This window comes from Ruditapes philippinarum, unplaced genomic scaffold (assembly GCF_026571515.1).
Source record: "Ruditapes philippinarum isolate M1 unplaced genomic scaffold, ASM2657151v2 ctg713_1_1_1_1, whole genome shotgun sequence".
In the NCBI taxonomy this organism is placed as follows: Eukaryota; Metazoa; Mollusca; class Bivalvia; order Venerida; family Veneridae; genus Ruditapes; species Ruditapes philippinarum.
Window position 1 is genome coordinate 821,211 of NW_026864226.1, and position 144,179 is coordinate 965,389.

The 144,179-nt window shown below is 31.1% G+C and overlaps 5 protein-coding genes, 2 long non-coding RNA genes and 1 other non-coding gene across 12 annotated transcripts in view; 3 read left to right on the plus strand and 5 right to left on the minus strand.

Moving 5' to 3' along the window:
* The first annotated feature begins 10,210 nt into the window (after positions 1 to 10,210).
* On the plus strand, positions 10,211 to 90,424 carry LOC132724887 (acetylcholinesterase-like). Of its 5 annotated transcripts, none has more exons than XM_060709869.1 (6): positions 10,211 to 10,359; positions 52,728 to 52,837; positions 67,911 to 68,001; positions 70,652 to 72,224; positions 75,383 to 75,576; positions 78,214 to 81,270. In XM_060709869.1, exons 4-6 carry the CDS (start codon positions 70,690 to 70,692, stop codon positions 78,354 to 78,356), a joined length of 1,872 nt encoding a protein of 623 aa, XP_060565852.1. In that variant the 5' UTR covers positions 10,211 to 10,359; positions 52,728 to 52,837; positions 67,911 to 68,001; positions 70,652 to 70,689; the 3' UTR covers positions 78,357 to 81,270. The 5 variants fall into 5 exon arrangements, with proteins under 5 accessions (XP_060565852.1, XP_060565853.1, XP_060565855.1 ...); XM_060709870.1 differs by having other exon boundaries at positions 10,246 to 10,355; XM_060709872.1 differs by lacking the exons at positions 10,211 to 10,359; positions 78,214 to 81,270 and adding an exon at positions 86,326 to 90,424 and having other exon boundaries at positions 52,417 to 52,837.
* Positions 89,261 to 91,607, minus strand: LOC132724889 (uncharacterized). The gene is made up of 2 exons (XR_009624974.1): positions 91,059 to 91,607; positions 89,261 to 91,007 (listed from the first exon to the last, which is right to left on the minus strand). It is a non-coding gene; the product is annotated as an uncharacterized LOC132724889 (long non-coding RNA).
* A 1,806-nt stretch (positions 91,608 to 93,413) lies between these two features.
* Positions 93,414 to 96,839, minus strand: LOC132724900 (histone-lysine N-methyltransferase, H3 lysine-79 specific-like). Its single transcript, XM_060709886.1, has 3 exons — positions 96,781 to 96,839; positions 95,802 to 95,955; positions 93,414 to 94,702 (listed from the first exon to the last, which is right to left on the minus strand). Exons 1-3 carry the CDS (start codon positions 96,820 to 96,822, stop codon positions 93,486 to 93,488), a joined length of 1,413 nt encoding a protein of 470 aa, XP_060565869.1. The 5' UTR covers positions 96,823 to 96,839; the 3' UTR covers positions 93,414 to 93,485.
* Positions 96,840 to 101,759: 4,920 nt separating this feature from the next.
* Positions 101,760 to 105,052, plus strand: LOC132724890 (uncharacterized). The gene is made up of 3 exons (XR_009624975.1): positions 101,760 to 103,100; positions 103,521 to 103,718; positions 104,238 to 105,052. It is a non-coding gene; the product is annotated as an uncharacterized LOC132724890 (long non-coding RNA).
* Positions 105,053 to 107,978: 2,926 nt separating this feature from the next.
* LOC132724891 (interleukin-1 receptor-associated kinase 4-like) lies at positions 107,979 to 121,160 on the minus strand. The gene is made up of 6 exons (XM_060709873.1): positions 120,827 to 121,160; positions 119,164 to 119,276; positions 117,998 to 118,215; positions 116,410 to 116,590; positions 115,075 to 115,076; positions 107,979 to 109,670 (listed from the first exon to the last, which is right to left on the minus strand). Exons 1-6 carry the CDS (start codon positions 121,074 to 121,076, stop codon positions 108,533 to 108,535), a joined length of 1,902 nt encoding a protein of 633 aa, XP_060565856.1. The 5' UTR covers positions 121,077 to 121,160; the 3' UTR covers positions 107,979 to 108,532.
* Positions 121,161 to 121,378: 218 nt separating this feature from the next.
* Trnal-cag (transfer RNA leucine (anticodon CAG)) lies at positions 121,379 to 121,462 on the plus strand. Its single transcript has one exon. It is a non-coding gene; the product is annotated as a tRNA-Leu (tRNA).
* Positions 121,463 to 130,478: 9,016 nt separating this feature from the next.
* Positions 130,479 to 133,907, minus strand: LOC132724901 (uncharacterized). Its single transcript, XM_060709887.1, has 2 exons — positions 133,429 to 133,907; positions 130,479 to 131,288 (listed from the first exon to the last, which is right to left on the minus strand). The coding sequence occupies exons 1-2, from the start codon at positions 133,715 to 133,717 to the stop codon at positions 130,837 to 130,839; spliced, it is 741 nt and encodes a 246-aa protein (XP_060565870.1). The 5' UTR covers positions 133,718 to 133,907; the 3' UTR covers positions 130,479 to 130,836.
* Positions 133,908 to 143,502: 9,595 nt separating this feature from the next.
* The window catches only part of LOC132724904 (uncharacterized), a 1,629-nt gene continuing 952 nt past the window's right edge, over positions 143,503 to 144,179 (minus strand). Inside the window, exon 2 of the mRNA XM_060709891.1 lies at positions 143,503 to 144,179. This exon is cut by the window's right edge and continues 298 nt beyond it. Coding sequence (XP_060565874.1) covers positions 143,861 to 144,179 — 319 coding nt within the window. The 3' untranslated portion in view covers positions 143,503 to 143,860.

The following is a 144,179-nucleotide window of genomic DNA, read 5'->3' on the forward strand; positions in this document are numbered from 1 at the left end:
TGAATATTGGTAATTAAACCATTTGTTGCTACTGAAAACATATATGGTTTGCGTTCTGTAAAGGTCGCAACGCGTTGTTGACATTTAAGCTTAAGGTAATCGGAACTAAATGATATAATAAAGACATTACTTAAGTGAATTCTAGGAGATACATTTACGGCAAATCTATGGCGCTTATGTGGGTGGTTTTAAAAGGGTAGGTTATTCTTATGTATCGTAAATCACTAGAGTACACCATTTTACTTGCTTTCAGAATGTGCGTTTTTTTTTTTCTTGTTTTTTTCGTGCTTCAGAATCCTTGACTTTCACATTTTATTTTTTTTGGGTTAGGGTTAATACATGGTAACTTTAAACCAACATATTAAACTATAAAGATATTTGAGAATGTTTATAAAAGTTAATAGATAACAAAAACTGAAATGGAAATAATGATTTATTGCTCAATGAAATCTTATCTACCATAGTTGAAAGCTATAACATATTAGTGCATATTATGGTAGTATTATAAAATATGTTAAACGCGTAATGATTTCATTGTGAATCTATTTTGTTGAACGACCTCCTCTATTATACCAAGTATGTGCAAATATTATATTTTCGTCGCCTTTAATTGCGTAATGCATCTTATTAATAAGTTAACCGTACAATTATTAAGCAAAACACTTAATGTACTGCTATTAATATGACGAGAATAAATCTAACCGTGGGATAATTTTAAATTTTGGTTGATCAATATGACACTGCAAATATTTTTGTTTTGTTTAAATTCTACATAACATTATAAACTAACCAGCAAAGGTCTCCTAAATTTTGTCAAGCTTATTATTCCAGTAGTAGGAATAGATAAAAATGGAAACCTTAGGGAACTTCTAACACGGCAAAATCTAAAATAACGTAGGCTCGGCTGCAAGAAGGTCTGGATTCAATAAATATCGCCTTTCAAATATTTAATTGAGCCCATTCCTTAATTATAGCCGTTAATGCAAGCCCCTTGGCGCCGACTAAAGCAGATGAATTTTACCCTATAAATTAGTTAATCGCATATAACATTCATTTAACCTTAAATAACTCAAACCAGGTTCAACATTAATGTGTTTAATGATCGATTATTATTTCTTTGATCAATGAAAGTTGTTTGGATTTTTTTAACTAAAAATATCTGATAATTAAACATTAACGCCCAATTACGAAAATCACACGACTGTTGTACAATGTATATATATATAATATTCAAGGTAAAAATATTTGTTGATATAATTTGATGAAATGCAATGTTCATAAAGATTTTAATATACATATACCAGGGATTTCATAAAATTGATATAGGGTTTATCATGCATTGTACATAGAAGTATTTTTACTTTAAGGAAATGTTTTAGATATGAAATAACAGATATCTGTCAATCAGTACAGCTGGAATGTCACAATATGAACTTTACAATATCAGCGCGTTTTGAAACCAAATTTTATTTTTGAAAAGTATTTTAATAAATTACACAACTTAAATTCCAATAACATTATTTTATTTTAATAAAATGATTGACTTGAGCTCAATATTCGCTTTCCTTGGTATAAATCATAAAGAACATAACTGCATAAGAAGTTGTTGAATAGTAGAATAAACTATTTGCATCGGCAATATTGCATGACTTTATTCCATCGTTCAATATTTTTTGTATAATTTACAATAAGTTCGATTTAGGATTTAGAGTATTTTCTCTTTCTATGTCAAGTTACCATCCCAGTCACGAACTGTATCAGTGGAACTTTTTCCTTCTTATTATCATCTTATAATCATCTGTTTTCGTGGCATTAATTGTATTGTTATCTAAGAATTTTCATCTCTATTCCCCCACTTATCGGCTCCGTATTAGCATCTTTAAATCAATAATCATGACAGTATAATTTGAACGTTAGAAACAATAGTATGGCAACCAAACTTGTAGTTTTAATTCATTTTAACTTGCAACAATTTTACACGTTGCACATTTGCATTTACAAATTTAGCTCAAATTTAGTGTATTGTTTTTTTAAAAAAAGCAGAGACCGAATCAAGATGTTTGTATTCACTCGTATTAAGCATTTGGGAAGAAATTGGAACATTTACAAAAGACCTTATTGGTTTATGTCTAAACCAGCTGGAACCAAAGAAACGATAGAAACCACTTTTTTCACCACTATTGAGTTAGTCAACCAATATTATAGGAACGATTTACAAAAAAACTAGACCAAACAGGATAACAATAATTTGATCTTTATGAAAGTAATTACACCATTTACTTTAATATATTGATTAATTTGAATACTACAGCCAAAAGTATTCAAAATATATATTTTGTTAAAAAAATAACGCTTTTAAAAACGTGATTCTGATTGCCTACACTAACAGTTACTGTATTACGTTGACTTTTTACCAGATCATTTAATTAAAGAAATACATAATATATTCTATAACTATAACCCAAAAGTGTTATTCCATCATATATTGAAGCAAATTCTCAGAGAATCTGCATGAAATAAAAACAACTTATTCGTGTGTAAATAGTTCAATTTATTTTATAATCACATTCTGTGCCGTTTAGTAAATAACAGATAATTATAAAACCAATTTGTTTTACGCTAGACACTTACACGTTTTTCTTTACATTGGCAAGAACAAATTTCTAAAAAGCAATTACGTCTTGCCGAGACAGTTGAAATTCACAAGCAATATTATAATGAAATTTTTACGCAGTTAAAATGCTTTAAAATTGTTGTTTGTTTCATGGTAAAATTTGACTTCAAGCATGTTATAATTCACTGTTCTGAATGGCAAAGTGTGTTTAATCGCTTTAATTTTGTAGGTTAAAGATCATGTAATACAATTTTTTCATGGTTATATTACATAAATATGATGCTCAAATTAAGATTTGTCAATATTATAAGTTCCAACAAGCATTTAGATATTACCCAATTTAACATTTCATGTAAATAAAGGGAGGTAATTAGAAATTTATTTTCTATAAATTCTCAGTCAAATTTTCCAATAAGAAATGAATGCATGTAATTTATTGATGAAATATGATGTGCACAAATATTTGCAGTACAAATTTTACATATTCTTCGATGTTTGAAAATTGTTTTATTTGCATATCTATATACATATATAATTTTTTGGAAGTGGAAAAAATCGACGAAAAATCTCGGCGGGACGCTCTAGGATGGCCCGACTTGAGTGTACGGTCGCCCATATGGGCTTTCCGGCGGCGACCTGAAATAAACGCATTAAAAAAAAGTATACACAAAGTAACAATATCAATCACAAAACATACAGGATCTTTAAATGCTAAAGATGGCTTAATCATTCAGGTAACTAGATATTTACTAATTATCATTACGTTCCGTCAAAGTGGTGTCTCCCATCCGCAACTCTGCAATCCTGTCCATACATCCAAATGAATAACAATCAATAAAAAATGTACTCATTCAACATTTAAGAGTTTACCACAATGTTTCGCGATCATTTTTTATCATGTATAATCATGGTTATTTATGTATACTTTTATATTGTATATCTAATTATCATTAGATATATAAGAAATAACAGAAAACGGGAAAGGCATTATAGCATGTTTCTATGAGTACGAAGGTCTACAAGGGCGAGGGACATCCAATCGGCACTGGACAATATTAAGCCATTTAAGATTACATGGCGGTAGACAAATCCAATTATATCGTTCATCATACACATTTGTTTTAGGTGATTGGATATTAAGCATCTCTATCATGAATTGCGCTTATAAATTGAATACCTATGCATGACTCGCCAAACAATTGTGTTTTACACGTTTACATTCAATTTCATAATGCTTTTATTTCGATATTGTATCAAATCTGTAATAATCAAATGAATAATGTGAAGTAGCATAATTATTTGTCAGCCATTATTTCATCATAAAACACACGATTTTCATATAACTCAGACACACTGGAGTCATTAACAAAATTTAATAATAGTAACTTTTTATTACGCATTCTTAGAAGTTCTAATATGTGAGTTGGTAGATTATTTCAATAACATAATTCAGAACAGTAGACCATTATCTTTTAATTTTATAAAATTACATACGGTAATCGTTGTTGCCCTGGCAATATATTACTTTTTTGAAAGTTAAGTTATTTTTTTCAATATGGAACATAGATTTTGTACAATATGGTGAAGAGGAGCGTGTTGATGTCATATTTGACGTGCATGTCTTTTAAATATCTGGAAAAAGTAATGAACGCTGAAAAGTTCAATTGTTCATTGATATTTATATACTAACATGCGTGAGCACATAGAAAAAATATAATGTCGAGATAAATCACAAGGGGAGGTTGAAACTATTCAAGGATAAACCTTAAGCCGTGAAAGTTTGATTTTGTTATATCTCTAAAGATCTATAGGTAAGAAATCTTTAAACACAAACATAAAATCTAACTCTCTAATTCTGTAACGCATAAACACTTTAATCTAACAATCTTCAGATATAAAGTTCATGAATTGTAAACAACACATTATCGTTTGTGTTAAAATGGCAATTAATCTAACGAAATCTACACAAATCGTGCTATTTTACATCAAACATTGTCAAATCACAAGTCACTAATTGGGCGTTATTTCCCCTAATTGTATATTGAAACTTTATCATCAAGATTTCTTTTCATTAAAAAGGAAAAATGTTCATGGATCAAAGAACTCTTAATCAATTATAAAACACATTTGGTATTGAAATATATATAAGTAATTTTAGGAGGTGAAATACAATGAAATTAGATGAGATTGGTTTTCAGATATACCGGATAATTCAAGTGTCCTCTAAAGTAACCTTAGTCATGCATAACGAAGCGTTAACTTACCCTTTCGAAATTATAATCTACTTATTTCGCCCATTGTAGTGTCGTAAAGGACTCATGCATTTTTCATTTTCTAACCGTACACCACTTTTCATGGAATGACAATAACGTACAATACCCTCCCCCCATAATCAAAACTGCACACACAGCTATTATGTTTAAATGCAACATTCTGCTAAAACCGGTGCTAGGCGGAGCGTGAACGGTAATTACTATTACCACGTCATGAACAGGCAACTTTTCAATATTTTCATTTTATGCCGTATTTTGGCGATGGGTGGAACGTATTTAATTGTCATTCAACATGATTAATCTTTCACAATGCTGAATGATCATGAAACACTTAATCGTGCGATTGATTGAACTCATTTTTTGCTCCTATATATTAATTCTTGGTGGTTTCTTCATGAGAGATATTTTATTTTTGAATTACCCATTTTTTATCAATACATAAAAGGCTTCTTTGTTTGTTTCATTAAGCCATCTCTAATTACTCATTTAATTTTAAATGATTTTATATTTTTGGCAGTGTAAACAAGGCTCAGTCTATCTTCGGTATATAATATTCGCATTGTGTTTTCCTGTCCATCGCTCTCAGGTAAACTTTCATTTAGAGATTGTTTGGTGTCATAAATGTATCGCTGTATAAGCAGAAATCTATGTTCTTAATACGACATTGTTGAAATTTTCATTTAAAAGGATGAAAGAGACGTATGCATATAAACATTCTTTGGCACTGTTATATTTTATTAAACACTATTTTCACATTATTCCCACGATACGATTACCATTTTTTATCATATTTATGTCTATATTTCAAGTGTTCTGCTTTATAATTCCATTGTAAACTTATATTGATAAGATGTTTTGTGCAATTAAAGGCGACGAGAATATAATATTTGCACAAAGTTTATATAATTGGAAGGGCCGTTAAACAGAATGTATTGACAATGAAATGATAATGTGCTATACATCTTTTATTATACCAACAAAATGTGCACATTCATCTCGTTTCTGTTTATAGCAATAAAATAGTGTTTTAACGAGCAATAAAATATTCGATATTCTACATTTTTTGTGTTTACTTTATAGTTTCAAAGCAATATTTGATTACGCAACACTATCGTCTAACTGTAATAATTTGTCAAAGGACAAATGATAAGATTAAAAACAAAGAGGAAGATGGATTCTGTTACCTAATATACGACAACTACAAAAGTTATAAATAGGCACACTTATCTTTATCTTCTATAATAATGAAATCGCTTATTTATATTTGCCATAGCTTTTGGTTTTTCAATTTTCTGCAGTGGCATGTATAACAAAAAATCTAAACAACGGAATTTAGGTATGTCGTGGAGCGACGTCCGAAATCGCGCTACTATAAGTTTGCAGCGTCATTCCTTCGTAATCAAACCGTATCAACAAATGGTCAGAATTTACATTTCCTTAGATTGTTCTTCTGTACTGGTCTGTCCAATATATTTTATTTCTGCCCAATAATTGATTTGTGCCTGCTTCGGTAAAACTGTATCGTTAATCTTTCTGTAAGGTATCTACATGAATTAAACATTGACAAAGAAAACTGCATGCACAACAGCTTACAATCAGTTCACAAATCCATATATTTTATACATGAATATGTTCTCACAACTGGAGAAACGTACGCAAGATAAGAAGTACAATACCATCCATGAACAGGTTCAATCAAACCAAGTCTGCAACATTTAATATAGTCGATTTGAGCGTTCTTTAGGTTCTGTTTTTCTGTATTTGATTTTTATAAAGACCTGCATAATGTATATATCATTATTATATTATTAGTTTGTAGCATAGTAATTCACAAAAGTCATGTTTGAATAGTGTTTGTGCTCTTCTTGTCTTTCTTGTCCCTTTGGCTTCATTAATTCCACTAGTTTCTTTTATTTTGGTGATTGTTTATAGCTGAACCTGCGGCAAGAATGTTTCCTATATCATATTCTCATGTACAGCTCATAAGTATCCTGTAAGAAACCTACATATTTGGAGTAGTTCCTTATGTTTACATTGCTCTTCACGGAAACTCATCATTTTCAAAATGTAAAACAATCTTCAACATTGATATGACGATCGAATTATTTTACTTGCACTCTAACAAGGTTCATACTGGCGACATCCTACAATGTTGTACGTTCAATATACTTTATTAATCATAATGTAAATAATGATGAATTTCACAGGTTTATTTAATTTGATATACAATTCCCAGACATTTGATGTATACATAAATCATTTTCAAAATATTATCAATAACTTCAATTGTTTTAAGTACTCAGAGCATTCGTACAATGGTTTGTATTTTGTACTCGTCAACGATGCGTTAACGTGTGTATGTTATTCGTGTTTATATAGAACATGCAATCTGTTTTATTTGTAAAGAAATCTCAGTGCTCAATTAATACGAAGTGTTTTATAAACAGAGACCTTGATTTATTAAATCAACGTAATTTTGTACATTTATACAGAAAGAGGTTTTTGTCTTCTTTTTTTTCTAAAAGATATTGTATTTTTAGCTCGACTTTTCTATGAAAAGGGGAGCTATCCTACTCGCCCCGGCGTCGGCGTCGGCGTCGGCGTCGGCGTTGGCGTCACACCTTGGTTAAGTTTTTCGTACCACCCCACTTTATTTCAGAAGTATTACAAGTATGGCTTTGAAACTTACCATACTTGTTCACCATCATAACCTCCATCTACAGACAAGAGTACATAACTCTGTCAAGGTTTTTGACAGAATTATGGCCCTTTTTTGACTTAGAAAGTGTATTGAGCTTGGTTAAGTTTTTTGTACCACCTCACTTTATTTCAAAACCATTGGAGGTATTGCTTTGAAACTGACCATACTTGTTTACCATCACGACCTTCATCAACAGACAAGAGGACATAACTCTGTCAAGGTTTTTTGACAGAATTATGCCCCTTTTTGACTTAGAAAATACATTGAATATGGGTAAAATCCACTTATTGCCTTAACCCTTTGAGATATTGCTTTGAAACTTTTAATGCTATTTCACATCATTACCCCATCTGTACGCAAGAGAAGGTAACTCTGTCAAGGATTTGTTTTAAAAATTAAGGCCTTTTATCGACTTAGAATCTTGGTTAAGTTTTTAGTACCAGTCCACTTTTTGACTGAACTGTTTGAGATATTAATTTGAAAGTTGGAATACTTGTTTACAATCATGATTCCCAAACATGTCCAGGAGAAGGTAATTCTGTCAAAGATTTTATTTGAATTATGGCCCTTAACTGTCAATGTTTTGTATTATAGGCAAGCACTAAAAAACTTAAAAAAATCTAAAAAAATTCATTCCTATCCACTTGTTCACTTTACCATAAATTATGTCATATAAACATTGCTGTAATATTCAAGGGTATCAAACAACTAGTTCACTTTAAAAATACAGAGATTCTTGTATTGCCTTTTACTGCAAAAACTTTTTTTATTGGCAAGCAATAAAAAAGTCGAGCGCGCTGTCTTACGGACAGCTCTTGTTCATTTGTGTTGTTCATGCCTTATTTCAGAATTATTTTAAGCAGTTTGTTTTATTTCTACGAAAGACGGGTAGTGACATTTCAACTTCTTGAATTATCGGGTTCATCTTCACGAATTCACAATTTCAATTTCATGAATTCACGATTTCAACTTCGTAAAGATGAAATCTGGACTTTGTGAACTTTCAAGTTGAAATCGTAAATTTATAAAAATGAAATGTCCCCATCGGTCTTTCGTATATTTCCCTATATCTTATCTATATATTTCTTTAGCATTGTAAAATGTTTACAATAAAAGGTAGACAGGTAAATGATAATGGATGGTGAAGTCATAAAACTAAATGAGGTGAAATAAAATTAACAATAAAACTTTAACCATTTTTATTTACATCAACACTAATATAATGGGCACAAACACTTAATATTTTATATATTGCACGGATACGGTTTCATCAAGTCGTTAAATGTTTGTTTCTTTACTTGCAAGGTTTATTTTCAATTTGCTTAGGTATTTCAGTTATGTCGAAAACAAATAAATGAAGAAAATAAATATTCATCAAATTACAGAAAGGTATTTTCAAAAGTCAAAGATGAAAAATAATGAGCTTATATTAAATGTGTTTCATGATTGAAGCATTATTTTACCCCAAGCAGCAAAATATTTAGTTCCTTTCATTTGGTATTTGAACCAAAAAAATGAATCCAATTTTCATATAAGTAAAAAATACAAGATTTTAAAAGCTATTCTTTAGTTAGGTAACTGACGACTGGATCAACTCAGATTCCCGTACCTGCATTAACATGAATATTTTAGCATATAAAGCGTCTATGTGATTTTGTTGTGTAATTTTTTGTTCGAGCTTTGAAGATCGTTTAGCATTTTAGTTCCTTCTTTTTTCTAGTTTATTGGTTCAATTATTCCTACTTGAGTACTGTATTGAATATTACTTTAATTTGTCTGTGATACCAGTACATCATATCTTCTTATCCCCTTTCAAAATTTCATTTTATTTGGTTTCGCCTATATTTTTCTTGATAACTAGTATACGCCTCTTTTTGTGTCACATTGAAGGTTCCATGACCAACGATGTACGAACACATTTGCGGATGTTTCTTAATTGAAAAGTTCTCCATGTTCATGTTTAAATGTGCAGTTATGTTTTTGCCGTAGTTGGAGGGGGAGCGGAGGCGGGGACGGGGGAGGGGGCTGGACTATAGCTTGCTCTAAACATCTTTATAAATGAATATGTTTGATCAAACTGAGTTTGCAACATTTGTTTTTCGTTCTTCTTTATTTGTTTTATACTTTGGGCATGTAAAACATATAATTAAAATAAAGTTTATTCAATAAATAGCACTGAAAATAAACTTACATACTTTGAGTACTCATTAGATAATTTCTACTATGAATGTATGAATGATTTTTTACACTGTTTATGTTTCATGTTTACATAACATTTACTTGTATATACTTTTGGTTGTTGTAGGTACGCCTATATTGAAATAAATAATGAGATTAAAAAAAACATCTACGCATTTTTCAACTTCAACCTAGAAATTAAAGCAAGAACAGTCTTTTTATATCATAGAACGGTGTTTTTTTTATATCATACTAAAGTGTATACTTTGTGACGCAAACTCCGGTTGTCTACGATCAATATTTACCAGCGACATTAAAAAAAGCCAAGATTGACGGATTTGAAATAATTGAATTAAAAAATAGAGTTATATATAACTTAAGAATGTGTATAATCATTCACCGCAAACATCCTGCTTTATACAGTATAGGGTATATAGTCAATAGTTTTCGGTTAATCTACCATCAAGTTATACATATTACATCAAGACAACCCATTATCATCATTGTATGTATACACAATGTAAAGGGTGTCGCGACAATTTATGATGTGTTCAAAAAAAGAGGATATTTAATTAAAATACATACATAGGTAAGTAAGTTATTTTAATTTATATTAATATATGTACAAAGTTAAATATATATCTAAATTTGAAATATATGCTTATTTATAAAATTTATTCAAAAAACGTTTTTGTCAAAGTTTAGGGTGTTATATTCATCAATTAGTGTCAATCTAACCTAAAAGAATGTCACATGAACATATCAAAGTGATTCAAATACAATTTGTGTACAGATGAAAAAATAGCATAACAATTGTTATATAGCAAATGCATCAATTATTCGTAAACATTTCAATTTTTATTAAGTAATTCAATTCAATTCAATTAAAGGGGTTTAATAGAAACCTTGAAACACACAATAACTTATAATGGTAAAATATGAACCGCTAATGAAGATATGATAAGAGTTTCTATTCATACTTAAAATTTTCGATAAATTTGGAATGATAATCAAACTCTTTAAACATGTTTTACTTTTTTTTCCTTTTTTATTAAAAAGATGGATTAAAGTAGTATATTGTTACGATAGCGAAGCTTTGTTTATTTAGAATAAAACTGAACAAAAATTGTATCTATTATACAAATACTTGAAAGAAAGTCAAATAAATTAAATCATTTATACTGAGAGAGAATTAAATTCAAATATAGATAGAGAAATTTACAAATACATGCCGAAATATGGACATAATATATCACAATTTGTTTTAATCGTAGCTTTTCTGACATCGTTAAATTGCATCAAAAATAGTTCAGTGTTTTTTTTATCAAACAATATGTTAGAAATAGGTCATACAAATATACAAATGACACAAACTGCACTGTAAGATCAAATAATTGCTTAAATTTGAAAGCATATTCTGTGTAGCATGTTAACTCGTATAAAATATGTTTAAAATGGAAGAACATAATTATATGTTTAGATATAACAATTGACATTTTACATAAAATATAAATGTTAGGCGCAAAGCAAGATAAATATCATTATAAATAGTTCTAAATAAGATTTTAATGTCATGATTGGCTGGTTTAATATTTAACCTCTGCATTGAAGTTATATACAGGAAATGTTTATCATTTACTCATAATGACTCTGTATTTAATATTTTGAAATTTGACAAAAGGAGATGACTTTTAGGTCCTTTAGGCCGGGTTGTAAATGCATTGTACTCTTAATGTATATATATCATATCACTGATTTTACACGTCACTGTAATAAATAAAGCTTATCATTAAAATGATAGAATGTCTGACTTTTCGATGTATATTATCTAAGTGTATACAAAATTTATATAAGATTTTGAACCATCTTTTTACAGAACAATATCACTCCTTTCCATTCAAGCATATTTTATCACCCTGGTTTTATAGTATTAATAAGCCCAATTGGAAAATCTGTGTTAATAAACATTGTAAATAACGCCGAATCAGTGTCGCCCAACGCTGTGACATCAAAGACTGTTTCACTTAAATATACATTTCTTATTAAACTGGGTGAAATAAACTTGCATTTTATGGTTATATGTACACTTAAAATAATTGGAAAGTATGCTCTCTATTTCAATAAATGTGTCATACTGTAAGGTTTGTTTTTATTTAATTAGCTTTACACATTTTCAGTATATTGATGATTATCTAATATATATCATTGAGCTATATTTTAAGTATAGTATATTATATGTTTTTTGTGTGTGTCTAATGGTATTTCAAAATGTTATATTTTAAATGTGTGTGTTTTCATTTTTCATTTTAAGAATATGCTATTTTTACATATATTTTTGTGTACGCTATCAACACTTGGAAACAGTTGACATATTATTAAAAGCATCCTTTTTACATATACGATATCACGTTTTGAAAAAAAAAGATAACTGGACTTTTGGTTTTAGAAATAGTTTAATGATTTCTTCACAAATACAAATAGCTCAATATGAAGCCAGTGTTAACGCAAACACGTTTCTCTATTTGTTCGGTCAATTCCTTCAGCAATTATAATACCAGTTGTAGAGTAAAAGGGGCACTTGCACATTTACAATGTCGCTATTGAACATATTATCTCAAACCGAGTCTTCGATTATATTAGTTAAGGTTGTTTTAATTCTCCAGAGCTATATTCCAGTTTCAGGACTAACTATCAAATAAGTCAAGCATGTCTAATGGTAATGTGCACGTTTTAAATTTGTTTTGACTTACAGATACCACGGGTGTCACCTTTGTAACACGTTATCATTTAAAATAGTGTTAAGTCGATGTATTTCTACAGATTAAATGCTTTTCATCTGAATTAATAAAACATGATCGTTGTTTGATATAAATTTAATTAAAACTTCTTTTTAATGTAACATTAGACCTACAACAACGAAATGGCTTGGTTAACGAAGTATGATATTTTTTTTTTAAAGTGTAAAAAATAACTATAAAATGAATCAAATGTCGACAGACGCAGCGTATGAAGCCAAATAGGTTGCTTTTATACATTAAGTTATATTATTTGTAATCGTAATAAATGTATGCGTGTGTGTCCATTGCAGAAATTGACAGAAATATGTTAACGGACAAGTGTAGTGTGTAAATATAAACACTTTTATATCATAACAAGGGTATTGAAATGAATTCCGTCTTAAAACATTAAGATTACAAATGTCTTTCTTTTTTATTTGTATGCTTGTTTGGAGAGCTTTCTCTTGAAAATGTGTCAGAGTTAAATTGTATACATACATGCACAGTGTGTTAACTGGAGTGCTGGACTATTAGTTGGTACCATATTAGTTAAATGCACTCCAGTTACCGCGCTGTCTGTCGGGGATGACGATAGAACATGCTCGTTGATTGGCAATATTTTTTCTGGGAGTGGGTCATATTTTTACGACAGGGAACATGTTATATTTCACTTATGATAAAAAAACATAAAGAACATTATATAAAACAGGTAGCCTCATGACTCGCTGCTCTTTCTATTACATGTACAATAACAATAATGCAATTATGTACAATAACAATAATGCAATTATGGATTTTCCTTTTTTTTCCTTCTCTTTTTTAATCTAGAATTATCGGATGACAAAGAAAATACTACACTTTTTTTAGCTTCTATCGGTATACAAATGTACTAAATTGAATGGAAACATGTAGCGTCTCAGTAAAAAAATTTATTGCGATATTTATTTTCGAATAAAAGTTAATATTTCGATAAGCAAATTATATGACATTTTTTTAATGTAATTATAGTATTAAGTTCATTTCGTACAAATATACAAATAATAAAGGGGGAAAATACATAGCCCTACCTCACACCTTACACTTGTTTAAACTTTATTTCATGGTTCATTGAATTGGAAAACATTAAACAAATCTTTCAATTGAGTTTTGATAAAACTATTTACACCCACAAAGTAATTATTTTCATTTGAAAAGGCACGAAAAGATGACCCTACTAACACTTGAGATGAAACACGTATCACCTGTACCCGACCTTACAAATTGTATCAATAGTTTCAAATGATTAACTAAAACACATAATATACCTTACAGGCCAAGCACGTCCGTTTCGCTTTCAAACTGTTCTTTATAAAACTATACTAAACAGTACATTTCCGATATTTATACAAATTACTTATGTACATTTTTTTTTATAAATATTGTTTGGGTGTTATTGTATTTAGTTACTTGATAAGATGATACCATTGACCCTGAACCTGCGGTATTTGTGTAATGAACTTGCCCTGTTATTAATTTGGAACAGTCCATTCAAAGTTTAAGGGAGATCAGTGTCAAAATACAAAATGTAGAGTTATCAACAATATAACCTGGTCAGACTTCACGCATGCGCAGACAGGCCTGTCTAGATACTGCTGCAAAAGTCTGACAACTTTCGGTTCTATCAGGGTATGTCAAAAAACATAAATCTCAAATTCAGTCGTATATTATTTCTTCAAAGGAGACGTGCGTTATTGTAAGAAATGTATGACCTATGGTCAAAAAAGTGAATTTTGCTACTATTGGCTATCATTTTGTTCTTTATTTATGGATTTGATTCATACTTGGATATAGAGGATATTCAAGTTTTTTCTATAAATACATGATTTATTTTCATCGAGTGGTATGAAAATAAATATTTCATGAGTGGCGGTAGCCACGAGTGAAATATGGTAATTTTCAGGCCACAAGATGAAAATAAATCATGTATTTATAGAAAAAACTTGAATTTTCTGTTTATTATGTACATTTTTCTCTTTTTTGCGATAAAATTTGAAAAACTTTCCCTTAAATTTTGTGTACTGGTAGAATTTAAAAGAAAGTAGTCCGGCAAGACACCAGTGAAAATACGGAAAATATGTTTCACTGCAGTGAAAAATGAATTTTTACAGTGAAAATACGGAAAATGAAAATACGCATTTTATTTCATCAATATTTCTCAATATTTCATTTATAAGTATATAATAAAAAGGAATATTAGTTACCAAACTGACATGTCAAAACTCAATATATCTATTTATGATATTCAAAGATCATATTGTCCTATCAAATAACATTTCTTCCATACTCTTGTTTCCCTTACAAATGTAACACTACTATTTAAAAAAAAACTGAAGAATAAAGTACACTTAATTGAATTTGTAATTGGTGAAATGAAAACCGAATGAAATGTAGGTTTTTATCTCTTTGGAGTAGATTTTTGAAAGGCAGAAGAAATTTTCCATTTTCTTAAAGGCACATAACGCCTAGAATTTTTTTTATTTTCTTAAAGCTTCTTATTTTTACTGTTCTACTACAGTCTCCGAAATGTTATCATTGGTCATTTAGCTTGACCACGCTTTGATTACTTTCTCTCCATTTTGCCATAAGTAAAGTTTGCAAGTCATTATGTTACTGTGTATATATTTTACCACTTTCATGACAAGGTATATGAATTTTGTAATAAACAGAAAATCATTTTGTTCTCATTTTAGATTTAATTTCATCTTGTTGTATGGAAATTATTATAATTTCATATCACTCGATGAAAATAAATCCCGTATTCATAAAGGACTGTTTTTAAGAGAGAAAAAATTATGATAAGATATTAATAACGAACGAAAGACCTTTTATAAAAGTTAATATTATAAGTCTGAGAAAACTCAAAATTTCACTTGTGATATATTATAAGAGCCCTTTCAAGTATACAATAAAGTTGAACTTGTCTCATGTATAAAACTGATAAATATTGGCAGCATTTACCGACATTTACAATGGACATGTTAATATATAAAGCAAATAAACATACATGCAAATATGACTTTGAAACACCCCCTTGGTAATAATGTAGTAGCACTCATTAATGCCTAGAACGAGTAGATGATTAACGAGGTATTCTTGTAAAAACTTTGTTAATTGCCGGAGATCTATGTTTGACCCTAGAGATAAAGTTCAAGATTTCTATTACAATAACTGTTGTACATGTAGCACGGTGGGCCATTAAAGCTTTACAGAGAACGATGTTAGAACTCAAACATTAGATACAAAGATTACAGATTGTATATGAATAACAGATATTACACATGATGCAAAATGGAGATCTCTCGTCAAGTACGATTCAATGAGATTACTCTGATATTTTCCGTTTGAAGTGTATCTTTTTATCGTAATGATATAGAAAACAATAAAAGAAATGAAGCGGTGGTACATTGCTACATTCGTTGATTTAATTAATTAATATTAAAGAAAAAAAAAAAGAAAAAACGTGAATCATTCGAAAGCAGTGAAACTTGTCTTTTAAATATACATTATATATTTATTTTATCTTTTGTTTGCAAACTCATACACGAAAACGTTTATACCAAATGGACGAAAAAAACTAACAACACCTGTTGTATTCAATCACAAGTTACTTTAGAGAATATGTTTTTAACGTACCCTGATCTTTTTCAAGAGTGCTTACAATCTGTTAAAACAATTAACATTTCATGATATATGATCTTAGTTTCGACTTTGAATGATAGAATATACAGATTATAGGTAAATCGTTGTTCAAGTGCAAACTAGTAAGTATCAATAATTTAATTTTTGTTCAAAATTAGAAAATTGCCTTCCATAAATACTTTAAAAAACTTTGATTAAAATGGACTTTAGTTATGTGAGGAAAAAAGGTCAATAATTGATATATTATAAATTGTTCAATTAATTAGTTCTTAGTTTATAGGCCCATAATGCCTCAGAAAGCTTTTATATTTATTTCTAAAAATATCTTATTTTCGTTTTCCGATATATTTTCCAAAATGTTACACATTGGCCAATTATTGAACCGTTGTTTTTTTGCTTTTGTTGCTTTTTGCCAGTTAGTACAGATATAATGATTTAGTATCTTAAAGGGAAGTTAAAAAAAGTATCTTGTTTACTTTTTGCTACTTTATTGACAAATTAATTCACATTCAGCGCTACTTTTTTCGGGTCATAAGCATGCAACACCGTAACTTAAAGGTTATGAAATTAATGTTTGTTCTTTCTTCTGAATGAATTTGTTTCGTTTCTGAGGCATAATGTCCCTTTTAACGGCATTTTATTTCAGTCAAACATATACGCATATGTTAAGTCTTAACATAGGTTGAAAAAGAAACTGAGTGCATAATGTCGAAATGATTTACTTTTAATATCAATATATTAATGTATGTATGAAACAAACAATTCCATTACAGCAGCGCGTTTTCTTCCGAGAACAAAAGTATACAGTATAAATGTAGTTCATGACTGCTGTTATCATCTAATAAAGTTTGTTGCTGATGTTGTTACTACTCTTTTATTATTACACACCCCTAACAAAATAAAGATCGGAATAAAGACTTATTTGGGTACATTATCATGTCCTGTACACGTTTGTGTTTATTAATTTACTTGATCTTACGTTTATCACGGAATGTACATGTCGACCTATTAATACCACCAATTTTTAATCAAGTTATAACAATACAGATATTTGAATTAATTAGTTTATAAAATACAGATAAGTATCATTTGCCTTAACGTGGAATATATTAATAGAATATTTTTAAATTGCATTTGTATGATAGTAGTAATAAATACATGCTAATGAAATATACATACATGTGTACATTTATCTATCTTATTTATCATTGCCTGGGAGCTGCAGGGTCTATCTTGTATATGGTACAATATTCAATAGTATTACTTTGTATATACAAGTATGTGCAGGCTAATAAATGACGAATTACATCTACTTACACTCTGACAGACTAAATTTTGAAGTGAATTTAACTATGTGAAGTAAACATCGGATACATTGGTTCTAACAAATTTAAAATGAACGGCAATACAATGCATTGCATGTCTTAGCATCACAATGGTAAGAAATTATCTGTATCATTTTACTAAGAATAATGCCATTCGTATAAAAAAGGATAGAAAATCGGACAAACGTGGTCCAAATGAGAAATGTTCTGAGTATGAAACGACTAGCCTGCAAATGTTTGTTGTTTAATGCATGCACGAGTCTATACTATTTTACCAAGAAATTACATCGTTACTTTTATATGTTACTTTTCGAGTCAAAATAGAAAAAAAATCTTTTAATTTTTGGAAGCTAAAATTCAATTTACAACGACATGGACGAAATGAATATTTCAGATCAAGCTAAAATATTGTGATTTTTCTCTCGTCCTGCTTTTATGTTGTTATACTTGTTTGTTGTTGTCTTTTCCTCATATTTTGATTTTCTTTTATATATTTTTTTGCCTCTTTCTTATCTTAAAATTAATTAATTTACCTGATTATGGTTATAATAGCGTAAACGCCCGTTTTCTTTAATATTTAATTGGTAACTTATTCAATGTATGTCATTCATTCTAGCATCACTTCAAAATATTTTTTTTACCTAATAAAATAATTATCAAACATTTGTTGGCTTGAAATTTAAAATGAAAGCACAATTTGTTGTCTGAATGTTTCGCCTAGCATTTGCCTACCATTTATCCCTCCACCGTTCAATTTCTATGACCTAGTCAGGCGCACAATTTTGTTTCATCAGCAAGTTTTCTATTTATTTTGCCTCCTTTAGTGCCTTTATTATCATTGATTAGTTGTAAAAATTAAACCAGAAACGGGCCAATTATCTTCATTAATGATATCTAATAGCAGTGAGAAGCAGCTTGTTTTTCATAAATTCATCTCTTTTATAAACTGTCTATCTCCGAAATCGGGCATTGATTCATTTGGAAGTACAACACCATTTTACTTGAAGAGCAAACGTGTCTGTGTATAAAAAGAAAGAAAACAAAGTGTGAGAAAAAAATATTTTTGAAGATGTTTGAAGTAGGATATTTGAGGATGTTTGCAGTAAGGTAGTAAGTGCAACACTTATAATTTAAATATATGTTATTTTCTTGATGCTTGTTATATAAATAAGTATAATTCTATGTACTTATTTTGATATCATACTAATTTTGGTATCGAAATTATTTTGATATCATACATATTTCCATATTGTATTTTTCCATATCGTACTGATTTCCGAATCGTAATTAATGCCATATCGTACTGATTTCCAAGTCGTAATTAATATCATATCGTATTTGTTTCCAAATCGTTCTTATTTGTATGCCATACATATTTCCATATCGTACTTATTTTCATATCGTTCTTATTTCCAAATCATACATACTTCCATGTCGTACTTACTTTTTATCGTATTTTTACATCGTACTTATTTACACAAAACATTAGTACTTCGTTTATGTGCTTAATATCACGAAATCATAAAAAATTAACGTGTTGTTTCATCATTTGTTTGCATTGTTTATTCGTCTTTTATCTTATTTCTGCTTTGTTGATTTGATTCGTAATCAAACAAACTACACGTACTATGTCAAATGTTACATCTGATACTACTTCAGTCTTAATCTTGTATTGTTTAGGAAAATAACAAAATACTTGTATCGTTAAATAGTTGTAAAAACATATAAACATATTTAATATATCAAAAAGTGGTATTTCTTAATTTATAACACATCAGACAACTTCTTGTGAGTTATAGAAATGATAACGGTTCAAATGCACATTGATACATATATTAATCATATCTTTATACATAATAATCATTGAAACTTGAGACAGAAATGATAACTGTTTATAATTAAATGAACGTTTACTTTCTCAATTATATGTAAAGAATGTAACATTGAACATTAATTTTATCAAATAATCCTATCACAATTTTAATTGTATGTTAAATAAGTAGTCTGTAAACACAATATTCATTGAAATATTTGGTTTCATGATAACATTTTCAAATCTATAGAAATTTGAAAATCCCACATGCAAAACGTGTTGCTTAATATAAAATCAACATGTACCTCAACTATTTAATGAATTTAGAAAAGCATATAAATCATACACAAACAAGAAATATAATAGGATTGTAAATGTAGGTGTATTAATTAAATCTAAAATGTAAAACTGTCCTTTATACCGTTAGAATATGATACCAATGACATTATGAAACATCTATGAATAGATATATTATAATTATATACCAAACCGGTTTCAAAAGTTTTTATTCACATTATAAAATTTATATCTGTATTGAATAATACTGTAATTTAAGGTTACGTGCTCAGACATTTTTAAAGTCGAATTTAGAGATTTAATTCAACATCTTTGACATTTCCGTGATAAATTATAAACTGAAATTAAACACTCAGTTCAAAATGACATGTTACTTTGATAATGAGGACAATTTCTTTCTATAAGGATATGTTAATGAAAATTATTTTTGGAATTTGAAGCTGCAGTAAATATCACAAGTACTTCAGTTCTTCAAAGATATAGAGACTTTTATAAAGGTTATTTAATAAAGGAACAACAAATGGTTATGGTAGAAACCTGGTCATACATATATATATATTATGTATCTTATCTTATATATAAATACCATTGAAAGGGAATCATAAATTTGGTAAAGATCAGTGTAAGCAATAACATTGAAAATGAAAAAAAGATCACATTTGATTATAAAAGAATATTAGTTAAAAACGAAAACAAAGCAATTGTTTATGCTTAGTTTATATGAATTATAAACACCTGGGAAAAAGTGATCCCTGGGAAGCACTAAAAACAGCAAAATTGCATGAAAATTGCAGACTCTGTTTGATTGAGTCTGTACGTAAGGGATAATGAAAAAAGTGCAACATCCTTCAAGCCCCCTAGCATTGGCCTGAGCGGTACTCAATTCTCGACACTTAATAGTGCTGGACTCAATGATCCCGAAGGACCAAAAATATGTAACAACATAAAAACGGATTCTGTCTTACAATGAAATACATCCTCTTTGATAAGCACAGAAAGGTCATTATTTAAAAGATCAAAGTAATCTTGATGACTCATAATTGTGCGTAGATTTATTTCTTTGTGCTTTCATATACAATAATAGATGTTTCTGTTACACAAATTGTCTGTAAAAAATCACAAAACATCATTCTACCAGGTAGATAAAGTCACTGAAGAGGAACTTCAATTAGTGCCCGGTAATCATACAAGCAGACAAAGTATATGGTCAATGACCAACTAATATGTCATTCGTTATAATGAAAATCCCGTGTTATAGCACAATACGCAAGTCTGTGTTAGCAAATTGTTAGTATACTTTTACCAGGTAACAAGCAATATTAAATCGTAAACACATATAAAAGTTATTGAAGTTATTTTCAAAGTTATGGTTATTCTTAAGATTTTGTAAGCCATATATTTATTTCAAGTGTATTTTAATTGACATTGTATACGCTGTTCAAAGCGGTACACATTTTGTATTTGGGGGTATTTTACATGTTATTGTTTTCTACATTTGATGTATAACTACAAACAAATGATTATGTACACATTCTAAGACTTCACGTTTCCTTCTTCATTTACATTAAAACAAAAAGGTTTCATCTGATTTGAGAGGAATTAGAAAAACCAATAATAACAAAGGCTCAAACTGTATCCAAAACCAGAAAACCTAGGTTAGGAAACGATTCTGAATACATCATTACGTTGCAGTATTTATTGCTAAAACCCAATATATTTTATTTCACGTCTTAGTTAGCAATTGCCTGTTTGTTTGTCTCCTTTTTCGTGCGCAAATTTACATTGATTAGTTGTACAAAATGAAACTTGCAATGAGCCAATTATCTCTATTGATGACATATACTATCAATTAAACCAATATTTCTAGATGCCTTGTTTTCGCTCGACTCTATCCTGAAGAATACGCTATTGTAAGGAACATGCAAGCTGTTTGTAAATGTTTATTGATAGCAAATTTATTGGGTTTTATAAAAAGTGAAAGAAACTTGCCTCTTTAAATGAGAATAAACAGGAATTAAAAAGAATTAATTCCGACGATAAACGGAATGTTCCACTTCTGATTGTTTTATTAAATCCAACTTTAAAATTCAGAAAGAAACATAATTTTCTCAAATACTGAGGTGGCCGTGACCTCTCGGATTCCTTGGTTTTAATAAACGAAAATTTTAATTCAACATGTTACACGAATTTTGTATATTTATACAGCTCTACAACTGTTTCCATACATTTTGAAAAAGTGCGACTTTTTGAATGTTATTATTTAAACAAAGAACGGATTTAAAGATGTTTCATTTTGAAAACCATTTTTCTTTAATTTCTCTTAATGTAGAAATCGTGTAAGTTCAATACTTTCTTCTATCCTAAAAGCCCATGTTTATTATAAACGTCAAATGTAACCATATCAGTATCAAATCCTTCATTTTGAATATGCGAAATATAACGACAATTCTATTACTTGGTGAAATCAATATTGATGTTGAATAAATGAATGTTTGTAATGAACTTTCGAATTTAGAGTGAAAAAAAAATTGAAGAAATATCCAACATAATCAATTGAATACTTACATACATAATTTGATTTCATCTAATATACTGAAAACCAACATTGCAATAATAATTAAACCTTGTTAATTGACTTTGGAAATGGGAGCTGCTTTCTACACGAATGTTTTAAATTTTTTGCTTGGTATTTTTTTTTATATTTTGAATCATAATTTGAACCAAACGTTCTGATATAGCTTATAATTTTAAAGCTATGTTCTCATGAAATGAATACTCAAGATGTAACATTTTAAAAACTTATGTCAAGATGTGCAATGTTTGCTTTAAGCCTATTTTTCTAGCACGGATAACTGTCTGCACGTGCTTAAAGGAAACAGATACATAACAGTCTTAACATTCGTGTTACTGCTTTATTTTAGACAAATTGACATCCATTTCTTTACTAGGCCCTGTATAATGTATTGCAACGAGGTAAAACCGGGCTAAGACAACAGCGCGTGACTCTGTTAACACATGGTTTTGGTCCCGTTATGGGCAAAAGAGGGGAAATTAGCCGAGTTTATGCTATAACATAAGTAAATCATGCCCAGTAAGACGAGATATATAATATATGTAAATGCAGCTAAACATATCATACAGCATTATTCGGTAATGATCAAATTCTAATTATTATTAAAGAATAAAGCAAAAAAGTGATAAAAACGATGTTTTCTGTTATTGATATGTTATGTTGTGCAGGTTGTTGTGATGGGTTTTCATGAAATACTCGATGACTAAGGAAATATCCGGGGTTATTTCGAACAAATCTCGTTCACGTTGATTTGTATCTTTACGTTATATATAGTCTAAACACTCATCTTGTTTGAAACATAAAAAACATAGGTGTGTGTTATTTTTAGAAACTTACCTATATATTTCAAGCAAAGTTGTATGACGTGTGTTATTATATGTTTATAGGTGGGGGAGTAGCTAATGTAATCAAAATGTATACAAAAAAGTGATTTAAAGTTAGCGTATGTGGTATATTTGAGAGATGTATTTATGTATGTTGATAAATGTATACACATTTTATTGATGTTCTGAACAACCAAACTTAAATGGGGTTATTTTGAGAGTTTAAACTGGCAAAATGCGTTCTTCAAGATAAATCCCGAATCCAAACCAAGTGATATGACGTGCTTGCAAAAAATATTATATCTTGTTGCAGCAGGGCGATATTACAGCATTGTACTTGTTAAAATAGTTTTTTTTTTTTGCATTTTCGTCTATATCTACATGAATGTTCTCAATTCTTTATCTAGATATCAAGAAAGTAGCCAAAGAAGATTAATACACTGTGTGTTACAAAACTTTATCTTGAAGTGCGAATTGCTGTGTTAATCAATACTTTTTATATCATGCTAAATTTAATTGTAAATCATGATATAAAAGCACATCCCATACGAAAAGTTGATATAATTTTGTATGCAAGTCATAATGTCACTGTGTATACATTTCACCACTTTCAAAACAAGGTATATAGTAAAAGGTAGAAAATGTATATAAGAAACAGATTTTTTTTCTATAAATACGGGATTTGATTGCATTTCGTGTTATAAAAATACCATATTTTCATACCACTCGATGAAAATAAATCCCGTATCTACAGAAATAAAACTTTAACTTTCTGTTTATTTATATACTGGATATTCTGGATAGATCGGTGTAATATAAACAAAAATCTATAACGCTTATATACTACGAACGAACAACTCTTTTATAATAGTCATAATTACAAGTCTGAGAAAATGCAAATTGTATCTCTCATGTGATACTTCTATGACCACTTACAAGTATACAATAATGTTGAACTTGTCACATGGTTTTTCTGACATCTACCGTGGGCATGTTAATATATATAAAACAAATAAACATACATGCCAATATGACTGTGTAACACCCCTTGGTAATAATGTAGCTTCATTCATTAATGCCTAGAAAGAGCAGATGATTAACGAGGTATTCTTGTAAAAACTTTGTTAATTGCCGGAGATCTATGTTTGACCCTGGAGATAAAGTTCAAGATTTCTATTACAATAATTGTTGTACATGTAGCATTGTGGGTCATTAAAGCTTACAGAGAACGATGTTAGAGTACAAAGATAACTGATTGTATTATGAATAACAGGTATTGCACATGATGCAAAATTGAGTTTTCTTGTTAAATACGATTCCATGAGATAATTCTATGATATTATCCGTTTAAAATATATCTTTTTATCCTAATGATATAGAAAACAATATAATAAAGGAAACGATAATGATTTGCTACATTCGTTGATCTAATTAATATTCAAGAAAAATAAGAAAATGAAAATCCTTAGAAAGCAGAATTTTTTATTTAGATATACATGTATATTTATTTTATTTTTTTTTGCAAACTCATACACGAATATGTTTATACCCAATGGATGAAAAATAACTGACAGAACCTGTTGTATTAAATCACACATTACTTTAGAGAATATGTTTTTAACGTACCGTGACCCCTTTCAAAAGTGCTTACAATCTGTTAAAACAATTAAGATAACATTTTTTGATATCTGATCTTAATTTCGAATATAAATGATATGAATAAATCGATATTAGGCTGCAAACTAATAAGTATCACTGAATAATTTTTCAAATTTATTTCAAAATTTGAAAATTTCATTCCATAAGTACTTTTAAGAACTTTGATTAAGATGGACTTGTATTATTTCTTATTAGTTATATCCATTTGAGAAAAATATCAATAATTTATATATATAATAAATTGTTTAAATGTTTCGTTCTCAGTTTATAGGCCCATAACGCCTAGAAAGCTTTTACATTTATATATCTCATTTTTGTTTTTTTTTTCTCTTATAATTTCCAAAATGTTACACATTGGCCAATTATTGAACCGTCGAAATACCACATTGTTTACATTTTGCTACTTTAATGACAAATAAATTCACATTCATAATGTCTGAATGATTTACTTTTGATATCAATATATTCATGTAGGAATGAAACATACCATTCCAATAGAGCAACGCGTTATCTTGCAAGAACAAAACTATAAAGTAATTCTTGACAGATGTTATTGTCTAATGAAGTTTGTTGTTGATGTTATTATAGCTTATTCATTATTTAAAATCGCAATAATGATTCGAATAAAGACTATTTTGGGGACTTTCATCATGTCATGTCCTGTTTGTATTTATAAGTTTGCTTGATCTATCATGCATTTAATCTTTACTATCTGAGAGGTCACCGTGATACATGTCGACCTATTAAGGCCACCATTATTAATTAAGTCATAACAATACAGATATTTGAATTAATAAGTATATAAACTAGAGATAAGAATCATTTGCCTTAAAGTGGAATATTTAAGTAGAATTGTATTAAATTGCTATAATATGGCAGGAGTAATAAATACATGCTAATGAAATATACACATTTGATCTATCTTATTTATCATTGACTGAGAGCTGCAGGGTTTATCTTGTATATGGTACAATATTCAATAGTATTACTGTGTATATACAAGTACGTACAGGTTAATAAATGACGAACTACATCTAGTTACACTCTGACAGACTAAATTTTGAAGTAAAGTTAACTATGTGAAGTAAACATCGGATACGTTGGTTCTAACAAGTTTGAAATGAACAGCAATACAATGCATTGCATGTCTTAGCATCACAATGGTAAGAAATTATCTGTATCACTTTGCTAAGAATAATGTCATTCGTATAAAAAAGGATAGAAAAGCGGACAAACCTTGTCCAAATGAGAAATGTTCTGAGTATGAAACGACTAGCCTGCAAAGGTTTGTTGTTTAATGCATGCTGAAGTCTTTACCAAGAAATTACATCGTTACTTTTATATGTTACTTTTCGAGTCAAAATAGAAAAAAATCTTTTAATTTTTGGAAGCTAAAATTCAATTTACAACGACATGGACGAAATGAATATTTCAGATCAAGCTAAAATATTGTGATTTTTCTCTCGTCCTGCTTTTATGTCCTTATACCTGTTTGTTGTTGTTTTTTCCTCATATTTTGTGTTTCTTATATATATTTTTCTGCCTCTTTCTTATCTTAAAATTAATGAATTTACCTGATTATGGTTATAATAGCGTAAACGCCCGTTTTTTAGTATTTAACTGGTAACTTATTCAATGTATGTCATTCATTCTAGCATAACTTTAATATACCTTTTCTTATCTTATAAAATAATTATCAAACATTTCTTCTCTTGATCGTACGCTTGTAATTTTAAATAAAAGCACAATTCTTTGTCTGAATGTTTCCCCACACTGTATCGCCTAGCTATTGTCTACCATTTATCCCTCCGCCGTTCAAGTTTTATGACCCAGTCAGGCGCACAATTTTGTTTCATCAGCAAGTTTTCTATTTATTTTGCCTCCTTTAGTGCCTTTATTATCATTGATTACTTGTAAAAATTTAACCAGAAACGGGCCAATTATCTTCATTAATGATATCTTACAGCATTTAGAGCCTGTTTGCTGTTCATAAATTCATCTCTTTTATAAACTTTCTATCTCCGATATCGGGCATTGATTCATTTGGAAGTACAACACCATTTAACTTGAAGAGCAAACGTGTCTATGTATAAAAAGAAATAAAACGAAGTGTGAGAACAAAAAAATTGAAAATGTTTGAAGTAGGATGTACGCGGATGTTTGCAGTAAGGTAGTAAGTGCAACACTTTTGATACAAATGTAAGTTATTTGTTGATGCTTGTAATATAAATAAGTATAATTTTTACGTGTGCTCTTTTGTTTAAGATTATCTGTAGCTATTCTATATCGTATTTATCACTTATTTTGATATCATACTGATTTTGATATCATACTTATTTCTATATTGTGTTTGTTCCATATCGTGCTTATTTATAAATCATAATTATTTCCATATCGTATTGTTTTCCAAATCGTAATTATTTCAATATCGTTTTGATTTCCAATCGTAATTATTTCCAAATCATACTTTTTTCATATCTTCCTTATTTCCTTATCGTATTTTCATACCGTCCTTATTTCCTTATCGTATTTCTATATCATCCTTATTTCCTAATTTTTAAATCGTACTTATTTAGAGGAAACATCAGTACTTGGTTTAATTTCACAAACTCTAAATAAATCCTTTCTTAATTTTTGTATCGTTTATTCGTTTTTTGTCTTATTTCTGCTTAACAATGCTGAATTGATTCCAAAGTTAAGATAATATTACGTCAAATGAAAAAAAGCGAAAGTATAACGTAATCCTTTGCCTTCCACTTTCTCAATGGTACTGTAGTAAAGTTAATTCTGATTTTACTTCTTATATTGTATAGGAAAAAAACAAAATACTTGTATTGTTAAACGGTTGTCAAACCGTATAAACAAATAGTCGTATTTGATTTATTGTGATCGATAAATAACACATTTAACAACTTTTTGTGAGTTATAGAAATGATAACGGTTCAAATGTACATTGATATATTATTAGTTATATATTGATTACAATCTTTGGATTTAAACATAATAATCATTGAAACTTATACAGAAATATTAAAATTTTAAATGAACACTTGCTTAATTATTTGTAAAGTATATATCATTGAAAATTGATTTTATCAAACAATCCTATCACAAATTTAATTGAATGGTTAATAGGTAGTCTGTTAACACAATATTCATTGAAATATTTGGTATCTTAATAAGATTTTTAAATCTATAGAAATTTGAAAATCCCAAATGCAAAAAGTATTGCTTAATATGAAATCTACATGCACGTTAACTATTTAATGAATTTAGAAAAGCATATAAATCATACACAAACAAGAAATATAATAGGATTGTAAATGTAGGTGTATTAATTAAATATAAAATGTAAAACTGTCATTTATACCGTTAGAATATGATACCAATGACATTGTAAAACATCTATGAATAGAGATATATTATAATTATATACCAAAACGCTTTCAGGACTGTTAAAGGTATATCTGTATTGAATAATACTGTAATTTAAGGTTACGTGCTCAGACATTTTTATAGTCGATTTCAGAGATTTAATTTAACATCTTTGACATTTCCGTGATAAATTATAAACTGAAATTAAACACTCAGTTCATGATAGCATATTGTGTTGCTAATGCGGACAATATTAGGATATGGTAATGAAATTTAATCTCGGAGTAAAATGGCGCAGTAATTATCACAATTACTTTAGTTCTTTAGAGTTATAGAGACTTTTAAAAGGTTATTTGATAAAAGGAAAACATATCTTTATATATCAATATCATTTGATAGTTTATACCATTGAAAAGGTATCATAAACTTGGTGAAGATAAGTGTAGGCAATGGAAATTAAAAATTAAGAAAATTTAATAAAAAGAATAGTAAAAACGAAAACAAAAGCAATTGTTTACACTCAACTTAGTTTATATGAATTATAAATATCTGGAATAAAACTATCCCTTGGAAGCACTCAAACAACAAAAATACATGAAAATTGCAGACTCGGTATGATTAAGTCTGTACATGAGGGATAATGAAAAGGTGTAACATCACTCACGGCCGCTAGCACCGTCTTGAGCGGTACTCAATTCTCAACACTTAATAGTGCTGCACTCAATGATCCAGAAGGACCAGATAAATATAATAACATAAAGACTGACTCTGTCTTACAAGGAAATGTATCTTCTTTGATAAGCACAGAAAGGTTATTATTTTAAAGATCAAAGTAAACTTGATGACTGACCATTGCGTTGATTTGTTTCTTTACGCTTTCATATAGTACAATAAATAGATGTTTCTGTTACACAAATTGTCTGAGAAACATCACAAAACATCATTACACCAGGTAGATAAAGTCACTGAAGAAGAACTTCAATAACTGCCCAGTAATCATAAAAACAGACAACGTCTATGGTTATTGACCAGCTTATATGTCATTCGTTATAATGAAAATCCCGTGGTGTAGCATTATACGGAAGTCTGTCTTAGCAATAGTGTTAATATAATTTAAAGGGAGACACAGGCAAAATTTTCATTTCTTAGTTTGGAATTTTTCATTCATTATTTTGAAAATGTCCATAAAATGAATACACTAGACTGTCAAAGGAACAAAACTTTTCGCATATAAAGACTTGACCCGCGTGTGTCAGATTAGAGCACTAAGATTTCACAATAGTTATCACAATTAAATCTGGAAACGTTAAAGAACATGTAAAATGAATGACTTAGACAAGTTTTCATCATACAATATTCGCAATATCTGTAATTGTAACTTCCAGGGTTTGTTCAAGTCACATGACTTGTTTTAAAACTATTCAGTGATTCTCGGCGTCTAAATTTAATTTAATATATAATTAGATATATTGACGCTTCAAACCAAAAATATATAGCATTTATACCAAAATTTATGCTTGGACTTTAAAAATGTCATTTTAACGTGTTTTGAGTACATATGATCATTTTAATATTTTTGTCCGAGTATCCTTTTAACCATGCAACAAACTATTTTTGACTGTAAACGCTGATTAAAGTTAGTAAAAAAGTTATCAAAGTTATAGTTTTACGGCAGTAATTTGAAAGATATGTGTTTTATTTCGGATGCTGGTCTTTCTGAATTCTAGACAATGTATACGCTATTCAAAGCAGTGCAAATTTTGTGTAGGTGTATTTAAAATGTTATTGTATTCTACATTTGATGTATAATTACATTGTGTCTACTGTGTCCACATTCTAAGACTCTACGTTTCCATCTTCATTTACATTTAAGCAGTTAGGTTTTATCTGGTTTAATGGAATACCAATAATAACAAAGATCCTAACTGTATCCAAAACCAGTAAAACTAGGTTAGAAAACGATTCTAAATACATCATTATGTTGCAGTATTTATTGCTAAAACCCAATATGTTTTATTTCACGTTTTGTCTTAGTTAGCAATTGCCTGTTTGTTTGTTCTCCTTTTTCGTGTGCAAATTTACATTGATTAGTTGTACAAAATGAAACTTGCAATGAGCCAATTATCTCTATTGAGGGCATATACAAGCAATTAAACTAATATTTCTAGGTGTTTTTTTCTCTCTCTTCTCTATCCTGAAGAATATGCTATTGGAAAGAACATGCAAACCGTTTGTAAATATTTATTGATAGCAAATTTATTGGGTTTTATAAAACGTGAAAGAAACTTGTCTCTTTAGATGACAATAGGCAAGAATTAAAAACAATTAATTCCAACAATAAACGGAATGTTCTACTTCTGATTAAATCCAACTTTAGGATTCAGGAAAAAACATAATTTTCTCAAATGCTGAGGTGACCACTATGTTCCCGTGGTTTTCATTAAGGAAAGTGTAAAATTTGTATGTTTATACATCTCTAAAACTTTAGTTTGGTTTTCACTAAAACTCGAGATTTAGTGTTGATATAATTAAAGTGCATCAAAAATGATAACTGACAGTTTAAACGGATTTATAGATGTTTCGTTTTTAAAATAGTATTACATTTTTATTTAATCTCATTTAATGTAGAAATCGTGTAAATTCACTGTTTTCTTCTTTCCTTAAAGCGCATTTCTGTTGTAAACATATCAGAATCAAATCTTTCATTTTAAAAATGCGAAATATAATAATATTTTTGTTATTTTATGAAATATATTGATGTTGAATAAGTGAATTTCAAACACATAGATATTTTGAATTTTACTACACTACACTTTGTTAAATTATTTTCGTAGTTGTAATAAAAATTGAACGGCAATATTGATGATTTATTAAACAAAAAATATATAATTGTTAAGTGAAATTCTATTTATGCTAGGCAAATTTTAACGAAATCTGTACGGTAAGGCTCAGAGTACAACATATTTAAACGTAGGTTTATTCAGCAAAAGGCAAATTAAAACTCATTTCTAATTAACACCAAAGTAACAAGTGTGATAAAAAGATTTTTGTTGTCTACATTGACAGTAACACTGTGCAGGTTGCCTTGATGGGTTTTCTTTAAATACTCAATGACTAAGGAAAGATCCGAGGTTATTTCGAACAAATCTCGTTCACGTTGATTGGTATCTTTACGTTATATATAGTCTAAACAATCATCTTGTTTGAAACATAAAAAACATAGGTTTGTGCTATTTTTAGAAACTTACCTATATATTTCAAGCAAAGTTGTATGACGTGTGTTATTATATGTTTATAGGTGGGGGAGTAGCTAATGTAATCAAAATGTATACAAAAAGTGATTTAAAGATAACATTTGTGGTATACTTGAGAGATGTATTTGGTATGTCAAAAATAGAAATAAATAAATGAAATAGATTAGAAAACATTTATCTCAAATTCAGTCGTATAATCTTTCTTCGAAGGTAGCGTTCGTTATTGTATGAAGGTATGTACTAAAGGTTTTGCCACAATTTGCTAAAAATTTGCCCATTATTTATGAATGTGATTTATACTTGGACAAAAATACACTCGTAACAAACTAACATGTGTAGTAATTCAAATATGACCTTGACCTATACATTAACTTGAATGATCATATTGTCACATCAGATAAATTTTCCTTTATAATGATACATACTCATGTTACCCTTACAAATGAAACACTACTATTTCATATAAATTAACTGAATAATTTAATACACTTAATGAATTCTTAAGTGGTGAAATAAAGCCAAATGAAATTTGATTCTTCATATCTTTTAATAAGGCTTTTGAAAAGCCAAAGAAACTTTCCATTTTCTTGAAGGCACATAAAGCCCACTAAAATGTGTTTTTAAAACTTTTAAAGCTTTTTATTCTACCTGTTCTACTTAAGTCTCCGAAATGTTTATCATTGGTCATAAAGCTTGACCAAGCTTTGATTATTTTTCTCTTATTTTTGCCATAAGTAAAATTGGTGTAATTTTGTCAATGTGTTTTTACATTTTACTAAATTTATGAACAATTATTTTACATTCAGCGCTATTGAGTTGGAGAGCATCTGACATACATTTAAAACCTACATTATCAAAATATCAATATATTCTTGATAGGTGCTGTCTGTATTTTCATTGGTTGTAAAAAAAGAGAAAGGGTATAATTATTTTAATAAACAAAAATTTCAAAGTATTTTCTATAAATACGAGATTTAATTTCATGTCATGGAAATAAAAAAGCTATGAAAATAAGTATATTTTCATATCACTCTATGTAGATTTATGCCGTATCAACAAAACAAACTTGGATATTCTCTATATATTAATCATTTAAAATGACACATGAGAAAAACAACATAGTTATGTGTATGTTATATGAACCTTTTAGAAAATCTAAAATTATCATCCGGTATCCGCAATAAAATATTTTTAATGAGTGAAAAAAGAATCACCTTTTCCACACAAAAAAGTAAAAAATATCCAATATTGTTTCTTTGTAACTGACTCGGTTTTGGAAATATATATATGATAGTTAATAAATAAAAATTGAAATATTGATGATAATATTACTAACTGATAATACTAGCAACAGAAGTAAAAAATCTTAACGGAAATATTCTTTTTTCAATCTGAACAAAAATATTCATAATTATTGGGATTATGTTTCAAAATATGTACTTAATGAATAGCCAACAGTGCAGACCATGATCAGACGACACGCACGGATGCGCCGGCTGATATTGGTCTGCACTGGTCGCAAGCTGTATAATGTATATTTGCCGATAGCAGTCTACGGATTCAAGACTAGTATGTTATAATTCTGAATAGGGCAATGTAAAGAAAATACAATGTATGCTGCTTAAATTAACTACGAACCTTTTATAATAATATTACAAATCTGAGGAAAGCGCAAAATGTTTCTAACATGTGATATATTCTATGACTACTTACAAGTATACAATTATGTCAAACGTGTCACGTGTATGCAATTGAAAAATCCTGTCTTCAAGACTGTCAGCATTTACCTTTAACTTTCCGCTGACATCTACCGTGGACATGTTAATATACATATATACAAAACAAATAAACATACATGCCAATATGACTGTGTAACACCTCCTTGGTAATAATGTAGCAGCACTCATTAATGCCGAGAATGAGAAGATGATTAACGAGGTATTCTTGTAAAAACTTTGTTAATTGCCGGAGATCCATGTTTGACCTTAGATACAAAGTTCAACATTTCTATTACAATAACTGTTGTACATGTAGAAAGGTGGGTCATTAAAGCTTTACAGAGAACGATGTTAGAACTCAAAAATTAGATACAAAGGTAACTTATCATATATGAATAACAGATATCGCACATGATGCAAAATGGAGTTTTCTTGTCAAGTACGATTCCATGAGATTATTCTTTGATATTATCCTTTCGAACTATATCTTTTTATCGTAATGATATAGAAAACAATAAAGAAAGGAAACATTACTACATTCGTTGATTTAATTGATTCAAGATCAATAAAAGAACGTGAATCATTCGAAAGCAGTGAAAATTTGCTTTTAAATACACATATAGTTTTTTTTTGTTTCGGAACTCATTCACGAATATGTTTATACCCAGTGGACGAAAAAAACCTGACAGAACCTGTTGTATTCAATCACACATTACTTTAGAGATTATGTTTTTAACGTACCGTGATCCTTTTCAAAAGTGCTTACAATCTGTTAAAACAATTAACATAACATTTTTGGATATCTGATCTTAATTTCGAATATAAATGATATGAATAAATCGATATTAGGCTGCAAACTAATAAGTATCACTGAATAATTTTTCAAATTTATTTCAAAATTTGAAAATTTTATTCCATAAGTACTTTTAAGAACTATGATTAAGATGGACTTGTATTATTTCTTATAAGTTATATCCATTTGAGGAAAAAGTCAATAATTTATATATATAATAAATTGTTTAATTGTTTCGTTCTCAGTTTATAGGCCCATAACGCCTAGAGAGCTTTTACATTTATATATCTCAGTTTTGTTTTATCTGTTACAATTTCTAAAATGTTACACATTGGCCAATTATTGAACCGTCAAAATACCACCTTGTTTACATTTTGCTACTTTAATGACAAATAAATTCACATTCATAATGTCTGAATGATTTACTTTTGATATCAATATATTTATGTAGGTATGAACCATACCATTCCAATACAGCAACGCGTTATCTTGCAAGAACAAAACTATACAGTAATTCTTGACAGATGTTATTGTCTAATAAAGTTTGTTGTTGATGTAATTATTGCTTATTCATTATTTAAAATCGCTTACACAATAATGATTCGAATAAAGACTAATTTGGGTACTTTCATCATGTCATGTTCTGTTTGTGTTTATAAGTTTGCTTGATCTATCATGCATTTAATCTTTACTATCTGAGAGATCACCATGATACAAGTCGACCAATTAATGCCAACATTATTAATTAAGTCATAACAATTCAGATATTTGAATTAATAAGTATATAAACTAGAGATAAGAATCATTTGCCTTAAAGAGGAATATTTAAGTAGAATTGTATTAAATTGCTATAATATGGTAGTAGTAACAAATACATGCTAATGAAATATACATATATTTATCTATCTTATCATTGACTGAGAGCTGCAGGGTCTATTTTGTATATGGTACAATATTCAATAGTATTACTTTGTATATACAAGTATGTACAGGTTAATAAATGACGAATTACATCTAGTTACACTTTGACAGACTAAATTTTGAAGTGAATTTAAACATCGGATACGTTGGCTCTAACAAATTTGATATGAACGGCAATACAATGTATTGCATATCTAAGCATCACAATTGTAAGAAATTATCTGTATCACTTTGCTAAGAATAATGTCATTCGTATAAAAAAGGATAGAAAAGCGGACAAACGTTGTCCAAATGAGAAATGTTCTGAGTTTGAAACGACTAGCCTGCAAAGGTTTGTTGTTTAATGCATGCACGAGTCTTTACTTTTTTACCAAGAAATTACATCGTTACTTTTATATGTTACTTTTCGAGTCAAAATAGAAAAAAAATCTTTTAATTTTTGGAAGCTAAAATTCAATTTACAACGACATGGACGAAATGAATATTTCAGATCAAGCTAAAATATTGTGATTTTTCTCTCGTCCTGCTTTTATGTTGTTATATTTGTTTGTTGTTGTTTTTTCCTCATATTTTGTTTTTCTTTTATATAATTTTTTTGCCTCTTTCTTATCTTAAAATTAATTAATTTACCTGATTATGGTTATAATAGCATAAACGCCCGTTTTCTTTAATATTTAACTGGTAACTTATTCAATGTATGTCATTCATTCTAGCATAACTTTAATATACCTTTTCTTATCTAATAAAATAATTATCAAACATTTCTTCTCTTGATCGTACGCTTGTAATTTTAAATGAAAGCACAATTCTTTGTCTGAATGTTTCCCCACACTGTATCGCCTAGCTATTGTCTACCATTTATCCCTCCGCCGTTCAAGTTTTATGACCCAGTCAGGCGCACAATTTTGTTTCATCAGCAAGTTTTCTATTTATTTTGCCTCCTTTAGTGCCTTTATTATCATTGATTACTTGTAAAAATTTAACCAGAAACGGGCCAATTATCTTCATTAATGATATCTTACAGCATTTAGAGCCTGTTTGCTGTTCATAAATTCATCTCTTTTATAAACTTTCTATCTCCGATATCGGGCATTGATTCATTTGGAAGTACAACACCATTTAACTTGAAGAGCAAACGTGTCTATGTATCAAAAGAAATAAAACGAAGTGTGAGAACAAAAAAATTGAAAATGTTTGAAGTAGGATGTACGCGGATGTTTGCAGTAAGGTAGTAAGTGCAACACTTATGATACAAATAAATGTTATTTTCTTGATGCTTGTAATATAAATAAGTATAATTTTTACGTATGCTCTTTTGTTTATGATTATCTGTAGCTACTCTATATCGTACTTATCACTTATTTTGATATCATACTGATTTTGATATCATACTTATTTCTATATTGTGTTTGTTCCATATCGTGCTTATTTACAAATCATAATTATTTCCATATCGCATTGTTTTCCAAATCGTAATTATTTCCATATCGTATTGATTTCCAAATCGTAATTATTTCCAAATCATACTTATTTTCATATCGCCCTTATTTCCTTATCGTATTTTCATACTGTCCTAATTTCCTTATCGTATTTCTATATCATCCTTATTTCCTAATTTTTATATCGTACTTATTTAGAGGAAACATCAGTACTTGGTTTATGTGCTTAATTTCACGAACTCTAAATAAATCCTTTCTTCATTATTGTATCGTTTATTCGTCTTTTGTCTTATTTCTGCTTGATTTGATGCCAAAGTAAATATCACATCAAATGAAAAAAGCGAAAGTTTAACGTAACCATTTGCCTTCCTCTTTCTAAATGGTATTGTAGTAAGGTTAATTCTGATTTTACTTTTTATATTGTATAGGAAAATAACAAAATGCTTGTATTGTTAAACGGTTGTCAAAACATATCAACATATTTAATATAACAAATAGTGGTATTTCTTGTGAGTTATAGAAATGATAACGGTTCAAATGCACGTTGATACATATATTAATCATATCTTTATACATAATAATCATTGAAACTTGAGACAGAAATTAAACGGTTTAAATGAACGCTTACTTGCTCAATTATATGTAAAGAATATAACATTGAAAAATAATTTTATCAAACAATTCTATCGCAAGTTTAATGGAGTCTGTAAACACAATATTCATTGAAATATTTGGTATCTTAATAAGATTGTCAAATCTATAGAAATTTAAAAGTCCCACATGCAAAAATATTGCTTAATATAAAATCTACATGCACGTCAACTATTTAATGAATTTAGAAAAGCATATAAATCATACGCAAACAAGAAATATAATAGGATTGTAAATGTAGGTGTATTAATTAAATATAAAATGTAAAACTGTCATTTATACCGTTAGAATATGATACCAATGACATTATAAAACATCTATGAATAGAGATATATTATAATTACATACCAAACCGCTTTCAAAAGTTCTTATTCGCATGTAAAAGGTACAGCTGTATTGAATAATACTGTAATTTAAGGTTACGTGCTCAGACATTTTTATAGTCGATTTTAGAGATTTAATTCAAAACCTTTGACATTTACGTGATAAATTATAAACTGAAATTAAACACTCAGTTCATGATGACATCTTGTGTTGATAATGCGGATAATTTTTTCTATAAGGATATGTTAATGAAAATTATTTTCGGAATTTAAAGCTGCAGTAAATATCAAAATTACCTTAGTTCTTTAGAGTTATAGAGACTTTTAAAAGGTAATTTAATAAAGAGAAACATTGCTATGGTAGAAACCAAGTCATAGCTTTTTATATGAATATCATTTTTATAGTTCATACCACCGAAAAGGAATCTTGAACTTGGTGAAGATTAGTGTTAGCAATAAAAGTTAAAAATCAGAAAAGATAAAATAGAAAAATAGTAATGAAGTCACTCGGTTTGATTGAGTCTGAACATGAGGGATAATGAAAAGATTTCAACATCCCTCACGCCTTCCAAGCACCGCCTTTAGCGGATCTCAATTCTCAACACTTAATAGTGCTGCACTCAATGATCCAGAAGGACCAGATAAATATAATAACATAAAGACTGACTCTGTCTTACAAGGAAATGTTTCTTCTTTGATAAGCACTGAAAGGTTATTTTTTAAAAGATATTGATGACTGATCATTGCGTAGATTTGTTTCTTTACGCTTCTATATACAATAAATAGATGTTTCTGTTACACAAATTTTCTGTTAAACATCACAAAACATATTTTACCAGGTAGATAAAGTAACTAATTAGTGCCCAGTGATCATAAAACCATCTGAAGTCTATGGTCAATGATCAGCTAATATGTTATAAGTTATAACGTAAACCCATGGTTAAGCACAATACGCATGTCTGTCTTAGCAAATTGTTAATATACTTTAACAATTGTAAAAAACTATATTAAACTGTAAACACATATTAAAGTTAGGGAAATAGTTATCAAAGTTATAGTTTAAGGAAATACTTTGAAGATAAATGTTTTAGTTTGAATGTTGAACTTTCAGTGTATTTTTTAATACCAGACAATGTATACGCTATTCAAAGCAGTACACATTTTTGATTGGAGTTATTTTACATGTTATTGTACGCTACAGTTGATGTATAGTTACATTGTGTCTATTGTGTCCACATTCTAAGACTCCACGTTTCCATCTTCATTTACATTTAAACAAATGGGGTATCATCTGATTTGATTTAAGAGAATACCAATAATAACAAAAATTCTAACTGTATCCAAAACCAGGAAAACTAGGTTAGAAAACGATTCTAAATACATCATTATGTTGTAGTATTTATTGCTAAAAACCCAATATGTTTTATTTCACGCACATGTCTGTTTGTTTTTCTCCCTTTTCGTGTGCAAATTTACATTGATTAGTTGTACAAAATGAAACTTGCAATGAGCCAATTATCTCTATTGAGGGCATATACTACTAGCAATTTAACCAATATTTGTAGATGATCTTTTGTCTCTCTTCTCTATCCTGAAGAATATGCTATTGTAAGGAACATGCAAGCTGTTTGTAAACGTTTGTTGATAGCAAATTTATTGGGTTTAATGAAAAGTGAAAGAAACTTGTCTCTTTTGGCGGTGAATAGACCAGGAACTAAAAACAATTTATTCCGACGATAAATTAAATATTCTACTTCTGAACGTTTTTTTTATTCAATCAAATTTCAGAATTAAAAAAAACAACAACAAAAAAACAAAAACAAAAAAACGAAAGATAATTTTCTCAAATACTTAGGTGACCTTTACCTCTCTGTTTCCTTGAATTTAATAAGCGAAAATGTAAATACAAAATGTTGCACGCATGTTTTTTGTTATATTTATACATCTCTAAAACTCTTCATACATTTTCCAAAAGTACGACTTTTTAAATATAGTTAATTAAACAAAGAACTTTGTTCTTTCGGCTCAAAATTTTGTTTTTGATATAATTAAATTGATCCTAAAATGATACCTGATAATATAAGGCGAATGAAATGATGTTTTCAAAGTAACGTGCTTCTTTAATTTCACTTAATGTACAAATCGTGTAAATTCACTACTTTCTTCCATCTTAAAAGAGCATTTCTATTATTAACGTCAAATGTTATCATTTCAGAATCCAATCCTTCATTTTTAAAATACTGAAAAAATGATATTTCTTTTACTTTATGAACACATTATTTATGCTGAACTTTTAACAGTAGCTATTTTAAACTTAACTACTTTCAGTTTGTTAAACTATTTTCGTAGTTGTAATAAAAATCTACGTCAATTATGATGATTTATTAAACAAAAAATACAAAATTGTTGAGTGAAATACTAATGTTGAGCAATTTTAAAGAGTATGTGAATTATTATAATTCCTTATCTTGCATGTTGATAATATAATATGCACTGAATGGAATGCATGTTTGTAATGAACTTTCGAATTTAGAGTGAAAAAAAAGTGAAAAAAAAATGTCCAACATAATCAATTGAATACTTACATACATAATTTGATATCATCAAAAATACTTGAGACTGACGTTGCAAAGATAATGATTGAATTTCGAAGTGTGAGCTGCAATCTACAAGACTGTTTTAAATTTTTGCTGGATATTTTTTATATTTTGAATCATCATTTGAACCTGATTTACTGATATAGCTTATAGTTTTATAGCTATGTTATCATGAAATAAATACACATTATAAAACTAATGTTAAGTTGTGCAATGATTGTTTTTAGCCTTTATATGCAGCACGGATAATAATGTACACGTGCTTCCAGGAAACAAATACAATTACACTAAATCTTAGGATAAAACACATTTGAACATAGGGCTATTCAGTAAAAGTTAAAATAAAAATCATTTCTAATCAACAGCAAAGTGACAAGTCTGATAAAAAACTTTTTGTTATCTTTCTTTGATAAGTTACATTGTGCAGGTTGTCTTGATGGGTTTTCTTGAAATACTCAATGACTAAGGAAAGATTTGATACTGATATGATTACAGTTGACGTTTATAACAGAAATGCTCTTTAAGGAAGTAGTGAATATACACGATGTTTACATTAAGTGAAATTAAAGAAAAATGAATTTTCAAAATGAAATATCTTTAAACCCGTCTCCCCCTAAACTATCAATTATCATTTTTGATGCATTTAATTATATCAATACAAAATTTCAAGCTGAGTGAACAAAGTTCTTTGTTTAAATAATTACATTAAAAAAGTCGTACTTTTGGGAAATGTATGAAGAGTTTTAGAGATGTATAAATGTATAAAAATTCGTGTAACATTTTGAACTCAAAATTTCGTTTATTAAGACCATGGAATCAGAGAGGTCAAGGTCACCTCAGTATTTGAGAAAATTATGTTTCGGTTTTTTTTCTGAATTCTATAAGTGGGATTTAATAAAACCTATCAGAATTAGAACATTCCGTTTATCGTCGGAATTAATTGTTGTTAATTCCTGTCTATTCACCGCAAAAAGAGACAAGTTTCTTTCACTTTTTCATAAAACCCAATAAATTTGCTATCAATAAACATTTACAAACAGCTTGCATGTTCCTTCCAATAGCATATTCTTCAGGATAGAGCAGAGAAAAACTTCATCTAGAAATATTGGTTTAATTGATAGTATATGTCATCAATAGAGATACTTGGCTCATTGCAAGTTTCTTTTTGTACAACTAATCAATGTAAATTTGCACACGGAAAGGGAGAAAAAACAAACAGACAATTGCTGATTAAGACGAAATCGTGAAATAAACATACTGGGTTTTCAGTCATACATACTACTAAATGTATTAAGGATCGTTTTCTTACCAATTTTACTGGTTTTTGATACAGTTAGAATCTTTGTTATTATTGGTATTCTCTTAAATCAGATGAAACCCTATTTGTTTAAATGTAAATGAAGATGGAAACGTGAAGTCTTAGAATGTGGACACAACAGACACAATGTAACTGTACATCAAATGTAGCATACAATAACATGTAAAATACCCCAAATACAAAATTTGTACTGCTTTGAATAGGCTATACATTGTCAATAATTCAATTAAAATACAATTAAAAATAAATACCTATCATTCAATTTTATTGTCGTGAAACTATAACCTTTGATAAATATTTCCCTAACTATAATATGTGTTTACACTTAAATATAGTTTTATTTTCCATGGTAAAAGTATATTAACAATAATGGCTAAGGCAGACTTGCGTATTCTGCTATAACACGGGGTTTACGTTATAACAAATGACATATTAGCTGGTCATTGACCATAAACTTTGTCTGGTTTTATAATTACAGGGCACTAATTGAAGTTCTTCTTCAGTGACTTTATCTAGTATATCTACCCGGTTTAATGATGTTTTGCGTTTTTTTTCTACAGACAATTTGTTTATTATCAGAAACATCTATTTATTGTATATGAAAGCTGTTGTTGTTTTTGTTGTTGTTTGCTTTATTCATGAAAAACGCAATGACTAAGGAAAGATCCGAGGTTATTTCGAACAGATCTCGTTCACGTTGATTGGTATCTTTATGTTATATATAGACTAAACACTCATCTTGTTTGAAACATAAAAACATAGGTGTGCGTTATTTAACAAATAAAACATAACCTTGATGGCAATATGCAAGTTTACGGACTGGTTGGTCAGACTGAGGAAGGTATATGGCCCGAAGCGCAGCTGAGGGACATATACCTTCGGAGGTCTGACCAACCAGTCCGTAAACTTGCATATTGCCCTCAAGGTCAAGTTTTATTTGTTATATTATACCGAATCTAAATCCTTTCATCACCTTTTTTTGCTGCCATGTGTACTATTATTTGCTTTCAAATAATAATCTTACTTGTTCTTCTTTAAATATTCCATTTTTTTAATCAAATTAAATATTTAATTTTACAAGCTTTAAGAATTTCAAGAACTGTATGAATAAAATTTATAATTAAATTAAAGACAAATCATGACTTTTGATTAACATGTAATAAATGTATGTCTCTGATAAAGAGGCGAATCGCCTAGCCATTTTGACGTATCGTCGTGAAATTCGCTCTTCGTGAAAGTTACGTTTAAACGGTCTTCATAAGAATTATGGACCGCCCCCGGTCTGTATGCGGTTTATGGACCGGATGACGTCATATTAAATATAGAATGGCGTATGCAAATGAGGTATAATATTTTTAGAAACTTAACTATATATTTCAAGCAAAGTTGTATGACGTGTGTTATTATATGTTTATAGGTGGGGGAGTAGCTAATGTAATCAAAATGTATACAAAAAAGTGATTTAAAGTTAACAATTGTGGTATATCCGAGAGATGTATTTATGTATGTTGATAAATGTATACACATTTTATTGATTTTCTGAACAAACAAAAACTTAACTGGGGTTATTTTGAGCGTTTAAGCAAAATGTGTTCTCCAAGATAAACACCGAATCCAACCCTAGTGATATGACGTGCTTGCAAAATATATTATTACCCTTCCAGATTTTTTCCGCCTTTTTGATTGGATATTGATCACCCGAAAGAAATTGATATAACCGAGCCAGACGGGTAATATACACACTAAATTTCCCCGTTTGGTACCCAACGTTGTAAACAACATGCTCGGAGATGATGCGCGTACGGTTCGATTTTACGCGGTGTAAATTCCGATTTAAAAGCACTTTTTAACTGTCAAATGATAAATATATACCAAAGTAGAGTTATGATACATATAACCATCAGTATCGAAAACAAATATGACCTTGTGAAAGCTTGATATTAATTACAAAAAAGTGCGTTCAATAGACTTCTCCTTTTCTCTTGTTTACTTTTGTAAGGTACGGGAAAAATACGTCATGTATTTATGTGACGTCATGTTGTGACGAAGAGGTATCCTAAAGGGAATCTTATTTCGACGTTTCATTTGAAACAGCAATGATTATTTAAAAAATCGTCTAAACTCGGCAGGGGAAGGGTAATAAAATTATTATTTTGGTTTTGGAGTGATATATGTGGATATATTACCTGCCAAGATAAAATATCACCCTCGCCTAACGGCTCGGGTGATATAAAATCTTAACAGGTAATATATCCACACATATCACTCCAAAACCAAAATAACATATATTATAGCTTGTTTCAACAGTGCCATATTACGTCATTGTACTTGTAAAAAGTTGTATTTTACTGTATCTACATGAATGTTCTCAATTCTTATCTTATCTTATCTCAATAATCTTATTAAAATACATCATTATCAGATATTAATCTTCTTGGGTCTATACTCGTGTGCCCGTTATATAAGCGCATATAATTCTGGAAAATCGACATATGACAAAAACAACCAAAAAGCATAAAGAACAGAATAAAGTGTACATTAAATTATAAAGTATATTTTATTTATCTTTTTCTCATGAGTACATACGCTACGGGTTAGCTTTTAGATAAATCTTTGTTGTTTATAATCTTCAATGATGAGTTTTCGTAAATATAGATACGGGTAACCCTGGATAGTTTCTCTATAAATTTCTCTTATCTTTGCCGCTCATAAAGAAACGATAAGAAATCATTCAAAAGCAGGACCATTTTGTCATTAATGGAACATATTTATACGTTTGAGAAGCTCTTAACTATCATGTTAATTTCGTAAAGATGTATGTTAGGAATTATGAAATAGATACATTATTTTTTCATAATGTTTCAAATGGTATATCATTTAAGACATTTAAATAATCAGTTACATCTTTTGAACAAGTGTTTCATTTGCAATACAATCTATAAATGTCTTATCAAGAGCTAAATTTTTACAGAGAGCGCTTTTAAGATGCTTATGAGCGCTTTTTAAGTTGCTTATCAATCTTTTTTTTTAGAATAACAACTTTGGGTACATTTATCACATACAACGAGCATTTATTTACACATTCACACAAAACATTTTTCAGAGTACATTGCATTTTATTTAAAATGATAAGATTAAGATGATTTCATTTGGGGCTCAAAAATATAATAATAGGAACAACACCTATCACATTTCAGTAAAGTCAAATATGTTAAGCATTTTAATTAAGTAATTATCTTTTAGACTCATCGTCTAACAATATTTTTCATTTTATCGCATTTATATTATACCTTTATTGCCTAAATACCTTTCACTCTACACCGCTTCGAAATTATACTAGAATGTGTTGTGAGCAGAATCTGAAACTGAAATAAAATGTGGTCATATTGCTCAGTTGATATTAATAATAAGTTTCTTTCTCTCAAAAATGTAGCAGGTCTGCAAACTATTATTGGATGTGAATATAGTTTCCCAGGGCAATAACTTACAATATGTTTTCCAATTTGTTTATGTGGTTTTCGATATTGAAAAATAATGGGATATCTGGCACAAGGTTGTATATTTTACTCAGGTAAAATAGGTAGATTTTACAGTGTGTGCACGTGTTTGTGTGCCTTTACACTGAACTTAGCGCTAATTTTATCTTCGTTGTTTTCTTGTTTTTATTTTGAACTTTATCTTTATATTTTACTACTACGAGGGTTAATTGTTTTATAATTTCACATCTCTTTCTCCAAAACAAGGCAATATATGGGAACTTCTTTGACTTAAACATATATTTATCATGTTTATGTGGTGGACCGAATATTTCTGTGTGAACTTTGAGGTAAATTGCAGTTGTCCCTTTTCTCCTCCTGTTCTAAAACTAAAGAACCTTTTTACATCGTTATTTTACATCATTACTGATAAAAATAAAATAAAATAAATAAATAAATACATGCATAAATCAATTATTAACTTTAACGTGTTTTTACACTGTAAATAAATATATATAGTTTACATGCAGTTCTTGAAAACCTTAATTGAAAAAAATAATACTAAGCCCTTATTTCGCTTCTATATGTACCCTATATTTTAGAAAAGGTCCTCTTACATAATTTATATTTGTTTAAACATTGTTTTACATCGACCGTTTTATTTAATTTGCAGGGAAATAATATATTCAAACATTTGTCCCGTTTAAGCAAGATAATCATTTTCTTATGCATTATTTGAGCCGCGTCACGACAAAACCAACAAAATGGGTTTGCGACCAGCATGGCTCCAGACCAGCCTGCGCATCGGTGCAGTCTGATCAGGATCAATGCTGTTCGCTTACAAACTCTATAACAAGTAGAGAAACTGATAGCGAACAGCATGGATCCTGATCAGACTGCGCGGATGCGCAGGCTGGTCTGGATCCATGCTGGTCGCAAAGCCATTATGTTGGTTTTGTCGTGACACGGCTCATTTATTTACCCATGCTTACCTTAACGTTCAAAATAAGTTTTTTTACATCTTTTGAAAGTTAACCTTTTTAAAAACGTCTTCAAATATTTGCTTAACATGACAATTTTACTTAAAGATAAATGGATTTTAATCGATTCACAGGCTGGTCGATCTTTACTTATTAAATTTCAATTATTATCAATTTCAATAATTATGAATTCAAAATGAGAACAATTGTGCGGTGCATATAGGAGACAACTTATTATCAAAATATTGAGAGAGCCGCGTCACGACAAAACCAACATAATGGGTTTGCGACCAGCATGGATCCAGACCAGCCTGCGCGTCCGCGCAGTCTGATCAGGATCCATGCTGTTCGCTATCAGTTTCTCTACTTGTTATAGGGTCTGTAAGCGAACAGCATGGATCCTGATCAGACTTGGCGGATGCGCAGGCTTGTCTGGATCCATACTGGTCTCAACCATTATGTTGGTTGTCGCGTGGCAATACAAGTGCTGCATTAGATATAGACAATTATACGCAAATTAACGTGTTCGTTAAATCTCTTTGTATTGACACGCTCATATATAACTGACTACCATATTACAATAACGCTTTTGTGTAATATTTAACAGTTCAAAATAGCACACACTACAAATGTATTTTACAATTATATGTAACTTACTAATTAAACTTTGATTTCACTCTGTCCTCAACGTTTTCTTTAAATAATCAATTTTACATAATGATTTAAGTTTTATATTCGAACGTAAAACATTTTGTCATCTTTTATATGTTTAATGCATTTTTGATTCAACGCAATATGTACAAAGTACAAATTTTATTTAAGCTCATTTCTCTTAATTGGCCAAGAAGCGAAAAATGTTATCATTTTTAATTATCAAATGATTTTTTATTTGGTATTATGTGAAAGTTTCCGATACGGTAGTCATATGTCCTATTGCTGGCCGAACAATATTTTCTTTTAGATCATTAGCAAAGTTATAGTAAGAACATAACATTGTTTTAAATCCATTACAAAAACATTTTAAAATCGCTGCTCTGCCAGATATTATGAGGCTTCATGTTGCTTTAAGAAATATACTAATTGAATATGTAAAGATGATTGTATTGTGGCATATGTCTGCCACCAGATAACCAGATAACTAACTAGTTAATTAAGAGGTTAACTAGTTACGTAACTAGTTAGCCTCTTAATTAACTAGTTAGTTATCAGGTTAAATAGTTATGTAACTAGTTAACCTCTTAATTAACTAGTAAGTTATCAGGTTAACTAGTTATGTAACAAGTTAACCTCTTAATTAACTAGTTAGTTATCAGGTTATCTGGTGGCACAAATATGCCACCATATGATTGCACCTGTTATAATCACATAAAGAAATATAGCTAAATTACGGTGGCATATATCTGCCACCAGATAACCATATAACTAACTAGTTAATTAAGAGGTTAAGTAGTTACGTAACTGGTTAATCACTTAATATTAAGCTGGCAAAATAATAAAAGGATGGCAGTTGTAGGCACTAACATGCATTTATTTCCCGTTATGATCTTTTATTTATTGAAAGAATTAACTAGTTACGTAACTAGTTAACCTCTTAATTAAGTAGTTAGTTATATGGTTATCTGGTGGCAGAAATATGCCACCATACTAAATGATAAAAAGCGATATCTTAAAATGTTGAAGTAAGTGTTAATAACCTTCCGGACATATTCAGTTTTAGAAATGACGGTATAAATTAATTCCATATCAAATAATCTTTTACGCGACTAACTTGTATTAATTATTGACAAGTAGTTATTTCAAGAAACATTTGATTAACTTTGGCAAGTTCCATTTACCTCATTTTCTTTATCTTTAATTAATGATGGACTGGGATGTTAAAGTACAATTGTAGTCAAGTATGCTATTTAAGAGTTAATTAATTAATAATTAGGAGGCAACTTTTTAAGACTATAAACTATATACATCAGTTTATTAACTTTGCCTGTGATGTCATATTAGAGAACCTAATTTGTATATCCTGAGGGATCTGTGCCAAGAAATGTATAATTGTATTATATTGTTGTCTAAAATACCATATATGCAGGTATATAATAGAAGTAGATTTACACCGCCTGTGCAATTGGAGACGAATGAATTTATAAAAATATCCTCCTTTAACAATTTTAACAATGTTAATAAAATAATATAATACAGATCTGAGTGCATAGTATTAATGTATAAAATAGTATAGCAAATGCTCCTGAAATTGTAGTAAAACCTATTTATTCAGACTGATCACTTAATCAACACAGTAGAGATTTTCCTCGTTCTTCAGAATTGAAACACACATGTCAATATTTATTGGAAATGAACGTAGATTCCTGGGGCAATAACTTACAAGATTTTCTCTAATTTGTTAATGTGATATATTGTATTGAAAAATGATAAAATATCAAGAGAAATTGTCTGTTGTGGTTAATTATAAAAACATCTAGTAAATGTTAAAGGTTCAATATATGCTTTGAAGATTGAATACGAAGAAATGATTAAAAATTTAACATATACTCATAACATTTACACTTCATATGTTTTAAAAGCAACCGCTCGGTGATGTTCACCTACTGTTGATGAATGCAAAGTGATTAAAAGAAAGTACATTCAGAATATATTCATGTATGACACCGGTCAAATAGACAATGGGTTACTAATTGAAAGACTTCATAAAGCATATTATAATAAGTCACCTTTGTAACACCGCTTTTCATTTGATAAAATATGAAATGGAAAGTCAAATAAAAGTATTTGATTTGTACAGTTTTGTTAGAGTCATCGTTTGAATGAATTAATATTACTTAGCACATGATGATCTAAAATATTTTTATCATTAATTAATGGGCTCTAAATTAATACATGTACACTATATAATTAAAATCTAGCTCAAAGCAACACCTTCAAAGCAACACCTTCAAAGCAACACCTTTTTGCCTTATACAATATACATGTATGGGTCACGATTGGTAAATTCATACGTTGATAAGTTGATTGAATTCTGTAATGTTAAAAGCATTGCTCAAACTTGGACGAGGAGGTGGTTAAAGTTCCGATCAATGCAGCCAACTTAAACCAAGATCAGCTTAAAGAGACCGTGCATGCTGATCATGACATGTACTGTTCGCTATTCAGGCAGTACACATTATTATTTTATTCCTAAAAATGATGAATGGTTTTATAAGGATTGAAAGACGGACATGTCCATTTAAGGTATTTAACCTGTTAAGGTACAATTTGTATTGTGTATTCTAAATATTTTGACAATAAAGTGTACACAGGCGGGTGTCTTTTGTATTCGATCATCTACAAAGCTCAGATGTCGCCTTAATGACCTTATGTGTCGCTCTGACATTAGCAAAATCCTGTTATTTTAGAGTGTGCTCCATTTAAATAATATATAAAATAAATTAAATAAGTAAATAAAGACGGTAGCCACATAAAACGCCATGTCACCGTCTTTCCAATGTTGAAGACCCCTTTAAAATTATTATTTTTGGGGGTTTGATACGCATATTTTGTTTAAAATAGATAGAATATGAATCTTTAAAATAAACATGGAATGCTATTCACTGCCGTATATCGAGTTAATCTGTATCTGTTAGGTAAACATGTCGTTTCCTTGATTGTTAAATTGATGTTATCTTCATTGGTTAATCAGCCGCGATTATCTTAATCTTAAACAATAAGCGAAAAGATAAAATAGTACTTAAGAATTACGAAAATGCCATAGAGACACAGTCTCCCCAATAGTTTTGATATTTGGCACAGATAGACAGTAAATATTTGCATACTTATTTAATGTTTAAGCTTTTCAATAACTGAGAAGGGTCTGTACAAATATTTTCAACCTTTCTGTTAATGAAACGATTGATCTTAGAGGTATTTACCTATTGCTGTTCAATACAGAGTGGAAGAAAATTATGAGACGAAAGCATGTGTGTATGTACACGTGTATGGCGGACACACCAGGCCTTGTCCTTGACACGATGGCTTACTTCTCATGCACGTTCTTCTATGACCTGTATATTAATTATTCAAAGAACTATCAGAAATATGGGCCATATTTTTTGAAAATGTGTCAACAAGCTAGTTTAATCAATAAACGATTAAATGTATTTTATATCTTTCGTTTAAAGCGGCCTTCAGCTTTTCTAAAGGTTAATTTTCTAAGTATAAATCGTTCAATCAAAAGAATTGTGGTGGGAAATGAAATTTGCCGTCAATAAAATACATAAACAATAAGGAAACCCCTCGATACCCCTAATCTACCGGTCCGCTCTCTATATGTAAATTAGTAAAGCCCCGTCTCTTCTTTTTTTAGAAACGAACAACACAGGTGCCCTACATACCTCTCGGGATTCTGTTTTGAAGAAGGCCTAACACGAATAGGATAGATACAATTATTACAATATAAAGTAACTGTTTGAAAATACACAGAATTGTTTTTCCAACAAGAAATAAAAATTGAAGGCCGCTTTAATACGATGACTCGTTAAACTCCTAAAATATAATTCAAATATTCCTATTGCGACATTAGAGTGTTTTTTAAAAAAAATTTCTTGAAGATGTTTTATTAAACCTGGACATCAATACGCTTCGGGAACACTTAAATCAATGTGTGCATTATTGCAACTTCATCTGATACTCCAAGCCGAGCCTGACCGCAACTAGTTTTAGTGGACATTTTAAAACTCGTGAACATTTCAAAACGAGGCAACGCAGAAATCGGAACACATCGTCCTTTATCGAGTAATAAATACCACCGAAAAGACTTCAATGACTAGCTTGTTTGTAGTTTAATAACAATATGCCCTTATTTGAGAAGACCTGATGCCTGGTAATGTAAAAGGAGACATCTTACCGGAAGATAGATAGATGTTGACATATTTCTTATTATCCAGTGTTATACATATTATTTCATTAATAATCTAATATTCTTTTATTTACTTTTGAATTAGATTTTAAATTGAAATTGATAGATTTGTCATCTTGTGAAAGGTAAAGAACAATCAACTCTTTATTTTGATTTAGTCAGATATTTACATTGGTTTAAAATAACACAATTTATTGAACATTTTTTAAATTATATTTATGTAAACGTGTATCATCGTTGTACATTTAATGTCTTTTATTTGAATAGGTTTTATAAATACATAATTTATTTACTTATCTTAAAACTTATTTGCAGAAAGCTTGCCATCAGTCTATATAATGAATATAATTATAAGATTAAACGGAATATACGTTACTAGTATTAACAAAAGCTTAACAAAAGACAATGCGACTTTGATACTACTGAGGGTAGTTGAAAATGTTTAGACGCGCTAAAGATGTCAAAATGTCTGATTTACGGAGATGACATATTTACGTCGCTACATCCGTTACGTTGTCTTAACGTTAATATTGTCGTTGTTTATTTTTGACGGCGCGCATTTACGATAGTGTAAAGTAACGCGGACAGTCACCGATAACAAACGATAATGTGTTTAGTTTTGACACATTTGTATGGTATACCAGACAATTCTTATATATCTTTTTATCATGTATGAAATGCACGGGTAAACTAGGCACGTGCTTAATTTATAAATGTCAATGACACCACACACGGTGTTCTTTTCAAGAAAAACAGATGTTGCTTATGAATTAACCGTTCATTAATATTAATCAATGATCCACGGTAAAAAGAACTGTTTACTCTATAAAGTTCAGTTGGAACATGTTATTATATTTCTTATATGACCTTAGTTGTCTGTGGACTTCATTATAGACTCAACTGTAACCCGCTTATTTAGGCTCCCTGCCGGTACTTATCGACGTTAACATATTGTTAAATTGAAAGAAGGTAATTGAGCCGCGTCATGACAAAACCAACATAGTGGGTTTGCGACCAGCATGGATCCAGACCAGCCTGATCCGCGCAGTCAGATCTGGATCGATGCTGTTCGCTGTCAGTTTCTGCCACTTGTAATAGAGTTGGTAAGCGACCAGCATGGATCCTGATCAGACTGCGCGGATGCGCAGGCTGGTCTTGATCCATGCTGGTCACAAACCCACTATGTTGGTTTTGTCGTGACGCGGCTCAATTATGTTTAAACTACCTGTCGTCAAATTAATTTCTGTAATTAGTAAGTGCTCGATTGAGGTACTGATTTAAATTTCTTGTGAATTTGGCAATAACATTTGAAGAGTGTTTTCATTCATTCATTCATTTATTCATTCATTCACTCATGCATTCATTCATTCATTCATTCAATCATTCATTCATTCCGGTTCGGTTCACTTCAGTTCAGTTCAGTTATTTCATTCATTCATTCATTCATTCATTCATTCATTCATTCATTCATTCATTCATTCTTTTCAGTCATTCAAACATTTGTATATTTATTTATTTATTTAATTAATTTTGTCTAAAATATTGAAAAAAACTGTAAAGTTTCGCTGATACTGCATTTAACCTTGAATTAATTTCTTTGTTGTGTAATGATTTTAGTATTGTATTTCTAAAAACAAAAATACACATTATAACTTGTTGTACATACAATATATTGAACAATACAATCATGATGGTTCTTCAATATTTACAAGTCTTAATGTGCACAAGAAATGAACTTTTCGTAACAATAGCTTTATTATATTTCCTATATAGATAAAAGTTTTATATTTAGATACTAAATCTTTTTTAGACCATTTTATATTTTTATCAATATTAAAGGCTTTGTAATCATATTACATATTACTCATGCGGTAGTATAAACATGGATTTATTTCATACACTGATTTCGTATGGGAGTTATTTTCGGCAAGATAATGGTGGGAAACTCAGGTGAACTATGTATATATGTGCCTCCTTTGATATTTATATATAGTACATTTAGTTTATAAGTGCTAGTACTACGTCGAACTTAACGAAAAGAGGTTCTACAATATTTCATATGGCTACTGGATTAATGAAAACAATGTTAAAGGAAATTATATGACAGATTCGTTCATAAGAAAGTTTCGATGTGTTTTCCGCGAGCAGATGTTACAAATGTTGAATTAAACGCACACCGCTATTGATCCCTAATCCTCTAAAAAAACGTTCTCGTTAATTCCAAGAGGTTAATTATAACATACGTTTCTCTCGGCTTTCTTTTTACAGTTGTGTGTAGAAATGCATTGTGGGATTCAATTCGCTTGACGTGAATGTGTTGTTATGAATGAACTTGGATTATAACTCGGATTAACCGGCTTAACGTAACGCGATAAGAAGTAAGTTTAATAATAATAATTCTCCTTATTTTTTTATTTATGAAAATATATTAAAGTTATCTATATAAAATGTTTACATCAAAAAACATGTTTATATTATAAAATTGTTTACGAACTTAAATATTTTGAAATTTTGAATTTTTTATTCAATTAACATTTGTGATGTAATTTAAAGGTTAATTGAGAAAATTATTTTACTGCTATTGAATGATTTTATTCATTACGTTATTTTTTGTTTACATTTAAATTTAAAAAAAAATGTACTGATTATTCTACGTATAAATTTATTGTTTTTATACGAAAAGCTTACATTTATTTTTTGTACTCACGGATAGATCAATTCAATATATTAAATTCTCTAGTTAAAAGATAACATCTGTATGTATGCATGCATTTGAGACTGGTCAATGCACATGTGTCCTTCATCTATTGTTTATGAAATAGAACAGAAAAGAATAGACAATATATCATTTTTTGTACGATAATACTTCCTCTAACATATAAAATATATTTACATATATACATTTGTCAACATGAGATGCAAAACTATTGTTTTTCCAATAATTGTTTGAAATTTGATACATGTTATTCGAAACAACGCAATGAGAGGGTAGTTTTATTGAACTCAATGGAGAGTTTCATTACGCTTTACAAAGAGATCAAACATTTATCTTCGGTAGGGATATTTATATAAGTATATCGTATTATGTTTGGCAAGAGACACCAGTATTACAACAAAGAAAATGTCAACAATAACAGATGCTGTTCTTGTTAAAATAATAGATTTCTGGGTACGGAGAAATAACGTTTACCTCGCGCTCAGAACTCCTGTTGTATTCTAACCTTAACATTTTTGTTCTATTTCTGCGTCTCCAGAAGAGCATAATTAATGTAAGTTACGGTATAAAGATTAAACTAACTTGAATTAAAGATCTTTATATGCTAAACTGAAATAGTTTGTATTTAGTTTAATGATAAATATACAAAATACATAATAATATAGTCGATTAGAAAACTGGTCAAAGCAATCTTTTTCTTGAAGCTTGGGGTGCCATTCTTAATATTTTAATATTTTAAGTTTAATCTATATTTGTAACGGCTTAAACGAAATATTGATTTCAGATAATTATCAGAGGATGCGATTTTATTACAATTAAATTTTATACTAAATTTTAAAACGATATTTTTATTAGCCATATTAAAATAACTATGGGGTTTATTTTACAGTGATTTATTTATTCACGTCTAAGGCAGTTTTCATATTAAAGATAAAATCGTTCTAAACTCTGCGAATTCTGACCCTGCTCTATGATGGTTCAGAAAGTTGGCCAATAAGTAACATTTTCGAAACAATAACAATTCGACAAAAATAAAAAGTTTTGAGAGATAAAAATAAAAGCATTTCTGAGACATAATGGACTTTTAAAATGAACAGTTTAAAAAAGAATTCAGCCGGAAATGTTCAATCAGGAAATTCCGCAGGTTAATTAAGGGGTTAAATTGGCTTGTTCGACAATAACAGAATAAATGTTACGCTCATTTATTTGATTACCAGTTGTCTTTGACTTAGATAGTAGACGAGATGTTATAAATAATGCAGAAAGTTGTGGGAGTAGGACTCTATCAGTGTTGTTTATATCAAATTGTCACCTCATTGTAAGACAGAAATAATCTATTTCCTCTCTTCTTTCTCCAAGCTACATATTGCGTTACTCTTCTTATGGCATTTAATTAACGCTATATTCTATTTGTTAAATTGTTTGTTTTGTCGTTAATTCCTGATGTAGGAGGAGAATGCGTATATACGGAAATTTTGCAGACGTTGTCATTTCAGTATTCATATGGACTTGATACGTTTGAAGCTTTGTGTTAAAATAACAGCAATATGTCACGTTTTAATCCATCCTTGATGAACGTTCTAGCCGGTGCTAGGGGGCGTGTGGAATTTTGCACTTTTTTATATTTCCTCATGTACAGAATCAATCAAACCGGGTCTGCAATTGTTATGTACTTTTCCTGATTTTAATGCTTCCGAGGGCCTAATTTTTTCTAGATATTGTCTTTCTTTCAACTGGACAAAAATCATTATGTTTAGAGAAAATTCCAAGATATATGCTGACTGAATAGCAAATAGTTCAAACTATGTTTGAACAGTTAATGGCATGCGGGCAGATCTTGGTCTGCACTGGTCGCGTTTGTAAGTTTAGTTGCCGCCAGCGGGCTGAAGGTTAATGTCATTTTATAAGGTTTTATACGCAACACATTTAACTTAAAATGTTTCACTTAATAATGATTGTTTATTAATTATAAAAAAACTGTATTGTAAAAAAAGGTCGCGCATAAATGTGGTTAGAATGTTAAATGGATTATCGTCTAAATGTCGCAAATTAAGCGGCTAAGATATAATCTGGTTTATATTCAAAATATCGCAAATTAGAGGGTTAGAATGTTAACTGGTTTTAAGATTTAAATGTTTATATATTAAAGCAGCATGCCTTCAGATTTATGCATGAACATTTTGTTAAATGTATTTCAAAGTAAAATATAGTGAAGTGAACAAAAGTTATCTGCCTTTTACAGACGCATGTATTAAATCTGCATGAATAACCGAAAAGAGGTCAAATTATGCGAAAATAGTTTTTGAAGAAAAAATTGTTCTTTTGCAGCATTTTTTCATGAATGCGTTAGTCAAGCAGTAAAAATCTGGTGGTACTCGTATATACAACAAAATTAGTCATTTTTCGTATATAACAAGTAAATTATTACTATAATCTTTTTTACATTTCTGAAAATCTTAGCACATTTTTCTCAAGTTTGTTTTTCTTGCAATATTTTGACTTATTTAAAGGCTAGAGGTATTCAGCTTTAAACTAAATCATGAAATAGAAAAAGAAAACAAATTCAAGATGATGACTCATTCAATAAACGTTCGATTTTTTCTAAATTGAAGAGTTGTCGATGGGTTGTTTTTTATATATTGTATTACATTTTTCATTCTGTATTTTATGTGTTTAGTTGTAAATTGTAAGTGTTGCTCATCATCTCCTACGTAGTGTTATGCTGTACGCTAATTATCACTTGTTGCCTTGATGTTGTTTGCTGACGCACACAGCCAGGTAAAAATACACATATAACCTGCCAACCAATAATTTATATAGGGTAAACCTGATTACTATAGAAACAGGTGCATGCACCATAATATATCGAACTGTTTGTAAATCATCATTTCTCCTTAACTTTTAAGATATTGCATTGTCTAAGATTTACGTAATGGGCATGTTCATAAATCTTCAAGTCTTTACATTGACCAACTTTCAACTTGTATCCAAGTATTGTTTTCTCGTTTGAGTAATTCTTATCGCTTGTGATAACTCACTTATTGCATTATCTCTCCGATGCCAATTTACACTTAATTGAAGCTATGCAAAGTAAATTGTTTGCTCAAGAACATAGGTTGTGCCCACGATAAGACTAAAAAGATGTGCCCGTAATAGGACCCGAATCCTGTGCCCGTGATATAAATCAAATCCAGTGCCCATGCTTTGACACTAACCCTGTGCCCATAATAGGATTCGAATCCTGTGCCAAGAATAGGTCTCTAATCATATTCCCGCGATATGTACCGAATCTTGTGCCCGTGCTGTGACTTATCTTGTGCTAATGATATAATACGAATCCTATGCCCATAATAAGTTTCGATTCATGTATGGGTGATTCGAATCTCCCGCCCATGCATTGACCCTTATCGCGTGCCCAAAACAGGATTCGGATACAGTACCCATGATACAACAATAATGCGGTGCCCATGAAAGGTTTCAAATCTGAGACATCTACCCTTCGTGGTGCACGTCTTACCATTTGTTCCCATACAGATATATCTTTTTAATTGTGTTTGCTATGCTTTTCTCTATGGACACCGAGCATCTTTTTATGTTTTGTTCAGTAATGTCATTCGTTCTTGATCCAATTTTATATGTGCTTTATCAAATAATAAAAATAAATTATTAAATAAGTAACTTGATTAAAATGAAAGGACTGCAAGTATATATCCAAACAACAATTTAGAAAAGTTTGGATTTGTCCTCTTTACCTGTTCGTATTTGTTTCTCTTACACTAAATGAAACCGCAAAACAATAAAAAAGGAACATTTAACTCAATTGATATGAGTGTCTTCATATCTTGTAGCTATAATTGCAACACTCTCTCGTATCCCAAGCACCCGCAAAACATGTAACTGTTAAACCTACCGTATACATGTATTGCAATTTAAGAAAAGTATAACAAATTATTTATTCTTACGAGTAGGCATTATAAACTTTAAAAAAAATCTTGCATGGAAAAAAATACACATGAGAATTTACACATTAAAAAGCAATAATCATATATTTATTCACAACGGTATAGAATAGCGTACAACAAGTATATAATGAGATTTTGTATGTGTATGAGTTTCTTTAGAGACACTACAAAGTGATGTTTCCCACTTTTGAGTGATTTATCGGCAACATATGATGCACTTTCATCAACAATGTTATATAAAATGTGTATTTTCTATTGCTTGCTTTTTCCTTATGTTTATTTTTTCCGTCGTTTATTTTTGTTGGTCCGTAAACGCCGGTCTCCCTTGCTGATATGTTTATCTTCACTTTAGAGTCAACATTAAAACACTTGTATTGTAAATATGTTGATGTAAAAATCTGGAATGGAAAGATTTTTGATACAGCCAAAAAAATGCAGAGTGTATTGCAATTTCTAAATAAGATTACCTTGAAATACATAAATTAAAAAAAAAACTAAAAAAAAACTTGTTTTTAAAAACTGATTTGGCTCATTATCATTGGTATGTTTTGTATGTAAAACAAGTATATAGGTATAACAATTTTTGTATGCATGCATGTATGTATCATAAATATTAGAAACAGATGCACCTGTGGTAATAATATGTCTTTATTTTATAAGATTGCAGGCATGCACGTGCAAACGTAGTTTGACAACGACCACTAACATTGCTAAATGGAATGATAATGATAATTTATGTATATTTGTTGTGATCATAAACAAACGTCCTTGAAGAAAATACCGATCTTTCAAAAGTGATCTGTTTAAAAGGAAAAAGTAACATTGCTCATGTAATGTCAAATGTCTAAAGAAATGTCAATGAAACTCGGAAAACCCTCTACATTGATACATCACAAATACTGGTCCATTAAGATAACTATTGTGTTGTTTATACTGTAAACCGGTGCTAGGGACATGGCCAGAATCTTGCATTAACTTTAGTTGTTTATCAATATGCTAAATCAAACGAGCGTGTAGCACTTTAATTTTAGGCCATTTGAAATTCATTTTATGAATAGCGTTCGAGAGAAAAAAAGATTTTTTTTACCCATATAACCTTTCCTATTCATGAATGGAGCAAAACATCAAAAAGAGTTTTGACATCTTTCTTGTTTAAAAATCTAAGACATTTTATGGCATTACGTGTGACTTTTTATTTAAGTAATTAATTGGAAGATTTCCGGTTACTGAGAATAGAAGATCCAACTTCTAAGGGCCGTTACAAAACAATGTTCTGCCCCCCAAAAAACTGTAATATAAGTTAAACATTCTGTTTTATAAATGATTCTAAGAATGATTTTGAAAAAGATATACATATTATTATAAAATATTATATGATACCTTAGTTACACGTGAAGAAAAAAGGGAATAATGTTGATACGCTTCTGAAATTTAGTACCAAGTATTAGCACATTTGGAAATGCTATTAAAAACATAGTTTTCATGTTTTAATGAATTCTGCTTCGATCAGTGTCTTTATTTTTATTCTTTTTTTTTTGGGGGGGGGGGGGGGATGGGAAGCTTGGAGGATAGCTTAATGTAAAAACTAATTTTGAATAATAACTTTATGTAAGCGTAGATATTAATGGTGTAATTATCCAATGTGAAGTTCTGTTAACCTGACCGCTTCCTTTGTTTCAAAATTATGCCATTTCCAGCAATTTTAAAGACAAGAAATATATGAAAAGATAGAGAAAAACTGCTTTAAAAAGTTTTTTACCAAAACAACTTATTTGTAACCGATTTATGCTGCATCTTTAAGATAATTCTCTTTCGTTACGCAATACAATTTATATTAATTGTACATTATGCATTCGTGCCAGCATAATTGGTGTAAATACTCATTAGTACATACAATAATGTTAATAGCATTGCGTGAATTATCCCATGTTCATAATAAAAATATAACAATTTAGAAACACTTGTGCAAACATTGCCGGAAAATAGAACGCATATTTTCTAGCGTAAAATTACGATTATCATAGTCATATTATATGAGCCGCGCCATGACAAAACCAACATAATGGGTTTGCGACCAGCATGGATCCAGACCAGCCTGCGCATCCGCGCAGTCTGATCAGGATCCATGCTGTTCGCCATCAGTTTCTCTACATGTAGTAGGGTTTGTAAACGAACAGCATGGATCCTGATCAGACTGCGCGGATGCGCAGGCTGGTCTGGATCGATGCTGGTCGCAAACGCACTATGTTGGTTTTGTCATGACGCGGCTCAATTATATTTGTTTAACAAAGCTTATACTCTACAACAAGCGGTGTGAGTTTCTTGTTTAATTGTTTTGTTTGTTACATTCTTGTTTTTGATACTTATTCAGTTGTTGGGAAAATATGGGTACATGTGTATTTGAAAAAAAAATATTTGTTTTAAATTTTATGATTGCAAAAATTCAGAGTAACCTACTCAATTTTCATTTATAAAACATTTAATGCAAGTCATAAAGTAGAGTCCCTTTAGTATATGTTCATCCGTACAGCATGAATAGGAAATTGTAACTTAAAGCTAGGAACTTTATATCTGCAACGGTTCATTCAATCTTAACTACAAAATGTTCGACAGATCTTGTTGAACGGATACAACTATTTTAACAAATCTCAAAGTGGAAGAATCTGAAAACAACTCCGTTTGTATAACAATATTTGATTGCTGTTAATCAATTTTCCCTGAGCAGACCATTTCACAACATATTGATAGGTTTTAAATGTTGAATACTGCTTAGCCGGTGCTAGAGAGCCTGGACGGTAGCTTGCACTTTCCAGTACCCTACATTAACAGCCTCAATTAAACCGAGCTTGCAACATTTTCAATTTGGCGTTTGGACTTCTTTAGGGATTCTAGTTCACTCTATGGAATACAACACCTACTGTATTTCTTTTCTTCATTTTTATTTATTTCATTTTATATTTAATTAATGTCACCACGTCGTGTTGTCCACAACATCTGTTTATAGCATCTTTGTCAATAAATTGCAATCTATCAACGAAGATACACTCAGTTCTCAGCTATGACTTTAAATAGATTAACAAGATCTTTTGATTAGCTTATAGATCGATTTTCGACAAAGTTTGAGTTAGGTAGAAGGGGAACAATATGAAGGTATAAAGCCCAACAACTTCTTATCAAGATGCGGATGTGCCTTTCAGAGGAAAGATTAAAGAAAGAATAGTTTGATTGATGTTTCTTTTGTTTTCTTATTTTCTTTCTTATTGTCTGCTTTGCTCCCTCTATGTTACCAAGAGAAGGAATACTAAAATAGAAATCCCCTTTTAAAAAAAGAAATCCCCTTTTACGATTTCTTGCCATTTTAACATCAAAAAATAATTTAATATGGTCGTAAGTTGGAGAGTTTTAAAATCCAAACCGAACGACTTTAAAGCACCATCATGACCCTCTTGTTTAATTTGTTTGTAGTTCTATTTCAAAATACTTACGTTTGATTATATAACCGAAGAAAACTTGATGTTTGAAATCTGGTTGTAATCAATTTCAATGCTTTTTTACTAATTGATAAAATGTGTTTTCACAAATAGAACAGGTAAATACGATGTTCAAAATAGCACTACTTTTGAATCGCAAAAATATTTTATTGCGTTGTGTTTGAAAGTGTCTTGGATCCTACAGAAATTGAGGGTTTTTTTATGCGTTTTAATTTTACAACAATGTCCCTGTTTTTTGTGCAGTTAAAGTTTGTTATTAACTAGGTTTATATTGTTCTAATAGACAATATTATACCAATGTTCGAGAATAAACTTATTTTAGTAATCCATAAAATACATCTATTTCCATACTAAACTAACTATGTAAAAATGTAACTTTTAATTTATTATCCTTTTGTAATTTACATTTGCTATAAACCAAGATATTTTAAAGCTTTCAAAACGTGATTTTAAGAATGCCTGGGATATTAAGTTGTCCTATTAATAAAGAAGTTGAATTATAAAAATAATACAATGTAGTAAAACAAAAGGATAGCATATTATTTCGACCTAAGCAATTAATTACGTTAATTTAGAAATAATCGTTTAATATTCAAATATCTAAATATTATAGTTTTTAAGGTTGTTATATCATAGTTTACGGTATTCAAAAGTTCTTATATACTCTGCCAATATATCGGACTGGAATATGTTGTCCGAAAGACAGAGCTCTTCTGTTAAAGCTGTCTTATGAAATATTTTTTATGAAATATATACACAGTAAAATTATCCTGTTTTCATTATAGTACAAGGTGGATTCTTGAAACAGTTGTCACATAGAATATATGTGATATTCACATGAAAATTGCATGTAAACAGAATAAAATGTTCCAGCGGAACAACATATTATGCTCCGATTTTAAATAGGAACTTTACCATCTATTAATGATTCTGTGGATGTGTCATTCGCTCTTTAGTGAATAAACAAGCATATTGTGTTCATACATGTTTTTGAACGCATTCGAATACTAAATCCAAACAATACATTTTCAGCAGATATAACTTTCTACACTTTAACAGCCAAACCAAACGTGTCTTACCCTTGTTTAAGATGTCTGCCAATAACTCCAAGGTTATTACAATTTCTGACGATCAGATATTGCAAAGTCAAGTCAGGTCATACTCATGCCCTAGTCTACAATTTTTACCCGGATTTTCAAATGCTTTATGGTTACTCTTTTGATGTTACATGGTCAAGTCGGACAACACGACACGTTTATCAGATGAACTCCATCTTCTGTATAACCGTTCCATCCTTGTACATAATCATTTGTAGAATATAAATCCAGCTGAAAATCTTAAGTTGAATAGTTATTAACACATTTTATTAAGCACGTTCTGTTTTCAAAGTATTTTGTATGATTGAATGGCATATACTCGTTTGAAGAACTAAATATCATAAAAAAACATAGGTTTGAAGCCATATTCAAAGAATGTAGCGGAGGATCGAACCCATTGACGTCATTTTGTCAGAGAGCGTTACCCGTGACAGTCGGTTGCAATTGGTTCTTTTGTTTGTTTGTCAAATTTCGACATATTATAGTCTTAAAGATTATTAGCGTAATGTTTCTGGAATGGGATAAATAAACAAGCTTCATTTCCAGCAGTATCAGATATATCACACATTTGTTGGAAATTTATCATATTTCCATGATGATATCATTTTAAGATAGAGCTACCTGCAGATTTACTAATGAAAAGATGATCTAAATATAATCGACATTGGAAATTGAAAACATTACGTTCGGTTACCATGATATATTTCCAGCAGCTAAAAAAAGATTAATATTTTAGTGTGATAAATAACTTTACGGCTTCGATGTAATGTGTTATTAAATACAATGTTGAAAATGAGGTAAATAAAACAAATTGCCAGATACATTATAAAAGAAGGAATTTGTTAGTTATGATATAAACAAAATTGTGTTACACAACTGTTAAACGCATATCTTTGTTATTAATGCATAATGTATATATAACTTATTAAATTATTAATTAAAACCGATTAGATATGATTTATTTATGATAACTTAATACAATGTAGCAATGGAAGTTTAAAGATTTTCAAATAAAAAACCGGAAAAGGATTTTTAAATTATCGATTTTTAGTTCTTTTTATATACTCTTAGACATTTTAGATGGAATAGTATCCTTATAAATATTTGTTTTCAGTTCTTTTGTTTCTCAGATTCCCTTCATGTTTTTTAATTATCATTTCTTGTCTTTTTCTTATGTATATAAATTATCAGAAGATATGATTGGGAGACCATGGCTGTGCCAAGATTTCAACAAGAGTCTGATATAATACATTTGAAACCCAAACCAAGTACTAGTACTTTTTTTTAGAATTTCAGGGGTTTTCATCATATACATTGGCAATAACATAGCTGATACACCGCTACAGTCATCGATTTCCGGACCCTGGATACTGGAAATACCTTGTTCACAAATACATATGCTCATTTAAATTTATATCTCAGATTGCCTTTCGTTTTCATGATTATTTGATGTCCTTTCCTTTGCAATAATGTAAATTCCACACATAAACTCGGAAGTAAAATGGCAATACAAATATCCTAAGTCATGTCTGAGAAAAAGCAGGTGAAAACTTAAGGAAAATTTTAGTCATAATTCATTGACAGCAGAAATTTCTTTTTCCTAACCGTAAGATTATTCGCAATAACAATTGAACAAAACCTTCCACACATTGGTTAATCTTTGTATTTAATATTGTAAACAAATATTCCGCCGCTGATCTCTTTTTCCATCACTTTATATCCCAATATTTACTGTACAAAATCCCTTATGCTTTGTTTCAAATCAACAAATGATTTTTACATCATTATGCACCCGGTTTTTACTATACAAAATCCCCATAAGCTTTGTTTTAAACCAACAAATAATCGCACTGCACTTGTTTGTTGACAGGGAGGCCACGTTTTTCTAATGTTTAGGTAGATGCAGGATTTTCGTTTTATAAACATCGGAGGGTTTTGTTTGTTTGAACTATTAGAAAGTCTGCAAACGTACGACTTAAAGTTTATTTTACACACTTCAAACATACTGGCTGAGTCGAATTTATTTAAGACAATAGTTCGAAATACACGTAAACACGGTATCGTAGAATTCTGTCAGTTTGACATTTACAGTTTGTAAGTTTCTTATCTTATCATTGCACTTGTACATGATCCCATCTCAGTTCTTATTCATGCACACTTTTTTTATAAGCCACATATACAAGAAACGACAACACACATTATAGTAATTTTTATTTATCGATTTCATTTTACCTACATGTGTTATATTTATATAGCATAAATCTTGGTTTAAAGACCATTATGCCTCACAAATGCTATCATTATTTTCTCTCAAAAACTGTTAATTCTTCGTATCTTGTTACAGTTTTCAAATATATATATATGTACTTATTTGCTACATACATAAATTTTTTTGCATCTTTAGCACTGTTGGCAATTGGTATAATTATATTGAAATAGTATTAGTGATTTTGTATGGAAGTCAAAATACAACATGGTTTTCATTTTGCTACTTTTACAACACATTACTGCATGTTCAGCGCTACTTTTTCAGTTTTTAAATCTCTAACATGCTCTTAATCCACTATTTTAACACTATGAAACACATGTTTGACATTTCTAAAGATTTTAAAAACTATGGATGTCTGAGGCATAATGTAACTTAAAACGTTTAGATGTAATTACTGTAAGGCATAAATATGTATACAATTACTGTGTAATTAAATTACAGAAATGTCGCATGCATCTTTTATAAATTTTACCTTGGTATATGTATAAGTAAAGCTACCACGCATATAAACATGTCTAAAATAAACTAATTAACTATACCAACTACATCGAAATTGAAATTTTGAATGGTGTATAAACTTGTAATAGTACATTGCTAGAATTGTACAGAAATAATTATTTACTTGTGACGATTTTTTTCTTTGGTTTATCGTGTACTTTTATAAAAGAAATTTATTTCTTGGGGTTATATTTTACACAAAATGACATAAAAGCATTTTAAAGTGTACAATTATCTTTTTGTTCAAATGATTTAAGAAATAAAACACAAATATCTCAAACGCAATTGTGCTCTACAAACAGCTTTGAACGAGAAACCATAGGGAGATCTCTATTGCATCAATTAATATTAAGAATATTGGCTACATCTAACTGCAATTAAGATTGAATTTCATTATTTTCTTATATTTTGTTGATATTGTCTCGATGTAATAACCAATTGTTATCAAATCTTTAATACCAAACATTCGTTTTTTCATGAAATTTGAATTAATTTTGTTTCCATAGTTACTGCAATTAAATATTTTCTTACAGGGCGAAAACATGTCTAGTTATATATTTTTCTTAAGAACTCCGGATTATAACAAATTGGAACCGTCGTATTTTTTTTCATTGCTTTAACAAGCTTAAATACCGTTAACCTTTTTATATTACTAAATAAATTGGAACAATTAGGCAATTTAATGTTTACGAAAGTGAAGAACTCGTACTCTAATTGTATTAATCTCACTTAAAGTATTTATCATTCATTTAATACATTTCTTTTTGCAAGAAGATTTAATTATCACATATAGGATTTGATACAATCAAATACAGAAAATAAGAATCCCTAAAGAAAGTTCAAAACGGCAAAACTGAAAATGCTGTAGACTCGGTTTGATTGAGCCCGTTCGTGGACGGTATTGTAAAATGCAAACTACCCCCCCCCCCAGCACCGGCTTAAGAAGAATTCAACATTTGAGTCTGATTACCAAGATATAATAATTATAAATGTTATATATTTCTTTCCAGTAAATCACCTACGTCAAGCCACAGATATATATTTAGCTCCATGGTTAAGCTTTAAATATTTATTTTACTTTCCTTGTTCACTTTAATTTATTGGATTAAATAGATAATAATTGTCATTAATCAGACGACAGAAATTGAAACAAATTCTACGTAACGTTCTCCTACTATTTTACCTACACATCACATTTTAAAGGTCATAAAATAAGTAGACAAAGCATTTTTCAGAAACAGTAAATGTTCAAGAGAGAATCTTGAACAATTTGATTTTCCAATTACGTTTTCAAGTGTATAACAAACAAAAGTTAGGTCATTTAGGTTCTTTCTTTATTAGAAGCATTGTTCCAGAAAAAGAAAACAATGATTCTTGTGTTCTCACTGTGGTAATGGCATTAATGAGTAGAAGGACTAAAATGAACGCTACATTTCTAGGTATCTGGCAAATAACATAGATTCGTTTTTGTGACCTTTACACAAAATAGATCGTGTGCCAAGAAATAGGCAGTTGTAAACGAACTTTCTTTCAACATACGTGCAGAATAAGGCGGTCATAATTATATCACCTGTGAAAAGTTTAATTTTGGATTTTAACATTGATTTTTTTCTTCAGGTAAAGTTTTGTTTGATTTTTAAGTGTTTATATTATTTTTGTTGGTATTTTCTTTGAACTTACTGTATACATTTGAGTTAACACTGTAAAAGATAATGAGAAAAGATAAGTTGAAAGGAATTAGGTTATAACAATGGTAAATTATTTTGTTGGGCAAGAAAGAAATGATCTGTTCCTAAATGTAAACAAATCCTATCATTAAGTTATTTACATATTTGTATTTCACAATTGATATATAAATAATAATTTTAACTTATATATGCATACATTTTATATAAAAATAAAGAGGTCTTTTATCTACAAAAGTAAATACAAAAATAAAAATACGCAAAAGATAAAAGAATATTCATACATTCAAACACGAGAGTTAAAATTTATAAAATACTACATAATATGTTCATGTAAAATTAAATATTGTTGTAATATAAGAAGCTACTAACATGATTTTTTCTGTGTTTATTTGTTTTTTATTCTTCTAAGCAGTGTAAGATTTTCAAATTGATATCTCAAATATATTTTACGCGCCAAAGAAAGACAACGAATTTTTGGATAACCCATCGTAACTAAATGTTTGTGCGCATTTTGATCAATAAGAAACATTCGCATACCGAAGTTGGTAAAATTATCTTTCAAAGAAAATTAGTTAAATATTGTAAAATTCTATAACGAGTCGTCATATGGCCAGAGTATATGGTTATAAAGGCAATTTACAAGCTTAATCCCAGATCTCAGGTATCTGACTGGTCAGTTTCTAGCTCAGAATGTACACTGACCAATGAAAAAACCCAAGACTAAACTTAGAAAACACTTTTTATAAACTAAATGTCAAGTATTGATTTTAGCAATTCAAACCCGAGACTGACTTATTTTGTTATATGTTTGATATGAATTTTTTTTGCACTCATCGTTTAGTGAGTAAATATCCTTTATATATTTTCTATGGAAATTGAAGCATCCACAAGGAATATCAGTCGTTGCAGCCATTTCCTGTCACAGCCACGCCATTGTTTATTACAACTTTCAGTGTTCGAACTCTAGAGGCGGAATTTATTGTCTATATATTCATCTGATTATCTGATCACAAAAAAAGTATTAATTATTATTTTCCCATATAAATTTATCTCTGTTTAGGCATAAAATATGTAGAGGAGCCGATTAAATTTCCTAATCACCATAAAATAGGTTAAGACTTACTTTTTTTATACTTTTTTATACTTAAATTTGCATGCCTCCAGTTGTGCCAAAATATTTCAAGAAACTTGAAGAAAATGTACTTAAACTTTAACGAAAGTAAAAAGATGAAAGATTTAAGAATAATTTACATGTTATATGCGTTAAATGTCTGATTTTGCACAATTTACCACCATATTTAAAAAAAAGTGTACTAAGGCCTATTTTTACATATTCTGGCCTTTTTGCTTTTTTTCAAGGCGTAAATTACTTTTTTGTTTACTTGACATAATTTTACTTTTTAATACATTTAAAAACATTTCATAGTAATCAGCATGAATCTTGAGGCATGGTGCGTTAATCATTATAAGAAGCTACAGAATGATTAACGCATCATGCCTCAAGATTCAAACAAACAATTTTAAAGTCATGAAGTTTTAGTATGTGTAAAAGCCGCCATTGCTTTCTTTCGACAGTTTCTGTCAAGCATAGATTTGGTACATTTGTGTCACGAGTGAAGGTATTCTGACAATTATACCAATATGGCGACACACAGTCATGCCCGTATTCCTTAATTTCGATACAATATAGATGCAATTATATAATACAATGATGTTTTGTTTATTTATAGAACAAGTGTGATCATGGGCATAAAGTGTAAAAGTGTACTAAGTGACGTTGGATAATACTGTTGTCACCGTCTCCAAAAGGGGGCGCTAGGGGTAAGTGTCGTCTGCAGCTAATTCTAAATTTGACAATAGTGTTCACAACATTAAAAGAAATGTTATATAAATAATAAAAAAAACCACTAATAGTTAGTCTATTTATTCCTTTCAATAATGTTTGAGTTATTGCCCTTTGTTATTTTCATGCATAATATAACTCGAAAAGAGTTTGAAATTGGAATATCCACTTGATACATTAAAGGTGAATAGATGTCATCGAAAAGAAGTATAATAACTGTTTACTTAATTATCGCCGAAAGGCGGCGGGGGATATAGAATTAGTCTCCGTCCGTCTGTCCTTCCGTCCGTCCGTCCTTCCGTCCGACATTTTTGTCAGGAGCATATCTCAAAAAGTATTTGAGGTATCAACTTGAAACTGCATAGGTGGATAGATCATATTCAGGAGAAGTGCAGTGCATATCATTGGTAACTCCACCCTGCATAATTTTTCAGTTATTGCCCTTTGCTATTTTCATACTTATTTTTTGTCCAGAGCATAACTCAAAAAGCCTTTGAGATATCAACATGAAACTTCATGGGTGGATTTATCTCACTCAGGAGGTTTGCAGTGCACAAGAATGATAACTCTACCTTTCATTATTTTTGAGTTATTGCCCTTTGTTATTTTTCATACTTAATTTTTCACCTGAGTGGAGCATAACTCAAAAAGTATTTGTGATGTCAACATGAAACTTCATAGGTGGATAGATCTTTTTGACGAGGAATGTTGTGCACAAGAATGATAACTCTACCCGTTATAATTTTTGACTTATTGCCCATTGTTATTTTTCATAATTTGTGTTCGGAGCTTATCTCAAAAAGCGTTATAGGTATCAACTTGAAACTTAATAGGTCAATAGATCATATTGAGGAGGAGTGCAGTGCACCCACTCTGCATTATTTAGTTATTTTCAAACTTAATTTTTGTCCAGAGCATAACTCAAAAAGCCTTTGAGATATCATCATGAAAGTTCATGGGTGGATAGATCTCACTCAGGAAATTGCAATGCATAAGATTGATAACTCTACCCTTCATAATTTTTGAGTTATTGCCCTTTGTTATTTTTCATACTTAATTTTCACCTGAGTGGAGAATAACTCATAAAGCCTTTGAGATGTCAACATGAAACTTCATAGGTGGATAGATCTTTTTGACGAGGAATGCTGTGCACAAAAATGAGAACTCTACCCGTTATAATTTTTAAGTTAATGCCCCTTGTTATTTTTCATACTTTTTGTCCGGAGCTTATCACAAAAAGTGTTACAGGTATCAACTTGAAATTTAATAGATGGATAGATCATATTGAGGAAGAGTGTTATGCACAAGAATGATAACTCTACCCTGCATAATTTTTGAGTTATTGCCCTTTGTTATTTTTCAAACTTAATTTTTGTCCAGAGCATAACTCAAAAAGCCTTTGAGATATCATCATGAAAGTTCATGGGTGGATAAATCTCACTCAGGAGATTGCAATGCATAAGATTGATAACTCTACCCTTCATAATTTTTGAGTTATTGCCCTTTGTTATTTTTCATTCTTTATTTTCACCTGAGTGGAGCATAACTCAAAAAGTCTTTGAGATGTCAACATGAAACTTCAAAGGTGGATAGATCTTTTTGACGAGGAATGCTGTGCACAAGAATGAGAACTCTACCCGTTATAATTTTTAAGTTAATGCCCCTTGTTATTTTTCATACTTTTTGTCCGGAGCTTATCACAAAAAGTGTTAGAGGTATCAACTTGAAACTTAATAGATGGATAGATCATATTGAGGAAGAGTGTTATGCACAAGAATGATAACTCTACCCTGCATAATTTTTGAGTTATTGCCCTTTGCTAATTTTCAAACTTAATTTTTGTCCAGTGCATATCTAATAAAACCTTTGTGATAGCAACGTGAAACTTCATGGGTGGATATATCTAACTCAGGAAGTGTGCAATGTATGAGAATGATAACTCTTCCCTTCATAATATTTGAGTTATTGCCCTTTGTAATTTTTCAAACTTATTTTTTCACCTGAGTGGAACATAACTCAAAAAGTCTTTGAGATGTCAACATGAATTTTCATAGGTGGATAGATCTTATTGACGATGAATGTTATGCTCAAGAATGATAACTCTAGCCTTTATAATTTTTGAGTTGTTGCCCTATGTTATTTTTCATACTATTTGTCCAGAGCTTATCACAAAAAGTGTTAGAGGTATCAACTTGAAACTTTATAGGTGGATACATCTCATTGAGGAGGAGTGCAGCACATAAGAATGATAACTCTACCCTGCATTATTTTTCAGTTATTGCCCTTTGTTATTTTCAGCCATCAGTATTCACATAGGTTTCAAATCTGTAATCACTTCAGCCATCAATTTTCATTACCAAAAGACCTCTTTAAATTGAATTATTCTGCTCAACTACATATATATTCTTACAATGAGCAAATACATTCGGCGGGGGATGGCCATGCTAACATGGCTCTTGTTCTATTTGAGCTAATTCCTTTTGTTTTATTTGTTGTGTAGAATATGTGAAGATATTTGCAATTTAGTTTAGTAAAGAAACGCTTTGTATTTATTATTGCATAGCTCCGGTTTGATTATGGTAAACAACATTTTTTTCTAGGCTAATGTACTTCATTTCTTTGTTCCAGGGCTACACATCGACAAAACTCGCAGGGATCTTTTAATCATGCAATTTCAAGAATCTTTACATCAGCTTATTTCCTTAGGCACTGTACTAACGGCGATTGTTCCGAGCATTGTATGGGCCGGATTTGGGCCGATCTCTCGTACCACAAAGGGCAAGATCGAGGGAGTACGGGTCAATGTTCATGGAACTGAAGTGGATATTTACTGGGGAATACCTTTTGCAAAGCCACCTGTAGGGGATTTACGGTTTAAGCACCCTATTCCTCCAGACTCATGGAACGGTGTTCGAGATGCAACGAGAAAACCGGCAGCATGCTGGCAAGGAGAGGATAACGCATTCCCAGGCCATGAAGGAGCAAAAGTTTGGAATCCAAATACGAACTGCAGTGAGGATTGTTTGTATTTAAATGTGTGGGTGCCAAGAACTGATTCGTCGGTTATAAGTAAACCGGTTATGATATGGATATTTGGCGGCGGATTTTATTCCGGATCGTCAGTTCTTGACATATATGACGGAAGATATATAGCTGCCGAAAATGACATCATTGTTGTTTCTATGCAGTACAGGGTAGGAGCTCTGGGATATTTCTCTCTTTTTCATCCGGAGGCCCCGGGCAATGCTGGTATGATGGATCAAGTTATGGCTCTTGATTGGGTCCAATCAAATATTCATTATTTTGGAGGTAACGCGCATTCAGTGACATTATTTGGAGAGAGTGCCGGCGCTGTCAGCGTGGGAATGCATATGCTGTCCCCATTGAGCCATGCTAAATTTCATAGGGTAATTTTACAAAGTGGGGCGCCCCAAGCAGCATGGGCTACCCTTTCAGAAAAGGAGGCTAAAAATAGATCACATATATTTGCCAAAGCGTTCCAGTGTGAGTATCCGGAAAATACCGACATTGTTAATTGTTTACGAGGTGTCTCTCCCGAGAAGTTGTTGCCTGTGGAATGGGACACTGTTGTATACGGTGTTGTAAGATTCCCTTTTGTGCCTATAATTGATGGGACTTTTTTAATAGAGGATCCTGAACAGTCGTTAATTAAAGGCAACTTTAAGAAATGTCCAGTTTTGTTAGGACATAATACAAACGAGGCAAGTTTCTGGCTTTTATACTCTCATGATATTTTTTCTCTCTATCAATCGCCTCAAGTTAGTCAAAATCATTTTGACCTTCTAATTGATGACATATTTTCTTATCACCCATATTATCCGAGACTCTTAAACTCTTTTGGAAAGGAGGCGATAAAATTTCAATACCGGAACTGGGTAAATCCGGACGATCAGAAAATGAATGCTTGGCAACTTGATATGGCTGTAGGGGATTTTAATTTCATATGTCCTTGTGTTGATTTTGCGATACATGCAGCATCTGCTGGTAGTAACGTGTACTATTATGTGTTTGATCACCGATCAACTAGGCATCACTGGCCAGAATGGGCCGGTGTGTTACATGCCGATGAGATAAATTTTGTGTTCGGAGAACCAACGAACAGAACATTTGGATATACTGATGAAGAGAAAATATTCTCTAGGAAAATAATGCGATACTGGACCAATTTTGCTAAAACTGGGTAAGTAAAAATCTTCTCCATTTTTCGCGCAATATAATTATGTGAAAAATATCAGTGAGGACTTTGTGGTGTAAATTTTATAAGAATAAGTATCGTTAAAGGAACTCCACTGAGGTCAAACTCCCAAAAAGATTACATTTGAAATCCTTACAAAAACCTATCTGGGACAATTTAAAACGAAAGACATGCAAATGATAATTAAGAATTATACAAGAAGTAAATTGAAAATCGTTTTTATGCTATTTTGAGCCAGATTTGTGTGAAAGCGTTGCAACCATTTTCTAATTATGGGCCATTTTTCACCAGAAAAATGATTATCCTGGAAAACAGAGAAAACAAATGGGTTGAAATTTTGCTCACAGTTATTGGTTTAGACTTACATCAAATGGAGCATTAATTTCGAAAAAAAATCTACTAGTCAAGTCATGTGGAGTCCCTTTAACAAGCTTTGGATCAAACATTGTCTGGCTTTTGTGACTAATGCCATTTTATGGTCGAACATGTTCAGGTTCAATTGATTGGGTAATCACCAAATTGTTGCAATTTGTGAAATTTACAAAAACAAATTAGAATCCCTTTTCATATAAAAAAGCGAGTAGTGAAATTAAACCGCTTCCAAATATTTTAACACACTCTGAATGGGTATAAGTCCGCCTTAAATGTAGTCCTGTCAACCACTATTTTAGAAATTGACAACGGGTAAAATGTGTGCGTCTGGCAGAATAGTAGCTATTATATAATTTGTGCAAACAATAGGTCAAGGAATTTGATTTTTTTCTTTACAAAATTGGTTCAACTTTTCCTGGAAATTCGTATTTGGAATGACAATTTTGAAAAATGTCTAACTATTTTTCTGTACATTTGTACAACTTAGCTTAAATAACCGTGTCTTAAATATGTTTAAACATAATAGAAAGAAATAAGTGATTATAATATAGTCTCATGCAGATTTGCAGTTTAATCAAAACTTTACAAATATTACCATTCGTCCATTCATTTTTTATCTCAATGTTTTCACTTGGCGTTTTTCCTATGGCAGGTTCCAAAATATTTACCTTTTTTAGGTGTTCCTTAATCTTTCATTTTTTTTATTTTTTTTTTTAAATTTCAAGAAAATGATATTTCTATTAAAGTAGATGACAATTTCCAACCCAAAGTGCTAAGGGATAAAATGTGACTGTAAATTTCTGTGTCTTGTTTATGTAGTGTAAGTTTTAAAAGTCCCTTCATATTTGCACACATATTTATTTAACATCAGGTTAGGAAGATTTTGTAGGGGGTTGTTTTTTGGGGCATTGGTTCAATTAGCTCCACTAGACTGAATCAAAAACAGTTAATGTGAAGAGTTGAGTATATCTATATTTGAGCCGCGTCACGACAAAACCAACAAAGTGGGTTTGCGACGAGCATGATTCGCGCAGTCTGATCAGGATCCATGCTGTTCGCTTACAAACTCTATTACAAGTAGAGAAACTGATAGCGAACAACATGGATCCTGATCAGACTGCGCAGATGCGCAGGCTGTTCCGGATCCATGCTGGTCGCAAACCCACTATGTTGTTTCTTTCATGACACGGCTCATTTTATTAAGAATTTTCATCAATTAACTCACTCCATGCGATATGTGTGGCCACGTGCTCGCAACATTATTATTATTACTATTATTATCATTATTATTATTATTATAACTATTATTATTATTTTTATTATTATTATTATTATTATTATTGTTATTATTATAACAACTATTATTATTATTATTATTATTATTGTTATTATTATAACAACAATTATTATTATTATTATAACAACTATTATTATTATTATTATTATTATTATAATTATTATTATTATAAAAACTATTATTATTATTAGTATTATTGTTATTATTATAACAACTATTATTATTATTATTATTATTATTATTATTATTATTATTATTATTATTATTATTATTGTTATTATTATAACAACTATTATTATTATTATTATTGTTATTATTATAACAACTATTATTATTATTATTGTTATTATTATTATTATTATTATTATTATTATTATTACTTATGCGATAATTACGATTGTAAAACTCCAGGGGAAAAAAAACATTTGCTATTCTATGATTTTGTTTATATTGTTACTTTTCTTTTATCCTAGAATCAGTTTTGCCATAAGTTATGTTAGGTTATACTTTACAACTTTTTTCATTCCTATTAAGATTAATTATTTTCATATTTTCGAGAGTAATAGTGCTACGTCTTTTTACGGAAGCTTGTAGGAGGCTTGATGGTTTTCCTTTGAATTATCTCGTGGAACAATAATAATAATAATAATAATAATAATAATAATAATAATAATAATAATAATAATAATAATAATAATAATAATGATAATTATAATAATAATAATAATAATAGCGATGATGATAAAATGATAATAATGATGATGATTATGATGAATAAGAAGAAGATGATGATGATGACGAGTATGATGATGACAATTATGATGATGATGAATAATAATAATGATGATGATGAGGATAATAATTATGATAATAATAATGATAATGATAATAAAAATTAATTGTAAAAATCTTGCTAGCAGGTGGCTTTACATATCACAACTAATTATATCCGTTGTTGTTTCTTAGGCCACGAGTTAACAACATTTCTTTTGCGTTTCTTAGTACGTATCACGAGATTATGTAAAAGAAATCACCGTGACCCCTTTGTGCTTCCGTAGATTTTTCGTATTTTCTTTTGACCGAAATATCTTACAGTAACAATTGAACAATACGCTGTTAGAGATATTGGTAAACCAAAATGCCGTGAAATTCACAGGTTATCATTTGGAAAACAGATTATTTGTTAAATTTATTGAGTTAGTGAACCCAAATAAAAAACCATTATTGGAATCCCAGACCTTATAGTGTTTACCAGTCGATTTTCAGAAATATGATAACCCTGTATTTCATTTGATATCATTATTTGCAGGGCTCTAGCTTAGCCTTAGTGTAGTTGTTTTTATGATATTTCAAAAAAGATCTGGCGATAATTCATTTAACTGAATTTATAAAGATTTCATTTTTATTTATTTATTTATTTTTTTATTAATTTAATTAATTAATTTATTTATTTATTTCTACATTTCCATTTTAGAGACCCTAACCGGTCGCCGGGCTCCGTCTTCTTGGATGAGTGGCCTGTATTTAACAATGTGAGCCGTAAACATATTATACTTAGACCAGACCTCATCAACCGTCTTGATAAATCTAAGGCAATAGGGCAGGGATCAAGAGCGAAGGAGTGCTCTTTCTGGAAGGACTATCTACCAAACCTTGTTGTTAGGACAGGTAATATAAATAAGTTATAAAATGCTTGACGTGTTGCCTTGAAACTAACATGAGTAAATTAATCTTACACGTCTTTTTGTGCATTTCTGCAGAACGTTTTGCAAAAAAACGTTAACACATTATAGCTGATTTGCATCTTAAGAAAAAATCTTTAGATGTGGGTCATGTTGTCTTATGAGTGTATCCCCCCGTGCTTTTTTGAATAACTATTTCTATATTCTAACAATAAAAACATATATTTGTGAGTGTTTGAACTGTTAAAAACTAATGTGTATGTTACGATGATATATTGCATTTTATATCAGAGGAAGCATGAAAATGACAAATTAAACAACAACAACAAAACACTACAAATCTATTGGATGCATTAGTTCGCAACTGCTTTCATAAATATGAAATACAGAATTGGTCTTAAGATTTCGCATGTTGCTAGTACATATATTAATACATCCACAAGTGTTTCGAAATAACGATATTTCAAATACCGGGACGCAGTCTTGTACCTAAAAATAAATTTTCATCGTGTTTCTATTTTTTATTGAAAAGGTACATTAATCCATTCATCATATATTTTAAGCAAACAGTTATTTTGATATAAAAAATTGTTACTTACAGTATAGTAGTTATCGGCTAAAATAGAACCCCATGATCAATTTTGAATGACATCAATTCGAGAATGTCGTAAAACTGTCGATCTGAAAGTGGCAATTTCAGATCGAGGCTGCGGATGAATGACACTTAAAAGTGACGTTACGAATTATACTAAAATGGTATAGTCTGACCCATAAACGCAGTCATGAATAACTTCTGTAATGCCGAGACGTGCTTTTAAATCCGGACGGCATTGCATGTAAGATAAAAAAAATTCCAGCTTCAAGTGTCACGCCATACAATTAATGTCACAATTAAAGCGGGGAAGTCTGGGGAAGATTGCTCAGTAAGCGCTGATATTGTGATGTGCATGTGACCCACAGTGCTTTGAATGAATCAATTATTATCTATAATGAATGCATAACACATATCACGCCATCTTCAGACACAATTTCATTCCTGATAAATCATCTTTATAATATTTAAAATATAGAATTAAAGATTAGGAATGACAATTTTTATGTATCAAGTTAGTACCCACGTGTCAACAAATATGGATAAAATAAACCTAGGTACAATATAGCTCTACAACTTTAGATGTCGAGAAATAAGTTTTAGTGCCATTGTTTCAAGTATATGGAAAGAACGAATTTTAATGTTGATAATGGTAATGCGACAGTATAAATTAATATATATTTTTCGGTTGCTTTAACGACAAAACGTGCTTTGAATCGTAGAGAGTCTTGCCATAATATTATCATAAAATGTTTGCACATTGATTAGTTAAGTGGTATTTAAGATATTAATTCAATAAATTGTCTTTCATTGAAATCATCTTATTTTTTAAACCTATTAAAGAAAACTATGGAAAGCTTTGTTAGGGAAAGCTTTTATTCGCACTTGATTTAATTTATGTGGCATTGAATAATAGATACATTTTGGTTGACACCCTCTTCAGATATTTCAATACGAATATTACGACAACATAACTTAACATATTTTTCTTACAGTTTGTATTATATTTTGCCAGTGTTTGCTTCACAACCATTCATTAATACAGAAATCATAACCTTGTGTGTCATGAACATTAATTAACAAACTCAAACAATCTAACACCATCACAGATTTTGATAACCGTTTGAGTTGATTTTATTGACGCATGCGCACTAAATGCATTTTGGAATTGCATTTTGGATAACCCTCATCAGCAGCTTGGACATGTGTGGTAAGTCATGCTTTATAAATTTATGAATATAGATTTAGGATTTCTTGTAACACTGATGTTACCACAGTTTTTTTAGTACCAGTAACTTTGTAACATTGCTTAAATATTAAGAGAAAAGTTTTTATCTAGAAAAAAAAAGTAATGTAAAAATATAACAATATATTTGATATTTATTTAACAATATAGCATTTATTTGGTTGTGTATAAAAATGATCGCAAACTAAGTATTACAATGATACAGAGAAGTTGATTAATTGAAAATCTTTCTTAAATCGTTTTCGCTTTTTTAAAGGCAAAGCAAATCGTGTGTTGTTTAGTAATTAAGTAATACGTAGTAAATATTATTTCCAAAATCGTCATCAAAACGAAATCTTTTTTTTATATACTTATAAATGAAATATTGAGATATATTGATGAAATAAAATGCGTATTTTTATTTTCCGTTTTTTTTTTCACTGTAAAATTTTATTTTTCAATGTAGTGAAACATATTTTCCGCATTTTCACCGCTGTCTTACCGGACTACTTTCATATAAATTCTGCCAGTACATAAAATTTAAGGGAAAGTCTTTCAAATTGAAATGTTAAAAAAGACAAAAATATATAATAAACAGAAAATTCATTTTTTTCCTATAAATACAGGACATATTTTCATCTTGTGGTATGAAAATTATGATATTTCACTCGTGGCTACCGTCACCCATGAAATATTTATTTTCATTATACTCGATGAAAATAAATTCTGTATTTATAGAAAAAAAACTAGAATATCCTCTATGACTTATATTAAACATGACATGAATATATTTTTTATGGTTTCAGCGGATATGTCCGAAATGGAGGTCGAGTGGAAACTTCAGTTCAACGAATGGAGTACAAAATACATTGTGGAGTGGAAACAACAGTTTGACAGTTTCTTGTTAGACCACGGACTTTCACAAAAACGAAATTGTCCTTCCCCTTAAACAGATATACCTCTATTCAAAATTCATGGACGCGTGCAATAAGCGACACTGATGTACGTTAAGATTTTAGCCATAAATACCTCTACCAAACCATGAATTCTAATTTTGTGAAACCCGTTTAGCTCTGTGTTGATCATTTAGAAATGCAAGTTTAAAAACAAAATTAAATGCTACAAATAAACTACATTGACGTCCGCCAGTCCTGGTTCCTTGTTCACTAAGATTGAAGGATAAGGATTAAGATCAGGGCCAAATTCAAAAATTCAAATATTCTCCATTGTTTATCCTCATAGATTTAATATTTAATATTAACTTGTTAAAATTGGACTTAAGATAGACAGTTTATGAATTTTGGAATTATTTTATTGTTATTTAATAAGACATGGGTCCAAGTATTGATCCTGATCCTAAAATCGATCTATATATTTTGATCTAATTACAGTTGTATTTGTTTCGTTATTCGTTAATATTATCACAAAATAGGCAGTTTTGCTTTTTTTTACATTTTGTCGATGTACAATTTAATTCTAGTAAAATACCATCAATTTAAATTTAATAAAGCAACAAAAATAAAGTCAGGATCATTTAATCCTAATCTTGACCGACCTTTTCTTAGTGAACACGTGACCTGGATACTTCAGATTTGACAAAGTCGGTTCTAGGAACACATCTGCCAACCGTCGTTACCATTACTCCAGGAACAACGCCAAACGAGAATATGACACGTTCTTCACCTCATTGCTATTAATGAGTGTCTTATAGAGGCTGATTTTTCCAGTCAATTTTTACCTCATTTACGATCACAACAAATGTTTCCATTTTTCATTACAAATTTCAAAAATATGTCTTCGATTACGCATTGTCCACGAAAGTTGTTTAGTTAGTGTTTTTAATGAATTCAGTTATCATTTTCAAGGCATCAGGCTTAGAACTGATTTTTATGTATAATAGTGTTGTGTTAATATTGTCATAATTGCTCTGACGTATTGCTCCATCATATTATAAACCTTTAACTACTAAAATTGTATAATAGATGTGTCCTGCTTTGGATTTGGAACAGTCCATTTGAAAATTAAGGGAATTCAACATCAAAATAACACAAATTATGCAACCAACCAGTCTAAAAAGTCTGGTCGGGCTACAGACTAGTTATATACTGGTGACACAAACTGATTACATCACTTCCTGTTCATGCACGTTCCGCGTTAAGTTTATTCGTAAGAACCCGTTCTTGATACGCCCTTATTCTTTAACTGGTATTATTTGTTGCATGTGTTTTGAAGTTAAATTAGATAATACTTAAATTACAAAAACTGGTACTTGGCAACACGACTGAAACTTAATTTACTTTCTGATAAAAAATGCTTTGAAGCTGTAAAGTTCTAAATAATCTTTTCAACAACATTACTTGATCTATCATGTTTTGATTTATTTTGTGTTAACAATTTTCGCTAAACAGCAGCACTTGTATCTACTTTATTGCGTCCCTAATCAAGTTTACTCCATGCAGATCTAATATTGAACAAGTTTCCAATTTCCAGTTTTATCATGAAAGTAAAGAAGATATATATCAATTTAGTGAACCTATCCCGCCATTTAATTTGATACACGGGACTTGTAATGACTTACATTCGGACAAAATATTTTTGGATATAAAATTTGATCAAGTATGATAACTATGATATATTTATCTATTTCATTTCCATAATCCACAGCTACCCTTTCCCAATAAACAATTTATGTACACTTCTTAAAGGGACTCCACTGAGGTTTTTTTTACATGTTGGGACCGGAAGTGTTACATTTGACGTAGGTTTAAAGCAGTAACTCGTGTGCGAAATTTCAGATCATATGCTGCCTCTATTTTTGCAGAATAATTATTCAACAAAAAGCGAAAAGCGTTGTAACCCTTTTTCGGGCTAAGAATAGCATAAAAATACGATTTTTCAATTTATTTCTGAGTATATTTCTTAATTATTATTTGCATATCTTTCGTTTTAAGTACCCGAGATGTTCTCTGTAAGGAATTCTAATTTGGACTTCAGTGGAGTTCCTTTAAAGTAGCACGCTTCCAGATTTGTTATTGTTATGAATTCTAAACTTGTTCCTATAAGTAAAAAGTTATCAGAAAATCATACTGTGTGCTGTACTAACTTCTTATAGAGTAGAATTTACCCTTAATTTGTCATAATCTAGTAAAAAATCATTACTCGTTAGTAACGAGTTAGATTTTTTGTTATAAAAATGGCCCATTTTTGTCAAATTATGATTAACCATGATTATAAATAGAATTGATTGAAACATTACACAAATATTTCGTCATGGCATCAAAGATTTATTTCTTCTCACCTTGAGGCGTACTGCTTTATCTAACGATATACTATGCTCAAATTTGATTGGCAATTGCTACACAGTTTCTTTACATAATTTGACTTCACACAAAGTGAATATTTTATGTTTAAAATTCCAAACACTATAAGTGGACACAATATAATTATATAGTGGCATTAAAGAAACTGGCACTAAAAACTGGCATTTTCTTTAAAGAAATTACCAATTTTAATTGACCTGTAATAGGAAAATCAGGTTTCTATACATAGTTAATTCATTCTGTTATTCAAATAAGACATATTCAATACGAATTTCATAGATTTCAATAAATTTCTGTGATTAAAATATTTTACTCAAGGATGAGCATAGTGAAAGATATATCTTTAAGAAAACCGACATTTTCATACACATTTTTGATATCATATGGACAGACAGAATCATACTTCTCCAAATATTAAAACATTATATGTATATATAGGTAAATAGATGTTGTTGACGTTTCTTTGTTTCTTTTTTACTTATGTTATAAAACCGTTATATGATATATGCACTGATTTAAATATAAAATAAATATTTGTAAATACTTGCGAGTGTGTGTTTTCTTTCCTCTTTTTTGGGGGGTCCTTTGTATTCCCCCCCTTTTTGGGGGGGGGGGGGTCTTTTTAAATATCATGAATACATATGTATACACTGTTTTAATTTGCTAGCTAAAAAAGAATAAGTTTATACAGAAATTATATTAGTTGCCATATACTATAGAAAGCTGTATACTTTTAGACATGCAATGTACTTCTTCTTGGAATAAAACCAGTATTAAGCAATGAGTTAATATAAAGTTTCCTGTTCAAGAAAACAACAGTTTGTCCCTGGTGGGGTTCGAAACCACGCGACTACCGATACTTAGATGTTTATTCCGACAAGCTCACAACTCGGGCACGCTGCCACTACTATATCAAATCACTTAAAGCTGCATGCCGCCAGATCCAGATTGCCAAAATCGAACTCGAGAAAAATGTACTAAGAGTTTAAGAAAAGTAAAAAGATTCAAGATTCAAGTAATAACTTACATGCTATATGCGATTAATGACTGATTTTGCTGTTTTTCTACTGCGTGACTAGTGCAGTAAGAGCTATTTATGCGTAACTTTACCCCCCCCCCCTTTTTTTTTTTGGGGGGGGGGGGGGGTAATTTATGTGGATTATTATAAACGGACTGTTTTGTATGTGCATTATTTTTGTTCACTTCACAATATTTTGCTGCAGTACCTTTGAAATACACTTTTAAGATTTTCTTGAAATTAGCATTGAATCTGGAGGCAATCAGCGTTAAGGCTTTATACTGTAGGATCGTTTTCCGATTCTGTAGTAAGCTACGTTGTTGTACATTAAATAAACTCATACAATAAAACTATGCCAGAGAAGTGAAAACTTGTACGGTTTCGCATACTTTCTTACTGTAACGAATGAAAGAAATATTGTAGAATAAATATTAATATTACATTAATAAATTAACTCGGATAGATCAGAACAGGAAAGAATAAAATAACAAAAATATGGAATTTCCAGTGTTTACGTACTCATTTTATTTGTTCATACATTCTGTATTCTGTTGTCAAACAGGTTTAACAATTCTTATTTACATTTAACACGTTACCTTCCTCTGACTGGGTGCTCCTTTTTTTCCTTCTATTTAGCTGAGATAAAATTTTATTTAAATAAAGCTATGTGATTCAGATGGCCAAGATATATTGTAAAGTTATAATCCTATTCCCTGCAGAAAGGTACATCGCTTAACCATTCAATACATACGAATTTCATTTATTTGTAAAGACAAAACAAAAAAAAATAAAAAACAGAAAGCAAAGATATTTATCTTTTAACTAGTTCAAAGAAAAACATGAATGTTGCCCCTGATATAATTTTGTTATAATGACCCCTCGTTATTGTGCATTGCATTAAACAACTAAAAAACACTTGTAAATTATGCAGCACGAATTATATGTCTTAAAGGCGCATAAAGCCTGATAAATTATTGAATCTTTCTTTCTGTAGAAAGGGTTGCAAGAGTGTATTTTAAAATGTTGTAAAAATAAATTCAAAATATTTAAGATAGTAATTACCTGAAGAAAAAGAGCTGAATGTAAAACAATTTGTGATGAAGGTAGCAAAATGTATATCTAAACAATTTTGACTTCCATAAAAAAATCTTAGTAATTGTTTCTGTACTTATTACCAAGTCTCAAAACAAGCAACCAACGGCTCAGCTTTATAGCAAATAAATGGGCCTTTGAAATTCAATGACGTACATTTATACAATCACTCTAGGATTACCAAGAATCCAGATCAAATGAAGGCATTATTCTAATATTCCTATTCGGTCATTTAACAAATTTTGATATCAAACAGTTGCGTGCCATAGTTCTGTTTAATAAGTTGATATTTATGAAGAAAACAGGCAATGGCGTTAATATCAGGGTAAATTGCACCATACTTGATGTTTTATTTTTTAACACTTTAGACAACGAACGACAGAAAAAAACTACATTCTTATTTCTTAATAGCTATTTTTAAATGATGAAAAGAATAAATAATTGGTTCGTTTAATTGTTTAAATGAGATGACAGTGTCCCCTTTGCTTACTAACTTGTACGCACATGAACTAGCTATTTGAAAACCACGTGTTTTTATCTTTTTACCGTATAACGTGTCACCTTACGCCATTTATAACCGTTAGGGATCGCGTCCAGATTTCCAGATCAAAGTGCGCGAGGCACGAAATTACATAGATAATGAAAGGGGCTTATGAGTATTTGTGGTGTTCACAAGAAGTAAATATTTTGCATTGATGTCCAGTAATAATGTACCTTCGATAAAGAAAAAAAAATACAAATACGTCTAGGTGTTTTGAATGATGAGCTAGATTATTATATACATGGAGTTGAGTTTATTGTCTTAAAGAGATGATTGTGTGCCTTTTGAGAAATGCGTATCATTCAATATCCATATATTTTGGTGTTTAAAATATTTACATATATTTACATGTATTTGCATGCATTTACATATATTTACACGTATTTACATGTAAACAATATTAAAAATAGAACAAAAAATTTGAAAATATCAGTATACTTGTAGTCCATGAAAGACTGACAGAACTTTTCAGTTTAGAGATTACAAGTGTATCAACTGTCCTATTAGAATTCTACTTATGCGCCGTTTACAAGATGTCGATTCCATTATGATAAAGGTAGTTCAAAAATAGATCCGTGTGTTTTTGTTTTCTTTTTTCACTGTTAAATCAATCAAAAACTGGCAGCTTGTTTTGTAGAAAGATTAGCGCGGCATACTTTCGCGTATTATCCTACCGGAATACTGGTAACTTTTCAGGAACATATTCCAGCAAGGTTACGTTTACATTTAAATCAAGTGTAAACAAAACAAGCAAGCTTTTGGGAGAAAATAGGCCGCTTGGGTTATATAGATTTGGCAACTGAAAGCAACAATATGGCATATGTTACGTGACACACAGCTACTTTATATACTCAAACAAACAAAAAACTTTGTAAAATACATCTGTTGTATTTAATCGTGTTAACTTGTTTCATGCTCGACACCTCTTAAACACGTCCGTATTGATAAGTAAACAAAACTTTCTTGAATGCCTTTGGTTACATATAGGACAATCACTAAAATGGAAATATAGAAGTCACATTTGCTTTTCGTAAATTTTATTGATAAAAATGAATCTCAAATTGTCATATAGATGGTATTTAAGTTCGGAGAAAGTTATAATAACAAATAAATACAATGTTTTATTAGGCTTAATGATTTTAGTGATATACAAAAAACAGTCTACTTGAAGTTTGTTCATGTCTTTACCCTTTATATAAAGCCGTATGTAACATTCATCACAAAAATATATATTATTTTATACACGTGAAATATATATTATTTCATATTAAACTGTGAAAAAAGAGAAAAACGGAATCCCTAAAGAAAGCCCAAAACGACAAAATTGAAAATGATGCAGGCTCGGTTTTGATTTAGCATGCTCACGGACAGTACTGGAAAGTGCAATTTCACATCCCCTAGCACTGGTTTAGGCAGAATTCAACATTAAAACACAGAGTTGTGAAATTTTCAATTAAGAAACACCCGCAGATGTATGTTTTTAGGGCGGTTAATATGGAATTATAACTCTTTTACATCAACAACTATGGACAAATGCAATACCTGGCATCTATAAAATATTTAGCTGTCATTTATAGGTTATGTAGCTTCTAAAATGCAATAAATAGGAAACAGAAATGTATGTTTTAATCCCACTGAACAGAACATATGTATATTAACTCAAGTTACATTAAGTCATATTGTGTCTTATTAACAAATAAAAAAAATTCTTCTTAAGAAAGGGCAAACATGACTTTTATAAAGAAAGAGCATGCAAGATGCTTATCACCTAAAGAAAGAAGCGCTTAATGTGACATTATTTGCTAGAAAAGTAGCAAAATGTAAACGTAGTAGTATTTTGACTTCCATTCAAAATACTAAATAACTATAACCCTACTTATTGCCAAAAAGCAACAGAAACAAAACATTGAACATGTAATTGGCCAATGTGATTTTTTTTTTTTTTTTGGAAACTATAACATGACACAAAAAAATAATATAAAAAACTTGAGAGAAATAAAAGCATTTCTGTGGCATACAGGGCCTATAAGCAACACATGAGTTGAATATAAAAACAGTGGCATACCTTTGTATATTAACATATGACATGGTCTGATATTGCTTCATACAATATTATTTTAGGCTTTTTTTTAAGCGGAAAACTTATGATTACCATGTGACATGATAGAAAAAACACTCGGTCATCATGTACTTGGCAACAATAAAGACTTCGACCAATTTGACGCAAGACCTTTTTCATCATTTCAGAAAGAAATAAGAATGAACATTACTTTTCTTAATTCGTATTATAAGAACAACATTTGGAAGATGAATGACAGCAACTGTTAATTGTTGTTCGTTCATCATTTATCTAAAAAAAAAACAATAGACAAGAAAAAAAACAAAAAAAAAAAAAAAAACAACAAAAAAACCCAAAAAAACAGGAAAACGCAACATTAAGAAACATGTTAATGATCTCTTCTCAAAGTCATTTTAAACACGTATTACACAGCAATTTAAAATTCAATTTTATATTGTCATTTTGTATTTCAAAGAAATGATTAATTTAAAAGTTGTTGTAGGCTGTAATCCTTGTCGAAACGCAGCGGTGTCTTCTAAAACAATTCAAATCTCTACTTTAAACTTTTTTCTACTCCCTTATTCTTATATTTTCTTTTTGTTGTCCTTACACAACAATACAAAAATAGTTGTTCAAAAGTATAATAATTTATAAATTAAACTAACTATATGTCACATTTTGACATAAAGCATGTCGATAGTTGATTTCATTTGTTGAAATCATGCACAGGGGATGATTCTCAAACGGCCGTTGTGTATAGGCAGTTGTTAATTCCAGGTAGTCGTCATAACAGTCTAGGCTGTATTTAAACTAGAGATATGTTTTAAGATTTTTTTTCTCACAGAATGGTGAAGTACATGATTGTATTACTATTTTCTTTGTTTGCAGAGGATCTTAATAAAGAGTGTGAGGAAGAGGAGGATGACGTCATTTCCGGAACAAATCAAGTCCGACCTTACTTAGTGACGGTGATGGCAGTTTTGTATATGGCAGCATCCTGGCATTAAACATTGGCATTATAGGCGACATTATGTTTAATTTATATCTAATGAACGGTGGTTCTCAGATCACTTTGGTGCAAATGTTATAACGTGAGATTGTAACGTTATTGGCAATTGTGTAAGAAAGATATTTTGTCGTATGAGCGTGTCCGGTTAATAGGTCAAGAAATATGGTATATAGCTTCAAGAGCATTTAAGTCTACAGGTTTTGCCATGAAGTGAGTATTATAATTCGTTATTCCCATTGGAAAATTACTTGCTTTCTACGGCGGATCAGTTTCAGAAAATGGATGCATCGTATCCAATGACAGTGTGTTTAATTTGTTTACATCCTGTTACAACAACAGACACGTTTGTAACGACGATTTTCATTGGATAATCATTGGATAACCGTGACGACACATGGCAACTGTGGAATTAAGAATTATTTTCTTTTTTCTGACCATTCAGTGTCAAAAATATGTTTTAAAGATTTTCATGGTTATATGGCTGTATATTAACGATTTGTTTGTTATGTAAGCGTTTTCCTTATGTTTTAGGTTATATTATCTAACGACCGTTTAATATTGGCCATATTACCTTTATAAATAAAACACTTATAACTTATAATAATTTATAACAGCAAATAAATCTCTTTATTTTTATTAATACTCACATTTTGAAATTTTGGGAAAAAACTGATCAATACATTTACACTTTAATAGTTGATCGTTTTGTGCTTTTATGTCCAAAAGATATAATCTAGATATTACTTCGTCGTTCTAGCATTTGTTAATTAACTTGTACATTTGTTTATTAAATTGTACATTTGTTTTGGTATGTTTATATTAGTAAAATGTTAATGTGTAAATATGTTGCAAGAAATGTTTGTTTTTATATATTCTTAAGTTTCAGTTGATTGCAATAGGGTTTATTTTAGATTGTATTTTTCATACATATTTGTAAATTATCTAAAGTTAGTAAATATTAATCTTTAGTATACAGTAAGTTGTTTGAATTGTTGGACAGTGGGCTTACATGTTTTGGTAATGGAAGTTATCACTTTGTTTTTATGTGAGTATATCAAGCATTGGTAATGTGCAAGAAATTACAGTACACCTTCAAAAGCTTCTTCTTAATCAGGACTGGTCCATTGCCCAGTCGAAATGAATGTATAATGCATTCCTTTGTTTGTATAGTAGTACATTTCTAATACGTTTCAGTAATCGAAAAAGAATTAACTTATAAAAATGTGTTGTACTACATTACGAGGTGGAGGAGTTTTCATGACGTCATTTATGGTATCTACGTCACATCTTGCGTCATAAAACGTCCTTGCATTCCAATTTATGTCATGTATATATCGAGTAAAAATAAGTTCTACATGGCCGTGTAGATTAATTTTGATAGGAAAAGAAATGTGAGACGTGTTAGGAAATCATTTTTCCCACCACATTTTATCTGATTGAAGGGCATAGCTAATGAAGGTAAATATATATTTAGAAATAACGACATTACATTCCAAAAATTGTTTCATACATTCATACATACATTAATCGCCAACACTGTTTTCTATGTCTTTTTGCACAATTTTGTCTAAAAAATTAGGCATCATGTTTTAAAATCTCTCATCTTTAAACATGTTTATATATAAAGTGTTTTTTGACTCACTAGAACTGTGACTCATTCTTTTGGTGTTTTTATTTGATTGTTAGATATGAACCTACTTATGCACTCAATAACAAATTAACACACTTCAAAAAGCATGCACTTATTTTCATATCGTCATCTTTAAGTAGAAAGACATCGTGTTCATTCCAGATGATACATTTACTAGCTTATAATCAATATGTAAACATTTTTTTCATCTTATCTTTTTATTGCAATCCTTACATGTTATTGTATTAACTTATGGTATAGATCTAGCATAACTTGGGGCCAAACCAATGAATTTTTCCATCGTTTTCTTTATTCGCCAAAAACAATATAGCCTATTAAAAAAGTTAGATTTATAAAGAAAAATCTGTAACATTATTGTTTCTTAAGCATGAAACGGTTGATGGTGTTCTGGCGTTTTTGAACACTGCACCCATTGCGCTCGTGCATTTTTAATATCTTTTCTCCTTTCTAGTATTAAGGCAAAGATATGTTACAGCTAAGAACTACCTTGATATTATTGAATTTTAACAATGTAACACTTTTGGTGGTATATATATATAGCCCTGTGTAACAATTACGTACATCTTTGGTTGTTTTAAGATTTTTAAAGGTCATACAATAACGTTTTTTTGTTAACACAGTGTATCTTCGGCAATTATCTTATTTGTGTAATCCAAACTGTTTTTTAAATATTAATATATTTTACATTTCAACTGATGTAGTATTTATACACTTGGTATAAAATGTCTTTAGATGAAAATTTGTTAAATCGACATTCTAATGGTTGAGCTTGGCATTAAAATGTGTATCACCAAAATTAATGTATTATAAATTTACATATATGCAAGATTTTCTTTTTCTTTATGTGCACGGTTTTTACAGTCATAATCTATCATGGCCTATTAACAATGTTATGAAATAAAATACTACATGTACATTTTAGTGGGCCAGTGAGGAAAATTATTTACAATACCTTATATAATAAGACCATCTAAGACAAGGTTACTAACATTTCTTGTTTACAATTCTTGAATATTTTCAGGTAAAGGCACATGCATTCTTTTACTTGTGGACCATTTGCCACTGTTTATGGAATGGCACAAACGTGTCACATAGTGAGTTCTATGATAATCACCGTATGACCTCATCAGCGGTTGTTTCTAAATTCAAAACTTCACTATAACATATTTAAAGGTTAGTTCTGCTTAAGCCGGTGCTAAGGGGCATGGATGGTGGCTTTTCTTTATCACTACCGTCCATGAACGGACCTGTAACATTTTTTTTTCAAATTTGCCGTTTTGGGCGTTTTTAATTATACCGTTTTTCACTTTTTAATATTCACCCATTTTTCAAAATATTTTTTTCACCTTTTTATTACCAGGGCAATGATATATTACAGATAAAAAAAAACACTTTTAACTATTTTACACTATAGTAACATAAATTGAACATTATGTATCATTTTAGCAAGAATACATGCCAAGTAAGTTGGAAGTAAATTTGGAATTTCACGTTCCCACCTTTCATCTTTTTATTGTCTTGTATCTTAATTTTGTTTTATTTTAAACAGGCAAAGACCACACTGATATATTGATTTAAGTTTATTTCAAATTTCCAAAAGTTAAGAGGGACCAGACGTATATAACTAAAAGGATGTTCGCTGTTTCTATGTAAATGAATTAGACTTGCTTTAAATTTGACTTCTTGCATTGGTTAGTTCAGGGATATGAAGCTTGAATTACTGAATTGTGTAGGCAGCATTAAAAAAGTATTGCAAGACTGTACAGATGAGTGGGTCTGATTTGGTCTACATTTTTTGTCAATGAATGGGTAGATCTTGTATTCTGCTAACAATGGTATGCCAATAGGCTGATCAACGTAAATACAGTGCTGAATTTGATCAACGTGAATAAGCTTTTTGTGTGTTCGGTTGGTCAACAAGAAAACGATATTAATACACTTGTTACTATATATAGTAACAAAATTGCCCATGATGAGTGTCACGTGACCTGAGTTTGCGGCCCGGGGCCGAGAACTAGTTATCAGCCCGCAGAACTAATGTAGGTGCACAAACTGAAACAATGACGTCAGATTTCACGTCTTCAAACATTTAAAGTAGGTTTTTAGCACGAATCGCTTGATTTTAATATGAGAGCTTACACAGTTTTTTTAACTATTGAAATTTAAAAAAATAATACGACAAATTCATTCCGAAAAAAAAATGAAAATAATACTTGCTTCTAGATTCTAGTGTACTTTGTACACATAAAAAGTAAACAACTCTGAAGAAGTAAAGTTCTGTACAGTACAGTAGAAGTACAGACGAAAGAAATATCAAAGTATTTTTTTAGAAAATTGCTACTATAAGATCTACCAAGTGTATTAAAGACATTAATACACGTCATAGTTGTGCCAGAAGGTGATAATCGGCCCTGAATGAATAATGCCCTCGGGCTAAAGCCTCCGGCCATTATTCATTTTGCGGGCCGATTATCACCTTCCGGCCCTACTCTGCCGTGTATTAATCTCTTAAAGCAGCACGCCTCCAGATTTATGCTAATTGTCATGAAAACTTTGAAAATGTATTAGAATGTGCAATATTGTGAAGTAGCTAAAAAGATGCAATTTACACTTTATCAATGGTACTTACAAACCACGTTAATTAACAAAAAGTGAACAAAAAGTGGTCATAATATGCTTAAATAGCATTTACTGCGTTAGTAACGCTGCAAAAATATAGTTGTAAATACTGAAAAATCAGTCATTAATATGTAAAATATAACTCGGATCTTAAAACTTTTTACTTTTCCTTACATCTTAGTACATTTTTCTCAAGTTTAATTTCATTGAAATATTTTGTCCATCTGGAGGCATGTAGCTTTAAAGCTGTTCTGAAAATCAATGTGAATACGCTTTTAGTGTTTAGTTGATCTTTCAGTGCATAGTTAATTATCGCCAATACGCTTTAAATGCTTAGTTGACCAACATGAATACGCATTTAGTGCTCAGTTGGGCAACATGAATATGTTTAAGTGTTCTGTATATCAACGTGAATTAAATCGCTTTAGTGCGCAGTGATCATGACGTCTTGAAATTATAACATGAGGAAATTAGATAATGTTAGCATTATAATTTTTAAACATTCATTTGCGTTAATATTCTAATTGAACAATTGTATGTTTTAAAAATTGCTTGTATAAAGAAATTTATATCATGAGCATGTGCGACATAGTCACGTGACAATATAATTCGCTATATTGAGTCACGTGACATTATCATGTTACTATATATAGCAGAAATACGTAATTCCATGTGTTGTTTAAGATAATTGTTTATTAATTATATATATACATGTAGCTCATAGTTGGAATGGTTGTAGGTTTATATAGTTAAGTAGAACATTATGTACGGATTGCTGTTCTATGATTTGACTTCATGTTTTACTATTGTTACTATTAAACTTTGTTGATAACAATACATCATTATTATACTATAATCCATTTGTAATAGGTAAATAGAAAATAAAGATTTCATAAATTTGGTCTTTTTTCTTCTTTTTATTCATTTTTCATACATACATACATACAACATACATACATACATACATACATACATACATGTATGTTCTAGCACATCGTCGGATACCCACGGCCGAACCATTAGCATACATGTAAATCAACCGCGGGACTTGTATAAGTATATATTGTAAGCATATCACACGACCTGTATTTGTTATACGGGCTAGTCACGTTTCTATTTCGAAACTATATGTTTATTTGAGTGATTCCAATATCAAAGTAATAAGAATGACCAGACGGTTGTTGGAAGACATACAATGTACATGTAAGAACTTATCGCCCCTTTATGAGGAGTAAAAGACATATTATAGCTAAAAAACGTGCTTTTCACAGTACCATATTTATGTACTTTAAAAGCGTACTACATATAGGTACAGGTAATATAAATGAGTAACTTATAAAACAACAGTTTACTGAATGCAAACTCTGTAGTTAATGATTAGACAACGGATGCACATTGTATCACTGTGACCTTGATCCAATGACCTTAAAATCAACATCGGTCATGCACTAGCCATGGCCAATACCACTACAAAGTTAATGTATTCCCCAGATATTAAAAAGACAAAGATGTCTCAAAGTGTTACTGACCTTGACCTGTAACCTAAATATTTATAAGGTAATTTTCTGCCCTACCAATTAACTTTAACCATCTCGGGTTATTCATCAGACAATGATTTTACACATGTCAATGGAATCTTAACCTGAAACAATATGACCTCAAAATCAACAAAGGTCATCTTCTGGGCATGGACAATGTCTCTACTAAGCTACACAACCATATCTAAATGCCTTCCAAGTTATTGATTGGACAATGATAACAGGACGTACGCTCGTATGTACGTACGTACAGATGAACCACCACATAACAGTATGCACCCGCACTTAAAGTATGGAATAGTTAAATCTTTTTTTGGATGCATTTCACGTTGCACCAACACAGAAGGTGTCATATAGCTACTTTCCAGCTTTTCTGGTGGAGGAAGACCTCATGTCTCTATCCATGCATTGTTTCAGGAAGGAGCGATAAATTGACTAGAACCACCGACGTTCCGTACTCTAGCTGGATAGCTTCCTTACATAAAAGAATTCAAAGTCCCCAGAGGGACTCAAACTCAGCGGTGAGGGTCAAGTGGTTTTTATTAAACTACCTTAACATCTCGGCCACGGTAGACCCATATTTAAGTAGTAATAAGCAATGTTTTGAACCGGATGCTCAGATGCAACTATATCAATATTTAACAAGCTACATACCAAATATAATCCGAATACTAAATGTGAAACGTTTTTATTTGTCAGACACACGGTAATCATCATGACGCTGACCGCATTAATAGGGTCATAAATAGGTCATGGCTAAAATTCTGAGAAATGAAGGCCAAAGCATAATTATCTATGAACCAGGCCAGCTTTATGTGTTTGATATCAGTGATGTAGGTAAAAGCTTTGTTTAGTTATTAACTGAGCAAGCTCATACTGACCTCAAAACCAATAGGGGCATTTAACCGGTCATTGCTAATCCAACCTCTCTATCAAATCTAAGCCCTTTTTGCCAAAGTTGTTTCCAGTTATTGATCAGTTCTAGCCACTTCTAATGACAGACATTCGATTGACCGATGAGCAACGCCTTATCTCGAATCAGAATTTGTATGGTGTAACAATACAGGGATGAAAATCAATACTGGATTATACATTAATAGATCTGAACAATCAAGGTAAATACTATCGTATAACTAATAGTTTTATTTTAAATTCCTTTATTTATCAGGAATTTTAGGAAAGAAAAATCAACAACAATACGTGAATATAACATAATTATTTCATAAATGTGTCACGAAAAGTCAAGAGACTGATATTCAGAAAGAGATTCCGGTGATGACGAAGAAAATGTAAGCTGAGAATCATCTTTAGATGATTCAGGTAAATCAACAGTGTTCTTTGAGTTCGCTCCAATATCAAAGAGGTGACCCTCATTTGTTAAATCAAGACTATCTTCAGATGTTATGTTATCTCCTGTACACACTAACGTATCGTCTTGCGAGTCTGTTAACGTAACTGAGTCAGTGTTTAAGCTCTCATCACCGCCTGGTTTTATTGTATTATCAGATTTATCAAAATTCTTAACTGACATGATGTTTTGAGAGTCTGCTAATGTAAACATGTCAACAATTACGTTGCTATCTTCTCCGTCCTTTGTCAAGTTATCAATATTTTCAGTTTCACACGTAAACGTTAAACTACATTCATGAATGTCTTCATTTTGTACTGTATTACTTAAAACGTCATTTGGAATTTCTAGGTCTGCTGCATCTAATGTACTTAGCTCCACATCTTGACTGTTCAGTGCAAGTGGACTACCAAGATCTAAACTTTGACTGTTAGAGCATGAAAATTGCAAGTTACTATCAATAGCGTCTGATCCATTTCCCATTTCAAGTTCCATATCAATGGTTTTCTGGTTATTAGATACATATGTTACTGAATGATCCATGTTAGACAGAACTTCCCTATTGCTTTTGTTACTATTATTTACCACGTTTACACTTATTTCACAGTTTGTATTGCTTAATTTGTCATCATTCCCCATCACACAAACATCTAATCTGGCTCTTTTTAACGGATTGTCTGCATCGACATTTGTATCTTCATAGCACTTTATCCTTTTCAATGGCCTCCTTGCATTTAAATCTTTGCTGTCTAATCTAATAGTGGTGTCAGCAACATTGGTTACCATTTCGTGACAATTTGGGCTAACACTATTTTCACTTTCCTTTCCAGTGGGACTAAATTCCTTTTCATCTTCAATCTGAACTTTTGTCTTGGAATCAACCGTGACGGTCATGTTGTTGTACAGATTCTCCTGCTCTTCATCAACTGGTATACTGTCTGTACTTTTGTTCCTACTATTTTCTCTTCTATCCTCTTGCAAGTCCTCTTTTACACTTTGTGAAGATGATCTTCCTAGACAATCATTACTTTTAGTTGATGCATTTAATTTCTGAGTTTGACTATCATGGTCAAATATGACTTCAACTTCCATTTGAGGTTCTGAAAAAATATTGCCACAAAAACCTTTAAAATAAACTGTGAAAGGGTTTTATTAAGTTGTCTGTGATATATTGTATCAAAGTTGACTGTAATGGTTTTAATAAGTTGTCTGTGATATGACATATCAAAGCTGACTGTCCAACAGATAAACAAGGTCAACTGTGCAACAGTTGGCTATGCAATGTATTATTACAGTTGAATGTGCAATGGCCTATCACACTAATTAAGCACAAGTTGAACAAGGATTGACTGGAGTGTGCAATGGTAAAACAGGTATTACTGTGCAATGCCTATAAAAGACCTGAGTATTCAGGACAAACTGTGCAAGGGATTAGCAGTGTTGATTGTGAAAATGTTTGTCAGGGTTGATTTTGATTGAAAGAGTTTAACAGGGTTGACTGTGCAGGAGCAAAAGACAGACTGTGCAAGGATTTAACAAAACTGACTGTAAAGGGGTTAAAACAGGACTGATTCTAAAAGGGTTTAACATGACTGGCTGTGTAATGGTTTAACAGGATTGACTGCAAAAAGGTTTAACAGGGTTGACATGACTGACTGTGAAAGGGTTTAATAATGTCTACTGCAAAAAAGGTATTACAGGGTTGACAGTGCAAAGGAAAGGGTTTAAAACAGGACTGACTGTGAAAAGGCTTTAAAGGATTAAATATGAAAAGGTTTAATAGGACTGATTGTGCAAAGGTTTAACAGGTCTGATTTTTTTCTCTGTTTCACAGAACTTAATATGCATTGGTTCAACATTTCTGACTGCACATGGGTTTTCCGGGCCTGACTATGCAAAAGTTCAACAATGCTGACAGCAAGGGCTTAACAGGTTTAATTGCAAAAGTGTTTAACAGGACTGACATTGAAAGAGATTCACAAAGCAGACTGTGTTAAGAGTTAAACAAGGTTTACTATGTAATGATCAAAACAACCCATTATAACGTTGACTGTGCATATTGGAACTAGTATTTCCTACCACTATCACAAATCATTTGATTCTGACGAAATTCGATTATTTAAAAAATAGCTACTTGTTGTTTATAATCAACTTGATGTAATGGTAATGGTAAAGACAAATGAACAGAACAAGCTCTACCTGAATTAGCTGAGAAGAAGTCAATCAGGGACGACTGTTTGGTTGAAGTAAATAACTCTTTTGGAGGAGGAGAATGGGTAATCTGTAATGATGATTTTGGTGGCTTTAATGTTGATGACCTGGTTTTCTTTAACCTCGGCTGAGGTCTTTGTAGCTAAAATAGAATAAAGCAAAACATGCCTATACATAAAATCATGTAGCAAAGACAACAGATATATCTAGATGTTCAAACTGGCTGCTATCACAGACAATAATTTAAATCAACATGCAACTAAAAGAGAGAAAAACAGAATCCCTAAAGAACACCCTACACAGCAAAATTGATATAAAGTCCATATTACAACATAGCTTTTTATAATAAATTTCACAGTAAAATTACGTTGCAATTATAACTTTTATCTATGTCCTTAAAGGATTTCTTTTTTCTTTATACAATGAGAATACATACTTTTCAGATGAATACATAATGTAAAGCAGTGATCACAGTAACCAGGAGAATGTAATACATGTAATATGATTTTATTTATTATTTCCCATGATTTTAACCGATAAATCAGTTTGTGAACCCTAAAAACCCAGTAACACCTTGACTTGTTTATATCATCTTTATACATGAGTATTCAGTAATGCAAAATCAGAAATTAATTTCTATTTCAATCACGGATTTATATTACATAGTAATATAAATCCGTGTTTCAATGAATGAAAGCCGATTGAAGATAATTGACTGGTTTCTATTAGCCGGTTATATATGTATAGTGACCCCGGTTAAAAAAGCTTAAAACAGTTTATACAGGGCCATATAAACATGTAACATATAGAGTATGCTCTCAAATAGTAAAGTCAAAGTTTAAAAAAAGCCTTAACTCAAGTCCTTTAATTTGTTCAAGTGCGCACTTGCCATCAATTTATTCTAAACCAGACAGAAATATTGTCATTACATGATACATTACTAGATCTAAATTATAAAAAGTCTAACCTTCTTTTTGTTTTTCGTCGATAACCACCCGTCAGAGTCCATAATTACCGACGTAGAATATATACACAAGTCCTGTGCAAATGGCGAATATTAATCAAAGGGAGGTCATCGTGTATGATTTTCGTTACCATAACACTTGTTACGTATGAAAGATACGTGTTATAAGGGATTCTGTCATGCTAAAATTTTGCGAAAAGCCATTTGCTTCATGATAAATATAAACCAATAAAATATGAATATATTTTTATGATATAATTATGATAATATGTCAAGATTTTAATAAAAACAGAGTTTATAATTATGGCTTGTGTTCTTTTACATGTTAAAGTTACATTAAATAAATTTCATAAAAAAGAAATAGCGACATTTCATTAATAAATTGGGTTTCATATCGACTCCAGATCTTATTTTGGTGTCCAGATAACCAAAATGAGTTTAATGAGCATACAAATGTGCAACCTCATTGTGGCGAATTCGGAAGTACAATTTCTATTTGCATGAGAAACTCCGCCTTCAGGTCATCCGTACATCAATATTAAATCAATAAACATGACTATAAGTAGCAGTCCTATATTAACGGTATATTTTCGCATTGTAACGGATATTTTCATACAAATTTAATCTTTTTTATGAGATGATTATTTTTTCTGAACCACAGGCCTAGTGCACCGTGAAGCTTTAAAAACGGTAAAAGTGTGTTTGCACAAGAAAATCTTATATTTGCTGTGTTCCGGATAGCAACTATAACACCGTGACGTAGCGCATACACGAGCTGATTATATTCTTCATTTGCATGTTAAAATTCGTATACGAACTTTAGTGTTACCGTGGGTTTTCCATATAAAATCCTAATTTATGAACAATATTTGATGAGATTTACAACGATACTGTTAAAAAGGTTAATGAAACTGTATAATGCTTGTTTTTTAGGCCGACGGCAAAAATATTTTAACATATCTATTTAATGTAGCTTTAATTAAGAGAATAGCAAAAATATACATTCAAAGCTAAAAGCAATCATTTTAAAAAATGGGTCCTTACGCAACGGAAAATGCTTTAATGTAGTCAATCGAAAATTAGGGGAAATTTTGACACGCTACAAAATACTTGCTTCAGTCATGGAGCTAAATATAAAAAAAATAAATATAAATGTATACTTAATGTGCTACAGTACTTGATGATCTTGATCAACGCGTTTCTTAAAATGTTTCTACAATTAATGGTGCTGGGACAAAAATAAATTTTGGTCCCACCTAGCAGGGTCTTTTGAATAGAAAGCCCCAGAATTGAGTTAGTAGCTCTAGGAAAAGAATCAAATTGGCTTTAGTTAGATAAAGCATTCAAGGTCAAAGATCAATACCATTTAAGGTCAAAATTGAAAATTTAAGGACAAATTATGCTTCATCTAATATGTTATTCTTTACATAATAAAATTGATAAACATACTATATGAACGTGAATATTTTATTCTTTTGCTCTGTCATTACACAACAAATGTCATGTGATAAGGTCACATAATTTATATATCATGTGTTGAAGCCTATTTTACAATGTTACATCACGGCTGTAATTAAAGCCGTGGTTATATGCTATGATAATGTACTTTGAAATTTCAGGCAAAATAATTTAAATGCGTTTCCAATACAAGTCTATGTAAAATAAATAAAAACCAGGGTTATAGATCTAACAAGTTAAATCTAAGGGACATAATTTATCTATAATGGATCATAAGAGTATATTACTTACCTTTTATCTATGTTCCCGCCGTGTAGTAAGAACAGAACAGAACAAATATTTTATTATTTTCAGACTTGAGCATATGCTCCTCATCTTAACAGAAATACAGTATATATCAAGGTATCACATAAACATTACAAAAGTATTAACATTCTTATATAAATATATATACACATCAGTACATACTTATTTATCATGAGAGTGATATAATATAATGGTTATTTATACAAAGTCGGATTACAATTATATTATTTTCTTAAGATATCGAACAATTGTTATCCCGCCAAGAGAAATGCACTTGGCTACTAAGTATTTCTAGAGCAATATTATATTGAAACAAAAGCAATAAACTATAGTACTTCTTTGGAATATAAAACTATTACAGACTCAAATAATTTATACAATGAGACTATGTTAACAAATTACTCCTTATTTTCAATGCACAATTCAGATAGCAAGCTAGATTGTCCAAAGTGTGTACATTCTTTGATTTAAACAACTGAGTGAGTTTAAACACACTTGAGATTTAAAATTTTAATAGTGTACATATCGTGTTTTTTACAATTTTAAACTTTGTACATGTTAAAATAAAATGAAATTCATCTTCAATTTCATTTGATCCACATACTTCTCAAACTCTCTTGCTCCTTTCTATTATATTCTGTCCGTATCTATCGGACTCAATACGTAGTTTTTGTGAGATAGTCTAAACTTTGTTAAAACTTGTCTACACTGATCTAACAACACTCGGGTAATCCTCATACACGAAGTCTTGTTTAACATTCTTATAAACAAATAGTCGAACTACTATTCCAGTCTTGCACAAAAGTATCTATTAAACGCTGCCTAAAACATGTAATGAAACAGTTAATTAATGTCAACATTTTGTGGTGATTCCCAAATATAGCCGAATCCATAGCTATATATAATAATTTCTTTACGTTATGAGCCCAGTTTATTTTTTCATCTTCCAGCATCAAATCATAAATTTTTCTAATTACGCAATTTTTCGTATTCAAAATTCTAAGCCAGAATTTAATAATTCTGATATAGCGATTAATATATAAAGTTCACCGTATACACCAACATTACTAGTGGACAATTTAACATTTAGAATATGTTTGCAAAATTTAAGATGTATTCTCTCCATTTCTTGACATTTTGTATAACCCCATACTTCAGCAGAGTAATTTACAAGAGCTGTCGGTAGGACAGCAAAGCTCGACTATTCTTAGTGCTTGATAGTAAAAAAAATGCTTGATACAGTTACCTCCTCCTATTTACAGGTTGGGGTCATGATGGTGAACAAGTGTGCAAAGTTTCAAAGCCATATGTCAATGGACTTTGAAAATATTTGAACTACCACAAAAACTTTAACGTAAATTCTAAGTCGAAAAAGGGGCATAATTTTGTCAAAATGCTTGATAGAGTTACCTCCTCCTGTCTACAGGTTGGGGTCATGATGGTGAACAAGTGTGCAAAGTTTCAAAGCCATATGTCAATGGACTTTGAAAATATTTGAACTATTACAAAAACTTTAACGTAAATTCTAAGTCGAAAAAGGAGCATAATTCTGTCAAAATGCTTGATACAGTTACCTCCTCCTGTCTACAGGTTGGGGTCATGATGGTGAACAAGTGTGCAAAGTTTCAAAGCCATATGTCAATGGACTTTGAAAATATTTGAACTATTACAAAAACTTTAACGTAAATTCTAAGTCGAAAAAGGTGCATAATTCTGTCAAAATGCTTGATAGAGTTACCTCCTCCTGTCTACAGGTTGGGGTCATGATGGTGAACAAGTGTGCAAAGTTTCAAAGCCATATGTCAATGGACTTTGAAAATATTTGAACTATTACAAAAACTTTAACGTAAATTCTAAGTCGAAAAAGGGGCATAATTCTGTCAAAATGCTTGATAGAGTTACCTCCTCCTGTTTACAGGTTGGGGTCATGATGGTGAACAAGTGTGCAAAGTTTCAAAGCCATATGTCAATGGACTTTGAAAATATTTGAACTATTACAAAAACTTTAACATAAGTGGTTACGCCGACGCAGACGCCGACACTGACGCCGACGCTCGGGTGACTACAATAGCTCTACTTATTCTTATCGAATAGTCGAGCTAAAAATAGAAACACAAAAAGCGTCAAAAAGGCTGCACATAGTTTTTGGTGTAAAATCAAAGTCTTTAGTATTTGATATTAAGGTATTCATTGCTTTAAGCGATTTTCCAACTAGCATTTGTACATTCGAATCAAAACGACCGTTAGAATTAAAGACCGTGCCTAAGTAATTAAAGTTATCCACTATCTCCAGACGATTTCCGTCATAAGTCCATTGTTCGCTATTTTTCAGTCTTCCCCTCCGTCGAAATACCATCACTTTTGTTTTGTCAATGTTCACTTTAATCCCCATCGATCACAGTATGTAAGAAGGTCATTTAAACTTTGTAGAAGATCTTCTATCGAGTTAGACATTAAAACCATATCGTCGGCGTAGAGAAAGAGGATTAACGTAATATCTCCGAAATCAAGACCACTGCCTGGACGAGAGCTTAAGTATAATTCTAAGTCTTCTACAAACATTGACCAGAATAATGGAGAACATATTTCTCCTTGCTTTAGACCTACTAGTATTTCCATGAATTCGGAGTATTTATTTAAGTGTTTAACACGGCACCTCACTTGATCGTACATTGATCTCACGATTCTTAACATTTTACCGTTAACACCTAATTTATATATTTTAAGCCACAGTGCATTTCTATATACGCTGTCGAAGCATTTTTTCATATCAATGAATGTTGCATAAAAACGTTTTCCACAATTTAAACTATTTTCAATTAATCCGTGAAGACAAAATATTGCGTCTGTTGTAGAGAAACCTTTTTTAAATCCAAATTGCGAGTCGGTGATGATGTCATTTGCCGCGCACCAGTCTGTTAGTCTAGTATTTATTACAGACGTAAAAATCTTTGATAACACGCTTACTAACGTAATTCCCCTGTAATTATCCAAAACGTTTTCGTCACCTTTTTTGAACAATGGAATGATAATCCCCTCCATCCAAGTTGACGGAAGTAAGATAAAAGTTTTTATCTCCATTGGGGCGGATCATTAAGCTCCATACGCTAGCATGAGTACAATTTTTGCTATTTTTACTAGTTTTTTCTTTGCTAAAATTAAACGTAAGTCAATATCCATATCGCAGATGAATTCCGCTTAATGGCCACCCAAACAAAAAAATACATCAACAAATTATATCAAAATTGTGAATAAATCTGGAATAAATCATGTTTTCCTGATTTGTTAATACAATTTGTTCATGATTCATTAAATGAATCATAAATAAATTGTGCTTATACTGGAAAGAAAAGACCCCATTTATTATAGATTCATTATAAAAGTCAGATTTATTAACCATTGATTACAAACATAAGATATATTCAATACAATTTATTGCAAATTCATTACACTTGAACTGGAATGTATACAATTTATTCATGATTTATTGGAAATAGAACTTTTCCCGACTGCATTTAATACCATTTATTACAAATTCATTACACTTTAAAGTTCTGAGATATTCACAAGTTGTTCATGATTCATTAAAATCAGAGATTTTCCAGGATTTATTCAATACAATTCATAACATATTCATTGTACTTCAGATGTTCATAATTTGCTTAATCATAACAGAAATTTTCATTGATGTAGGTCCTTTTGTTTTACTGTTCATAACAACTAAACCCCTCTCAACTATACAATTTTATTTTTTAATTTCCCTTTACTCATTACCGTACTTGTTTTTAATCAGTCACTGGAAAATATATATGGGTTTTTCAAGTCTTTTAGTTTAAGCATCACCATATTATTAATTCCATGCTCAGCGCAAAACGTAAAAAAAGAGTCAATTATACAAACTCGTTTTACTGTTAAATATGTTTAACTAATTTGCATGTAGATTTTATTTTTGAGTGATCAAGATCAGTTTTTGTCTTTCTTATTGTTAATACGCAATCTGATCCATACCCACGGCTTTTTATGATTAGATCTATCATTATCAGTAAAAAAAACTGTCGAATAGATTAACGTATTATGCGTAAAAAGGTAAAATGTCGTAAAAAGCGACTTAATTCTCTCGGACTTAACATCTGTTGTTAGTTTATTGTTTTGAACAGCATGGCTCCCAGCCGCACGATTAAACGATAAGATCTTGCAGGGAACTGCAGCCTACTGAGCGCCCCCTATCAGCCGACAACAGAACAAGATTTATAGGAAACGAAATTTTTTTGCCATTTCGGAAAAAAGATATCTTACCATACAAACAGTTTTCTTTCTTTTGGATATAACTAATGTCAGAAACAAACTAACTTACAACAGATTTTGTCATTGCAGCTGCAAAATTAAGAACTTCATACAATACTATAGTAGCTAGGAATAACATTTCGTTTGCATTAATTCTATGCATAGGAAAAAGGCGGTTATTTTGGAAGATGGAAACTTGTGGTGTTACACAAAAATATGGATAAAAAACAATATCAAGGCATCTAGACTACTGATAGATGGTATACTGATAGACGGTAAGTTCAAAATTTTCTTTTCGTTCTGCATAGCGTTTTTAATAACCTTCTATAGATGTAAATCATATGTATTATGTAAGTTGGCAAAAAATAAAATTTACTGGAGTAATGTGCAGATTAGGATAACGATCGATTCGCCCCATAACGACTCGCCCCATTTTAGTGATGATTCGTCCCCCCTAATGGCACCACCTTAATTAAACATTTTTTTATTCATTTGATTTGGATTGAAAAATATTTATGATACAAGATACAAGTTTTAAAATATGCACGCATGTACATGCATTGTTTATGGGGAAATCTATGTACAGCCCATTTTAAAAACATAAATCTGCATTGTTTCACACTGAGCTCATCTGCACATTTGAATGCGGTGAAAAATGATGTTCCTTTTTATTTTAAGTGACTTCATTTACTTAGTTATCTCGCAGAAAACTGAAAAGAGCAGCCAAGAAAGGACAGAACGTAAAAATCAGCAACTCTGATGAGATGGTAAAAAGCAGATAAACGGGAGATAATAAAATGCAGATGGACGGCTTCTTTGATCGTGAAGAGTTTGCTATTTAAGTTATGGGACGAGGGCATTCCAAGGAAATGACATATATGAGTCTTTGAAGCGTAAGTATATAGGGCTACATATATATTAATCAATTTAAAAACGACAATGTGCTTTTTAAATATTAAGTACTAGTAAATGATAAAAAATAATACTTTTCAATCTGAATTTTGTTCATGTACATATAGTAATTCAATGTCATAGCCTTTCAATTTCGTTTTAAATTTAATTGAAGCAAATGGTAAAAAACTGGACTTGCTACAAAATATTTGTTCATTCCTCTGTTGAAAATGAAATCGAACATTCACCCGTTTGTTTTATCAACAAATAATTATCTATTATCAGACTTTGTGAAATATACTGCTAGTTTTTATTCAATAGAACATGAACAGTCCAAAGTGGTTGAGTCCTTTAGTGTATTTGGCTTGAGTTGAAATTCAAATTCAGATTGTATTGCAAATAGAACAAAAATATATTATACTTTTTTCAGAGTGATATGTCAGAAGTCTAAGTTTAAATTTTAAAATTTTATTTATAAATATGATACTTTTTATGAGAATAAATTTTTTTTTATATTTCAGAGTATGCCATTCATTGCCTCAGTATAGAGATTCAACATTTAATGATTATAGGAATAAAAAAGGTGTAGCCCCAGACAGACATTGAAAAGGAAAGCAAAGATGTTTTAAGACTGACATAAAGCCCTAGTTTCTAAAACTAGAAATATATTCCTAACAGCAAGCACGAATATTTCCAGAATTATTACCCTTTACTTGTTTATCTGACATTACCTGTTTTATTTGCAGGGATATTTATGAAATGAGCTATGCACGTACATTATGAGTTTTCAATGTTATGATGTGGTGGCATAGATTTTTTCACAAATTTTAATCTTGTTGTATGTTCTTGATTAATCTAGTCAGCTTTTGTATGTAAAAAATAAAAGAAAAATAAATAAGATTTATCAAGATATGTTATTATTATTATTTTCATATTTTTCTCCGGAATTGACACCATCATTGGAACCTGCATTTATTCAAAATCCATTAGATGAATATAAGCAGGCAAGCCTGATTTGTTAATGATTCATTAATACATTGAATTTCGGTTTATGGAAGAAGAAAAAATACAATTTATTAGTGATTCATTAACAATTTATTTGCAATTCATTAATGAATCAGTTGGTCAGCGAACCTAATTTATTGCCAATTGATTAACCTGATTTGTTGATAATTCATTGACTAAGTCAAGAAAAGGACCAAATTCATTACCCATTTGTTAACCTGATTTATTAACAATTTATAATAAGTTGGTAAATGGACCCAATTCATTACCAATTCATTTCACTGATTTATTAACAATTTATTCATAATGCATTGGCTCATTTGCATGTCATTTCCATCTATTATAAATTGGGAATAAATGGTAAATTTGTTTATCATTTATTATACTGATTGATTCCTATCTTTTTTTTGTTTGGGCAGTAACAGTTCATTTTAGGTTGATTTATGCCAAGTTAGCTTAATAATACGTCAGTGCCACGGAGTTTCCGACGAGACAATGTGTCTTCCTGTACAAATCTTTTTATTATTATTTAATACTATTTGAAACAAGGGGATCACTTTTGACCCCGTGGGTAAGACATTTCTTCATTAAATTTGTAGAAAATCACTACGTTATCTTCTACCTTTGAATAAATTTCTGCAATAAAATTAGGTTCTTAATAAAGTTTTAAAGTCAATTTTTCGATGTGTCCTACATAATAAATTACATGCTAATTCACATAGCATTATAGATCCCCATTTTACAACGTCACATGCCATGGAGCTAAATTGTATGTATATCTGTTCAAATGCTAAATGGTTTGAAATTTCAAACTGTCCATCATGGTTCTTTAATCAATCTCAAACTGACCTGGGTCTCAAAATAGACCTTTTTAGGACGCGGTCTGTTACTATGAAATATCGACTTGAAGTAGTATTTTCTCGATCAATTTGCGTAGGGCATAAAGAGCATCACCCTACATAGACACGTAGTACAATGTAGTCTTCAACATCAACTTCTCCAAAAATATTGTTCATAAAAAACTAAACACCTGTATAATTTTCAAAATTTAATAGTTTTTTCTCTCATAAAAAAATATTCAAAAACAATACAAACCATAAATTGTCGTCTTAGTGCAGTAAAAGAGTTAAAACTCCTAATTAGAATTTTAATAAGGGTTAACCCGTTACTGTACTAAGGTGACAAAAATGCCTCATCATAAAAAGTTTATGTTGGGATACATGCTCTAATTGTTATATTTCATGTAAACACCTACACCTGTTTCTGATTACAAGCAAATGACTATCTATAAAATATCACAGACAAACAAGCTTTGAACAACAACGTACAGTACTAACCTTTTAAGACAAAAAAAATTAAAGACAAAAAAACCGCAAACATTTTTACCCACTTTTGGTCATAAAATAACATTGTGATTAAAAAAAATATAACCTATTCAACCACAAATCAAGTTTTTTTTTTGGACCAAATATGGTTAATAATTTGGGGTTTTTTGAAACATCATTTCTTTTTCATTGGGAAAAAAGCAAAAACTCAAAAAAAATATGTTTTTTTTAAAAATATCTTTACAACCCGCATTAAAACACTCAAAAATGGGAAAAAGGAAAATTAAGGGAATGGTGGGTTTCAAGTTGGGGGTTTAATTTTTAAACCACCCCCCAAAATACCATTATTTTAAAACCAAAATTTTAAAAATTTTTCCCCAAATTTTATTTTTAAAGGAAAATTTTAATCCCTTTTTAGCATGGGGACAAATGTCCCTGTATTTTAAAACTGGGGAAAAAGTAACTTTCCAGGGTTACAATTTTAACCTACCTATGGTGCAGATTTTTTTTTCCCCTTCAAAATGGCAATTAAAAACCAAAATTTTTTTAAACAATTTTTAATTGAAAAATTTTTGTTTTGGGAACAAAATTTTTAAACCTTCTGCCCAAAGAAGGCCCCCAACTTAAAAACATTTTTGAAATTTGTGTTTAAAAAATTTATGGCCCCTTTTGGAAAATTTAATTTAAACCTTTAAAAGGGGCTTTCCCCTGATTTTTTTTGGGCTGACTGGGCTGGAAAAAATTTTTTTTGATTAATTCCCCTTTGATATGGACCCCCAGTGGGTTCCCCTTTTAAAGGTTTTATGAATTTACATGTCCCGGGGTTCCCAAAATTTTCCCCCGCCTGAAAGGGCCGGGATTGGGGCCCCCAAATTTAAACCTAAATTTCCCACTACATACATTGCCCGAAAAAAATGGGGGGCCCGACATCTGGGGTAAAAAGAAATACATGTTACCCCCTTTTTGTACAAAAGGACTCCTTTTTTTTCAAAAGAAACCCACTAGAAAAAATTTCTGTACTTAAAGTAATTTTAATAATCACTAGAAACCCGTTTTCCAAAAATATCAAGGTAAGTTTAAAACCCCTTTGGGGGGGGGAATTTTAACGTTTTAAAAACAAAAAAATTTCACTTTTGAAAAGAACATAAACAGGGCGAAATTTAAATATCTTTATGTACAAAAAAATAAAAAGGGCTTGCTTCTAAAAAAAAAATTTTTGACAAAAAAGATGTTGACATTCTGATAACATTCAAAACTATTTGCTCATTTCTACATGAATTCTGATAAAGATTTGAGTTGCCTGAAAATGAAATTGTATGACTCATAAAATCAAATTAACACAAATTAACAGCATAAAATATGAGATAATAAAATTTACAGCAAGTACCAATTCAGCCATTTTCTTGTGTCATATTTGAAGACATTGACAAAAACATGAACCCAAAAATTGATAGAAAAAAATCTGTATCTACCAAAACATGTCTAAGAACTGTGAAAAAAAACCTGCGAAAAACTAATGAAATTATCAACGCAATCAATGACCCATAAAATGAATGTGTCAAAAAGTTTGATAGATCAATAAAAAACTGTTGTTAAATCAATAATTTAACAGATTTTAGATTGATCAAAAATACTCTTATTTTCTGACCTTTTACATGTATTTGTAAAACAATAGATTTAACCACAAACATTGACACAGGTTCTTTTATTAACAGATAGTTTGAGGTGAAACTCTTATTGTAATGCAGTCATTGAATTTAAGATTTTGAATTTACTGGCCTGAATTCCATTTTTAAATTTATTCTACTATATATTTAACTAAATTTTATTAAAGTTTACACTGGTCATGGGCCACCATGCTAGTGCTACATTTGATGACTGGTAATTCACTAACCTGATAACTTGAATAAGAAATGTTAGGGTCATATAGGGACCTATCCATTGTCTTACATGTTAAACAATTTCTGTATCAAAGAAAATACATAATTATGACTGTAATTTATTAATTTCTAATATACATATTACCCTTACAAGATGCATAAAAATTATGTTAAAAAAATAAGTTTATATATTCATTTCAATGAACTATAACAGCACTTACTTTTATGTCTTTGTTTATTTTTAACCAAGATGACTATGCATGCACAACTGATGTTTAATTTTAAGAAATTTATATATTAATGTTCTATTTCGTGTTTTTCAGAGTACACTCAGGGTTTTCATAAATAACAAATTGGCGATCTATATTATTGGTTAAAATGCTGTTAAAATTGCTTGTATTTTCAGCCTAAAGATTAAAAATATCCCCCCTTGACCCTCAGACAAATGTGTTGTTTTTGTAAAAAAAAACGATACTAGTTATGTAACTGATACTCCCTATAACTAAGTGAACCCTGGTGTAGATTTTCACTCAAACTATAAATGTTCAGTTCAGTTGTTGCACTTGTATGCAGATACACGATGAAAATATCAATATTCATATGCAGTTATAATTCAAGAATGCATAACTCTGACATAATGTCAGCAACATTAACGCGAGTTTTCTTCTTGATCTTTGTACATTTTTCTGATATTTCAACTAACTTTGCGACAGTGTCGTCTGGCCACATTCCACCACTTGTATCCAGCAAGTCTTTAATATTGTTCTCCTCTACGTGACTTTTCAAATCTTTATCTTCTCTATTATGATCAAGGGGAGGTAATGCAGTGAGAACTTCTAAGATAACAATGCCAAAACTGAATGAATCAAGTTTTGTAGAGACGTCAAAATTCAAAGCTTCCGGAGCAAGATAGGCCGATGTTCCGATCACAACTTGAGTCGACATTAACGTTGTTGTGTTTCCCCTTGGACCGGATCTGGCAGTGGCAAAGTCCCCTACTTTCGGTTCAAAATTTTCACCTAAGAGGACATTTGCACTCTTTATATCTCTATGAACTGTTCCTTGACTATTGAGAAATTGTATACCTGCTGCTGTTCCCTGTAAAATCGACAGCCGCACTTTGTTTGGAAGTGGGGGTGTATTGTCCTTCCTTTGTAAACGGTCCTCCAACGATCCATTACAGAGGTATTCATACACCAAACATTTACCAGGTCCGTCCACTGAATATCCATACAGACGAACAATGTTCTTATGTCTGTACTTTATGAGTGAATTCAGTTCCGTTTCAAACTGTTTGTCTACTTCTTCGACATTTTTCAAGCGTTTAACAGCCACTTGAAACCCATTTTCAAACCTTCCCAGGAAAACATCGCCAAAACCCCCTGAACCAATCACTCTCCCACCCAGAGTAACAAGCTTCGGGTTGAAATCATCAGTAATGGTTCTTAAAAGGACATAGGTTATTTTTTGTTTAGCAATAATCTTGTATAACTCCTCCTCCTCGGTACTGCTCCTGTCGGAACTCTCATTCTGACTGTCGCTGCTACGGACGTCAACTTCGGAATCATCAACAGTTTCACAAGGCTGACGTCTGTTTGAAGCTGCTGGGATCACTTCTGGTTTGAAGACTGGTCTCTCAGGAACCTCCTTGGCAAAATTATATTTCAATTCATCAGAAAAGGCATTTTGAAAACGGGTTTTCCCTTTGGACTGTTTTCCCGCGGTTTTCTCTTTTACGGGCAACCTAAATTTCCAAAAAAAATTTAAAATCCAAAAATTTCAAAAAATCAATTCAAAATTTTGGGAATTTTCACCAAAATTTTATACATGTATTAAAAAATCAAAAAACACTAAAAATTTTTTAAAAAGGAAAAAATTTTATTTCTGGTTTTCTTTCTGGTTTTCTTACGAAAAAAAAAACAACCCATATATACACTGTAGTAAACATAATAAACACTCCTACCCCTTTATATTTCATATTATTATATTTTAATTATTTCACTTTGTGTGTCACATTTCTTTCCAAAATAAGGTCAACACTAATATTATAAACAAAACAATATTCAGCCTTTATTATTCAGTCAACTGTTTAAATAGAAATGTGAACCCATGACAGCCTGAACAAGGGTAAATCTATATGCCACCCTCCATCGAAGTGTGGTCATAAAAAGATATTTATCTTAGCTTAGTTTATATGAATTTATTTAGTTTGTGTTAGAAGCTATAAGCTTATTTAAACACTCCTGATTCTGTTCCTGGAACCAGCCAGTACTACAGCCAGTACTAACCAATGAATGTAGTTTCTTGCTCAAAGAAACAACGGTTTGCCCATGATAGGGTTTGAACCCAAGTAGACAGCAATCCTTAGTATGCTAGTCCAACGCATTCACCACTCTGCCATGCTAACATTCACAAATCTTTCAAAATATTTGAATGAGCACTCTTGAACCCACCAAGTATATATATTATGTGACTTTAACATGGTCATGACCTCAGTGAGACTCATACCCAGGATCCATAAAATAACAGACAGAAATCTTAATCATTTAGCCATAGCCCCCATTTAACCTTCAATCTACTGAGTCTGTTTAATGGATCAATCCAGATTTTACTTTAGAACAGTCCGTTCAAAGTGTAGGGGTTTTCTATTTTGTTCAGCTCTATCAAAATAGAAGGGGAATATTTTGTTCAGGAATGTTTTATTCTGATTTGTGTACAACATTATTTATGTGTGTTAAATAACAGAGAAGTACTCTATAACAAGTTTTTTTCTAGAAAAATTATGAAGCTTACTATGAAAATTAAGTAGTTTTACTGTTTTTTTTTAAATTTTTTTTTTTTACAAAATTTTCATCAGATATAACATTATACCTTTTAACATTAGCATATTTGTTTAAGCAATTACATGTGTTTGGTACATGTTTCCATCATTTGTTATGAAATATTTATATATAATATATATATATTTCTGTCATTTTATGTACGAGGGATGATCAAAAATAAACTGGACTGTGACTGTCAATTGCAGAATTTTCAACCTATCAATTATTGTTATCACACTTAATCGGAAAACAATACCTCTAAATTGATGCTTTACCTAATCTGATAACGCAAAAAGCTTGTCCGTAACAGGGAATTCAAATAGTATGGTAACGCACACCCGGTGCAGTGCGTTAATTCCCCGTACTTCAGGCGCATTAAGCCTTGTATATTTAACAATATGGCACATTAAGATTTCAAAATAAGCCAAAACGTCATGAACCATATCTTTGACGTTGTCAGTAAAAATGACTTCATTTAAACCATATTTATATTTGCAATCACAATTCAAACATCACATGCTAATGAAATACTCCCGTTAAAACAATGTCGTCGGAATGTCTCGAAAATTGATCAATAAGAAAAAATTGTCAAAAGTAAGACAAGAAACTGTTTAAAACGTAGAACAAGGGTGCCATAGTCACAAAATACGCCCGTTTACGAAAAAGCTTTAGATGGAGATGGGGGCATTATGGATAAGTGTTATCTAGCAAGCAAGTTTTTATTCTTGGCACTGTGTTGTTAAATGAACCTTAAAACAAATCAATAGGGAAGATATGCACAGAATGTGTGACCTTGACCTTGGTCGCAGGGACCTGAATTTTATGCACGGCACTCAGCCTCACAATGATGAACATTTGTGCCAAATTATATTGAAATATCTCTATGCATGTAGAAGTTTTGCTCCAGACAAGTGTTTTTCTATGAGCTCTAACTGTGACCTTCACCTTTGACCTAGAGACTTGGTTTATGTGCAGGGCACTACGTCTCATGGTGGTGAACAATTCTATAAAAGTAACATTAAAATTCCTCCATGCATGTAGAAAATATGCTCCGGACAACATCTGGATATTTAATCATCTCCAGTGACCTTGACCTTGCAAATATTAACCTAAATTAAATGTGTAACACCTGTAGTCATGATAGTTACCATTTGTGCTACAATCCATCAATAAATGATGACTAAATGGTCCCTATAACCATCTTCAAATTTTTATCTGAACTTTGACCTCTATGTGTAACCTTGACTTTGGTCGCAGGGATCTGAATTTTGCATGCGACACTCAGCCTCACAATGGTGAACATTTGTGCCAAGTTATATTGAAAACCCCCTATGAATGTAGAAGTTTTGCTCCGGACAAGTGTTTTTCAATGAGCTCTAAGTGTGACCTTGACCTTTGACCTGGAGACCTGGATCATGCATGGAGCAATACATATCATGGTGGTGAACATTTCCATAAAGTATTAAAAAAATTCTTCCATACATGTAGGAGATATGCTTCAGACAAAATCTGGATATTTCACCATCTTTAGTGACCTTGACCTTGCATATATTGACCTAAAGTACATGTGTCACATCCGTAGTCATTATAATGACCATTTGTGTTACAATCCCTCAATAAATGATGATTAAATCGTCCCTATACACATCTTCATATTTTTATCTTTTTTTAAACGGGCGTATAAAAAGTACATGTAATTTAATAACTAAAAAATTCTGATTTAAGATTTTATTCTAGGGAAATACATTTCATTACAATTCTTAATCTTTGAATGAGCTGAACTGATATTTACTTGAAAATCAAAATATAATTAAATTTCTATGAGAAAGTATTTACATTTGATAAGGTAATTACTGTATGATCTTTATGAACAAATACCAAGTCTACAGAACACCATAGTTATCACAGTTAAGAATCTTGACCAATGAATGAAACATGTGTAAATAAATGTTACATTCTTTAGAACATACTCAAGTCCAAGAAAGAGGATTATTTCATGCCCTTTGATTAAATTCTATTTTTAGAATTGAAAGTGAAAATAGATCAAGGGGAGTAATTGTGTATGTCATTTATGAACAAAGTAATAACTTTGTTGTCTCCCTTTGATTAAATTCTATTTACAAAATCTGGATATTTCATCATCTTTAGTGACCTTGACCTTGTATATATTGACCTAAATTATATGTATCACAGCCATAGTCCTCAAAATGACCATTTGTGTTACAATCCCTCAATAAATGATGACTAAATGGTCCATATACACATCTTCATATTTTTATCTGAACTTTGACCTCTATGTGTGACCTTGACCTTGGCCGCAAGGACCTGAATCTTGCACGCGACACTCCCCCTCACAATGGTGAACATTTGTGCCAAGTAATATTGAAATCCCTCTATACATGTGGAAGTTTTGCTCCGGACAAGCATTTTTCAATGAGCTCTAAGTGTGACCTTGACCTTTGACCTAGAGACCTGGTTCATGTGCGTGACACTGCTCCTCATAGTGGTGAACATTTATATGAAGTTTCATTAAAATCCCTCCATACATGTAGGAGATATGCTCCGGACAAAATTGGACGCCGCCCGCCCGCCCGCCAGGGGCGTTCCCATAATACGTCCCGTTTTTCAAACGGGCGTATAAAAAGAAAATATGGGTATTAACGGAAAAGATCCAGAAAGCCACAGCATATTTTTTATTAGCATAAAGAATTAAGAAAGGGTAATAGAGAAATAGAAAAGAAGTATGGGAGAGACAGAAAAGATAAATTTTTTAGCTTAAGGATGTTGGTGACGTCAATCGCAAAGAAATGACAGCCGAATGACTGCGGACATTGTCAACGATGTTTGACAGTAGCTACAGGACGGTGCAGTCAACGCTGAGGATTTTAAAATGATAAAAGTTAATGCATTAATTATATATATTGTATTCTTGGTTGTCATTTTCTTATTTTACGCAGTAGTTTTATAGAGAAAGTGTGTCAGCAATTAGACAGTCACTGTTCAAAATCGTCTATGCGTTTTATTTATTTTAAAATAATGACAATTTTGTTCATAGTTGTATTATTTTTTTTTATCTTATGTATCATACATTATCATTCAGCAACATTATTTTACATTATTTGTAATATACATAATATAGTTTAAGGCATGTGCGATTTTTCCAACAATCAAGTTACAGAAGGAAAGAACGCAAGTTTGCGTCATTACAGGAGCTTTTTATCATCATCCATTATTTTACAGTACAATATAATACCCACTTGTACAGAAATATATATAGGCAGTGGATCCGCCGCATTAACAACATGACTGTTCCACGTATTTGCCTACTCTGTGAATGAGTAAAAGGAAAATACCCTTGTGACGTCATTAACGTCAATTTTAAAATTATACCGTGTGCCGCATTGCTTTACATGTACATGCCAATAACAGCATAACTTTTTTCTTTGTTAATATTTCTTGTCGGTATTTTTTGTATCATTCAGGGGATAGATTCCGATTTATTGTCCGTGTATTTTTATGTAAATTTATTTAACAGGTAAAGAATCATTTACAAAGTAAGGTTAATTTTTGATCATCCCTCGTATTCTGTAGCTATTTTTAAATCATATTAAAGCAGCACGCCTCCAGATTAATGCTTATTTTCATGAAAATTTTGAAAAGGAAATTAAATGTATATTATTGTATAGTAACCAAAAGGAATCATTTTACACATTATCAATGGCACTTACAATCCAATTTTTTACAAAGAGAGGTCAAAATATGCGAAAAATGCCCTTACTGCGTTAGTAACACAGTAGAAATATAGTTACATATAATGAAAAATTCACAAATAATAGCTCATAACATGTAAATTATTACTTAAATCTTTCTACTTTGCCTAAAATCTTATTATTTTTGCCTAAAATCTTATTACATTTTTCATAAGTTTGATTTATTAAAATATTTTCGCTCATCTGGAGGCATGCTGCTTTAACAATATTTTTGCAATCCAAAGACATCAAGTACAAAGTTTTATACAGTTTAAACTCTTCACAATGCTCCTGTAGAAAATCACATAAGGTAATCATCTAGGCTTCAGTGTGGACAACAAACAGTGATCAGTACTATGACTCGCTCTAAAATTACATCCTAATTTATTGGCAATGCACTGTCATATATGACCCTTCATATTGGTGTTAAGTTCCAAGTAAGTTCTTTTAACTGTGAACAAGATAATTATTAAGTCACATGCAAATCCTGACCAATATATGCCTATGCAGACACACAATTGAATAAGGTATAAGGTATTATGCTTTTGCATTGTTGAGCTAATGAGCTAAAAATAACACCTACAGGCAAGATGTGTCCATAGGACACGGGTGCCCCCACCGCGCCACTGTTCTGTCAATCTTATGACTGTAGGTCAAATATTTTTTGAAAACTAAAAATCTTTTACTAAGTAAAGGGCAAGAACTTTACATTAATCCAAAAGCAAACCCCAAGGTGCATAAGTACACATGCTGACCAACATTCTTGTAAACTTTCAGGCCTACAAGTGAAATACTTTTTGAGCTATGCATGAACAAGTTGAAAATTGCAAATTTATACTACTGTAAGTCAAGGGCAATAACTCTAACAAAACTGAAAAAAATCCACATGCAAAGTCCCAGGTGCATAGCTTCACAGTGATGTGAATCATTATTCCTGTAATTTAGTGATGTTGATCATTATTCCTGTAAAATTGGTTGATTCTAACTCAAGCACACATTAGGAACAAATAACAACATAATGAAACGGTTTTTACTAAGTCAAGGGAAATAACTCTACAAATACTGGATAAATCCTTAAGGGAAATCCCAGGTGCAAAACTAAATATGCTGAGCAACCTTCCAGTAAGGTTAAATGACTATGTCAAATCCTTTTTGAGTTACATGCGCACAAGTTGAAAATTGCAAAATTTTACTAAGTCAATGGAAATAACTAAAAAAATATTAATCCAGACGAAAATACCCAGGTGCACAACTACACATGCTGATCAACATTCCTGTAAAGTTTTATGACTCTAGGTCAAATACTTTTTGAGTTACATGTACATGCGACACAAGTTGAAAATTGCAAAATTTTACAAAGTCAAGGGCAATTACTCTAAAAATACTAAAAATATCCAGACGAAAATACCTAGGTGCACAACTACACATGCTGATCAACATTCCTGTAAAGTTATATGACTGTAGGTCAAATACTTTTTGAGTTACATGCGACACAAGTTGAAAATTGCAAAATTTTACTAAGTCAAGGGCAATAACTCTAAAAATACTAAAAATATCCAGACGAAAATACCCAGGTGCACAACTACACATGCTGATCAACATGCCTGTAAAGTTTCATGACTCTAGGTCAAATACTTTTTGAGTTACATGCGACACAAGTTGAAAATTGCAAAATTTTACTAAGTCAAGGGCAATAACTCTAAAACTACTAAAAATATCCAGACTGCACAACTACACATGCTGATCAACATTCCTGTAAAGTTTCATGACTCTAGGTCAAATACTTTTTGAGTTACGTGCGACACAAAAGAGAACGGACAGACAAGGGTAAATCTAAATGCCGCAACTAAAGTGGGGGCACAAAAATATACCATCAAAGGCGGCGGAGCAATTATTATCAGGGACATCATACCTGAACTGTTTCTTCTTCATGCTCGACCCCTCCTTCACGATGTTGCCCCTGGTTCCCATCTTTAAGCACTTCAGAAAGGTGACCACCACTGTCATAGGATGGTGCCCGGTAATATAAGACCTTATCTATACCTGGAGACAATTTATTATATGCCGAATCATCCTCACCTGCCCTCATTAAACTGTCAAACAGAAAACAGCAAATATATGCCTTCAGGTACATGTAATTGTCAAAGAAAAAAACAAAATATATGCCCTCAGGTACATGTAATTGTCAAAGAAAAAAACAAAATATATGCCCTCAGGTACATGTAATTGTCAAAGAAAAATAACCAAAATATATGCCCTCATGTAAATGTAAATGACCTTTTCGAAAACCTAGCTAAACACCGTTTTCCGGTATGTTACGGAATTAGCTCTGGGGAATTACACCAAAAGATATACATGAAATTTCTATTTTTCTATCATTATTTTACCATTTAAGGTGAAAAAAAATGATGTGTTTGAATATTATCAATACTCCTATAACATCTATTGCAAATTTTTCAAAAAAAATTTTGTTTAGAATGAAAATCAATAAATTTAAAACAGTCGTAGTGACATCTTCAATAATAAATAGATATTTTTTGTGTAAATTTGTGTTTTTACTTTATTTTTGCTTGGAATTATTCATACAATTATATTTAATTATTTTCTTAATAAGAAATAATTGTTTTATTTCACTTTAATTCAAAAAAGGCCAAAGACATTCTAGTTCATTATTACACTCCATAAGGTAAATTCCCCAGAGCTATGTACAGAAAGTATGAGAAAACTGTGTTTAAGATTTAAGTTAATAGTTTAAATAGTTTAAGATATCTGATTTTGACCATAAAAATGCTTTTTGATTTACAACAGAAATGATTAACAAGAGCTGTCGTTAGGACAGCAATGCTCGACTATTCTTAGTGCTTGATAGTAAAAAAGCATTGATAATGTAAAATTTTCTAAGTAAACAAAACGGCAAATTTTTTCTTTAAATCCATATTACAGTTATAGGCCTCAAAGACAGTCCTATTATGCTCTCAAAAAAGAGTATAACATTTCAACTTGTTTCAAAGTCATATGTCAATTGACTTTGAAAATATTTGAGGTATTACAAAATCTTTAACAAAAATTTTAAGTAGAAAAGGGGCATAAATCTGTCAAAATGCTTGATACAGTTACCTCCTCCTGTCTACATGTTGGGGTCATGATGGTGAACAAGTGTGCAAAGTTTCAAAGCCATATGTCAATGGACTTTGAAACTATTTGAGGTATTACAAAAACTTTAACATAAGTAACATAAGTGGTTACGCAAACGCTCGGGTCTTATCGAATAGTCGAGCTAAAAATAATAAAATCTGTCATTTATGACTTAAAATACAGCATTTTACAACTTTGTAAGGGAATCGATCCTTTGGCTTAGTGGTCTTGAGCATAATAATTAATACTTTCACTTGTAAGCATGAGGCTGTGAGTTTGAATCCCGGTCATAAAGCGATTCTTTCAATTTTTATTTGCATCCTTTTGTTACCAACAATAGAAATGTTTGTAAGATTTAACTGTACCTGTTATATGTGGAGTCAGGTGGACTAGTGACACCTAATGGGTATGCATTTCCAAGTGCTTTCTCCTTTTCATAGATAACCTTTTGATCATTTTTAGAGTCCAAATTTTGTTCCTTTTTCAAGTCTTGTTTGTTTTCTTCAACCTTGAGTTTCTTATCATTCCATGTTGGTGCTGGCAGGGAGGCAGTGTCATCCGATTCTTCATGAAGTCTTTGAACCTGTGATACACATAATGTCTGTGATAAACATGACCAACTTAGATAAACATTCAGAACTGTGATAAACAAACAAAATTGTAAAAATCATAAACAAAGGCATTGAAACAAACTGCTGTCCAAATAGTAATTATAATTAGTAACAAATTATCTATATTTAGTAACATCTGACAGAAAGTGTACCATCAAACGCATTGAAACAAACTGCTGTCCAAAACGTAACTATAGTTAGTAACAAATTTTCTATATTTCGTAACATCTGACAAAAAGTGTACCATCTTTTTTTATACCTTAGCTGTATGAATTGTTATGTTAAAATAGATAACCTGAAGAAGGGTATATAGTACCTGAAACTGTTAGTTATAATAAATGAGTCGCGTCATGACAAAACCAACATAATGGGTTTGCAACCAGCATGGATCTAGACCAGCCTGGGCATCCACGCAGTCTGATCAGGATCCATGCTGTTCGCTTAAAGACCCTATAACAAGTAAAGAAACTGATAGCGAACAGCATGGATCCTGATCAGACTGCGCGGATGTGCAGGCTGGTCTGGATCCATGCTGGTCGCAAACCCATTATGTTGGCTTTGTCATAGCACGGCTCAAATATAGAAACAGACCTGGTGTTTTGATGTGTTGTTCTCCCCTCCCAATCTTTTAATTTATTGTTCAAACTGCTGGTTGTACAGTTTTTTATATATTTTAAATGTTTATAGTATTTTTTTTACTTAAGTTATAGTTTAATATAATAGCTTTACACCCTTAAATATCAGATTAATTATATCAAAGAGCAGATATTATACATGATAGTGCTGCAGAAGTTGTCTTATTAATGCTATTTACATTTATATAATTGAGACCACACAATGTTTTTTCACTTATCTTAAGATTATCAAAAACTCCCTGATCAATATTACACAACTTAATCATTGTTTATTATAATTTATACCTTTCCTTGGTGAAGGACATTGACAGATATATAATCAGCTGCCTCATACAGGGATGCTTCTTGTAGAATTCTAATCAAATGTTTCACCTTTGTGTTCTGTGTCCCCCAATCATCTGTAAACAAATTATGCAATTATGAATACATAAAGTAGGTTAGTTTTATTGATATAAATGGAAACAAGTATGAAAACAATACACCAATAAATAAAAAAGTTATGATCCAATTACAAGTTTGCGGACGGCAACGGCTACAGCAACGCCGCCGTGACTATAACAATACCTCTACTATAAAAAAAAAAAAAAAAGTCAAGCTAAAAATGTCATCTATAAAATTTATATTATGCGAGCCTCTTCAACAAGTTCAATAAATTCACTAATGAACTCACACAAATTTAATATTCTATTTATCATATACCAAAAATAAAGACCGTTGAAAATGAATAAGAGTCATTTTTCATTGACATGCATACAGTTTAACGCTAACATTTAGCGTGTCAGACTGTCTTTACACTATGTTTGTATAAAGCAAATGACATCACGTCAAAATAAATTATATGCACGGCTGTGTGATACCATTTTTACAGAGTCACAAAATCGGCACAGGTATACCGTATGTGATAATGATGCTTAATGATATCATGAAAGTCAAACAGGGTGAAGATATGTGCAAACTGACAGGGACTCAAACCCGCATCATGGCTGAGCTATCCGGATGCTTTTACTGTGACATACACAGACTTACAAACCTACTGAACCATTTGACCACTTACACATCTTCTCTTACAAGTAAGCATTTTATTACCATGACAATTGACCTTTTCGAAAACCTAGCTAAACTCTGTTTTCAGGTACGTTACGGATTTAGCTCTGGGGAATTACACATGATGAAGTACATAACACTCTAACATGATATTTCTGTTTTTCTATCTTTATTTTACCGTTTAAGGTGGAAAAACTTGATGTATTTGAAAATTATCAATGTTCCTTTAATATCTATTGCAAATTTTTCAAAAAATAAATTGTTTATAATGAAAATCAATAAAATCTAAATAGACGTAGTGGAATCTTCCGTAATAAATAAGGTTATTTTCTGCGTAAACTTGTGTATTTACTTTATTTTTTGTATGGAATTATTCATACAATGATATTTAATTATTTTCTTATTAAGAAATAATTGTTTTATTTCAATTTAATTTAAATCAAGGCCAAAAACATCGAGTTCGCTATTACACTCCATGGCATCCATTAGGTGAATTCCCCAGAGCTATGTACAGAAGGTACCGGAAAACGGCGTTTAGCCAGGTTTTCGAATTCGTGAATATATTCCTTGTTCTTGTTGTTTTATATCTAGTCCAAATAATTGTACTGCGCGACAAGATACTGTGCTATTTTAGTGTCAGGGCTATATCTCGCCTCTACGACGTAAAAGCGAGATCATGAAGGTCACATGGAAACTTTTAAGCTTTGCCTTTGAATAAAAACTTTGGCTACCCCTTGCATTCAATACTTTCAAATTAAGGTAAGCCAGTAGTTCTTATCTTACATCCCTATGTGAAAGGTTCCTTTCCGTTTCGAACCAGTCAGCAAAAGTGAGTTCGAAATTATTTGGGTACGAATTACAATATCGGTGAAATTGGATAAAAAATTAAACATTCCAGCCTCACCCATAATTGTTTTCGTAGGACTACCATCCGGTCTCCTGCCTTTATCTTCAAACAATCTGACCTGTAGGTAAGAATATCGCATGTCGTTTGTTTCTTTACCCACATCTTGTAACCGTTTCGGAATTTGTAGAACAAACTTCTCCCACTGTCTGTCAACATCTAGAAGTAAACTTATATACTTAACAACAGAGTAAGGCAGCTGCCTTATATATGTTTCTCCCGTTACTACTTTCGAGTTTCCACCTGTCATTGTTAAATGATTATAAAACTAAACTTTCAAATATTTTGTTCACGCTTTCATCTTAACTAATAAACACGGAAGTGGGAAAAACCCACATGACGTCACAGACTTTTAGCCAATAAAATGAAAGGGTAAGATTTTTGAACAATATTTCATCTTTAATTTGTAGATGAAGGGAATGGACATTTTTGTCACTGATAAAAATATAAATTAAAAACTTTATCTTCTTAATTTATCTTAAAGTAATAAAAACAGCGAAGACTTAAATGTTTTACGAATATGACTTTAATATAAATCCAATTACACTATAAGTCAGGATGGCCGAGCGGTCTAAGGCGCTGCGTTCAGGTCGCAGTCTGGTTCTCCAGGCGTGGGTTCGAATCCCACTTCTGACAAAGTTTTTTTCCTAGGTAATGAGTAAAAGTTTTATAATTTGAACTTATGAAAATCACTGCACGGGGGAATTACTCTATGTTTATATATAACGTAAATAAATTACTCTATGTTTATATATAACGCGTCAAATTGTTATATAATTTTATTACCCCTCACTTTTTTCGTAATGCTAATTTCCCATAGGCCTCTGGGAGTTATTTTTACTGTTAATGCAGGTGTACCACGTGACTAAGAATTTTGTACTGTTACATAGGTAACAGTATTTTTTAAGAGGTCACGTGGTCTATATCCTAAATAAAATAAAATAAAATGGCCGCCATTTTTTTCTCGATTCATTCTTATTTTCAAGTTTAAACCCCAATAGGACATCAGTTTGAACAGTTTGAACAGTTTATTTGAAAATGCTGGGCCTCATATATAGAGGCATCAGTCACATATACAATAATATATACATATATTATGACATATAAAGAGATATCCACGAAATATGCTGATGTATTACATGGCAAATATAAATCAAAAATGAAAGTGTTACATTATGAAAATAAGCTTAGTTATCAGTTACTTAAATGCTGAAATAATTTTTTTACAGAATACTGCAAGTTTTAACAATATACTCCTATCTGTGCTATTCATTAACATAGAAAACTTGATTGAATTAACATTAGTACTATACTCTCTAGTAATATATTTTTTTCTATCAGTATTAAAGAATTGACAATTAAATAAATAATGATATTCATCTCCCAAGTGAGCTAGTATTGCACAAGTTACACTTAATTCAATTTTCTTGGTATATTACAAAATCTACCAGACTCAATAGGCATTTTATGGTTCATACATCTAAAGCGCAATAGTACCAAAGCTAAATGAGATGGTAAAATATCTAAAAACATTTCAAAATCTGAATTCACTTTTGTACATTCTATAATTCAGACATTTACTCGATTGTGACATTTCACTATGCCAATTTTGAATGAACTGATCTTTCAGTCTATTTTTAACAATTTTCTTAAACAATGGAAGAGAAGTGGCAACATTATTAATCCAAAAATTTGATAAACCCAGTGAATCTAGTAATTTACAAACACTATTCATCCATGGGAGTTTCAACACATTTCTACAATACAAAGAGTGTGACATATCATACAATATATGGCTTATTGATTCCTGTTTGCTACTTAAAATCTTATTCCAAAAGCACAAAACTCTACTTTTTATATGAATAGATAAAGGTAATATCCCTAAATCTCCATAAAGCATACAATTTGGAGTACTTTGTTTCAAATTTAATATGAGTTTATAAAATTTTAATTGAAATCTATCAATGATATTCACATTTTCAATTCCCCACACTTCGCTACCATATAACAATATAGGTGCTACCATGCTATCAAATAAATGAATTTGCATACTGATAGGCAAATCCAATTTTCTAGCCTTAACTATAATTGAAAACATAGCCTCACATCAATTTCTCCACTTAAGTCCCTATGACACTCATAAAATTTAGTTGTTTGCACCCTGGTGTGCTTTTCGCGTATAAAATATCTTTTTGCTGAATAGTCAAAAAGTGAACATCCGTTTTCAACGGAAGTAATTGCAATGTAAATAATTATGTGTCAAACTGGAACATGCAGACGATTTAAGCATGCAACAAAGGATTATTTAACAAATTTAATCAGTGAAACGTTACAGATATGGTGGACAGACATAGGATATCATCGTTATTTTGTCAAAAACCATGCTAAGAATATTCTGGAAACAGAAGGGTCAGATTTCACAGATCATAACCGTGTAGCCTGGAACCCCGTTGTATCGATCTATTTACCCATAAATCACAACTGCATTTAAAAAATTCAAATCTCCCTGAATATTTATTTTGTATCATTTATTTTGATCCTTTTGCTATAATATTTACATGGCAAACATCACTGATATATACTTTTTAGCTTTGGAATATACGAATATTTACAGACATGTCAAACAGGTTGAAGATTAAGGTCACGCCATTATATCGATGCATTGTGAGAATCGCTCAGTTAGCCAAAGTTTGGGAAGCCTTAACCATCTTTATGTTAGCTATTTCAGTCAATTTGAAACATATATGTCTGTTTTAAAATGTCAGCATAAACTTAGGAACTATTAACAGACAGTAAATGTACTTTTAATAAGAACACATTATTTATAAGTCTATTTATTATCTACAAAGTATGACGGTACTGGAAACATGCTTTTGATCATTTTACTGCACAAAAATAAATGCGAAAGATTTTCGTGACACTGTTGTAAATGTTAACAACCAGTAGGTGACGTATTTTGCAAAAAATCTAAAGATTTGTAAATAGATCGATACAATGAATAGCACGATACAATGGGGTTCCACTATAAATGGGTTAGTGTTTTGTTTTCTAAACAGAAACCTAGCTTATTGTATGTTTATGATTTGTAGATATCATCACTTGCTTAAAGAATAAAAGAAAAAGAAAACTTCTCAAGTAGGCCTACAGTAAAGTACACTTAAAACTTAAAAGGTAAGGACAGTTTAGTTATTGTTACTCTTGGTTTATTTTTGTTACAGTTAGATTTAGTTGACAATTTCAGATCATCTCAGTATTTTTGTTCGGGGTAATAAAATAAATAACACATGGGTTTGTGAGTAACAGTAAAAATATCATCCCTCGTAAAAATACTGTTACCCTCGGCTACGCCTCGGGTAACAGTATTTTCCTCGGGATGATATTTTTACTGTTACCCACAAACCCATGTGTTATTTATATAATAGTATAGTTAGTGTAAAAATGTTTCTTAATAAATGGTTTTATCACAATTAAAGTACGGCACATGAGGCTATCGCATGAGTGTAGATTTAATACTAAATTTATTGTTCAAACGAGTATAATATTGTTTTATTCAACAAGTTCAATAAATTAAGTATTGAATACACTTACAAAAAACATACACAAGAAGATAATATCTATTTAATAAGAACGGGAGTCATTTTTCTTCGAGTCACGCTAACATTAGCGTGACATTTAATACGATCATCTGATCATTGGCTAATTCGAAAACATATGGTAAGAAACCACATATGCTGTTCTTCCATTTTTTGTAAACATTGCTTTTAAATTGCATGCTCGGTAAAAACAAGTAATTTTACAGGGGGTGGGGTACAAATTTAAGCAATAGCCAAAAAAAATCTACAGTACATAGTGTACACTTTGTAATATGTTGTATGTGTAGTGGCAGTGTTTCCATGGTTTCTGTAGCCTGTATATGTGCAGGTATTTTTTTACCAGAGGGACGTATGAAATGCTTTGTTCTTGGTTTAGGACCACAGCAGATTTTGGGCTTCAACGGTTGCACATGTGATAATTTTGAATAGATTTGCAATGGTATGACATATAATTATGTTCTCGACAGGTTGTGTACTTTGGGATCAGAATTATCAGACATATTGCTTGTTCGTAGGACATTGACGGCAGGAACTTGCAATGTAAATGATCCAGCTAGCTTATGGAACGTCGGTGGTTCTACTCAGATGCCCGTTCATGCTTGAAATAATGCACAGTGGTCTTCATCCACCAGTCAAGCTGGGATATCGCCATGCGACCCTTTCTGTGTTGGTGCCGCTTAAAACCTGACAAAAAATAATAAATGCATGTACATAATAACAAATAATGGTTAGTACATGACACACTCAGTTTTAAGTTTTAGCTTCCCAGATCTATAATGATTTAACGATATATATCTGATAGTTACTATTAAATATCATTGTACAACCTTTCTGTAGTTTTTTTTTATTTTGAGTAAAAGTAATAAAAATAAGTTTTCACATATAGATTTCAGATAGTTATCATGCACTATTTCAATTGATAATCAAAATTCTTACATTGAATTACAAATTGACAATAGATTTAACTTTTAGCAATAACCTCTGCGTATATGTAAGTGTTAGTTAAGTGATATTTTAACAATTGAGAGACAGGTTTATTTAATTAAAATCTTAACAGACAAAGCAATTCATTCTAGATAATCAGAATAAGACGAAACATATTGCTTTCTCTGTCGGGTACGGACACCGTGCATGCCATGTGTCAAGCCCTTTTTAAGACACATAGTACTTAGTGATTAGATACCTAGCTTCATGCACTTCCCACGGAGTATGAGCTGAAGTTTAAGATAGACTGCCGAAAATAGGCCATTGTACATACAGCACATTGTACAGTAGGTCAATGAACACCTAAATATACATTAACTAGAGACACGATTTAAAGGAGGTAGCCCCGATAAGGACTGTTGGTGCCAATTGAACGGCCTGTCTTTCAAGTTGTCTCTTCTACCAAGGGGGTCGATCGCCTTGCCACCGTTCCTTGTCGTCACTGCCGACTTTGTATGACCACTGCCCTTTGCTTCAGTAAAGACATCGGCATCTGGTCCGCAGATACAAGTTCTGGCCATTGTTCATTTTTTCCATCACGATGTCTTAAAGTCTTCTGATGATGCCCTGTTCCTCTCAACCACGTGCACGTACCGAGACAGCAGGTTGTAAGCAATGGGCGCGTTCCGTTCCTCTCGGTGTCAGCTATGCAAGCAAGCTGTACTTGACTGTTATGTAAAACCATTTCAGGCGATTTCCTAATTTTTATTAACTATAGATAGATTTTACAGTAATGGGTACCATACGCTTTATTCCGTTTATATCGACTGGGAAACAAATAATAACAAAGACATATTATATATGAACATTGCGAGTGTTCGCTGAACAAAACTCACGCACGCACTAGTAGGGTTAGACTTTATCCTACTTTTTTAATGGAACAAAATGCAACCAATGTAATGTCAAAACAGTGAATTTATCCTGCCCTTTTAAATAGACAAAAATGCAACCGACCTAATGTCAAAACAGTGAAAAGAATGCTGATTTCACCGCCGAGACTTGGGTAAAATAAAAGCTTCTTATCTATATGGGCATTTCATAAACCAAAACAATATAATAATCAGTTCAATAAAAACAAACGCTTTTCTAAAGCTTGCGACGTTTAGTCTTCTTCAGAAAAAATTGACGTTTATAAAATAACAAATGACAAATGACGCAACGTCCGTTTAACTATACGCTAAACAGAACGTGACGTTAACGCGGGAATAAAAAACGTTGTCAAATAAATACAGAATCTTTCATGAATATAAATACAGCAGTATACAATAAATTACACATATAATATGGATCTGCACATGTGATACAAAAATTCTCATAATTAATAATAATAAAAATCCTTGATATGAGAAAAAACATACTACATGTATATGTATACCGGCTCAATAATGACCAAGTTATATATTGTACAAAACTTTTGCATTCATACCATTAGGAGATAATGTGTTAAGCTTATAAATGAATCCAGTATGATTCTTATAATAAGCGTTCCATATCATCGGAGACAATCTCTATGGGCATAAATTTAAAATCCTTAATACAATGATTAGTTTTATTGAAGTGTGTAGCGACAATGGTTGAAAATAACGGATCGGAAAAATTGTTGATATCAAACCTATGGCTATTCATGCGTTTAGACACTTGTTGCTTCGTTTGACCAACATATATTGCTCTTTACATTTATCACAAGTGACAAGATATATAACATTTTTCGTAGAACAATCAGTATTGTTATTTACATGATAATTCTTACCAGGAATATCAGTACTACTAAATATATTGCTTTCAATAATGGAGCTGCAATGTGTACATCTACTTCTATTACATTTGGATGAACATTTCACATTTTTGTTATTAGACCTTATATTAGAATTAACGAGAATGTCTTTTAGATTTTTGCGTCTTTTAAATGCAACCAAAGGTTTACTTTCATGAAGCTTTTGCACAGAACATTTACTTGAAAGTTCAAGTAAATCCCAATACTTTTTAATGATATTACTAATATTAGGTAAAGTTGGGTCATACTCAACAACAAAGGGTATAACACTGCCATCATTAGTTTTGTTGTTAGTGCACAGGGCCTCGTCTTGTGTTAGACATGATACCTTACTAAGTGCATTATCAATAACATTGATAGGATAATTTCTTTCTTTGAAGTATGTACGTAAATTCTGTAAATAATCGTTGAAAACATTATCGTCAGGTTTTTTTTATAAACCAAAACATTCATTTAGTGCCATTATATATTAAGTACTTGATAGAGAAAAATTGTACATTCAGCATTCTTAATTATTTCTTTTAAAGGCAAATTATGCCTCAGAAATAAATGCAATTTTACTTCTAACATGAATTTTATTGTATTTAAATAATGGCTTCAAACAATATCAGATGCTTGTTACCTGAAGAAAGTAGTAGTCAATGTGAACTAATTTGTCAAGAGCACAATGTAAACAAAATAGTGTTTTGAACTCCATACAAAATACTTATTCACTATAACTGTACTTATTGCCAAATAGCTACAGATGTAAAAGATGGTTCAGATGGTGAAACTTTATGGAAACTATAAAAGTACATAAAAATTAAAGAACCAACACTGTCAAGGTCATATAATTAGTTTCAAGCTCCAAATGGAGGAAAACCCTGACATATTAGTAGAACGAACCCCATTCTGAAAGCTAGCCATGTAGGTTACTCACTGGAAAGAATCCACGCAAAGGCCCTAGGTGGAAATCGAACCTATGTCAGTGATGGGCAAGTGGTTTGAAGTCAGAGCAAAATGCAAATTATTTAATTGTTATTAATTTAAACAAATCGTTGATAAAAACGTTTACCTGTATGTGCTTTGTGCTAAAAACTACATCTTTTAATTAAATCTAGTGATTGGAACAAAATGTCATCAGAGTCGTTATCGTCAGCCACTACTTATATGAATACCAATAGTTTGATGGTGTGTAACTTTGTTTAGAAAAGACCTGGTCACGTACATGTATTTCATTAAACATCTCAGGCGCTACGCTCTCTCGACGCCATATGAAATTCGTGACTAAACTGAAATACATCGTACTCGGTCGATATCCTAAACGTAATTTAATGCAGTGAGTTGTTTCCAATATATCGAGTAAAAGTTCACCTAAATGAAGTAAATTTATAGATATAAAGTAAACAGTATATATTATTACCCCTCACTTTTTCGTAATGTTAATTTCCCATAGGTCTCTAGGAGTTATTCTTACTGTTAATGCAAGTGTACCACGTGACTAATTTTGTACTGTTACATAGGTAACAGTATTTTTAAACAGTATACAATCTGGTCACATGGTCTATTTTCTAAATAAACTGATATAAAATGGCCGCCATTTTTCTCTCGATTCATTCTAATTTTCGACGACAGGGCATCGCCAAAGTAACTATTACTCTCATAAAATTTAGTTCTTTGCACCCTACAGTTCCTTTCGCGTATAAAATATATTTTTTGTTGAATAGTCAAAAGGAAACATCCGTTTTCAACGGAAGTTATTGTAATGTGACTTTGTTTGTTTCATTTTACGCCTTTTTCAACAGTATTTCAGTCATATAGGCGGGTAGTTTCCTAACCATCGTTCCTGAAGAGTTACACCAGTACTAGACTACCTTCCTCCGCGCTAAACTACCAAAGCTTCTCCCGGGGATCGAACCCACGCCAGAGAGGTAACTGGATTAGAAGTCATCGACTCTAACCCCTCGACCACGGAGGCGGTGACAAATTTTGTGTCAAACAGTGAAACGTTACAGATAAAGTTGGTGGACAGACATCTGTAGGATATCATTGTTATTTCTAAATGCACTTTGTCAAAAACCATGCGAATAATATTCTGGATGCAGAAGGATCAGATTTCACAGATCATAACCTTATAAATGGGTTAGTGTTTTGTTTTCTAAATAAAACACAGCTTATATTATGTTTTTGACTGGTAGATATCATCACTTGCCTAAAAATAAAACAGCTTCTCAAGTAGGCCTACAGTACACTTAACACTTGCAAGGTAAGGACAGTGTAGTTACTGCTTCTCTTGGTTTATTTTTTTTACAGTTAGATTTAGTTGACAAATTCAGATCATCAGATGTAGTATATGTTCGGGATAATAAAACAAATAACACATGGGTTTGTGGGTAACAGTAAAAATATCATCCCTCGTAAAAATACTGTTACCCTCGGCTACGCCTCGGGTAATAGTATTTTCCTCGGGATGATATTTTTACTGTTACCCACAAACCCATGTGTTATTTATATAAATTGTATACAGTGTAACTTCCGAATTCCGGAAAACTTCTGAAATCCGGAAACTTCTAAAAACCAAACAATTTTTTCGGTCCCGATTTTTTCCCTTCTATTTTCTATTAATATAATACTTCTGAATTCCGGAACTTCTAAATTCTGAATTCCGGACGATATTTTCGTAAAATTAGAGTCAAATCAATGCATTTTTACCTCCAAAAACCGGAAATATCCAAAGGTGTGAAATACATTGTAAATCGAGAATGTTTACCCTACAGGATGATTTAATCTCCCTATCGATTGTTTACTAATTGGCGGTGATCATGTTATTTGACACGCGTTAAAATCACAAACTGTGAAATGGTATGTATGAAGTGATGGGTTAATCAAAGTAATTTACGGCGGTCAGTTAATTTGAAGTGTTTATTAGCGGATTAAATGACAATAAATTGTACAATGTATGCATCAAACGTCTTTAGGGATTTTATTGCATTTGATGTAATAATTAATTAACTAGCATCGGACGATATGTAAGTTAATGCAATTAAAAACATTTCTACAAACTGATCGAAATTCAAAAGCATTTGTTTGCAGGTAAGATAAAAATATATTATTTTCATTCACATCTTTATCTTGATATAAAGATTATTATATATGATATTACAGTAATGTTCACATCTTCCTTGACATTTAGTGATATTAAGCGGCTTAGTCTTGTCCACATTATCATAAACCTCTGAAATCCGAACTTTTTGACAAGTCCCATGGGTGTTCGGTTTTCGGAAGTTACACTGTATCTATTAAAATGGTTATAGAAACCGAAACTATTATGATAGTCACATATATTTATCAAAATTCTAACGAAATAGTTTTCAATTTATTTCTAGTCAAATATATACATTCGTTATACATGTAGTGATGTACATCGTCAAAAAATACACTGTTTTCTGTTAAACATCTAAACGACTTTCCATCCGTGTTAAATCCGAGGTTATTATTAATTATAGCCAAGATGTGCTGTTTGGTAGGTATACAATTCCATTTATTGTACTGCAGTTCACATTGAGTTGAATTGAATATAACTGGTCAAAATGCATTAGCATGGGACTGAAAACAAATTACAGTTTAATCATCCTTTCATATTTAAAGCTTTTTTCGCCCGAATCACGTTTTTCACGTGGCTACTTGACTTCATTGCCACTATCAAATGCCAGTCTTTTGCTTAATATTGTACATCTAAGCTCAGCAGGAAGGGTCTGGAATACTGTTTTACATTCATCAATTATTTCACGGACAGTGATCTGTTTTCCGTTTACGTTTAGTTTATCTGAATGATAGCTGGTGCTGAGAGTTTCAGGTACATACGAGCCATAATATATTCTATGTGGCATTTTGGCGAGCATGTCCACAGCGTTGTCTACAAGGGATTTGTAATTCAGTGCCAAAGACGTCGTTAGAATACTCAAACATTGTCGTGTTGGCACTACGTGATAGTAACAACTATTATTATAATTTTTTTTAGCAGATACATAATCTTTTTCAAGCCAGTTTTTCATAACCGATTTGCAACTTTGGATGATAGAGTCAACTTGATATTCCTCCGCTATATGTACAATGCGTAGAACATTAGCTTCTGAAAAGAAATAAAGAAATGCAATTAGACAGGGCCGAGGTGTTACTGGAATTCATTCAATTTTGCCAAACCGTTTGCTAAAGATCGAAAACTACTTTCAAGTAAATCGATTTTGTTTTACTATGTGCACAAAACAAAACATATAATTATTATATTATTTCTTTTTCTTTTTTTCTTTTCTTTCTTTGTCTTTTTTTTGCTGCCTAGGTATTATATGATAAGGAAATAACTATGCGGTAAGTGAAACTGAAAAAAAATGCATAAGTATACAGAAAAGTAGGAATTAAGAAGAACATCCTTCTTACATTGTCAAGCATATTTTATTCATTTACATTCTAACTTATAACTTAGTTCTCACCATTATGTTAGACTGTGTAATGACGTTTTAATTAATTTGATAAGAAAAAAACTTAACACATACAGCATGACTTTGACCGTTAAAATGCAATTATACCAGACACAGTAAATGGGGATTCCCTATCCCGCAACAAATCCTACCGAAACAATAGATATAGGAATTATATATAATAGTTATATATAGCTTTTAATCATGGAAACAAAAGCATTTACACAAGTCGATAGACTTAACGCATACCTATTAATGTACTAATATATTTGCTATGTAAAACGCGTACGATAAAAAGAAAACATTTTAATGCTATGTAGACATATTGAAAAAAAATGCATATGTTACCATCAAATTGATTTGGCATCATTGATGCCAACACTATAAAGGGTTGAGAATTGAGTATCGCTCAAGCCGGTGCAAGGGGGCGTGAGGGATGTTGCACTTATTCATTATCCCTCATGTACAGACTCAATCAAACCGAGTCTGCAATTCTTATGTTATTTTGTTGTGATTAATGCTTCCGAGGGATCACTTTGTTTCCAGAATTTTGTACTTCACAACAGCAGGTGTCAAGTGCCGTGTGGCAGCCTTAAAAAGTTGCCCCGTACTTCACTTCAGTGTTGTTATATTTTCTGGTCCTTCGGGATCATTGATGCCAACACTATAAAGTGTTGAGAATTGAGTACCGCTCAAGCCGGTGCTAGGGGGCGTGAGGGATGTTGCACTTATTCATTATCTCTAATGTACAGACTCAATCAAACCGAGTCTGCAATTCTTATGTTATTTTGTTGTGATTAATGTTCCGAGGGCTCACTTTGTTTCCAGAATTTTGTACTTCACAACAGCAGGTGTCAAGTGCCGTGTGGCAGCCGTAAAAAGTTGCCCCGTACTTCACTTCAGTGTTGTTATATTTTCTGGTCCTTCGGGATCATTGATGCCAACACTATAAAGTGTTGAGAATTGCGTACCGCTCAAGCCGGTGCTAGGGGGCGTGAGGGATGTTGCACTTATTCATTATCCCTCATGTACAGACTCAATCAAACCGAGTCTGCAATTCTTATGTTATTTTGTTGTGATTAATGCTTCCGAGGGATCACTTTGTTTTCAGAATTTTGATATTAAGAAAATACTATGCTAGTGTCTGATATAACATATTTTATCAGACAAATGATACATCCACGGCCTTGACACTAATTTTGGTATTCTAATTATTATGTTTTCAATTTAATATATGTTTCTTTCTTTAAATTTCAAATGAAACAAAAACCTGTTAAAAAAACCTTTCGAGTTCATGACGGGTGCAATACAGGCCATGGTCATATCTATAAGAAAATGTTTTTTAAGTCAATTGTAAGGGAGACTTTATATATAAAACATCTATTTGGTTCAAAGTGTATCGGTTTAAGATTTTTAAAACTAGTGAGAGGTACGAATATTGTATTTTCAATGTGTATTGATGGGGTGTCTGATAAAGCTGTGATCATGGATGACTGATAAAGTTAAATATATTAGACATACACCTTATCAGCAGAAATCAATGTCATGACATGATAAAGGTACTTGTGATGCTTTTGTGTTGATTACATTATCCCATTCAGTTTCGAATCTCACGATTCATTGATTAGAGACAAAATACCATAAGTAAACAGCCTCCTCTTTCCTGATAAAGGAAATGACTTTGTTAAGCTGATGAAAGGCATAGATAAACTTTAACAACGGTAATATGTACACGCAATTAAGGATAAACATAACATTAAATATTTATGGCATTAATAAAATATGATTCTTTACCTGAAACTGGCTTTAATGTCCCAGGATGAATACACATCAAAAATTCATGAAAGTCTGTATAGCTCTTCTCTTTCAACAAGACTGCTGATTGCTGCTTTTCTTTTAAATCATTCTTAAATATGGCCTCAAAAACCGGTGAAGACAGTATTAGTAGGTTTTGTGACACATACAGCTCTTGTTGATCATCGAAAACAAAACGTACTTCATCCGTACACTTTCCAGGTGCAGTAAATGGCTCCGGACACTTTGGACTTTCTCCCTCATTCTCATTTTCTGTGTGTGTACTCATTTCAAATATCTTTTGTTATCAAATACTTGAATAAATAAATTGATACAAATGTTTTTTATTCTTCTTCAATCAGCCATTAACGAATACAACAAGTTTAGAGAAATCAATCCTAGCAGTAGAAATTTATAAAACAATAAATATGGCCACAATGAATTTTATCTACATTTGTACGCGTTTAACTAAATAAAGATATGTCAATGCAGATGGGTTATGTATAGTAATTAAATATAAGCCGATAAAATCACATAGATATGGTTATCTAAAGCGATTACTATTTTGAAGAGCGAATCACATGAGCGGACTTTATCATAAAAGGAAGATAAAGGAGCAATAAAATTTCATAAAAAAAGTATTTAATTGGTTGGTGATATTGTAGCTATTGTGTTTATTCTTATTATTGTCCGAAAATGATTTGCAGAAAAGAAAAATCAATTGATAAAAATGATTACAAACGGAAAAAACTGCACTATTCGTAGTGTTCAATGTAGAGAAAATAATATTTTCCTATTATACTTTGTATCGTTGTTATTTTGTTGTTTAAATAATGTCGTTTTTTCAGCGGAGCATAAGCATAACATTTTTTGTTGACTGGTTTTAATGGTTTGAGGCTTTAATGATATTCATTAACTTTAGATTGATACCAATAAAATTTAATCACCAGCAATCATTCTCAACCAATAATATCTCAATTAATCCGTGGAAAAAGTTATATATACTGTGAGTTTAATTAATTGCAAAGGCATATGAAAGTTTGTTGTTTTGTATTAAATTCATGGTTGACTATTTTTGCAAAAAAACAAAAATGCAAATAATGTTGTGCTGAATAATCTTACAGCAGACTTATCAAATTTCTCTGGATATCAAATTTGTGCATTGACCTATTCACGAAAACCATGCAATTTTGTGCCCCAAAAATTAAGAATGATTTTGCAGTTGTTGGATGTTTGAACGATATACTTAATAATTAGGGATGGCAACGAATACCAAAATTAATACTCGACTACTCGGTCTTTTTTCCGATCGAGTACTCGGTTACTCGGATAATTTCCAATGATCTTCAAAGTTGTATTACACAATATCAAATGTGCTAGTGGCATTGATTTGGCATAATATGTGCTTAACCTTGTGATTAATGCAATAAAATACACATATGTAAAAAAAATCTAAAAGAAAAAAAATCTGGTTATATCGTCATGGCATACCCATAAATTTCGTAGTCGGAATTTGCATACCTTAACAATAGACTGATTTCTTTCCTTCTAGCTTTTTAATGTATGGATATGTTATTTAATAAAAAAAAGGTTAAACACATTTTAAGTCATTCAAATCAATGCCACTTGCACCTTTGCACAATATCAGCATCGTCTGCACGCTACTTTCGTTTTCTATTTAAATTCACAGAAATTCAATTCGGACGGTAATGGATTTAACTTAGAATAACCAATAAACAAGCCATCTGATCATTATGTTTAGAAACCACATATGCTGTTATAAATCTCAAGGCCGCCATTTTGTGTTAACATTGCTTTTAATTGCTCTGTAAAAACAAGTAATTTTAAAGGGGTGGGCTACACACTTTAAGAAATAGCAAAGAAAAAAAATCTACAGTAATTATTGATATTTTGTATGTATATGGAGTTGTTACTATAATACGAATCAAGTTTTAGTTTCCTTAATGTCTTTATTTGATGTTTGATCTCGTAATTATTATTGTGATTAACATGACCCTTGATTGGAAAAAAAAGTTATTCTATTCTATTCTAGGGAGTTGCTAAAGCAATGGAAGTGTTTCCATGGTTTCTGTAGCCTGTATATTTGCAGGTATTTTTTACCAGAGGGACATACGAAATGCTTTGTTCTTGGTCTCGTATCACAGTAAATTTGGGCGTCAACGGAATGAATCTGCCTGACTGTTGTACAAGGGATAATTTCTAATAGATTTGCAATGTAATGACATATATGTTCTCAATAGGTTGCGTACTTTGGGATCAAAATTGTCAGACATATTGCTTGTTCATAAGACATTGACGGCAGGAACTTGAAATTTACAAATGTAATAGATCCAGCTAGCTTACAGAACGTCGGTGGTTCTACTCAGATGCCCGTTTGTGCCTGACATAATGCACGGTGGTCTTCATACGTCAGTCAAGCTAGGATATCGCCATGTTACCCTTTCTGTGTCGGTGCCCAAAAATAATAAATGCATGTAAATAATAAACAAATAATGTTAGTGCATGACACACTCAGTTTTACTTTTTAGCTTCCCAGCTCTATATAATGATTTAACAAAATATATCTGTTACTAGTAAATATCATTGTACAACCTTTCTGTAGTTTTAATATTGAGTAAAAAGAATAAGAATAAAGTTTTCAATCAACAACTGAACATATTGATTTAAGATAGGTTTAACTATTTCAATTGATAATTATTATTATTCTTACATGGAATTAAAGCAGTAATCATTGCGTATATGTAAGTGTTAGTTAAGTGCAATTTAAACAATTGAGAACCGGTTTATTTCAACAATAGAAATCTTAACAGACAAAGCAATAAATTCGAATCAAAATAAAAGGTAATTAACACATTGCTTTCGTTGTCGAGTACAGACCACGTACATGCCACATGTCAAGCCCTTTTAAGAGTTAATCAATATAAAGCACAGAGTGGTGATAAGTAATCTTCATGCACTTCCCACGGAGTATAAGATAAAGATATACTGCCGAAAGTAGGCACATTGTAAAGCACATTGTACAGTGGGTCAATGAACACTTAAATGACAATATGAAAAGGAGATAGCCCCGATAAGGACTGTTGGTGCCAATCGAACGGCCTGTCTTTCAAGTCGTCTCTTCTGTCAAGGGGGTCACGCGCATTGGCACCGTTCCTCGTCGTCCTTTTTCGACTTTGTATGACCACTACCCTTTGCTTCAGTAAAGACATCGGCATCTGGTCCGCAGATACAAGTTCTGGCCATTTTTTTATTTTTTCCATCACGAGTTCTTCAAATCTTCTGATGATGCCCTGTTCCTCTCAACTACGTGCACGTACCGAGATAGCATGTTGTAAACAACGGGCCTGTTCCGTTCCTCTCGGCCCCAGCTGACTTGACTGTTATTTAAAACCATTTTAGGAGATTTCTTAATTTTTATTAACCATGGGTAGCTTTTACAGTAATGGGTACCATGCGCTTTATCCCGTTTATATTGATTAGGATACAAATTATTACAAAAACATATTTTAAATGACCAATGCGAGTGTTCCATAGAAGAAATATCACGTATTATGATGATATTAATTTACCATTTCTTTTCAATATGAACAGTTGACCATGCACTTTTAAACCAAATAGAACCTTTGGTCAAACGGGAATTTGACAGCAAGAAAAGACAAATTCAATTCACAACATATGTATGATTTTTTTATTATTCCGAAGTGGTTACTCCCAAGGAAAATAGTTTGTCATGTTCCCTGCCTACATTTACTACGGAAAATATAAGGGGAAGTAACACCAGACTAGAAAATAGTTATTTGATATCTTAAGATCAATCATGCAGTGACGAAAATTATATCAATCGGACAATCGAACATAAAAACGATATGTAAAACAAAGAAAACAGAAAGCATAACTCATATTTTACTTTACCTTTTGCTTAACCCGTCGGTTCAAAGATCAGTAGGAAAGTATACAATTCCATTTTCTCGGCCCATTCCGTAAAACTTCGGAAATAACCTCAAACAAAATAGTTTGACAACAAAAAAAAGACGACAAAAACGGAAACGATACATTGGTTTAATCTACGCACAGAAGCTAAGCATGTAAACAAATAGTCATTAAATGCTAATTAAATCAAGAAATATAAACAGTACATTATTTGTATACTTCTTAAAAATGGTTGTAGAAACCAAAATACAAAATGTTGACCGGTTGACATTAGTTCGGATTAGTTTATAATTGTACATCAGTGGTAATATTTAAATTAATTATGATAGTCGGAGATATTTATTATAAATTTACCGAAATAGTCTTTATTTTATTTTCGATGTCAAAAATATACATTCGTTATACATTGTCTAGCTTACGGAACGTCGGTGGTTCTACTCAGGTTCCCGTTTGTGCCTGAAATAATGCACGGAAGGGCACCTGAGGTCTTCCTCCACCAGTAAAGCTGGAACGTCGCGATATGACCTATACTGTGTCGATGTGACGTAAAACCCAAAACAAACAAACAAAAAGTTATACATTGTCAAAAATTACACTGTCATCTAAACCACGTGATAGAACTACTTTCAATCCGTGTTAAATCCAAGGTTATTATTAATTATAGCCGAGGTGTGCTGATTGGTAGGTAGACAGTTTATTTTATCGTATTTCAGTACATATTAAGTAGAAGTGAATAAAACTGGTCAAAGTGCATGTATATGTATTTCTGGTGTAATACAGTACGGGCATGGGACAGAAATCAAATTACAGTTTAATCATTCATTTTTCAATTCTTTAATATGCAAAATCTACTGAAAGCATTCGACAAGATAATCAGTACCACAGTGAAAGAAATTAATACAAATATTTCAAAGATAATGATTTAAATTTATTAAAACATTTTTGCCTTAAAACTTTGTAAACGTAATTAAACCGGTATAATTAATTGGTATTTGATTAGAATGTAAGCTGCACTCTGTAAATAGCATCGTGTCATGTAAAGTTTTTTTTCTTGCCCGAAACACTTATTTAACGAGCCTACTTGACATTGTCTTCATACAGTGCCAGTCGTTTGCTTAATACTGTACATCTAAGCTCAGCAGGAAGGGTCTGGAATACTGTTTTACATTCATTAATTGTTTCACGGACAGTGATATTTTTTCCGTTTATTTCTAGAGTATTTAAATGATGGGGAGAGTGTCAGGGTCATACGAACCATAGTATATTCTATGTGGCAGTTTGGCTAAAATGCTCACGGCATCGTTTACAAGTGATTTGTAATTCAGTGTCAAAGACGTCGAAAGAATACTTAAACATTGTCGTGTTGGTTTTATGTGATATATATAAATGCCAGTTTTGCTTTTAGCAGATACATATTCTTTCTCGAGCCAGTTTTTCATAATCGATTTGCAACTTTGCATGATAGAGTCAACTTGATATTCTTCCGCTACAGGTACAATGCGCAGAACATTGGACAGGAATTGCAATAGGACAGGGCCTAGAGAAGTCCATGAAATTATATGATTTTGCTATACCGTTTGTTAAAGATTGAAACTATTTAAAACTAACATATTTTCTTTTTCCATACACTGTATATTAACTATTTATTTTCAATAAACAAAACAAAACAAAACTACGGTTACACAAAAATGACATGTGTGTGTTTTATATTTATCTCGTGGCCACGAGATACTATGTCGTGGCCACGAGTTACTAAGTCGTTGCCACAATATAGCTAAGTCGTGGCCACGAGATACTATGTCGTGGCCACGAGTTACTAAGTCGTGGCTACGCGATAACTAAGTCGTGACCACGAGATAATATGTCGTGGCCACGAGATACTAAGTCGTTGCCACGAGATAGCTTAGTCGTGGCCACGAGATAAATAACCAATCAGATTACATCATTGAATTACCCTAATTAACTAGACATGTGCTATAGTACAAGGGTTCCCCTACGTCACCAGCCTGTAAAAGTGCCATTTATACAACTTATTGTCTGGTCACTTATTTTACATTTAGCGTCACTGTGACCCTGATTTCTGACCCAATGACCTCGAAATTATTAGATGTTATCTACTGATCAGGTGCATTGATCTTTCTGGGTTATATAAACCATGGATTATCCCTTCTAAATGATTCATCAGACAAGGATTTTACCTTATAGGCTATCTACTGTCCATGGGCAATGGACCATAACCAGGTCTTATTCCTTCTCATGTTATCGTATAAACAAGGTTAACAGGCCGTAGTTCATACAAACTGACCAATTCGATCACAAAATTGTCGCATCAAAGGGCTATAGTCAAAATTAATATCTGATTGGCCTTGAAAAGGTGACTTTCTAATATGCTCCTAAAGACAAGTTCAAAGTGAATATCTTCAGTATTTTCAAAGATTAATGGTACATGTAAAAGTAAGTTGTTAAGTTTAAAAAAATCATAATATATATATAGTGTATTCTATTGGTTAATTATCGCGTGGCCACGACTTAGTTATCTCGTTCCCACGACTTAATATTTCGTGGCCACGACATAGTATCTCGTGGCCACGACTACGCTATCTCATGGCCACGACTTAGTAACTCATGGCCACGACTTAGTATCTCGTGACTACTAGATAAATAAAAACACACACATGTCACATTTGTGCCAAAGTACAAAACAGATACCAAAGATATCATTTTCACCTTTTTTGGCTACTTAGGTATTACATATTACATAATTAAGAAATTACTTTGCGCTAAGTTAAACTTGAACAAAATGCACAAGTGTAGATAAAATGGTAGGAACTTTCTAAAACAAATATTCTTTACCTGTAACTGGCTTTAATGTCCTAGGATAAATACACATAAATAAATCATGATAGTCCGAACAGTCCTTTCCTGTCAAGACGACTGCTGATTGCTGTTTTCTTTGAAATCTTTCTTAAACATGGCCTCAAAAACTGGTGAAGATAGTATAAGAAAGTTTTGTGAAACATACAGTTCTTGTTGATCATCAAATACTAAACGTACTTCATCCAAACACTTCCCATGCGTTGTAAACGGGTCTGGACATTCTCCTACCTTAAAGGAACTCCAATGAGGTTTATAAGGCTAAAAACATAAAATTTAAATTTTTCACATAGATCAACACGAGCACATAAAACAGAAATATAACTAAAATATAACTAAGAAATATACAACAAATACATAGAAAATCGAATGTTTGTGCTTCTCTCAGTCCGATTTGAGTAAAAAGGTTTGATTTAAACGCTTTTCAATTTTGGGTAATTTTTCACTATAATACTTATAATAATAATTCTGGAAAAACGGAGCGAGCTAATGATCTGAAATTTTGCACATAAGTTATTAGTAGACATCTACATCAAATGGAGTAATAATCTCAAAAAAACATTCCAGTTTCGTCATGTCACAAAACCTCAGTGGAGTCCCTTTAACATCTTTTTTGTGAGTACTCGTTTTACAACTATTATAAGCATGGAATCCTTATATAATTAATATAAAACCGGTTTGCTTTTCATAAAACAGTCACTTAACGATTACGAAACGATTTAAACTGACTGGATATGTAAATCAATCCCAGCAAAAAAAAAAAAATACGAAGTGAATCAATACACCACGAAATCAATTTTTATCTACACTTTGACACGTTAAACTTACGTTTTGAATGTCAATACACATTTTTTTATTGTAAAACTTTCAAATGCTCACTACTATCATTTGATCATTTCTTTATTGTTATCAGATCACTCACGTTGACACTGTTATTTAAAGCAATGAGAAATTGCTTGTTCGAAGTGCAATAAACATAGACATACCACTAGAATAAGTAAGATTTCATTGCTTTTATTTTGAACGTTATAAGCAGAGCACTTCATTAAGTAAGGTTTCGGTCATTTTCTTCCACTCTCTTTTTATTGTGAATTTTTAGAATTTCTTTATAAATTTTATGTAATCCGAATATCCTTATTTTGTTAAGGTTTTTAAATTATTATGTCCCCCCCGCTGCTCTACAAATAAGGCCTTTTTCTTGCCTAAATGTTGAATTAAAGTATACAGTCAACACAGTGGTGTGTGTACGTTATAAATAAATTATCCATGGAAAAGTTATATATACTGTGAATTCACTTAATTTCATGGGCATGAAATTTCGTTACTTGTCAAAAAGACAAATTTTGTAAAACGTTTCTAGTTTATTTTGACAATTTTTAATAAATGACAACTTTACAATAACAAAAGAAAAAGCAAAGAATGTGTAGACATATACTACTAATGTATATTATTTGCTACTGTATAATCCCGTCAAGTGTATTTCGTTTTGTCCATTGTTTCTCGTTTCGAGCAGATCAAGCTCTGTCTAACAAGCTCCTAAACGCCTTTCTTGAGGCAATGACACAAAAGTGTGACATTAAAGGTTCTATTAAACAAATACATTTTTAATGTTTCGAAAGTTTGAAATTAATATAATTTGAAAATTGCGTGGGCATGTACGGTGGTATGCAATTACACATACTTCACGCACTGCCATTCATATAATGACTTTTTTCAAACTTTAAGATAGTTTAGCATGAAATTAGCGTTGTGTTTGTGGATTTTCAGTTCTTTCTATTGTCTTCTAGTCGATCGGTTCCAGTATTCCTGCTTCAATACCTTAAACTCACGCTTAGGATATATTGCCTCCTGCATTTTAGGGTTTTCTCTAGGTTCATGTCTGTTGCAAAGAAGAGAATTTAAAAATATTGGTGGGAATTATTTCCTTAACCTTTGCTCGAAAGAGAAACTTGATTGAAACATTTGGGTGAAAAAAGTGGTGGGGGTGGTCACCGTCGTATTGTTTGAGTTACCTCCTTGAATGTGAGTTTATATTTAATTTTTTAGGACACTTTCAGGAGTAGATATTTCGAAATCAAGCGTACTGAGACTTTAATTTAATTCAAATAAATGTTTGTTACTTTATTTTTAGTCATTATGTAAAGTTTTAAACTATTATATCATAAATATATATTGCTATGCTTCCATTTTTTTAATACAGTGCATTTTTGTTAAAAAGGAGCATAGCAAAATTCTATAATATTGCATTAGGGACAAGAGAATAAAATGTCTAATTAAGAAATTCAAAAATTTTGACCATTACAGGGAATAAAGAACCAAAAAAAATTTAAAATCAAATGAGAATGTTCCTGTTACTGTTTATAGTTATCTTCCCTTAAAATTGGACAAGAGCAAAACCTCACATTCAATGTCAGGTCATTAAAAAGAAGAACGCTTACTCTCATCTTTTCATTAAAATGTTTAAATTGTGATTGTTTTTAGTCATGTAAAGTTTCAGGATTTTGCACCACTACTGTCATTTTCCTCGATCTTTGTTGAATTAAAATACAAAAAATATTGTTAAGGGCCTAGGCCTAATACATTTTATCTTGCATATTGTTCCGGTCGTATGAGATCATTGATTTAACACAGTATTGTTGAAATACTGAATACTGATTTATTCGGTGCTTTGAACCGTGAGAAATGTTTACTTTTTCATAATCTTTCATGAACATAAATCAAACTGAGTCTGTAATTTTCATATAATACGAGTACTGTTGTTTTCATTAAATCCTAGGACCACTCTTTCTTCAGATTTTCAAAACCTCTGATCCCGTTTCAAAATTTTATCTTTTTTAGTTTTTTCCTTCTTTATTATGGAAACGAAATTTCAACATATTTTTATTCTGCTTCGGAAATATCGCTCCTACGTCGTAGAGAGATAATGTTGCCGATACATAAATACGCTATTCCGACATATATTTTCGAAAACATAAACATATTTACCTCGGCAAAGTATCTTTCTTAACGATAATTATTGCTTACTGTTATATTGATATTATGCCGGTTCAAGAATTAAATAACACCTCACAAAGTACAATATATTTGGAAAAAACTTAGGGTATAAGGAGAGAATGTTAAGCTTATCGTAACATAGTGATGTTTATAATCGGCATCAATCCACAATCTGATGATGATGATGATCATCATCATCACTTTTCAACTGCTATGTGGCTTGTTTAAAGTAAGATTTAAAAAAAATTGTCTGAAAAGATTTTTTTAAAAAGCTTTATTATACAAGAAAAATAATAAAAAGAATCTTTCCATCTATAAGAAATAACAACACAAAATAAAAGATAAAGAGCACACACTTGATGGATAGCACTTTAATCACAGATGTGCTTCATTGAGAATTAAGTCAAATTTAAAAAAAAAAACATCCTTAACTATAGTTACATTTTAAACTAAGTTTTCTCTTGTTTGACTGACATTAAGAAAGGACTGACTCATATTTTTGATGGCTTGATCCACGTCTTAGATTGTCTGTACATCGGAGAGAAAGGGGTGGGAATTAGGAGTGGGGGCAATCGCAGTCTCTGTGTTAGTCTCTTGAGTTGTCCCTGGACCTTTAACTGTCGCTTGAGCTACGGGAGCGGGAGCGGGAACGGGAGCGGGAACGTTCGTGGGAGCGGGAACGGTTGCGGGGGTCGCCATGGTAGCGGTATTCATCGGAGTCATAGTGGTCAAAAACGCGGGAGCGATATCGGGAGTTGTATCGGGAAAATGTCCTACGGGAACGGATGCTGATGTCATTATCGGGGTAAAGAGCCAATCTCCGAGCAAGGACGTCATACTTCAAATCGGGTTGTAGACTTTTGAAGATCTCTGTACATTCATTGATAATTTCTTCGACAGAAGTTGGCTTCCCTTTGTCAGAAATTCGACTT

Excerpts from the sequence above, each read along its gene's own strand:
- LOC132724887 (XM_060709869.1), top strand. The coding sequence starts at position 70,690 with ATGCAATTTCAAGAATCTTTACATCAGCTTATTTCCTTAGGCACTGTA. Across the intron at positions 72,225-75,382 it reads ACCAATTTTGCTAAAACTGG|AGACCCTAACCGGTCGCCGG; the intron begins GTAAGTAAAAAT and ends TTTCCATTTTAG. Across the intron at positions 75,577-78,213 it reads AAACCTTGTTGTTAGGACAG|CGGATATGTCCGAAATGGAG; the intron begins GTAATATAAATA and ends TTATGGTTTCAG.
- LOC132724900 (XM_060709886.1), bottom strand. The coding sequence starts at position 96,822 with ATGGACTCTGACGGGTGGTTATCGACGAAAAACAAAAAGAAG. Across the intron at positions 95,956-96,780 it reads CGACGAAAAACAAAAAGAAG|CTACAAAGACCTCAGCCGAG; the intron begins GTTAGACTTTTT and ends ATTCTATTTTAG. Across the intron at positions 94,703-95,801 it reads CTTCTTCTCAGCTAATTCAG|AACCTCAAATGGAAGTTGAA; the intron begins GTAGAGCTTGTT and ends ATATTTTTTCAG.
- LOC132724891 (XM_060709873.1), bottom strand. The coding sequence starts at position 121,076 with ATGACAGGTGGAAACTCGAAAGTAGTAACGGGAGAAACATATATAAGG. Across the intron at positions 118,216-119,163 it reads ATGTCCTTCACCAAGGAAAG|GTTCAAAGACTTCATGAAGA; the intron begins GTATAAATTATA and ends TGTGTATCACAG. Across the intron at positions 116,591-117,997 it reads CCTGACTCCACATATAACAG|TTTAATGAGGGCAGGTGAGG; the intron begins GTACAGTTAAAT and ends TCTGTTTGACAG.
- LOC132724901 (XM_060709887.1), bottom strand. The coding sequence starts at position 133,717 with ATGAGTACACACACAGAAAATGAGAATGAGGGAGAAAGTCCAAAGTGT. Across the intron at positions 131,289-133,428 it reads GACATTAAAGCCAGTTTCAG|AAGCTAATGTTCTACGCATT; the intron begins GTAAAGAATCAT and ends ATTTCTTTTCAG.